The sequence below is a fragment of the Sebastes umbrosus genome, chromosome 20, assembly GCF_015220745.1.
Source record: "Sebastes umbrosus isolate fSebUmb1 chromosome 20, fSebUmb1.pri, whole genome shotgun sequence".
NCBI lineage: Eukaryota > Metazoa > Chordata > Actinopteri > Perciformes > Sebastidae > Sebastes > Sebastes umbrosus.
Genome location: NC_051288.1, coordinates 17,487,136 through 17,631,314, shown reverse-complemented (window position 1 = coordinate 17,631,314; position 144,179 = coordinate 17,487,136). Strand labels below are relative to the sequence as shown.

Genomic DNA, 144,179 nt, shown 5'->3' with positions numbered 1-144,179 from the left:
CTGTTAACAAGCAATTCTGATACTTACAAACAGTCCCTTTAAATTAGTTAAATTATGGATTTATGACAGATTATGTCAAAGAGATCTCATCTGCAAGAACTTGGTAGCCAATTATATGAAAACAGTCATTTTTGTATGAAGCCCCGAATCACAAATTATTTTCATTAAACCAAATTTGGTGAAAATGATCTAAAATCTATCTAAAAAAATTCTGCCAAAAAATCTAAACAGCAGAATTTTTTTTAATTTTTTTTTATTATCATTATAAATCACCAAAACCTCATTGATTCCCCCTTGACCTAAACATGAGGCATTAACTAACTAGTTAGCTCCATAACAGCCACTATATGGACCTGTCAAGTGCCGTTTCCAAGGTCAAGAATCGTTACAACATCTACAAGACAGAGCCACAAGGTAACAATATCTGATTTGTTTTAGGTTTTAATGTATTTTAAGTGTTGCTGATTCATAAACACATTATCAATTAATCAATTAACAAAAAAAAAACACTGTAACTGTTGATTAGAAAAATATATTACACATCTTCTCTGACTCTTTTTTACAAACACAACTTTAGTCAAAACTTAAAGAAATGTTTTTGCACAGCTAAATAATATATGTCAACAGCTAGCTAAGCATTTAACTTGAGCTAACGTAAAGGCTTTAAGGTAAGTATTTAAGGCAAGTAAACAACTAATATTACTTTGTTAAAGATAAATTAACACGACTAAAACAAGTTGTCGTTAACTTGTTTTTGTACTTCCGGGTTCAGAGCAAAACTACTGTAAGTTGGAAAGGACAAAAAGGTACACAGTCTCCCTTAAAGGGGCAGTATGCAATGAACTTCTTTGTTTTGGGGCACTTTTTCCTGGTTGGTATTCCAAGAGTTATAGGAATAGTTTGACATTTGGGGAAATATGCTTCTTCGCTGTCTTGCCGAGAGAGTGCACAGTGTCTGTCTGTTAAATATGCCAGCAGACTTTTAGTTTAATTAGTTCTGAGTGGAAGCAGGAGGACAGCAGGTTGAGGTGGATGAATGGGTACAACAAAACATCAGACTTTACCACAGGAGACAGCTGTTTGTTTCCTATTTCAAACCCCAGTCAACATTTTGTTTTATTAGAGCACGACCGCAATCCTTTCCTAACCTTAACCGAGTGTTTATTATTGTAACATGGCAACGAAGGTCCCCTAACCTTGACGAGTACATATTTTAACCCAAACCATAATCTTTCCCGAAACCCTAATTAGGGGGATCTATTGGCAGAAATGGAATATAATATTAATACGTATGTTTTCTTTAGTGTACCTTAGAATTAGCCGCTTACATCTACATAGGGAGTGGGTTCTCTCTCCACAGAATCTGCCATGTTGCACCGCCAAGTTTCTACAGTATCCCTGAATGGACAAACCAAACTCTGTTAACTTTTCCTGCTTGGGCCGGAGTTGATAACGTTACTCGCTCCCGTCGCCGCCGCCGCTCTGTCTCTCTTGCTTCACCACTCACTTCCCACGTACACACACACTCTACGCACTGGCTCTGCTCCAAATGGCTCTAGATACGTCCATTCGCGTTTTGGCGCTGGCCACCGTAGCTCTCCCAACACACTTGGCACACAGGAGGGGCTTCAGTTGGTTGCAATCTCCTCAACTCCCCGCTAGATACAGCCAGATCCTACACACTGGACCTTTTAAAGCAGCTTAGTCACATCACATGTATATAGAGGGCATGGAAAAAGACAGTATTTTGTTGTTCAATTTGGAGGACTTGTTGGACAAGACTTACATCTCTCTCTCAGCATGAAAGTGACTATTCCTTTAACTTTCCGCCAAATTTAACTGAAAGAACTTTTTGAGATATGAAGAAATAAACGAGACATAAAACGTGAACCTCTTTGGTGGACGTAATGAAGGTAAAAACCTTTGACACAAATATAGTGACACAGTGCTGTTGCAGGCAGCTGCATGTACAGAAAAGACTCCTAATCCCATTTTCTTAAGAAAGGTCAAGTCAAACTCATTGACTCCCAAATCCCTCCATCCACACGGGGCAGAGGACCACAATAACAACTTCTCCGAGTCGCTGGTTTGTAACTTGGCAGACGCTCCTCTCTTCCCCTCAAGCTGCCGGGCAGACTAGCAGCTGCTTTGCATCTCGCTGCATCTCCAGAGATGAAAAGTCGCATATTTTCTCAGCACGCTGGCATGGCTAGACCACATTACAGCACACTCTGAGGCATCCACACACTGTACTGCTGGAAACACAGTGGAAGAAGCTTGATTCTTTTGCAGCTCCACCCTCAAAAGACTGAACTAACTACTGTTCGGCAGATTACAGTGTGTCTGTTTGATTCGGACTGCATTTAAAAGTCATATACGCAGAGATTTAGAGTTTGAAGCATGTCTTTGTGAAGTATGAGAGGGAAAAGACAGAATACTTTCATATTTTTAAGTGTTTATAGTTCAATCAATCTGACTGTCTCGCATGAATATCTGCGGCTTATTGTTAAAATATTAGACACAAAGAGTGTATTAAAGTTTTGCTCTCCTGTTGTGAAGGACAGAGTGTTCTAATAAGAGCACTGTAGTAGAAAATTGTTCTGGTGTGTGGATTCAACCACAGACTGTGAGTGGAGCTATTCATTTTAGAAGGGGGAAAAAACAAGGCGTCTAATTGAATACTATGCTATATTGTGGAATGTCATCCTGGCTTTTAGACGCAAACGAAACAAAAACAACACTGCAAACAGTACGGATGGAAAAAGAGCATAAAACTTCTTACAAGGCAGTTAATGGTTTCCATCTCTTAATGCTGCGGCTTGTTTCCATCGCTTATTAATGCACAACTCTGGATCACAATCCAATCCTCTCATTGCTGCCCTGGGGGGATGACTGCGTATAAAAAACCCACACCTGCTCTACATTGATTCTGGAGCATGGAGGTAATTGGCCACAGAGTGAGTGTATAGACGCAGCATGGGGGGAGGTCGCGCAAAACCTAAAGAGCCCAAACACAGTCGAGGAACTGCATAGGGAAAAGAATATCCAGTCTAGACACCTTTTTTCCTCCTGAAAGTCAAAACTCATAAAACCAAACCCCCTTCTCTTCCTCTGAGAAGGATTCCAGAGTTGTTGGTTCAGTCTCTGCGTGGTCATGTCTGACGAAGCCTGGACTCCAGCAGGGTGAGCCGGGGCCAACAACACACAAAAAAGGAAAAAGTTCTGGTTGCTTGAGCAGTCATCCAAAGTTTTAACAGGCTGTCATTCCACTGATGAAATCTACTGTAGAGTTTTCACACCTCCTAAGCCTCTAATGATGGTGTTGGATTTGTTCCCTTTCTGCAAATGGAACATATGCTCACAGTGACATCTGCAGGATTAGCCCAGATTATGAAAATTTGAGATACAAACTGCATGAGGTCACTAAATCGGATCGTGCGAGGCGTGCTTTGTTGATACTAGAGTTGTATTCAATATACATGGAAAATGAGTTTTATGATGATATGGCATTACTTTGTTTGGCTCTTAATAGATGGATGCACATTTTGTGCAGTGTACATTGACAGTTTTTGGTCACTGTAGGTGTCCCTCCTGTCCACAATAGCTCTGAAGAGATAGAAAACACAATTTATATGTAAGAAACAGGCAACGTTAGAGTCTTTTTAATATGAAATTCTCTCTTTACGTTTCCACACACAGAGTTTCTTCGCTGAGCCGCGGTAGACGGTACAGTAAGTGACACAAAGAGGGAAGTTTGTACTAAAAAAGATTTATTTACGTCCAAATACTGAAGCCTAATGTTAGCTTTGGTTGAATTTTATTTGCACTTAATCAACAGAAGGAACTATTACAGACACTAAATACTGTTTCAATGCACATATCAGAAACTGTGCCGTTGAAACAAGCTGTCAGGATTTCTGTAACTTTGTGATGTCACAACTCTACAACATTTCACTGTTTTAAACGTAAACATTTCAGTTGTGTCCCAGTTTATTGGTGCCTTCACTTGAAACTCGTGAAACAACATGGGAAGTCGTGTACACAATATGCTTGGCGTTCAAGTGGTTAAGTTGTAAGAACACCGCAGCTAAGCAACGGCGATATTAACGTTACTGTTGGTATCTAGAAGCCACAGAGGCTAACAATTTAACAAGCTAGCAAGTGGGTAACATAATGCAGTAAATGCAAAGGCGTAATGACATTGGAAATAGATGAGGCCGTTGGGAATATCAACATTTTCCTCAGACATATTATAAAATTACGAAGAAAAACAATATTCAACTAAAATAACAATATATTAACTTATTATGCGCCAAAAAATTTACTTCTATGGCCTCCATCATTTCCAACAAACACGTCACAACTTGTAAACTCTGAGCTTTCAGACACTTTCCACTTACGAAGTCGTGAATACCACAAGAGGGGGGCGTTCATATGGACGCTTCTCTTGAACACGGTAAACACAACCCCCATTTGAAGGCACTGTATGAAACAAGCCGTCAGGACTTCTGTGACGTTGTGATGTCACAACTGTACAACGTTTCACAGTTTTACACGTAGACATGCCAAATGTGTACCAGTTTATTTCCGGTTGCAGTGTTTGTGAATGACATCGGCTGACAGGTAGTAAACATGGAACCAAGCTGTTGCCTAGCAACGCAATTCTGCTGAAATGTGCTAAAACGGAGCGTTTCAGACAGAGCGTAAATACAGACGTATTCAGGCTGACAGTATGAGAATAAAGTTTTTTTTTTAACATTAAAGCATGTAAACATGTTGTAGTAGAAACACAAAATACAAGTATGAACTTGAAAATTAGCATAATATGGGACCTTTAAGGTAGACTTGAGAAACTTATCCTTTAATCTTTTACCGTCATCCAGGATGGTTGAAGTGTCTCTGCTTTCTTTTTTCTTATATTTTAGACGTTTTTTAATGTTTTTAATATTAGTATATTTTTGTATTTTTTATTTCTTCAATGTTTTTTATTTCTGTGTTTCTATGTTTTTTGTTGTCATCGGTGCATTTCTGTGATCTACAATATGATAGATAGATAGATAGATAGATAGATAGTAACTTTATTGATCCTGAGGGAAATTCAAGTTTCCAGCATCACAGTTCCATAGTGCAAAAACATGTTAGTAAAAAGACAGTAAAAAAGTTAGTAGTGCAAAGTACAAAGTAGAAAAAAATATACCAGATATAAAAATACAAGGAGATGAAGAAAACTGTTAAAACTGAATATAGTGCAGGGTAACAGCTGTGATACACGACTATTAAAAAAGTAAATATAGTGCAGAAATATGTGTCCAATTCAAGGTAATAATGAAGTTGATTTCTCTCCAAACCAAGTCAAAAAGTCCCACTTTTCTTCTTCCAAGCCTGTGCATTGGGAAAGTTTTGACCTCTGCCATCCCTGATTTATCACCATGTGTTATCACTGGCATGTGTTTTGTGGACTAATGCAAACATATATAAGAAATATTACCATATATTATCTGGCAACCTTTTTTTTTTAAGAAGGAAACATATATTTTTAAGAGTGAATATATTAGCAGTGGAGGTGGACATGATGATATAACGTCTCCAGTTTTTTTGTTTTTTTTTGTTGAGTTGGAAAAAGCAGGCTAAATAATGTGAGTGTGTGTCTACTAGTGGAGAGAAGGCGCTCCCACTGTTGGCTGGTAGAGCAGCTCCAAGTTGAGAGAGAGTCCCAGCATTGGTGCGTTCATGGTGCTCGACTGGACCGCAGATGTTTCACAACCCGGGGACACTCTGTCTCTGCACACTTTATCTCATCTTTTTCTCAACGTGTAGGCGTGCATTAAGGCGTTAACTTAAAAAAAAAAAAGAAAGAAAAAAAAAAAAAAGAAAAGTTATCTGAGGAAGGGAAAGGGACGAAGAAGGAAGAAAAAAAGAAAAAGAAAAGTGGGCTACCTCTTCAAACCGTCCCGGTTTTGTACCGGAGAGTTGTCGTCATCAGCACCCCAGATATCCCCCCCTTTAAGCTCCCTAAATGGATGGGGCAGTCTCGGTCTATGCAGTTCAGCACAGGCCAAAAGATTGGAAACAACTTGTGCATTTTACGCGTCACTTTTAGCGTCTAAAGAGGCTCAGAAATGCCCGGCTGCTTCGCTGCTGCAGATCAACTCTGAGAGGACTTTTCTCTCTCTGCATTTGTGCTTCTCTCTTTTTTTTTTTTTTTTTTTTTTTTCTTCTTCTTCAGGAGGAGGAAGGACTCAAAAAGTTTACAAGAGAGAAAGGAAAACTCCAGCGCTGAAGTGGCAGCTCTCACACTATAGCCCTCGCTATGGATTGTATGTATTTATTCATGTGCTTTTTTTCACTCAGTCATGTCTTTTTGGATCATGTGTTCGCTGCAGAAACGCATGGTGAGTTATGCATTTACTTTGTTTTTTTGTTTTTTTTTTGCACTGTGTACAGAAATGCACTCTAAAAAGTCAAAAATATGGAGGAATAATGATGCAAAATGACTTATTTTTATTGATAAATCCACATCCATAAGTCTGGATGAAGGCAATACAGTGTGTTGAGTGTGCTGAATTCCCTTTAATTTCCCTTTTTACTTCATAAAGAGAATTCTGAGCTACCTTTTTATGCTTTTATACTATAATATGTATGAAATAAGTTCTGTCCTCTATGAAATAATCATGCATTTGCTTTATACACTTTATTCCATAAGCCCCTGTGAATGTGATTCTCACTTGACACTATCTGTCCCATCAGAAAAACTCTCTGGAAAGTTAAGTGAATATGGTCTTATAGTGCCATTCAGCACAGACTCCCGAGGACGCTACATTTCTCATGTGGTCTCTGCTGGAAGTGGAAGTAAAGGTGCTGATGCTGATACTGCTGCTGCTGCTGATGCTGGTGCCAGTGCCGCCTCAGCCTTTGGCAGCAGACGAAGGGTGGCCCGCGGTGCCCCCGAGATGCCCCCGGTCACCCCGGCCTCGTCGCAGCACTTGTTTTTCAACGTCACTGTGTTTGGGAAGGAGCTGCACCTCCGCCTGAGGGCCAACAGGAGGCTGGTGGCCCCGGGGGCTTTCGTGGAATGGCAGGAGGACTTTGTGGAGAAGGCCAAGGAGCGTATCCACGGGGACTGTGTTTTCACTGGAGACGTGAGCGACATGCCGGAGGCCTCTGTGGCTATCAGCAACTGTGACGGACTGGTAAGTCAATGCATACTTGAAATATTAGTCCTGATGGAGAGGGGTTGTTGCTGGGAGAAAAAAAGATGCTTGTCCTTCTTTGGCACAATGTCAAGGTGAATGTGGAGTGCTGTGGGTTGGCATTCATCTTCAGAAAAGTCCTTCACATCTGACCTAAGCTTGCATGTGCATCACGTTCTCACATAAGATATGCATTAAAACAATATTTCATCTGAAATCTACTGTGTCTTTAAAGCATCAGACATTCACGCCTACGTAGGCTCTAAGTTTGAAATTTGGTTCTTTACTGAGAGAGTCCTCGAAAGGTTGTGCATGAGTATAGAGACAGGAGCAGTAGGTTTGGGATATTGATTATGAACCCATTATATGGTCAGCAAATCTCAATCCTTTCATATTTCTGTCTCTAACAAGTAATCTTTGGCTGATTACAGATATTGGCTGATGCATAGCGTGCATTTAGACATAGAAAGGTGTCGTTTTGCTACTTAAACCTGCACCAATCAATGTTTTACCCACTTGGGGGCAGTGCAACAAGCTGTCAACACAACATTGACATCAATGGCAATGTTAGCCATCATTACCAGCTGCGACCTTGTGGGTTTGTGTGTGTGTGTCATCATGGCAAAATGTGCTCCTGGAGGCACCAACTGTAGCGGGAAATACCACAGATGTGGTTTTGAATACTCTGCCAGGTGTTTATTTTTGTCTGTCCGTCTGTGGACAGATTTTTGTCACAACCATGCAAGTTGCAATCACGAAACATTACAGGTGTGTAGTAAGGATCAAAATTAAGGCAGAGTTTGAAGATTGGTGTGGTCCGATCAAGGGCGCCGGAAGTATGGGGGGTAGGAAGTGGGGAAGGGGCCATTGACCCCCCCACTTTACGCCAGTTAACTCTGTTTTTGGTCCCCACCAACCCCTGAGAAACATATCTGGCTCTTTAGTTGCTTAATGCTACATTGTGTTCAACAGGTTGTCGCTAAAGTTTGGTTGGAACCATAGACTGTATATAAAGATGGACGACGAGTCTAATGGTTCTAAAACCATAAAGTTGTAGGCTGTAAAACCAAAACAATGAGCTGAAAGGTGCTAAAGCGCTCTCTAAAGCTGAGGGGAACTGCAGTCTGGTGATAATTCCCTGTGTGTTCATCACCCTTTCACATTTCTCATTTCATGCCTTAAAAGCTCTGTATTTAGCAGAAGGTGAAGTCAATTCAAAATGATTGTCAAAATGATGACTTCTTCCAGAGCTTTGTGTTTCTCCTTCATCACCGCCAAATCTATTTGTAGTCTTTTCATCGCTGCCTTTCACACTGTGTCGCTGCGGTGATAGGGCAGAGCCGTTGGGAGGTGAGCCACTAATGCATATGTTTGCAGTCAAGCAAATTGGAGTGAAATCTCAAATGCGCATGTGACACATGAATTGGCGGGTTGACCGAAGCGAGGCTACTCCTTAGTTTTTCTAAGTCGACTCTCCGTATTGTTCTGGTAGAAAATGACAAGAGTGGAATGGGAGGGAAGATAACCCTCTGACCCCGGAGCGAGAGCCAGAGGAGGAGACAAAAACACACACACTTTCAGTTATGAGTCCTTTTCTACATTATCACACACTCTGACACCTCAAGTGAGAAAAACATAAGTCTTTGATTGAAGCCTTTTGTTGGCGGTTAGAACTTACACAAGCGGCTTTGATGCATTTGTCAGGACAGTTGAGCTGTTGGTGTTGCATCAGCACAACACAAAGAAACAATGGATGTCTCTTAACGCTTGTATTGTTTGTCGTCATCGCTCTATTTTCTCGCTCTCATAGTTTCCCTATATTAACACAACAAACTGTGCTGAATCTGAGAAAGCTGAGAGAAATCAATCTAACAGTCATTTCTTCTTTCTTAATGTAATAACAGAGAGTGGTGTGTGGACAATGCCATGCTGTGTTCTCTAATCACAAAGTAATTTCCTGAAAGGCGACTGTGTGTGCCCCTCTGGGAATCGAGGCAAAACGCGGCACAATGCTGTATTCACCTACGAGTGCGATATGAAAGCTTTTTATGCATTGTGTGTTACAAACCTAAGCGCACAAAAGATCTTTATCACAGTGATCTTTGATTTTTTTATCATAGAAAGCAATAACGGTTTACAATTTATGAGATAGGAGATATTATTAAAGTCCAGCACCAGTCTTGTGTTAGCTTCTGTTCTGCCAGCTTCTGTGCTAAAAGTGATAAAAGACATGGTATCTTGTTAGAATTAAACAACTACAGCTCCCATGAGGCAACACTTTTGTTATTAAAGGCACATTCATATGATGTCAGAGTAACTGTAACCACCAGTTTCCGACAGAGAGAGACTGTATATAAAGATGGATGAAGCCAAAACATGCAGAAAGGGTCGTGCAAGGGTTAAAAATACTGTGCCTTGACTTTATTCAGCTACAATAATGGATCTTGGATGACTTGAAGCATCCATTATTGTTTTTTCCGGCACTTGTTTGCGTCAAAAATCATGCCGAAAGTAATCAATCATGCTAGATTCAGAGTTCTAATTTGTGGTGAAAAAGGTAACAACAGCAGATCTGAAAGAATGTTTTTCCCAGAAAAAGACACCAAACACCTCATTCTTCACTGTTAATTTGGCATATTGGAGTGACAAGAAGTGGCAAAAACATCATGATGTAGACAAGAGTCTCAATAAATTTGTACTTTAGATGAAGTCTGAGATCATTTTCTATACATTTGTGGATAATATGAGGTATGGTCTTCCCCTGAAGCACATGCAATCTGATATGGAGATTTGCTTCCTGTTATGGCGCTCACTGTGTTGTGTCTCCTGTTAGAGCCTTAAAGGGATAGTTTAAGTGTTTTGAAGTGGGGTTGTATGAGGCACTTATCCATAGTCAGTGTATTACCTACAGTAGATGACGGTCGGCACGCCACCAGTTTGGAGAAACAGGCAGGAGTTACCGCATGGAAGCAAAGCAATGTACTGCTGTGGACGGGGCCGGCAGCAAAACGGATTTTAGCCACCTAAAAGAAAGGCCCATCTAAAACAAATCAATATCAGTTTAAGTGTATTTCACAGATTTACCTTGCCGTCAGACAGCTCTTTCCGACGGGGAACTAAAGCTGTTGTATCCATCTATGCTCTCGCTAAAGCCGCCACCAGCAACTCCTGTATTCTGCGTGGTAAAAATACGTTTTGGTTGCTTTGGCGAGATCACAGATAACGGTTTCAGTTCCCCGTCTGAAACATAGCTGTCTCACAGCAAGGTAAACCAGCAAAAATATTCGAAATATGGCGTACACGTAAACTGATATTGATTTTCTTTAGGTGAGTCTTTCTTTTAGGTAGCTAAAATATGTTTTGCTGCCGCCCCCGTCCACAGCAGTACATTGCTTTTCTTCCGTGCAGTAACTCTTGTCTGCTTCTCCAAACTGGATGTGTGCCAATGGTCATCTACTGTAGGTAATACAGGTAAAAACACCCCAACTATCCCTTTAAATTTTGACAGGGTTGTGTGATATTAATTGATGTAAAAAGATCCGTTCCAAATCACATTACTTCTTACCTTCAGTAGAAACTATTTTCCAGATTAATATTGCTGATATTGAGGTCTGTGTGTTATGCAGTTTGTGGGACATTGTGCTCTTTCTAATGTCAAATCATAAACTTTTGAGCATCACGACATGTTGCGCGTTCACCTCTGTGGTGGCGGCAGAAGTCTCGGACCGGGCAAGCAAAACTATCTGCTTAGCTCGATAAACCACTCAGTGCACTTGGGAAAAGATGTTTTTTGTTTGTGATTTGGCTCTATAGTCAGACTCTTAACAATATCGTCCATGTGTTTCCTTGCATCAAAGCCAACCTAAACACAGACCTGTCTGCGCACGCAGGGGCGTTCGGGAGGCATTTGAAGGTGAACAGACAGTTTGCCGGCAATTTATTTAGTCTGATGTGTCTGCTTGATGTTGAAGGACATGGAGGAGATGTCTGATGAAAGGAGCGAGTTTGGAGGTAGGAAGAGCGCGAGTCATGCGCGGAGGTCACCGCATGCGGGTCAAATCTCTTAGATACACTGTCTTTAAGTACCACCAGCACCCCATCTTCAAAAGTATGTTTGATGTTTCCCCTTATAGAGAACACACACACGCTGTATCGGAGCAGATGTATATCACAGTTCGAGCATGTGCATTCCAGGAAACTAAGTGCTCAGACTTGAAGAACGCAGCAGCAGTCATCAAGACTCCTAACATTGCGTTTTTCCGTTTATTTCATTACTTCAATACGACTGAATTTCCGCGATAAACTTTGCTATCAGCGTGTTGTCTGCAGCGAGGCCGCTCTCACGGAGATGACTCACCAGTAACAGATTACGTTAACTTGGTCTCCTGCCATGTGCCCGGAGGCGTAATATTTATGGCATTCCAAGCTCATGACAGATAAGACGTTCATACAGTAACGCTGCAAATAAGTCTGATATCTTCTGGATATATTTGGCCTCGCAGCACTACCAGACTGTCAGCTGAGGTTGCAGATAACGTGAACGCAACATGACTCTTTCAGTTTCATTTGAATATGTTTGACCAACGTGTCGGCGTCTGCGATATCTATCTCCACCTCCGACTGTAACTCCTGCTAGATGGCAACAGCTGCAGACGAGCTATTGTTGTGGAGCGATGAGTGATGGCTATGATTATACCGGCGCTGCTCATGTGTTGGGTATTAGCGCAGATGACGGGGCTGATTGAGTTACATGTGTGATGGAAACACGAGTGCAGTCGGAAGAGCGCTATTTCTGTGTCCCATCAGTTAAAAAGAGAGAGAGCCACCTAGCAACAGGCTGACTTTTTTTGGGGGGGGGGGTTGGTGGGGCAGTTTTCCATCCATTGGAGATGGAAAATGCTTGCATAAATTGTTCTATTCATGCATGTTTGCAGGAATGCTGCACAGGGCCGCTGGTCCCAGTCCAGTATTCCAGTATCCTCCGGTGTTCCAGTACTCTGCTGGCACCGACGTAAAGGCACTAAATTAAGAGCTCCATCAGTGGAAGCCCGACATCTCAGCCAGCAATGTGATTTATTTTCTCGCAGTCCAATCCCTATTTGCGGCAAACATGTGTTTGTGTGTGTGTGTGTGTGTGTGTGCTCATTCTAATACACACTGGAATACAGGACACGCATACCTACACACACAAACACACACACACAGATCACAGACACCAGTGAATGTCACTATAACGACAATCACATCAATAAATAACAAATTAATGTAAGTTTTGAAACTGATGGAACACACATCAATTCAATATTACATAATAATATACGCTATATGCTACTAATACTACTACTGCTACTTATACTGCTATACCACCACTAAAACTATTACTTCTTCTGCTGCTACTGCTACTGTTACTGGTCCTAGTACCACTGCAGCTACTACAACTACCTCTTCTACTACTACTACTACTACCATTACTTATACTGCTACTACCACCACTAAAACTACTACTTATTCTGCTGCTACTGCTACTAGTCCTACTACCACTACTACCACTACTACTGCTACTACTACTACTTCTATATGAAAACTGCTACTACCACAACTACAACTACTACTATTAATACTTCTATATGAAAACTGCTACTACCACAACTACAACAACTACATCTTCTATTACTTACCTTTGATACTACTACTACTACAAATACCTCATCTACTACTATTGCTACAATTCATATTTCTACTGCTACTACTACACATACTTATTTTTCTTCTACTACTATTACTACTACTATTACTACTGCTAATATGGCTACTACCACTACTACTACTACTACTACTACTACTACAATTTCTTATTTTTCTACTACCACTGCTACTACTTCTACTACCACCACCACTATTACTACTACTTACCTCTGATACTGCTTGTATACTCCTACTACTTCTTCTTCTTCTTCTTCTTCTACTACTACTACTATCACTACATCTCCTATGACCACTACTTCTAAACATTATTACTACTAATACTACTTCTTCTTCTACTACTATAGCTACTACTGTTACTTCTACTTCTATTTATAATACCACTTCTTCTACAACCAAACTACGATGTATGCTTCTACTACTATTGCTATGACAACTACTTCTGCTACTACTAGTACTCATACTGCTGCTACAACAGTACATATACGTCTACTCCTCCTAATAATAATAATAGACACCAGTAATGATATTAATAGTAGTATTTATCCTCTTAAAATGACAAGCTTCTTTTTGAAATCACAATTAGCTGCTCTCAGCCGCCTCTTAATCTTCTACTTCAATTAAGCGCTCCCCTTAATGGCTAAATTATTATAATTTTCTGCTCTTTGATATCAGTGTCATGCAGATGAGTGTTGGTGATTAGGAGCCCAATTTTCTCTTGATAATCCTCGCCGTGATCACCAGCCATGCTTGGCCTTTGCAGCCCCGCACGGTGAGATGTGGAAGCTGATAAAAAGGAATCAAGTCATAATCCTCTCCTCCCACAAGCTGTCTCATACGATTATTTCAAACCCGAGTCCAGGACCACTCAGCCATGATTTACTCTCCGGCTTATTGATCCTCCTGGTTTTACCACAAAAGCTTTTATCCAACATCACCAGCATGTCCGCCGCCGCCGGGTATCCTACCAAATATTCGCTACAGGTCACATTGGTTAAGGATTTTGTGACTACAATTCACACACTTAAACTCTGTGACCTCGGGGGAAATTAGTGTGCATACCTTGATCTTGGTGGTTGACAGTGGATTAGCTCTTTACTCTCTCCCTCTCGGCGTCTCGCTTCTGGATCAACAAAGAGCGTGCCTGGGACCGAAATTACATGTTTCTAAACAATCTGCCACAAATTACAGGTTAAGCCCCTGGAATGACGGCTGGACTTTGATTTCCTTGCACGTTGCAGCTCAAGCGTGGCCTGAGGCACTTGTTCCATTTCTATATTGCGTTAGTCGTTAATGCACCTCAAGGGATATCTCCGTTAGATTACAACAAATTAATTCTAGCGGTATGTTGTGACAGTGTCTGTCTATAGTTGGAGTTGTAAAGAGGTTTGTCTCCCTCACTTTCATAGTTTCACGTTGATTTTCTTACTCAAGTCTCTGAACAAGTTATGGAAAATATAATAACCAATTATACAGTAGGTTAATTTGTTATTTGCTCAATAGAAGGGTTCCTAGGGGGCAGAAAGCACGACATGTCTAGCACAGCCAAGCTCCAAGCTCAGAGATGACAAGGAGTTGTTTGAGCAGTAAACAGCACCAACTGCAGAAAAGATGAACTGAAAATGTTTAATACTCCAGGGGGATCACACGCCTTTGCTAAAAACAGAAGATTATGGATCCAGGCCTGCTGGGTAAAAGCATTCTCGTGACACAGCGCTAGCAAAGCAGCGGGGGGGTCATTGCGAGCTGTCATTCTCCACAGATCGATAAAAATGTACTGATCAACAACAGGGTGATGGACCCACGCTCTGAGGAAATATTTATATATATTTACCGACTATGCCTTAAAACTTAAAGCTTCAGTAGGCAGACATTTTTGGCATCATTGGGCAAAAATGCCATAATAACTTTTCAGCATATTGTAATTAAAGTGTTCTGAGAGAAAACTAGACTTCTGCACGTCCTCATGACTCTGTTTTCAGGCTTTAGAAAATCTAGCCCATGAAGGGAGACTTTGGCCAATCACAGGTCATTTCAGAGAGAGAGCGCTCCTATTGGCTGTGCTCTGGCTGGTGGGCGGTGCTTGGTATTTCTTCAACTGATCTCAACATGGCTGCTGGGGCACAAAGTTTCTCATTTTACAGCTAAACAGTACACTACAAGATGTTTCTGAAAACATTTGAGGAGAGAAATAGGCATTACAGTAACAGAATATTAATTCATATTTGATCAGCGCTGCCTAGTTTGACCGTTTGATCGGAGTACGCGAGTGATTGACAGCTGCTCAGAGACGGCAGGCTCCAGCTCGGCTCTGATTGGTTGTTTTCCTCCGGTCTGTGAAATCTTGCAGATGCCATTAGGAGCACCGGAGGAAACAGAGGCACATGATTTTTTTCAGATTATCTGTCTCATGCACTACTATCAGGATATAGTGACCGCTTTATAAAAATAACTTTTTTTAATCATATTTGCTCCATTTCTACCAACTGAAGCTTTAAAAGTGATGCAAGACTTCGTTACAGGTTTAAATTGTTGTACAATTAAGGGGAAGACGTCTGATAGTCTACCGGGGCAGCCGCTCCTCTTCCCTCACGATTTCATAACAGGTGATAATAATAAATAAATCTCATATTAATACGTCATATGGTCGGACTCTGCAGGGGTCTAGTAGTATAGTCAACAAAAATGTACAAACAATGCAAAATCGAAGTTGATTACAGCGTTTTTCTCCCTGAATGCTCACACACCCAGTAATGTTTGTGCACAAGAAACCCGTCTATTAATTTAAATGTCTCCACATCCCCTCTTTTGAAACCAAAGCTATGTTCTTGTCTGTAAGCGTACTCATGCAAGACACACTTCTTTGAAATAGACAAGTTTCCAGCAGTGGTACGATTTCACCAGCTCTCGCCTCATTTGCTCCTCGGTGTGCACGCTGCACTGTGCAGGTGACAGAATCCAACTGCTGGTTTGCACAGCAGAAAGAAGTCTGAAATTACATACAGTAAATATCCACCTTCAAAGTTGCTCTTACGGATGTGTGGAATGTAGTGCGCTGGTGAGCTTAAGGGTTAGATATATTTGCCTTTTTTTTTGCGGTGTCAGTGACAGCGCTGGATGCCTCGCTGCCTCGGAGTGTTTTTCTGTCAGTTGTATCCTCCACTGAGCTCTGCGGCTCATAATAATCCCATTCGCATCACATGAAGCAACCTGATGACCTGCACATCTCTTAACCTCTCTTGACCTTTCCAAAGCGTATCTCTCTGTATTTTAGCATCACAGTGTGAAATCTGAAAAAACAACGACAACAAAAAACCTAACCATGTAATTTGCACATGATAATTATTGACACTGAATTCCAAAAAATCTGTTTAACTCAGTTCAGTGTGATGAGAGGACTTTTGTTATTTATGACTCAAGGTCCACTGTTTCATCTGACAAAGAAAAATTAAAGTGTTAATGGCTTGATGATGGTACTATAGAAAACAGTCAAGGGATCACCAAAGTTTATACAATTCATCCTGGGATGTGCGGCCCACTGAATATGTGCAGTAATGTTTCGTTGTCACTTTTCTCGGCTCGATGAAAGTTTTAAAAAAACCTCCATGGATCAAAACTTCAGAATAGAAAGAGTCATAATTGACCTTGTTTGCAATTGGACGTGTCCTGTCAACAGTTTTACAGATGTCTCTCTTACAATGGTGTTATATTATACATCCATGTGCTTGTTAGAGCTGTATGTAGCCTGACAGGAAGCTCTGCAGACACTACTCAGGGCTGAAAATACCCCACTGTGCAATGTTTTGGGGAAAATCTATTTTATTTATGTTTTAATTTGAAAATTCACCTAAAAAAATGCTATTTTTAAATAATCAATTAACTTTTTAGTCTATAAAATGCCAGAAAATAGTAAAAAAAACAAAAAAAACAGACCAGTTTAAAGGTGCAGTGCGTAGGATTTTGCCGTGAGGTTGCAGATTACAACCAACGGAAAACTTCTCGCATGTGCAAAGCATGTAGGAGAATCACAGTGGCCAACGTGAAAATGTGAATGGCCATATCTAGAGCCAGTGTTTGATTTATCCGTTCTGGGCTACTGTAGAAACATGGTGGCCGGCTCCTTAAAGAGGACCCACTCTGTATGTAGATATAAACGGCTCATTCTAAGGTAACGAAAACACAACGACTCTTATTTTCAGGTGATGATACACTAAAGAAAACATAGTTATGTATATTCTGCCAATAGATCAGACCCTAAATGCTACACACAGTTCCTTTAAGTTCCCGGAGGTCAAGGTGATGTCGTCAAAATGCTTATTTTGTCAGACCAACACGCAAAGTTATTCAATTTGCAGTGATATGAAACAGAGAATAGCAGCAAATCCTCAAATTTTTGAGGCTGGAATCGTTTTCAGGTCTTTATTAGTTAATTTCAATTGAACTTTCAGAGGGATAAAGCCATTAATAATACAGAGATTAACTGAAAATGCAATATCTTCGTGTCCCCTTCCCACTTCTGACAGCGAATGTACACCCTCCCGAAGCCCAGACTTCACCATGCAGCGTACACATGTTTACATTTGGTTGGTCTGTAGGCCCTTCCAGATGCTGCTGCTCTCTCCCCTCACAGAGCCGGCTTCTCTTTCCACCCACTGCTGAAATAAGAGACCACAGAGGAAGTATTCGAGCATGTCTTACTTGGCATTTCCTGGTCAGGGGCTGGACAGATTCTTTCACTCCTCTTTGCCCTTACGGTCACATGCGAGCCGTTTTGTGTTGTTAGTCCTGAGTGACAGCATGCAGAGGAGTTTTTTGGTTCGTTCTCTTTACTGCACTGTATTTAGATTTCTTTTTGCAGCTGTAAATACACACATCCTTGCCAAAGTCTTGTTGGTGTGCCTTCTTCATGAGTATAATGATAGGCTGGATAGATCTCTTTTTTTTCTTCATAAGGAGTAGGATTATGAGAAATAAAATGAACTGCGCTGTGCAGTGTATTCAGAAAGCCCAGTTTGTTCTTATTACGCTTAATAGAAACAACATCGCAACACAAAGAAGAAAAGAGTCAACGACAGATTTGTTTGGTTCATTAGTAGAAGATGTGACATTTAGATCACATTGGGTCTTTAATCTTGCTTAATTAACATTTACAAGTTGTTATTTAAAATCCAATTAATTGCCACCCCTGAATCTACCCTTATTGACTCGACATTTTGTTTTTCTTTTTGTGCAATTTTGCCTTTATTGGACACAGCTCACGGTAGAGTGCGTGACAGGAAACATGAGGGAATAATATTCTCTGGATGGATGTGAGCAAATTTTGCTGCGGTGTCACACCATTTGTCCACCAGACTGGTGACCTGTCCGAGGCGGACCCCGCCTGCGGCCCAATGCGTGCTGGCATAGTCTCTGTCCTCCCATGACCCAGCAAAAGGATAAATAGTGATGCATGATGGATGGAGGTAGAAGCTTTATACAAATGCCGATATTGAATGCACATACCAGGCTGTTTACAGCGAGCCAAGGTGAGGATTCTTCTACAAACATAGATGACAAAGCAGAGAGATATGTTATATGCATCGAATTATAGATTGAGTTGAACATTACCTTCCAGCACTCTCACTTATGTACACAATTATAGAACTTGAAGGGAAAAGTTTGACATACAAGAATGAAAACTTGGTGGCACTCTGGAGCCCTGCTGTGTTCACCAGCTTGTCGCTTAATCTGTCTGCTGTTAAGTGCTGAGCAGGTGGGCTCTTAGAGCTGAAAACAGCTGCCTGCATGCGGCTGAAAACAACACCAGGAGAGTGGTGAGAGTGAACCAAAACTGTAAAGTTCTCCTTTAATTTAGTAGGCAGCAGTGAACACCTGCCACACAATAAATCGTTCACAGTGTCACCCAGTAGGTTTATGAGCAAACTAGCTGATGAGCTAATCGACCAATTCGTAGCCAACTCATTTTGTCTAATCGCAATTAGATATGTTTTTAACTTTAATAGATTATTTTTTAGATATCACCTCTGTGATATTCATTTATTTAATTTCCTAATGACTCCAACGCTACATGCACAATTGTAAGAACCTTGAAAATGAGTCCTGAATGCGCCAGTGAAATGTACTGTGTGTGAAATATAGCTGCTCAATAAAAAAGTTATTTGACAAACAAAAGGTGTTTTGCAGATAATGCAGAAAGAAATGGCAGTGAATAAAGGGCAAAATGTGTGGTAATTTAGACATAATTGAATTTGTCATGCACTCAGAGAAACAATTAGTCATTAATGACTTGATTAGTTGAGTAATAATGGCATCAGTCTGGCTCTAAGAATCACTAAAAGACTGCAAACAACACATCGAGTTGGCACTCAAAGCTCTCATGTTAGTGAAATGAATCAATGCAGATTGATGTTGTGTGGTAAATGACGGAAATTATTATTTTTAATGATAACAATTACACCAAACAGCTTTCACGGTGGAAACCGTACGAGCGGAGCAGAGCTGGATGTTCGCTTCCCCGTGCAGTCCATCTAAATATTTACCCTCAGTCACATTAGGTATACAACAAGGAGGCCCGAAGCAGAGGATGTTTACTTTATGGAAATGAGTGTGTGCAGATGTCTGTGCTCTCTTATGTGCCATTCAAGACTCTGCATTATCACTTCAGCTCAGATGCTGAAAAGGAAGATACAGGAGGAGGAGTCGACGCTCAGTTATGTGGCAGATTCCAGTGTGTGCTGTCCGAGACATCTTCTTTGTTGTCCACCAATAGATGAAGCTCCTCCATCACGCTGTCACAGTCCCATGCAATTTAAAGTGTCAAACCAAGTGCTATTATGCCATCATGGGAAAAAACAACATTTTAACTACAGTGTTTGTTGCGTTTCTAGTGAATTGAGGTGTATTTGTCATGTCGACGGTGAAATTTCACAATTTTTCCTGGACAGCAGAATTACTCTAGACATTTAAATCAACAGTAAATATGAAAGCTGTTCCTTTCAATGAAAGCGCAAGGTTTTCTTCCTATAGCGACCGTTTATTGCTGACATTCAGGCGTAACGATGTTTTCTCAACCCATAATTCAGTACTGCTCAAAGAAATATTGAGTTTTGATTAAGGCCCCTTTGTGCACAAACTTTATTGTGCACCTAACGCTCTCAGTGGGTAGTTGAAAGGAGTTTTTAGAAAATGCTAATTGAATTGGAGCACATGAGTCAGTTTGAGAGGGAGCGAGTACTTTTAAAACAAAAAAGTAAATTGTTAAACTTCAACACAGGCTTTGAATTCTTTGAACATCACAGTTTGGCATTGGGAGCTTTGAATTAATCGAAAAACATAAGACAGAAACGTACAGCTGAATACTCATCATCTCGTTCAGTGTGAAATCGTGGTGACAGTCAATAAATCTTGGTGAAGCGCTTGTTAGTGAGGGGCCCCAAATTGTGTCTACCTGCGTCATTGCCCTTCTCAAGCATCGTCCAATTGATCAGGCGCACTATAATTACTGGCTCCAGTGGAATTACCGTCCTTTTGAAGGAGGAGGGAGCGCACTAATTTTAAGCCCTCTTTTTCCAGGCAGGTCTGATCCGGACTGATAATGGGGAGTTTTTCATCGAGCCCCTCGAGAAGGGCCAACAGGACGTGGAAGTGAAGGGGCGTGTGCACGTGGTCTACCGCAGGTCGGCCATCAAGCGGGAGACGGGCCAGCGGAGGGAGGACCTCCACAATGAAGGTAGGCGAGGAGAAGGAGCCTGACGTCAGTGGAAACAAAAAGCACTGTGTGCGTTTGTGTGTGTGTGTGTCCTTTGACTGTGTGGGTGTGCACGTGTGAGTAAGTGTGCATATGTGTAAGAGCACCGGAGGTTCACAATAAGCAAGGAGTGTTTATTTGATTGTACATCATAAAATAGAAATGAAGCGCCATCAGGTCAAGTGGTTCAACTGCATTTAAAGCACCAGTGGTTTCAATTTAGCCCATTTATTATTTATGTATTACTGTATACTTTACATAACAGCTTAACATTTCACCACAGTGAACATCAAGTCCCAAACTGTTTTTAATACTTAACTTTACTATGAGGAACTTTTAACTGGTTATGAAAAAGTCTCAATTTAATACTGATGCCTCTTTATGATCTATATAAGTACACAAGACCATCAGCGCGAGAAGATTGGCTATTTCTATGTAGTTATTCTTAATGCTTGTCACTGATGCCACTGGGTCCGATTCCGGCGAAATTAGACAAAATCTTCAGCTCAGACCTCCAGCGGGTTCTCCGGCAGTGACAAGTTTGCCACGGACAGATCCAGATCCGGCTTCCCTGCCGCATACGACCTGCAGTCGGAGCTCCAGCGGGAGGTGGAGAGCTCCTCTTCCGGCCAGGAGCAGAGCTTTGCATCGCTGCTCTGTCGGGGTCATGGCTTGAAGGTAACACGCAAGTTGCGAAACTCTTGCAAGATGGTTAAGGTTAGGCATTAACCTCGAATAGTTAAGGTTTGGCATTGACTTTGAATGCTTGAGTTTAGGCATTGACCTTGAATGCTTGAGGTTAGGCATTGAGCTTGAATGGTTAAGGTCATGATAGGTCGTCGGGCAGCGAGTCTCACGTGAGTTTTTTGCAAGTTTTTGCAAGTTTTCGAAATTTGCTGGTTACCTTCTAGACACGACCCTCTGCCCTCTGCTCTGGGGCCCAACACCGACTCCACACTGCTGGAGGCCCAGGCCGTATCGCTGGGCCCGGGTTAGGGAATGGAGGCACGGGAGAACCACAACCAGGACTACACGGAGCGGACCGTCAGACCCTGCTGCAGTAAAATGAGAGGTTTTCTTAAGGGACTCTGGTGCTCAGAAACACACTCACGCACAGAAATGTCCTTCTGTTTAGGCAACAAACTTGGAAAAGGAAAAAATAGGGTGAGTCCCCTGGATGCGTCGACAGTGAGTTTACTGACGCTTTTTCTATTGTCCCCGTGATGTTGGGACGCCGTTAGTCTCGAGCCCTGATGGTACCTGTGGTACTGAATGTTGGCATTAACTTGGTGTCTAAAACTGTACTTGAATCATAAATGAAAGTATGCAATATTTGCAGTTAAGGAGCTAAAATGTGCGTCACATAGGAATGGTCCCTTCACCCTGCAGCCTTTGGTATGGCCCTTAAACTCCTATCACTGCTCTATATTTATTAGGCTTCACAGCAGATGCAGTTCTCCCAAAACCAGCTGGTAAAGTGAGAAATTCTGGGCTCCAGTGGTTGTACTGGGGACAGGGGAGAGAGGGGGTGTGTGTGACCTTTCTTTCACAGTCAAACGTCCCAACACCATCATGAATTCCTTTGCTATTCCTTCCATGCTTGCTACAACAATAGATTGAGCATCTGGAGGAAGTCTCCCTCTATACTCACTGATTCTCTCACGTTTCCCAGCGTCTTTTTATTTTACTCCACAGCCCTTTAGATCAATTTTAATCAAGTCACCCATTCAGATTTTTCTACATTTTTTTTTTTTAACCACCTTCATGAAATATACTGCGTTCATTTTTATCTTTACAAGCTACATTCTTCCATAAAGTGATGCAGCTGGTTTCGCTTTTGAATTTTGATGCCATTTTTTTTTTCCATTTTCCATGACTGTTTATGAACCTACACAAAAAAAAAACACTTTCAGTCATCAGCTCGCATTAGTGTCATGTATTTGAGGCCTTGTTCAATCTAATCTTGAGTGTTGTGAAAGCTTTTTACAGTGTTACGCGTGGGAGTTTTATCAGATATTTGTCCTTTACAGTATTGTCACATCCTGCTGGGAGAGCCAATGTCCCAATTACGGCTGTCGCTTTTATTTAATGTCTCTCTCCGTGCTATTATCTGTGGTAATAATTACATTTTCAGCTTTGCAAAGAGTTATTTTGTTTACTAATTATTCAAAAAAATCTGTTTTTTTTGCACACATTTATCTTAAATTACTCTGCTGCCACTGGTGCATATAAGATGTCACCTTTCATGCGTGTATCTGTTATTTTTAGTTATTTAGAATAAATTGCTTCTCGGGAGATTCGCCTTGAGCCACTTGTCTTGAATGTTTTTTTGCAGAACACTACTGTGTTCATCCTTCTTTTTCAATTTTCCGCATTGTACCTCTGAAAAAATACCTTGTCCAATTGATTTTCTATGCATAAGATAGTGTGTCATGTCTCCATTTGTATCTGGCACGCTTGAATCACTACCGTCTATTACAAAAGATTATCGTAATTCATAGCCTAGAGCTACATGCCAAGCTTTAATGATACATGAGCCAATTTCTGCCAGACACTGTCAACACATTCTTTTAATTTCAGTTACATTAAACGGTGTTATAAACCTCCATCAAGGAAATGGTGTATCGGTTTGTTTATTTTTTTTCTTGTTTAGATAGCAGGACATCAGACACTTGTAATTGATTTCTAAGAAAGTTGGTGAAAAGGTGGTATTTTTAATGAACTGCTGTTAAGAATAAGTCTATTTATATCCTCTGTGGTGATTTTTAGCTTATATGTTTTTTTCCCATCTGACATTATTTATATCTCATCCCCAGATTTCTGGGTGATCTCACAGTTTCTGCTTCTGTGAATCTCCAAATTCAAACAATTTCCTTTTCTCATTGAGCGTCTGACGAGCACAGATAGACGGTACACTGTGCTTGAATATCACACCTTCAAAAAACAGCTCAAGTGCAAAATAACCTGGACAAATGTTGTGTGGATTCGGCGCGACTCAGTTGGGGTTTGTGCGATGAATGCACATACTATAGTTAGGCTAAATGTTGGGCTGAGAGGAAATGCACGATTTACGAGTGCAAGGGGAGTATTTTGACTAGAGATCAAGTGGTTTAGAACATATAAAGTCTACAGGCCTGTCGATAATCCCAAAGGATTCCTCCTGCGCATCCTGAGACTCAAAGACTTGTTTTATGTTGGGTCTGACACAAACATAAATCACTCCGCAAAAGCTGGAGAGAAGAAATATCATACATGCATCAGATTTCCCACTGTCCTGTCATTGACTTGTTTATGTGCTGCTCATATTTTTCAGTGGCAGACTTCGGGATCGCGGACCTCCCCGCGGCTCTGGATCTCGTCGAGCATAAACTGTCTGAGTCGGAGCGCAAGAGGAGGCACGCGAAGAAGGACGACTACAACATCGAGGTGCTGCTGGCTGTGGACGACTCGGTGGTTCGCTTCCACGGCAAGGAGCACGTGCAGAATTACGTTCTCACGCTCATGAACATAGTAAGTCTGATGGTTGAAAATGCTCACCCACTCCTCATTTATGCAGATTCCCAACATGAAATATCAAGGCCTGCAACAAAACGTTACTTTCATTCTTGTTTAATGAGCTGACCTGATTTATTGATTAGCCCTTTGAACTGAATAGAAATGGTCCGCCAGTGCCTACATTTCTAGGAATATCTTCAAATGCTTCACATCCCTAAAATCTACACAACCTAAGCTGAAAGGTTATGTCAGTCAATAAACGATAATAATTGATAACTGTATTGAAATTGTGTAAAAAAAAAAAAAAGGTTATGACATGTTTTTTCCATAAAATGTTACAAAATAATAACAAAACATATTGATCCAAAAGATTTCTAAATGTAGAAACTTTTTTAACACTCCATAAGTTATTTGAACTATGCACATTCTTTCGTTTTTGAGATATGCTCCTTTCTATGAGCAGATCGAGTGCAAAGGCATTTTGATAGTTTAGTTACGTTCCACACATAACGTAATGACTTCATCACGAGCGTACAATATGATGATGCAAAATACAGAAGCCTTAGCTTCCCACTGCACAAAGAATGAATGCTTTAGCTATTATGGTTTTTATTTTACATTGATTTAAACAGGATCATGCAGACAACGATCTCCCGCGGTCATTACGGGGCACTATTCTGGTGCCACCGGCCGCGCATTTAATACCGCACGTAACGTAATGTAATGACATCATCACAAGCGTACAATGTGATGATGTGAAAGACAGAAGCCTTAGCTTTCTGCCGCAAAAAGAATGAATGCTCCAGCTATTATGTTTTTTATTTTAAATCAATTTAAACAGGATCATGCAAGCAATGATCTCCTGCGGTCGCCTGAGGTATGTCCATTTTTAAAGGGTTAATTTAGTCTATAAAATGTCATAAAGTTGTAATTTCAGATGACAATAAATAGTGAAAAATAGACACCGCAGTTTTAAAAAGTCAAACTCCTCAAACTCCAAAGATATTTAGATCACTGTTACATAAAACAAAGAAAAGCAGCACAAATGAACAATGAGAAGATTGAATTAGTGATTTTTTTTGTAAGTTTTGCTTGAAAAAAACACTTAATCTGTTCCCAAAATAATTGCTCGACTAATAGACTAATCGTTGCGGCTCTATAAATATCCTTTCTTCACATGAAAATGCTGCTGAGTTTGTTGATCTTCTCCCTGTTGAGGTATTTTTCCCTCCTTGTCCTCTCTGAAATCAGACCTCGCCACACTTCCCCCCTTAGACCCCTACTTTCTCTGGCTGTTTATGGATTACCGATGAGAGGTGAAAAAAAAAAATTCTCAGCTCGTTCATTACGGGTTCCACCAGCTCCTACCACCATAATCTACTTAATGGGCCCAAATCCCTCAAGTCAGATTTTCACAGGGTGCTGGTTTCACTCTGTAACAGTTACCATTTGGACCCTGCATGGTGGTCTGATTAGCCGCACTAGACCAATTAGAAAGTTGACTGGGAGCTTATGGAAACCAGCGCCAGGACATGGGATGATGTGTTTATTTAATTGGGATATTATATACACATTCCATCCCCAAATGTCTTCGGCAGGGAGGAATGTCTGATTTTAACAACCTTGGCTGATTCGGCTGTGAAGTGGCTGCGAGAGCGCTCTGTAATTATCAGTCCTTGGTGTCTAGTGCTCTCTGATAGGCACTTATTTAAGATCACTAGCTGGATAAGATGACTTCAGGAAGTCCTTATGGATGACTGAGCTATAACAGTAATATCTATATATTCCCCATTCATTCTGAGTCAAACTTGACGAGACAAACATGCAAATTCCTTGAAAGAAAAGCGCAGTCTAAACAAGCGAGGGGTCAAAACTCTTTAGTTCCACCCGTAAGCCACAGGCTTGCTGTGTCTGAAAGAGCTCTGCCCACTCAAATCCCTCCGAATCCCGGCTCCGTGGCTGCAGAATGTGTAGTACCACCTGGAGAAACTCTCCCCGAGGGATTGATTACTGAACATCCTGTCTGCGCGAAAGCCAAGGTGACTGCTGAGGTGCCTGCCGCACAATGGCTGTGTTGTTTGACCAGGTTTTGTCCACGTCGATGTGATGCTGTACACAAGCCAGGGACACCTAGCGCCTGTAGTCCACAGCTGCTACTCTCATTTGCAGCCACAACAGTCCCATTCCAGCCCTCTGTGTGCTCCTCCTGGCTTTCTAATTATCCCCGTATAGGACGAGTTGGAGGTCTCACAAAATGTTTTTTTAAAGGGTTGAATGCATAGAGTCCTGAGTCAGGAAATATACGCAACTTTTACAAAACTCATCATGGAACTTATTTTTTTTTTTTTATGCTGTCCTCATTTTTCAACAGCCTTTCTGTTTCAGGTCCAACATAAACACACGTATATGGGTCAGTATACTGTAGACCAGTCGAGGTATTTGAGCTCGTAACAAATCTGGGAGAACTTGGGGTCACTCGAGTGTTCTTTACAGCATTTATTGACCTGAATGGGCTCCTGTGAATGGCATATTTGCTTAAATGCCTTGGGTGTAACCCCGCGTCCCAGAGCAAGTTTGGACTTAAGCCAAGATAGCCTTTCTTGAGTGACAGGGCTTTTGTTCTGCACGGTCATAATTTGTACCCACAGAAAGCTTAGTGGTCACACACTTGTTGGTGTTTAAGCAAAGAGTAGCACTCTGTTATTCTGTTTGCACAATGAGGACAACATCACTGTTTACAGATAGGAAAAATAACCTTCAAACTGAATTTATTTTGTCTTCTTAAATTAGTAAGGCTAAGAGCAGAAAGTTGACCTGCTGCTTTGACAACCTTTTGCGAAGTCTGAGTGCTTTCTTGATGGCTGGTTGTGCCTGTAATTCTGCAGATATTTATGCTCATATGCTTTCTCTTGTGTCAGGATTCCAATTCCCATGGAGGAAAATAATGTTTGTAGGATTTCTTTGCATATGCTTTCACCGGTAGCAGCTGAAGAGATTAAAGGGGAACACCTCCTAAATGAAGAATTCCAATATGTTATTCCCATGGTTTAGGAAAGTAAAAAAAAAAAATACATGTGAACGTGAGATACTCTTTCTCAAAGCAAGAAACCAGAGTCTCAAACCTGTGATGTCATCAAGCATAAAGCAATGGCAGAGCCACGGGTGTGCCAGGGTGTTCCTGTGCCACCCAAAAATCAGATGCAGAATGTTATGTGAATACCCGACCAGGCACAACTTTATCATATATATACAGTGTACAGTAGAAAAAAAAATCTCCCTTTCACCCTCGTGGGGTGGTATCTGTATCCTCTACCAGAGGCCTGGAAGTTTGAAGGTTCTGCGCAGTATCTTAGCTGTTCCTAGAATTGCGCTCTTCTGGACTGAGGCTTCAGATGTCGTTCCTGGAACCTGCTGGAGCCTCTCTCCCAGTTTGGGGGTCACAGCCCCGAGTGCTCCTACTACCACGGGGCCCACGTTGGCTTTGACCTTGCACATTTGTTCCAGCTGTTCTTTCAACCCTTGATACATCTCAACCTTTTCATGTTCCTTCTTCCTGATGTTGCTGTCTACTGCCACATCTATCACCACTGCCCTCTTCTGCTGTTTGTCAACCACCACTATGTCCGATTAGTTGGCCAGCAGCTGCTTGTCAGTCTGGAATCTGAAGTGCCACAAGACCTTAACCCTGTTGTTCTCATGTTCTCAACCACCTTGGGTGGAATGTCCCATTGGGATTTGGGTACTTCTAGTCCATACTGGTTACAGATGTTCTTGTACACTATCCCAGCCACTTGGTTGTGCCTCTCCATGTGCGCTGATCCAGCTTGCATCTTACACCCTGCTCCGATGTGCTGGACCGTCTCAGGGGCATCTTTGCACAGCCTGCACCTTGGGTCTGATCTACTATGGTAGATCCTGGCCTCTATGGCCCTTGTGCTTAGAGCCTGCTCTTGTGCTGCTATGATTAGTGCTTCTGTGCTGTCTGCCAGTCCAGCGCTTTTTAAACCTCTCTATATACAGTATATATATACTGAGGTGGCAGCTGGGGTGGCTGTATTAGTGTTAAAACTGCCAAGAAAAATCCCAGGCTGAATTTCAATCCCAGTCCGCCCTTAGATCATGTGGTACACCCAGTTTTTCTCATGCACACCCACAGTTTTGTTTTCTGGCTACGCTGATATAAAGTCTGGAGCTACTCCATAGACAATGAATGGGAGGCTGATTTTGTGGACCCAAATGAGCTTTATTCTATTGTAGTGTTGTTAGTTGTGAAACAGAAAATGTTCCCATATACTCAGTACGTTCCTCTGGGTGCTCTCAGTGTCATCTGTAACATCTCTCTCATTCATTGTCTATGGAGCAGCTCCAGACTTTATACCCTATGACATCACAAATTTGAGTTTTAGCTCTCTAGTATTTGGATTTTGGAGAGAGTTGTTCATGTTTACTAATAGTTTTGGACTATCCTAGACTTGGAAAATTAATTTTGAAAATGGGCGTAGTTCCCCTTTAAAGCTTATGGACAGAAATAACATCCCAGCTGTCCAGCGGCTCTGCTGTGGCATTAATGAAAACATTGGACTTCACCTCAGGGCTCTTGTGAATTTCACAGTGTCCAGCAACACTGTTCACTTGTTCAATGACCTTTGTTAGATCAATGTTATTGACAGGCTGAGAGGCGATCAACAGAAAGGTGATACTAACAATCAGTTTCAGTTTTCACCAGCATTGCAGAGCATTGAAAATATAGTATAATAAGTATAATAAATTCTTTATAAAGAACAGAAATGAAATAAAAAGTAATATATAAATGACATAATACATTTGGAGTAATAAACTGGATAAATGTCAGACTATAAAAAGCTATTTTAAAATGTGGCATCTGGTGATATTACACTGCGGGGAAGTTGTTCATAGTGCTCTGGCTACTACTGTGAAAACATTATGTTCTTTTTCTTTTAAGCCTGGAGCAAATTATTTTTTTATGTTTTATCTCCAGATCTGAAATATTGTTTGGGTTAAAAGATCAGAGTTTTAAAAGTAATGCAAAACAACTCATATATATTCTAACTGCGAGGCAGTGTAACGCAGGCAGGACTCTAGAGAGAAAGATGTTTTCTGTGCTTAGTAATATTCATTTGCTCAACTTCGGTGTTGTGCTTCATTGGTTTGGACAATTTTTCTGATTTTTGGAAACCTGGATTGGAAGACTCTTAGAGACTTTCTTGATGAGAGTTAGATGAGGAGATCAATACCACTCTCATGTCTGCATGCTAAATGTGAAGCTAGAGCCAGTAGATGGTTAGCTTTGAACGCTTTAAACAAATGAGATATAACATGTTAACTAGTGGGGCTTTAAAGGGGCTGGTTGGTGGTCTTTGTTTTAAGCTAAGCTAACATCTTCAGTCTGTAGCTTTGTTTGTAGCTTTTATGATCTTCCCATCTAACTCGAAGAACAGCGAATAATTAATATTTCCCAAACCCATTTATCAGAGCTTTTATCAGTTTTCAACTCTAGGAAGTTAGAAACCATCCAGTTTTTAAAGAGGACCTATTATGTTTTTGTGCTTTTCCCCTTTCCTATAGTGTGTTATATTGTTTTTTGTGCATGTAAAAGGTCTGCAAAGTGATAAAGCCCAAAGTCCAGGAGTTACCGACAAAGGGAGTTACTTTCCCCCACAGAAACACTGCTCATGAAGTGCCTGAAACGCCTTGCTTGAAGCTTTTTCTTCTGTAACGTGATGATGTCACCAAGTAACACATTTGCATAATACCTGCTTAGCAGCAAGTTTGGCATGCCCTCAAGCAAAGCTAGTTTGAGCGGAGCTGGAGTGGAGTACGAAGAGTTTGGTTCAGTTGACCAATCACAACAGACTGGGGCCAACTGACCAATCAGAGCAGACTGGGCTTTTTCCGGGAGGGGGCGGAGCTCAAACAGAGCGTTTCAGACAGAAGCGGTCCTGCAGCCCAGCTGGTATGAGAAAAATAAAGCATTTTTTGAACATTAAGGCATGTAAACATGTTCTAGTAGAAACCCAAAATACAAGTATGCACCTGAAAATAAGCTGAACAGGTCCTCTTTAATAGCAGGAGACAGGGTTGCATGGTTCTTGTTAAAACATTTAGGCTTGAATGAAACGCACAACTTGATATCATCAGCATAAGAGCAGTGATCGAGGGGGAGCATCTACTGAGTAAAACTAAGCCAAGTATTTAGCCTTGTGGGAGGGAGAAACATGATTACCAGCAGCCACTTTAAACACCTTGTTGAATAACACGGAAGAGAAACAATTTAATGTAGTTTCAGTCCAGGAGCCCCAATCTCTCTTGTAAAATTTCATCATCAGGGGATCAGAGGTTGAACTTACACCCGGCGATATTAATTTAGTGCAATAACCACTGTTGATGGAAGCCGGATAGAAATGATTCCCTTCAATTGTTTTTTAACAGCTGATTCGCAACTGCCTCTTTGACATTTTTTTATGTTAATTTGGAGATAGGGGTGTAGTCAAGGGAACGTGTTGGTTTCTTAAGTAGATGTTTGATTCATGCCGGTCATGGACTAAACCAAGAGAGAGACTCATTAAATTTGTTAGGTGGCCCATGGGTAATGCCTCAGAAAACTCTTTAAAGAGTTTTGACAGCAGAAAGTTAAGATTAAAGACGGAGAGATTAGACACAAGTCACTGAGGGGGACTGGGGCTTTTTGCCTTTTTAACAAAGCCATTTTAAAACATTGCAGTCCTCTGCGGAGGTGTCTCGAGCTGCAGGGGGGGCATGGAGTCGTCTGGTGATAGTGATAAAAAGAAATCTCTCTTCTGCTTTTTAGGAGCAACTAACTTTAAACATCAATAGGAAAAAGTTTCCTCCACTAAAATGATATATTACAGTGGATTGACCGCCTTGACCGGTGAGCAGATGTATTGTCAGGAGGATATACTGTAGTTCCACAAAAGTTAAAAAGAGTAATACAAGCCTCAAATATAAGTTGGGATATAATTGTTTACAACCGACTTTTTCAGTTATTAAGCCTTCCTGCTGTGACATTTCAAAATGTCTGCTGTGATAAAGGCCCAAAAATGGTGCAATCATCATGAGAGTGGCGACTCAAAGGAGGCGCTTTCAGGTGTGTTGAGAAGAAGAGTTTTTTTTTAAAAGGGTAAGTTCACTCACAGCTCAAAATAACTCAAAATTGTCCTTCACTTACCTCTAGTGGCATTTACTCAGGTAGATAGATTTAGTTTTATTTGTTCCGGTTATTATGAGAAATCTGTGGCTGACATTTCCGCAACTACCTCAATACCGGTAATGGGAAAACATCTCAGTTACCCTGGATGATCCATAGACTTTACTTTCATTTCATTCCACCACTTTCAACAAAGAAATAGTCGTAATTAAACTGCTGACAGTGATGTTTTAACCAGAGTAACCAGGACATTGTTTCTTGAAAGAAACATTGACAGAGTTGTTCAAATATCACTTTTTAATGCTTTGAGCACCACAGATTCCCTTCTGTTTTTGGGTTGGTGGCACATCTTTCAGAGATGGGTTTTTAAAAATCACGTCAACTAAAATTGAAACTATCTGCACATTAGAGACCATAGAGTGTTTTTCCTCCATATCCTCAATGTTGCGGAAACACAGGACTCTCCTAGAAAATGTAACAACCCTACGGGTTTATTTATTGTTTTAGTTTTAATTATTACAACTCAAGTTTATGAAAAATCATGTTTTGTCAGACATTTTGAACCATAGACTGTATATAAGAAGTGGACATAGTCACCGTGATGTCACCCATTGGTTTGTGGACTGCCGTTTGAAGCCTGGAGTTCGGCATTTTGGCCGTTGCCATCTTCTTTTTTTGCAACCAGAAATTACACGAGAGGGTGGAGCTAAGTACAACCGAACCGAATAAGACATTTTTGGGCGACCAAAATGTTACAATTAACTTTCATGAACTGAAAACACACTTTGAAAGGGTTAAAGTTGTAAGATGAAATCACGGACAACTCCCAGACCGGACAACGCCATGGTAGCGACCTGTCAGTCACAAGGTAGCCACGCTCTAAAGCATCCCCTGCTTTATGGTCTATATGACTCTAAATGGGACCATAATTTGTTTAAATTATTTACATTGTTTAAACACTGTAAACTCATGTTTACAGTGTTTACTGAGGTAATAAATCAAGTGAGAAGTAGGGTCATTTTCTCATAGACTTCTATACAATCAGACTTCTTTTTGCAACCAGAGGAGTCGCCCCCTGCTGGCTATTAGAAAGAATGCAAGTTGAAGGCACTTCCGCATTGGCTTCACTTCTCAGACCCGGAGGTAGTAAAATGAATACCTCCAGAACCAGGGATACCTGGCATAGCTCCGTGTACAACTCTAATAGATGTAAGTGAGAAAATATATGAATATATATGTGTATATATTTGTAATTTTGGTGTACTGACCCTTTGATAGTAGTTTTAACGTAGTAGGAAGTTGCAGGAGCGTGTTCATTCTCAATAAAAACGTAAGATCATGATACATTTTGCACCAATATTGCACAAATACTTTTCAATGCTTGCAACATGACATATGTTGAATTTACGAGTCTGTCACACACAGTGTCGACCCACGTGCCTTAAAATGCCAGTTATAAACATGTGTTTCCTCTCAGCAACAATTTCAGTGGAGAAATGTGAGGGTGCTTTGTGAACCTGAACGACTCCATGTTTACCAGTCGAGAGTCGCCCGGTTTTCTTAATTACAATCCATAACCAACATGTCCCAACTAAATTACTTACTGATTTATGGAAAAAGAAATATTCACCCCTTATTTTCCTCTGAACTTTATGTATCAACCGCAAAGCGAAGCAGTTGATTGACTTTATGGGGCCCCAGGAGAAGTGCCGACATGCAGCGACTATTTGAAGAAAATAAAACGCGCTCAAGTGGAAATTGGGATTTGAATGGGATCCCTAGTTCGGTCCCGGGTTAAGCATCCACATACCACAGCATTATTATAAAGCCAAATGGCAGTCGACACATTTCTGGGTCAGACTTCTTTGCCATTGCATAACAGCACTAGTTTTATTGGATGGTTGCCTGATGTCTTAACATATTTCATTATGATTCCAAGCTTGTTGTAAAAGATGCAAAAAAAAAAACTCCCACATGGTTAGACAGCCTGCTGCTGGGACGCTGCACCTCAGTAATAAAATCTGTGGAAGCAGCAGCTTGTGTGTTTTGTACTGATCATTATCAGATCAGTTTTAAACAAATGTTTGCTACTTTCATCAGCAGATTTTAGATAAAACAGACTTCCAAAGGTGAATCATTTGACGTGGTATTGTGCTATTGATGAAGGCACAAACAACTACAGTTTGTTACCCTGTGTATAAAGCATCACACAGTAGGTGTGGTAAACATGAGCTCGCTGTGTGCAGTTTGATGTCCCTCGACAGATATTTGACATCCAAGCTTCACTATTTCTTTATTTTTCAAATCTTTTGATGCCAGTAAAGGTTTCTGATTTGCATATTTTGAGCAGTGAATTATCTTCTTCTGTCTTTTTTTCAGTAATTACTTACTAATAAACTGAGTAAAATCCAGAAACTAGAGATGAACCGAGGCGGCCTGTACCTGTTCTGCAGGCTCAATATTGTGAGGCGTTCTCAGTCACCTTCATCAAATGCGTTGTGTTTCTTTCATCCATCAGATCAGTGACCGATAACGTTCCTTTCATTTCAGGTTGATGAAATCTACCACGATGAATCTTTGGGAACAAACATCAACGTTGTCCTTGTCCGCATGATAATGGTCGGGTACCGACAGGTGAGCTATGGCATACGTTGCTGTTATTTTCTATATATGTAAACATATTCTCAAACAAAGGCAAAGACATTTGGATTGAACCCAGATATATTTCCATATAAATGGATCTCTGTCGGTAGCCCTGATGATTCATAACACAACAGTGACTTAAACGTACATTATTACATTGCTGTTGCTGCCTATAGGAAGTGATAGAATGAAAACAACAAAGACAAATAATAGAATGGTAGTGAATAAGATGTCAGAATACATGACTTATTTATTAGGGCTTTCAAAGTTAACACGATAATAACGTGTTAACGCAAATTCGTATTAGCGAAACTAATTTCTTTAGCGCAATTGATCTTCCGGAGGTTGTAGCAGGCTCAATTTTAAAGCTAGAGTGAAGATACTAATATCATATGAAAGTAGAAAAACCTAAAGAATCCATTGATACCAACTATGGCATGCGAAGGAGGTTAAATAATGCCCTAGAGCGCTAAACTTTGGCGAGGAAAAACTGTCATGGCCATTTTCAAAGGGGTCCCTTGACCTCTCACCTCAAGATATGTGAATGAAAATGGGTTCTATGGGTACCAACGAGTCTCCCCTTTACAGACATGCCCACTTTATGATAATCACATGCAGTTTGGGGCAAGTCATAGTCAAGTCAGCACACTGACACACTGACAGCTGTTGTTGCCTGTTGGGCTTGAGTTTGCCATGCTCTGATGAGTGGTATCGATCTTCTCATCTAAGTCTTGTCAGGAAAGTGAATAAGTTCATGGGCCAAAATGTTGAATTATTCCTCTGAAGCAGTCAGTGCGTGTCCCTGCATTTCAGTAACTGGCTTACAGTCGACTTTCTGCAGCAATCTGATTTCTTAAGCGTCATGTATATGAGAAACCCGGCTTCTGTAATTGGGGAAAGGGATTAGGGAAACCTGAGCCAGACTTCTTCTGGAGAAAGACGATATCTTGGCCATGTATACATTTAATTGGGTTTCTAATAAGCTTTTTTACATGTGAGCATGTGCCTGACAAAGACTTGAGACATGGAAAGTATCGCTTTTGATGAAAATAAGGGATCAGAAGTCTAAATAAATCAGTTTCCACCACTGAATATGTGAATATTCGTAAGCTTCAGACACATTTTTCTGTCACTATAAAGCCTCTTCAGGCACAAAAAAGAATATTCTAACAGTACTACAGTTAAAAATAAGCAGCATGTGCTGCTGCATGTGTATGTGAATGTCAATGTACAGTAACTAGGTTATTAGAGATACTGCACAAGCTGATTTACCTGATTTCTTGTGTGCATGTTAGCGCACTTAATTTAATATAGCAGCCACAAATCCCCAAATTTTTCCCAGCTCCGTCCTAAAGAATTATGTTATATTTCCAAAATATATTACAGCGACCCTAAGGTGCTATTGGGTGCTATAACAGAATCAGTGAGGGTATCTGCTGGATGGTTAAATTATGACACCAAAATAAAAAGGCAAAGATCACATTTTCTTTTTTTTAATCATGTTTTTTTTATTGTTTCCTTAAGAAACCACAACCTAAACCATAACAAATAATGCAATACAGTATGTACATAAAATAACAGATAGTAACTGTAAATTAAAAAACAAAGTAGTATTTAAAAACAAGGGAGGGGAAAAATAATAATAATAATTAAAAAATAAAAAAAATAAAAATAAATAAATAAGAGATATAAAAGAATACAAATAAAAAAATGTTAAATAAAATACATAAATAAATACAAATAAATGAATTTAAAAATAATTCACACACCAGATTCCAAGCACCCTGTGGTCCCGCCCTCACGTTAATTCAATGTATTTTGGGGCCCTCTGGCTGGTTCGGGGCGCTTAGCATGTGATCTGATTATGCCTCAGGCTACCGCAACAATAACGTCTAACACCAAAGGTGATGCTACAAACGCTTAACACATTTAAACTCGGTGCCAAAGAGCCGTTAAATGAACTTGAGGTTTGAGAAGCTGGTAATACATGAAGATAACACTGCTCAGTGCTGTGTACTTTACATTAGCTCAGCCAGCGGAGGCTGATTATGTTTATGTAACGGACAAATCATATGTACACAACGCAGAGCATGAACATACTGACACAATCCCATCTGGCTTTTATTACTGTGATGAAATATTCAGTAGATGCTGCTTGTTTTAATAACCTGTATCAATAAGAACTACAAAGGGATATTTCTTAATTTTTTATTGTCATGTAGATGCACGTAGAGAGTAAAGTTTAAACAAATCCTTCCACGTATTAGTTTGCTGGTGATCAAAACATACTGTATGTACGGATTAATTTGTTTTTTTGATTCACCTGTTGCTACTTTATGTCACCTCTTACGTATTTGATTGTTAGCAGGCTGCAAATTACGCATTAAGGAGGTACAGATTCACTATAAATTATATGCATGGTGACAGACAGCAGTGGGTTATTATCGTTGAGTGCCTTTTAATGCACATGAGTGACTGATGCTGCCTGGAGACTCTCTGGTTGCCAAAGCACATAGATGTTGTTTACACAGCACCAATTAGATGAGCTCAAACGTGTTGGATGTGCCACTAGCACACACTCGAAAAAGAAAGACAAGTGTTTTGCCAGTGTCTCTCTATTTCTGGAAGTACCCTCCACTATGAGCTGTGTTGTCGTCGTCAGTCACCACACTATTTCATCCTCGACCGAGTTTTTTGTTGTTGAATTGTCTGGATCTTCATAACACAGACAAGACAAAATAGAAAATAGTTTTTTTCCATTTCCACTTCATAATGCTATTTCAGTTTCCAACAACAGTTTCCACTTAGAAATCATCTGTCTGTAGGCGTAGTTGAATGCCAGTTTGAGAAAAAAAAAAAAACACACACACACATGGGCGGCTTTTATGTTCACAGTGCAAATCTGGTGTGCGTGTTGGAGACACATTGAGCCGAGGGGAAACAAGATCTGCTCTCTATGTCCGTTAGGAATTTAATTTCACATGCACACATATTTCAATTAAAGCTGCAGTCGGTAACTTTGAGCAAATATGAGAAAAATCTCCGATGCCAGGAGTTTTTCTAACAATGAAATACCTGCAGCTTTTATTCTCAGTCTGTTTTCTCAAAGGTGAATTTGAAAAAATGTTTTCTCCTTTCATGATTTTCAAAGCGAAAGGACATGCATACCTGAAGCGAACGTGTAATGGTGAGAAGTATTGTTCTTTCACCTCAGCAAGAGAGGGAATCGATGAGGCGAGCCGTCACTGTTTCTGTTCACAGCTTGAGTGGTAACACGTTCTCCTCGTGTTTCTTGCAGTCCATAAGCCTGATCGAGCGTGGCAACCCATCCCGCAGCCTGGAGCAGGTGTGCCGGTGGGCCAACACGCAGCAGCGCCGGGACCCCGACCACGCCGAGTACCACGACCACGCCATCTTCCTCACAAGGCAAGATTTTGGTCCCGCAGGTATGCAAGGTACTGTATTTTTCTCGATCGAGGACTGTGCAGACTGAGTGCTGATATCTGCTTCCATTCACAAAAAGGGGGTTGGCTTCAAGTCTCGCCGAGGTAAGGTCGATGGAAACTTAAAAAGTGGAGGCCGCAGATGAGGTCACGAATTTGACCTCACAGGAAAATAAGTAGCTTTCCAACACCTTGCTGACTTGACATTGATGCCACCCTGGATATGAAAAATTGACATTGTTCAAGAAGGTTTTTGGCATGTAGAGAAAAAACAGAAATGTATGTTAGTTTGTCATTTATGTAAACTAACTTTTTTTATCCAGCTGTGTAAAGTTCAGTATGAACTTTTCTCCACTCAATCCTAATAACACATGTATGCAAACCATTTGGAGGAGTTTTATACCATACATGCTCTGTCGGTTTTCTCACGCTGTATTTCTTCTTTTCAGCCCTTCAAAAACAAAATTTGAAGCGAGCCTCCTAAACCTTCCAGAGAAACTTGGTCCAGTACGAACACACATCCTCTTGTGCTCAAGTTCAATATCTTGCATTGACCTGTGTTTATTTTTAACTTTTTGAAGCACACGTGTCATGTTTAGAGGACAACCCGAGGCTACCTGGTTTGCTTGTCACACCTTCGGATGTTGCCATAGCTGCCGTTGTGTTGTGCTCATAACAAGCCCGGTTTCTATGGCACCTTGGCACTGTGTGGGGCTGCTGTGTCTCAGGGTCGCGAGCAGACATCGCACTCTCTTGTCAAAGTTCAGCTGTGACATGGTAGATTTTGTATTCACATAAATATATTGTTCCTAAAAAGGAAGTAAATACATTCGGTTTGTGGAGCCGCTGTAAAGCAAAATGACCTGAATGAATGAACTTATGAGTTTGCCACATTTACAAATACACTGTGATCAAATCCTGTGACTGATTTCAAGTGTTTTTGATCTGCTCTCCTCGCCACAGAATTTCCCACGCCATATGTTCAGTGTTTGACTTTATCAACCAGATGATAGAGACCACCTCTCTTCTCACTTATGACATAAGCAGTAGAGAAACAGATTTTTGACCCCTACTTGCTGCTGCTAATGCTGCTGCACTTTTTTTTTTCGCTTCAATGTGCAAAGCCTCCCTTCATGGTCATGCAATCTGCATTCTTGAATTCCTCTTATCTGTCTTTCAGATAAAAGGTCACGCTCCACAACTGCTTTTGCTATTTCACAGCGCTAAATGTGTCCGTTTATGAAAAGAGCCATTTGGATCAAAAACTGGCCTTCATGAACTTCATTATCATCACTGTAGCAAAAAAAAAAAGACTCTGCTATGACTGACCTGTTGCAGACATTTCTCTTTTTCCAACACCACCAACATAACCTGATGCTTTCAAAGACTCTCCATCACCGGCTGCCTGTCTGCTGCATTTTCTGCTTTTTTTTACCTGCATGCCAAAAAATGTCTTCTGATGGTCAGAAAGCATGAAAATTATCTGAAAGCCTCCAAAAAGGAGGCGAGTGTGCTTCTGAACCAAACCCAAAATGCGCTAAGCTGAATCGCTGCACACCTCTTGATCGAGTCATGTTTAATGTTTGTGCTTTGCTTAAAAAGGTTTGGTGAACTGTGTGAAATGTTGCGATGCCGGGGCGGATGTCTGCTGGGTAATGATGACAGGCTTCAGAGCTTGCTGTTTACTTCAGGACTTTCTTTCTTTATGATGTTCAATATACAAGCCTTCACACCCCACAACTTGCTAAAACTCTCTGTAGTATCCATTATCGCTATGCAAGGTGCTTTCAAGGTGTTTTGATACTGCCATCAAGCCGATTTTGGCCACTTTATAATCATTGGATGGCATCAGGATGCAGACTTCCTGCAAACATTGTACACTTACTTTCATTTACTCCTTTTAGTTCAACTTGTTCAACTAGTTTGAGAGTTACTCCTTGAACTCAAACCTGCAGTACACACATATAGACACGTGGGTTTATCACTGAAGACATTCAAAGCAATCGCAACAGCCTGTTGTGATTTTTTTTTAACATGTATTAATCTCAGCTCCAGAGTCAGTCAGTCAGACAGCCAGTCAGGCGCCGAGAAAAGATCGAGACCGTCACAATGGCTGCAATCATATCTCATAGAGCTCTAATTTTCCACCACGACCTCCAGCGCTGCATGAGAATGTCACAACCTTCATCTTGGTACTTGATTATTAGGGCTGTGTGGTCTTTTCTGTTGCCCAGGTTACGCTCCAGTTACAGGGATGTGCCACCCACTGAGGAGCTGCACTCTGAACCACGAGGACGGCTTCTCCTCCGCCTTTGTGGTCGCCCATGAAACCGGCCATGTGTGAGTAACGGCGCGGCGATGAAAGGGGACCAGCAGGGTCCCGCAGAGTCTTACCGCATCCAATTAAGCCGATAGTTTTGCACGGTAACTGTAGTCTGTAATCAAAGGTAGAGCCCCTTTTAACAGGGGCTCTGTGTTAGCTTAACAAACAAAATCTGGCTGCCTCAGCGGGTGCATGCAGGTAATCAGCCAGGCAAGATGATGTTTATTCAACGCTGCTGTTAGAAAAACAACACTCAGTAAATGTATCGCCACATACGAGCATATTTACGTAGAACCGCATGTCGTCTGTGCGCAAATACTCTGTGCCCTAATGAAATCCAACACACCTGTTCACCCATAAAGTCTACTTTTATGACGCCTATAATGTTCAGTGTTTGTTGACTCAGTCATTGAGGTGTTAATTCAAGTATATGTTTCAGCATTGAGGTGATAGTTAGTGGTGTTGTGCTGAACTGCATTATATCGAGTGGTGTTTCTAATATTCTGACCCCTCATTTCTCAGTATAAAGTCGTCCAAATACAACACCACCTTTAATATGACTTCAATGATTAACATCTAATATAAACATTTCCGCCAATGTCACTAAAAACTGCACATTTTGGGCTTCATAAAGGTAGACGTTATAGCAGGGCTGTTGTATTGGATTACTTTAGATTGTGCAGGTGTACCTAATAAAGTGGCCACCGAGTGTATCGCTAATTTTAAAATATTACAGGAACAATATTTGGTAACAACAATCATATCATGGACATCCATCCATTAATCAATCAGCAACTTTTAGCGACAAGAGAGGCGTGTGTTGTAGCTCTGTAAATTCTAAGCCCGCCCACTTTTTAGCGGTCCAATGAAATGTGAAGGATTTGATTTAAATCCCTTTCGTAACTGAACGCCGCTCAAATATTCCTTTCCACCGAGGAATACTCCCAGTACAGAAGCGAGAGACGCTCTAACTTCTGTTCCACTGGGACTTTAAGGTCCGTTTCACACAGACTTCCTCTCTTCTAATGGAGCTCTAAAGGCTTATGAAGTAATGTCTGTGAACTGCGCCACCCGCTGCGGCGCGAACATTGAACAAATGGCCAGACAGACTTGATTGACTGTCACATCGCACAAAAGAACAGAAGAACAGGTCACTAACCTCTTCATCCGCTAACAGTGGAAAGGGGGGCAGACTCCGTGCTCTGCCCGTCAGTGCGTGACTAAATGCATCACTTTCAACGCTGTAATGGTGTTTGTGGTTCAATGGTTTTAGAGAACCGGAGCAAATATTTCCATCAGACTGACTGACGGAGACACACAGTTGAAATGCACAGTACTGTACATCACCGTGAATAAAGCTTTAATATCACTCGAAACGTCTCCGCTATATGATGACATTATGGCCAACAGAAGTTTAGGTTAAGACCTGTTATAATATTTTAAAAAACAAAAAAATAAAACAGGAAAATCTGAAAGAATTTCACCCTGAAGGGGTTTATTTCACAACAATGACCAACTCGCCGTACATTATCCCCCTTATTACACGGCTTCTTACTTTAATATCAATAATTTGACACAAAAATGGTCCACCAGAGTCCGAGATCAGAACTGCGTCCATAGCAACGGTCTGTTATAAAGAAATAACAGAACGCCGTGATTGACCAATCAGAATTAAGTATTCAACAAAGCCTTGTAATATTTGCTGATTGCACAAAGTCTGCCACGATACAGTACGTTTCAATTCGGTTCAATTCAGGGGCCTGCGATCGATTCAAGACGATATCATATGTCCATTTAACACAATCAGTTACGTTTGTTTATTAAGCTCACAAATAGCAACTAAATTATGATTTTCAATTTTATTACTCGGCTCTTCTAGACATTTAAATGAAAAACAATTGATTCTTTTTTAATTAAAATAATTAAAATAGACCTGTTGTTCACTATGAAGTACCATTTCTCATGTTTAAGTGGAAATGTTTTTTATCAAGAAAAATTGTAAGAATTTCAAAATAAGGGCGTATCTTAAAGATGATCATTTGTATTGATGTTTTGATCATTGAATCGATATATCGATCCAGATCGATGGATAGTTACACCCCTACATCTTCATCCACTTTTCGTTATCTTCTGTGGTAAACTGTGTCCTCTTGCAGTAAGAAACAGAACAACTTTTAAACTGCACGTGAACAGAAATCAGGGTTTAAAGTGGACACCATAATGCTCGTCCTGCTATCACTGTTCTTTTTAATATAATGTCAGCCTAACAAACCGGAATATCAAAACAGACTGAACATAAAGAAGAGATAATGGACATTTTATAACTTGCAAAATAACTTAGGACCTATGAATAGTTGCTCAAATGAATCTATCAGACACACTAGACATATACCTGAGTGATATGATGAGATTGCTTCAGTGAGCCATTGCACATTCTCAGGTCTGAAGGCAGTTCTGTGAAATAGTTTTTGAAGGATCTCATTTGCCTATTCATGCGGAAACTTTGATCAAGATGTTTAAACGCTGTGCAGTTCAATCGTTTTGCTGATTTAAAGTGCTTTCTTTGATTACCGCCTCCTCCATCAGACTATTGAAGGTGTCAGCTGTGAGGCAAATACTGTATTTAAACTCTAAATGCCTAATTATTATCAGGCGGTAAAGGAAAGAGTGAAAGACTGACATGGCGGTCGCTTTCTGACATCCATACAAAATAGCAAAAAAGCCATTAATAAATAGTATGCAGCTTCAAAATCTTTCTTTTTGTCAAATAGGCGAGGGATTTGGCGAGGAAAAACTGTCATGGCCATTTTCAAAGGGGTTCCTTGAACTCTGACCTCAAGATATGTGAATGAAAATGGGTTCTATGGGTACCCACGAGTGTCCCCTTTACAGACATGCCCACTTTATGATAATCACATGCAGTTTTGGACAAGTCATAGTCAAGTCAGCACACTGACACACTGACAGCTGTTGTTGCCTGTTGGGCTTGAGTTTGCCATGTTATGATTTAAGCATATTATTTTATGCTAAATGCAGTACCTGTGAGGGTTTCTGGACAATATTTGTCATTGTTTTGTGTTGTTAATTGATTTCCAATAATAAATAAATACATACATTTGCATAGAGCAAGCATATTTACCCATTCTCATGTTGATAAGAGTATTAAATGCTTGACAAATCTCCCTTTAAGGTACTTTTTGAACAGATAAAAAATGTGATTAATTTGCAATCAATCGCAATTAACTATGGACAATCATGCGATTAAACGCGATTAAATATTTGAATCTATTGACAGCCCTATAAAATATATAACACAATATATGTAGAGAAATATAAATAAATAAAAATAAGAATTAGAAATGACAATATAAGAAATATGTACAAATATTTGCATTAAGACATACAATATATAACATATGACCACAGTTCAAATAAGTAAATATGCAAATTTTGAGAAGTGGGATTTATAAAGTTTGTTAAATATAATGCAAGAATGGTATAAATAAGAATTAAATATGAATATTTCTTAAAATGGGAATATTCCTTGAAATGAAATTTAGTTTCAATAAGGTCGGGGCACTTCAGAGGTTCATATATGATATCTACAAGTAAAAGAACCCCAACAAGACAAGAAAAAAAATAATAAAAAAGAAGAAATGTTACTAACGAACAGAAAAAGAAGACATTATTATAGGAATTAGCAGCAGTAAGTGGCAGGTCTCACCCTAATGCTACATTTCTGAAGTGAATATCTGTGTAATAGGCTTGAATTGCTCTTTGAGATCAAACTTTGAGAGTTCATGTGTTATTATAGGATGTCATTTCACGACCTCCTGTAGAGGGTTGATTGTCAGTACAGAGAAAAGACAGACGTCAGCAGCATCCTGTCTCCTCTCCTCTTCCTCCAGCTTCCGTAACTCAGCGGGGTTTTCTCATCGAGGACTACTTTAATCAGTCTTTGTGAACAGCTGAAGCACGTTCCTGGGGTTTTGTGCCCAGTGACTGCCCACTGCTGTCGTGGCCAGTAAGATTAAACCACCTCATTATTTCATCAACGAGAAAAAAAAAAGAAAAAGTAAATTATTCTGTTGCCATATAACCACCCCATGAGGCTTTGTCTTTGTGTCAACGGCTAATGAGATATGATGTTCCAAGCTCAACCTGAATGTGTACGGAAATGTCACTGTGTTTAGAGGGATTCAGCCAACAGAGCTGTTAGCGGGAGAGCTAATAGAGAGCTCAGACAGCGTTTCACTTCATTTCAGTACAAAGAAGTGATAGTAGCGCGATGGAGAGCCAAAATCCTGCTGCTTGCTTTGATAAATCATCATCACAAAAAGCCTCAAGGTGTTTTCGTAAAAGAGAACATCTAGTGTAGTTTGGATTTCTTTCAACCTTGGCACTTTTGACCTCTTTTTCATTCAGCAAAATACACCAAACCTTTCAGTGCATCAGCGTTTATTGATGCAGCTGAAGAAATTTCAAAATAAATCACATATCTGAAGGCCAACTTTCAATACTTGACAGAATTCATTCAACAAGTATTACTCTTCGCTCTCCTCCTGTTCAATGAGCCTTTTTTTTCGTCCCATCAGGCTCGGCATGGAGCACGACGGCCAGGGGAATCGTTGTGCCGATGAGACCAGTATGGGCAGCATCATGGCGCCGCTCGTCCAGGCAGCTTTCCACCGCTACCACTGGTCACGCTGCAGCAAGCAGGAGCTCAATCGATACATCCAGTACGATCCGTTCATCCCTCTCCATTTCGTCTCATTTTCTCCTCCACATATTGGTCGTACGCTGCGCAGCTTCCGTGTGAAGCAGCTCAATATGTTATTGATTTTTTCTTTTGGTTCCTTTTTTACACAACTTTCTTGCCGCGGGCCGTCACTCTGATGAACACTTTAGTCAGTCATACACGGGATGCGATTTGCACATTTTACATACATCACAAACCACAGTGGGTCCATATAGTTGATGCTCAGGCTGTTGCTTGCAGCTTTTAAATTAACATTTATAGAATAATGATGAACTTTGATAAAACAAAGTTGGAACTTGAGCCGTTGCACTTGCAGGAATATTTGAATCCATTTTTTAAAAATGTAATTCATCAAGCAGCGCGATATTATACACTCTCTTTACATTTCCTCACATAGTGGATGTGATCATAAACAACTAATTAAACATGCCAGGCTACAGTATCTGCCTACTTGTCAGACTAAGAAAACAGCTTAGAGTTCTTTTTCTGTCATCGGCGGCGTGTCGCCCTTCTTTTAGCCATATCTCTGCAAATCTTTAGGCAGGGAAGGAGGCAACACCTGATCCATATATTGAGACGAACAGCAGACTGTTCAGCTTCGAGACGTTCATTCTGTTTCTAGCCTGGACGCCGTGTTATCTCTATTGTTGTGCAAAGCACTGACAGTGAAAGTCCATTTCTGATTTTATTGTTGTTTGCAGAAGAGACTGTTCAATAATTCAGATGCAGAGGCAGAGATATATAGACCCTCCCCCCGGCCAATCGCACCCTGCTCATACACTGTCAATAACCATCTAACACAAAATATCTACTGCTACCGTTATAGATTATAATTTTACAGTCTTTAAAGGTACAGTGTGTGGGATTTGGTGGCATCTAGTGGTGTTGGAACCAACTGAGCACCTCTCCGCTCACTCTTCCCTTTCTAAGACTGCGGTAACGTGAGCCGCCAGGTGCAAAAAAAACGTAACGCCGTTCCCCTCGCTCAGAGGCCATCCTCACCATAATAACACTACTTTAGGAGAAACAGAAGTCAGACGGAGGCTTGCAGTACCACGGTTTTACACGGTCATTACACACTAATGAAAACATCGTTATTATGAATATTAAATTCCATTTCTTCTAATAGATCCCTCGAAATGTTCCTTTTAATGGATTTAAAAAAAATATATATATACATAATCATCTGTTAATAAAAGTCCTACACGCTGTATAAACAGTATATAACATTTTTACATGTACATCCAGTCCATGTATATCCACTCAGTATTCATTCCTTTGCCCTATTTGCAACTTGCAGAACACGTGACTTGCATATAGACGCTTTATAGACGTGTGCACATAACAGTACTGTCTGTTCTTTACCTTTATTTGTCCAGCTATGTTGTCCTTTTTCCCTAGCTGTTATTTCTATTTCTGTGTTAGTACATTAGCAAATAAATGTGATTTGGATTATCTGTTCTCCAAAGATCTCACACACAGCGCAGTATATGACTCTATCATTCTCATCTTCTCTCCAGCTCCTATGACTGCCTGCTGGATGATCCCTTTGAACACAAGTGGCCCAAGCTTCCTGAGCTCCCTGGAATAAATTATTCAATGGACGAGCAGTGCCGCTTTGATTTCGGCGTCGGTTATAAAATGTGCACCGCTGTAAGTCCTACGCACCTTGTGTAGTCAGATTGATTTAATGTATTCCCTTCAGTCAGCAGAAATCCCTTGAAAGCCTATTACATGACCAGAAAAGCTGGTAATGCATTTCAAGTGATAATGATATGATAATATCCTTTAAAAAGTCAAGAATGTGCCTCTCACGGGAGTTCAAAACATTTACATCTTAAATTTACTTGAGTGTTATGGTGGTGTACAGTGAGGGTGGATTTTTATTTTTGTTGAAATTTCCCAAAAAAAAACAACTGAAGCTCAAAAAATTGCTGTTTTTCTCCCTTAGTTTCGAACCTACGACCCTTGCAAGCAACTGTGGTGCAGTCACCCCGACAACCAGTACTTCTGTAAAACCAAAAAAGGTCCTCCGGTGGATGGGACGGAGTGCGCAATAGGAAAGGTGGGAAATGTCTCTGAATCAGCTGTGAATTCTAATTCTGGAGATGAAAACCCCAAATCCTGAAATGGTTTCAAATGTCACTGTCATTAGTCTGGACGTTTTGACATTTCTTTTCCGTCCGTCTTTGTTGTATTTTTAGTGGTGCTTCAAGGGCCATTGCATCTGGCGATCCAGCCAGGAGCCTCAGGGCCACGATGGGAGTTGGAGCTCCTGGTCAAAGTTCAGCGGTTGCTCCAGAACGTGTGGAGGTGGAGTTCGCTCCCGGAGCAGACAGTGCAACAACCCTCCGTGAGTCCACGTTGAATCAAAATCAGCTACTTTTTCAGTGGCCAAATAGTTTATATATATATATATATATATATATACGCTCTCTGTGTGTTCATCCAGCAGATGATGACATTCTGTTAAAGTGTGGCTTTGATTAAGTTTGCTTAAACTAAAACTTGACTTAAAAGTGTTCAAGATTGCGAGTTACTGTATGTATCTCTGCCAATTTGTTATTGTTTATAGTTTTACGTGATGAAATTTCACTTAATTTAGCACATTTTTCAGTTTTATAGTCAACTCCGACAGGATATATAGAAACATTTATCTTAATTTTAGAGCCTTCACATTTCTGACCTATGGTGGATTGTGAGAAGACGGGCACAAAATGATAATACAACACAGGAAGTGTGTGGTGTTTCCTAGTAATGAAGACTAATGACTAAAACAAAGTTGTTATCATTCAGTGTGGGTTTCTCAGTTCACCGTGACCAGCGGACACCAGGTTTGTTTAATAGGCCTTCGCCGCTGCAGACTTACGGTTACTTTAAGGTACAGTCACATTAAGCAGGAGTTTCCTGTTTCATTGTGGCCATCCGGCAGACTCGCAAGTCAGAATCCACCTTTCTACTCTCACCGTGCAGATGTGCACGGTTACCCAATAGAAACACAGATGCACCATGTTTGAAAATGGAGAAGTCATTATTCTAGGGGTGTATCATCAACATTACAGAATGGATTGAAAGGGTCATTGCAGGAATCCACCTCTGCGTTTGGAGCTTTAGTCCACATATTATTTGTTCCATCTCATAAAGTTCCCATACTTTTTAAATCCGGCCTTTCCTTCAAATCCTTCTGGAATTATACCAGATACTCATGATGGAAAACGTCTTTAATCACATTGTTTTTGTCGTTAACCAGGCCTGCCTACGGTGGTCGAGATTGCCCCGGCTCTGCTTTCGACTACCAGATGTGCAACACGGAGGAGTGTGCTGGCCCATACGAGGACTTCCGAGCTCAGCAGTGTGTCCAGAGGAGCAACAAATACCACAAAAACATCAAGCACACCTGGCTACCGTACGAGCACCCAGATGGTAAGTCCGTAAAGAGCGTTGGCTCTCTCGTTCAGAGGTTTGCCTTAAAGTTTTTTTTGCAAAGCAACAAGTGGACAGATTACATTTGCAGGAGCAACTGCTCTCACGCATATTTAGATTCAGGTGGGTGTTATCTTTCCTCTGTGTCCTGCTGATGGCTTTCTCAGATTCGGAAGATATTTGCATGAACCGAGGCGTGTGTGTTTTTGTGTTTTCAGAAGCCCGCAAGTGTGAGCTGAGCTGCAGGTCAAAGGAAACCGGAGAGGTGGTGTTCATGAACCAGGTGATGCACGATGGAACCCGCTGCAGCTACTCGGAGCCCTTCAGCATTTGCGCCCGAGGAGAGTGTCTGGTACGTCTCCACTAAAACTACGAGCACTCACAAATTCTGAGCGTTATTTAACCTCTTTTCTGACAAGCTAGTATGACATGGTTGGTACCAATGGATTCGTTAGGTTTTCTAGTTTCATATGACACCAGTATCTTCACTTTACAGTAAATACAGTAAAGTTGGGCGAGGCCTAAAGTAGTGGAAGATTTAACATTTTGTTTTAAATGATATAAAAACGCTACGAAATAAATCATCCATTAAACACGTAGTGTTGCTGTTTGCGATCATGTCTATGCATGTTTTATGCCAGAGATCAGCATCCTCATGCAGCAAAGCGCCAGGAGGAATATGTCATAATAAATATCACCTGACAAGGAGCTGAGTTAGGAAATGCCATTTTCCCTCAGTGCCTTAACCTTTACTAAAGTGCATTTGATGATTAAATAAGCGCCCATAGAAAGAGTTATGCAGATATTTGACATTTGCACACCTCTGCATTCTGCTCTGACACAAACACAGACAGACGTTATTTTGTCTCGGCATTCACCTTGGACATGAGACTTTAATTGTTTCAGGCCAGTCGCTCTGTGCTTTGGCTACATTTCCTGTTATGTCTTGTGTGTGTTTCCAATATGCATCATCTTAACCCTCTGAACCACATGCGTGCAGCGTTTCCCCCATGGCATCATTTTCCCAGCGGAGTAGTCTCAGTCTGCGTAAAAGTCACGCGCAGCGGTTGCCCTGATTTGATTGACTGTCTTTGCCTTCCCCCCGCCCCTCACAGCATGTAGGCTGCGACAAGGAGGTCGGCTCTTACAAAACAGAGGACAAATGTGGAGTGTGTGAGGGGGACAACTCCCACTGTCGCACCGTGAAGCTGACACTCACCAAGACGCCCAAAAAGACAGGTAATTATCAGCGACGCGGAGAGGCCAGGGCTTAAATCAGCAACTCTGCTTCAGATGAGTTATTATGTGAGACGACTGTCATCATTTAAGATCAAAATGTGGAGGCCTTAAACACATTTTCCCAAGCCTCTATGTTGGACCACACTTCTATCATCAAAAAAAAGGATCAAACATCTGAAATAATTGGCTGCTATTACAGCCCAGAAGAAGTTCCTGCTGTTTAAAGCTCCCAGCTGAAATGTGCCGTGTCTCTTTGTCTTGTTAGGAATGCTGAAAATGTTCGACATCCCAATAGGAGCCCGCCACATTGTTATCGAGGAGAACGAGACCTCCCCTCATATAATTGGTGAGTGTGTCACATCTTTTTTCCAGCCGTGGAAACACATGATTCTCTCGGTGCTAAGTAACAGAATTGTTTGTGACTAAAATTCAATGACAAAAGACTAGAGTTTTCTAAATGTTACAGGTTTCTTGTTTGTCTGTGTGTCACATGATTGTAATCGCTGGGTCATTTACCTTGTAGCTGTATAGCTTCATTGACTGGTACACACACCAGAGCACAGGGTCACCGAGTTCAACTTCTTTACTCAATAAAGAGTCAGTTCGCCCAAAAACACAAGAATATAAACAGCTTTGGCTTCATTCGTCTCAGGTTTTGAGATTTCTGTCACCACTCCAGTACAATTTAGGTGAAAGGAATTTCATTTGTGGCGCTCACAGGATTCAAGGAGCTCACCTGCAGGCATACGTCATGAGCAACGTCGACAGTGTTTGTGTAATTCCTCTCACTGCCAGAGGGGGAGACCAAAGTTTCACTCTCCAGTTTTATTATTCAGTCAGTTCACTATATAAGTGTGATGCATTGTGGCACCCATCAGTATAATGTCACTTACTGTATAATATTCTCTCGTCCATCTCCATGACTGTCACGTCCCCTTTGACCGCCCCCTATCTGAGTCATGAGGCGCTTTGCTTATTTAGCGAGACGTTTTTTAGTATTCAACTTTACATTTCCGTCTTTATTTCTGAGACAGTACGGCACTGCCCTAAAGACACATCATTGGCAGCTGTACTATTACTATTTTCTAATTGTTTTGGGGCACCTGAGGGCCAGGACTTTAAGAAATTGAAATTGAAATTCTTTTTACTCTTGGGTATCATTTTTGTAGGGCTGCCCCCTCTTAGTTAGTTAGTTAGGTAGTTTTGGTCTTAGTTGACTAAGATTTCTTCAGTTAATTAGTTGTTTTTTATGCTTTTTTCATGCTGAATGACTTAAAACACATGCTCTTGTACACACAAGATTTAAAGTGGTGCTTTTGTGGGATTCTTTGTGGAGAAACTCAGTTTCACAGATCTGTCGATTAAATCAATTAATCGATAAGTCGACAAAATCGTACGAATGTTTGTCAACTTAGAATTCCTTCGGTGGAGGACAGCCCTATATTTTTGTGAATGAATTGTGAGGCGTCAGTTATGCCAATGAACAAATCTCGCAAACACGCACCGACTCATGAACAGGTGGCATTTAAGTGTGTGCCTTTTTAAGAGGGTTCAGTGAGTCTGACTGAACAGTTGTATGAGAAAGGGTCACAGAAAAAGAGTGAGAGAAGTTTAGGATGTCAGAATGTGCTTGCATGAGGCCAGAAGTCCTGCTGGTTACTTAGGATATCCACAGATTGTACTGATAACGGTTTTCATAGCAACTACTTGGCTGCACCAGATGTACACTGACTCTGTGTCAGTTGAAATGCATTGTAACTGCTGTGAATCCATGCTGACTAACACCTGCTGTCTTTCACAAAGGAGATTCTCAGAGCCAGCTTTCAAGCTTAAAGAGCCTTCTTGATACTGAGAAGAGATACCCGTTAAGAGATCAAGCAGAACGCCAGGATGTCAGATTATACATAATTGACATACAGCATTTGTAGCCTGGAGGGATTCCTCCCTGTGGTGCTTGATTGACTTTTCTGTTCTACACAGACATGTTGTCAAAATCTAACCTGACCCTGTCAGATGGTTTGCTTCACAGAACCATCTGAGAAGCCGTCTCTGGAGAAATGTTAGGAAAAGGGCAGACACTTTCAGAAAATACTTGGCAGGTCATTAAATAAAATATCTGTCAATTGAACTAACGAAAGAGACACTAACTGAAGGGAAAAACATCGCCTTCAGTGCCGTTCCTTGCTCTTCTTTCAATGAATACTTTACAGTTCTTATATAACTGATGCTCTTGCTGCATATACGCTAACCTCTTCCACCATTGTCATTTAGAACGAGCAGTCGCATCTCCGTGTTGCCTCTCTGGTCTCACCGTCTCACACACACTTAAGCCACGCGTGTAGCTGCAGTAGCTCCTTACAGGATGCTGATTGGCCCGTTGTCCAGACACAAACGCATTACTTGAAGCCTGACAAGCATACTTGACAACTTTGAGACCTCAAAAATAGGCAGGTTTTCAAAAAAATGTGAGTTTACTTTTAATTCTCGGGAAAGAAAACTGAATAATTCTCCCCTCTGACGTGAACTTGTGTAAATCTCTAGCATAAACTAATATTCATTAGTTTTTATTCGCTACGACCCTGACAAGATGGATTTTGGTGTGACATTTGATCGATGCAGGGTAAAGTTTCTTCTGAGAAATAAGTTTGCAAATGTTAGTCGCCGCCTGCGTTTTCGCATCTGACACTTTTTCAGAAGTTGTGAAGCGAAGAATTCACAATTCCTCGTCCCTGAAGCTCAGTACAATGAAGTGTTGCTGCTTTTTATTTTTTTTTTTCAGTAAAGGAAAAGTCAATTAGCATGGTGTGCTGCGTCTTATATTTCATCTGCTCATCTAACAAGCAGCAGGAAACAGTTAGCAGACAAAAATAACACCACTTGTTTTCCCGTGGTGCTGAAGTGTACATTATTTCTCCCCATGGATTATTATATATGTCAGAGCAATTAACTCACATCACAGGTGTAGATGAGAAGGGGGAACATATATCTGTAAACTTAATTTGCAGTATGGAGCGATGTGTCAGAATGTCAGAAGTAATGAGACCGGAGCTCTAAAATGTCTCTTGGTATGACATGGAGTGACAGACTCATATCTTTCATCTTACACTAGCTCTCTGTACGACGGTGAGTCAGGATCACCAAGACATTCAGCCCCAAACCCTCCCTCTCCTCTTTTCTCCCCTCTTTTCCTCTCTGGCTTTTATTAGCTCCTGGGAAGAGGAGATGACACACAACTTGGAGAAATTACCGCTGGCTAACCACAGCGCCAAACATCTCAAAATACATACTGACACGTTCCCTGCTGAAAGGAAAATCTCCCAAGTTGTTTGGAGGGGGGAGCGGTTCATCCCAAATTCCTGTTCGATTTTTGAGACTTTTAATGAATGAAACTAAAAACTACATGATGTAAACACATTCTTTGTCGCCACACGTGCATTAAAAACAAAACTTTTTTTCACTTATTACCGACAGCTGTGAAGAATCAAGTTACTGGAAACTTCTTACTGAATGCAAAAAGTGAAGACGCTGAAACAAAGACCTTCATCGAAAATGGTTTACAGTGGGAGTATTCCCTCGACAGTGAGAAGGAGGTCCTGAAAACAACCGGTCCTCTGCATGAAGGCATTGTAGTGCTGGTGAGTGGGACTGAAACGGGATCATCACGCTTTACTTCTGCTTTTTTTCTGAGATTTTTCTAATAAACTTCCTTCACTTCGTTGCAGGTCATTCCCCAGGAAGAAGACGCAAAGATCAGCCTGACGTATAAGTATATCATACACGAGGATCTGTTGCCGCTTATTACCAACAACAATGTTCTTCTCTCTGAACTGGACACCTACGAGTGGGCTCTGAAGAGCTGGTCTCAGTGCTCCAAACCCTGCGGAGGAGGTCAGTGATTGTACAGTACAGTATGTTTGAATAATGAAGCAATTAAAGAGGACCTATTGTGCTTTTATGTTTTTCCCTTTCCTTTAGTGTGTTATATAGTTTTTTGTGCATGTAAAAGGTCTGCAAAGTTACAAAGCCCAGAGTCCACGCCAAAGGGAGTTACTCTCCCCCACAGAAACACTGCTCCTGAACTGCCTGAAACGCCTTGCTTGAAATCCCGCCTTTTCTTCTGTAACGTGGTGATGTCACCAAGTAACATATTTACATAACGGCTAGTTTGGCACGCCCTCAGACAAAAGCTAGTTAGAGTGGAGCTGGAGCGGAGTCCAAAGAGTTTGGTTTGGTTAACCAATCACAACAGAGTGGGCCAGCTGACCAATCAGAGCAGACTGGGCTTTTCAGGAGGGGGCGGAGCTCAAACAGGGCGTTTCAGACAGAGGGTGAAAAGAGGTGCTGCAGCACAGCCGGTATGAGAAAATTAAAGTGTTTTTTGAACATTAAAGCATGTAAACATGTTCTAGTAGAAACCCAAAATACAAATATGAACCTGAAAATGAGCTTAATAGGTCCTCTTTAAGCTGAACGTCGTTACTTGGAGATAAAGTTATTCTGGTGTTTGTGAAGTTTTTTCTACCATGTTATTGTTGGTCTACGGTGGAAAAAGTCACTGACTGACTGGATCTATTAGTCGATTCATAGAAAATTAATTAACAACAGGTTTGATAATCATTTTAATTATTCAAGCCAAGTGCCAAATGACAAACATTTGCAATTACCAGTTTTTCTAGTGTGAATATTTGCTTCTTCCCTCTGTTTTTACTAATTATAAATCTAATATCTTTTGGGTTTTTTTCACTTTTGGACAGACTAAGCAAACAATTAAATGACCAAATAAAATCACATTGGACTGAAATGGGCTTTTTCTGACATATTATACAATAAACAATTAATCAAATAAATAATGAAGAGATTAATCAATGATAAAAATAATAATAAACGTTTCATACAAGAGATGTAGCTCAAAGTGTTAGAAACATTTGGATTTTGATATATGTCTGTATGGCTTTGTATTGATTAATTTTGTACACTTTCAATCCTCCAGGCATACAGTATACTAAATATGGATGCAGGAGGAAGAGTGACAGCCGTTTGGTGCATCGAAACTTCTGTGAAACCAGCAAAAAGCCCAAACCCATCCGCAAACGCTGCAATGTGCAAGAGTGCAGCCAGCCCACGTAAGTGCCCTCTAGCTATAGATAAATATATATATATATACTTCAATAGCTAGTGCAGCGTTAAAAGTGGTAATAATGGCTTCGGGTCCATATGTCCACCCTGACTTATATTGTAAGTGCTGTTCAACAAGCGTAAAAGAAAAATGTAATTGTTATGTGACAAGAAAACCTTTCTCAAAGAGACTGCTGTGCTGACAGGTGGGTGGTGGAGGAGTGGAGTCCCTGCAGTAAGACCTGCGGGAAGCTCGGCTACCAGACCAGGGTGGTGCAGTGCATGCAGGCGCTCCACAACGGCACCAACAGGCCCGTCCACAGCAAACACTGCACCGAGGATCGGCCGGACACCAGGAAGACCTGTAACCACACCATATGCCCTGCCCAGTGGAGGACAGGGGCATGGTCTCAGGTGAGTCAGGAGGACAGCCAGCTGCACCAGCTCTTCTCAAACGTCCCATATTGTAGAAAGTGAGATTTCCATGTTGTTGTTTTTTTTTATTATAAAGCAGGTTTAGGTGCTATATAAATACTGTGAAAGTATCAAAACGCTCAATCCACGGAGAAATGCACACAGCCCGTATTCAGAAACTGTGACTTTTAAACAAACCGCCAGGACTTCCGTAAGGTTGTGATGTCACAACTATATACTCACCAGTAGAAGTGCCGCTAAACTCTGTGTAGGTGACACACACAGTGAGTCCCCGACTGCAGTGACGCTGTGAAAAATGGCGACAGCGCAGATGCGGAAAACCGTAAAACGCTGACCAATCAGAGAAGTCTGGGCTTTTTTGGGAGGGGGCCTTAAAGTGACAGCCGCTAAAACGGAGCGTTTCAGACAGAGGGCGAATACAGGTATATTCAGACAGACAGTAAGAGAAAAATAATGTGTTTTTTGAACATTAAAGCATGTAAACATGTTCTAGTAGAAACCCAAAATACAAGTATGAACCTGAAAATGAGCATGATGTGTCCCCTTTAAGTTCAAACTCAACCTAATTGTAACATAAATGTTTACTTTCTTGCGTAGCCCTTAGTTGTTACAAAATATTTGATATATATCTTTCCCCAAAATGTATTATTGCAGTGCCAAAAGGTGCGGTGAAAAATTTTGGGTGCACCTAAATGATGTGCTGGTGCATCTAAATGAAAAAGTGTACAAGTGTACAGTGCAACCAATGTAAAAAGTTAGTCTGGAGCCCTGCCCTCCTAAAGCTGTTGTTTATGGCAGTTTTGTAACAGCTCCTGATTATACGTTAACTCCTGTCTACACTGTTGATTCATTTGATTTGATTCAGATATTGCCTATCAACCAATTTACACATTACTAAAGTCTTTTCTCTCTTTAATGGTGCAACCAGATTTAGTAAATCAATTGTCAGCAGTTTGAAACTCGCTAGTAGCTACTAAGAACTTAACAATGGATTTACAAATAGCCGGTGAAACTAAATCCTGGTCTTCAATTCAGTCAGTACTAACTTAGTGGAAGACTGATATATTTCAACCGGGACCCTATTTTCACATGTTTTTGTGTCTAACTGGCTAATAGGGACAATGTAAGTGTCTGACATTATGGAAAGAGTCTCGCTCAAGGAGAAGTCTCGTTTTGAAATCTGTCGAGGTGACGTGTTGCTGGAAGACAATGGAGGAATAGTGGAATACATCCATGGTGGAAACACAAGTTTGTTGTGTTGGAGTACAGAAAGCGTAGCTGAGTGTTATCTTAAAGATTTTCAATGTCATGGCTGAATATTTCGATGATTTCGACAATGTGGATGAGGTCTTTGAATTCGATGCCCTCCCGAGTATACGGATGTTCAGATTTCACAGCGAGACTTCTCCTTGAGCGTGTCTTGGACAAAATAACAAACAGTGAGAGGTAAGAAAAACATTTTATTTCTCTGTAGGGTCCTTTCCGTAATGTTGTCAGACGCTTCAAATAACAATTTGAACCTGTCGGTTGAAGAAACAAGCACTTTAAGGTGGACGTAACGTTACACTGAAGCTGCTCACTTGCCCTCGCAGCTTGTTTAGCGGGTGCCGGTTAAAGCGTCATCACTCAATACTGAACCAATTTCAGAAATTGTTAATTAGACACAAAAACATGGTAAAATAGGTTTACCCTTTAATGGAAAAACTGTTACAGTAACACCTTTGCAAATTTCCAACATGTTGTGCTGATTTACCTCGGTACATGAAGGGGCTAATCATTTTTTAAATTACTTTTTACAGTAAATCCACTTTGCAGTTTTGCCGTTTCCTATTTTTAACTACCTTTGGGACATAACCAGGGACATAATCACCCATTTATTACCTGAGCTGTGCTCATCATAGCAGGAGGACTTAATTTAGTATTTAAAAAAAAAAAGGTCCTTGTGAAAATCAGTCAGACCAGAAACAATAAGAAGGATGTTAGCGCTTTATTTGAATGGGTGTGTATATTCTGCCATACCATGACATAAACGTGAATTAAACAAAAGAGCAGTTGTCGTTTTAATAACGTCTCTTTGAGGGCAAACCTGACTCTGCTCATGGCGTCGGCGTCGACATCAACGCTGACATATCCCATCGTAAACATGTGATGGCGATCTTCATGCTCAGACGCAAATGAACTGTGTTGGGTGTCGAGATTTAATTGGTGTGGTTGAGCTTTGACATTGTCGTGAATCATTTCCTCATTCTGAAGTAAAGTGTTGATAAGTTGTGTGTCTGTGTATTTGTATGCGTGTGGCAGTGTTCGGTGACCTGCGGCGAAGGGATCCAGCAACGGCAGGTGGTTTGCAAGGCCAGCGACAACACAGTCGGAGAATGTGAGGGCGAGAAGCCGGAAACTGTCCTCATCTGTAAACTAAGTTCATGTCCAGGTGAGATCCATATATTCATGTAATTATGGAACAATATTTACTAATTTACCGGTTTCCTTTTGTTAGAAACACTTTTCGAGAAACTGTCTCTGCGTGATGGAGTCATTTCCTTTTTATTATAGATGATGGAAGTCTGGAACAAAGACTTGTATTTTTCTTTTGAACTAATGGGTGTTCAAGGTCTGCTGCATCGTGCACATTTAGTCATTATCACCATGGGATGCCAGTTACATAAATATCATTTGATTGGCTACATTGTTCTAGTTTATACACTAGCTGGTCTAACTACACTTCAAGGTCCTCTAAGGAAAAACAACCTTTTTTTTTTTCAACACTTTATTAGATTTTCACAAAACATAAATGATACATAACTATATCAGTATACAAACATACACAAGACAAAGAAAAAAATAAAATAAAAATGCATTCAAAAATATAAAATAAAAATGAAATAAATAAACAAATAAATACATAATAATAAAAATATATTAAAATTAGGGCGGTCAAAGTTAATACGATAATAACGCGTTAATGCAAATTCATTTTAATGCCACTAATTTCTTTAACGCATTAAGGCAACTTGCAATTTTTAGGTTGTAACGCAAGTAAGGGATAATGTACAGCGAGCCGGTCATTGTTGTGAAAGAATTGGGTCTCTCTTCGGTCAAATTAATCTCCAGGTTCCCAGCTTTCAGATGATGTACACCACTTCTATGTAACATCTACTGTTGAGCTTCAAACTCCCCCTAAAGTACCCCCCAAAAAAAGACAAAAATGGGTCTATGAAAAACGGGTGGAGTGGAAAAGGTTAATAGAATAGGTAGCTTTTTCTAAGGATATACATGCAGCCATTTACCAATACTTGGTCTATCCACCTTTTTCCATGAAAGTGCTATCATCCGTTGCCTGTAACAAACATATCTAAAAAGATTTGCTCTTTCTCTCTTATGTTCTGTTGGATAAGACCCCAATAAGAACAGTGTGGGCTCCATTGTTAATTGTATTGACAAAGAACCTTTTGACAACCGCATGGAAGCTTATGTCTCAAAACATTTCTGCGCTGACACCCCTCCTGCAGCTTTTCTCATGCTGCTTCCTCTTCAAAGACGTGGGAGCCACCAATTTGTTTCAGTTTTCCTGCACAGTGGAAAATAGTGTTTTTTGTGAATAACACAAAGAGGTTCTGCAGGTTGTGCCCTGCGTACTTGGAAATAGCACCAATTTGCATTCTAGAAAGACGGCTTTGTTTTCTTGCACTAGCAAGAGGTTGTCGAGAGCTTTTCTAGGGTCTCGTTGCTGCTCTCTGATGTCTTATTTAGGAATATTTTTATGCCTGATTTTGTCCTCCACTCCAGGACAGCCAGTGTCTCCTCTCACCGTTGAAACAATGGAAAACTCCACAATAAAAGACGAAGCTGTACACCAAAGGGCTCCTGAAAACCCGGTCCACAAACTCTCTTCAAGTAAGTCAATATGTCATTTGTTTCAGAAATCAATCTAAACGTAAAAATCTAGAGTAGAGATGTTTTTTTCTTTCAATCCTCTTAGTGATGTCCTCTCCCTTGTTATCACTAGATGAGCCGTGTCTGGGGGATAAATCGATTTTCTGTCAAATGGAGGTTCTTGCCCGATATTGTTCCATCCCTGGATATAATAAGCTTTGCTGTGAGTCTTGCAACAAGAAAGAAAACCTCGGCACATACGCTCCTGACCTCGAAAACACCCCAGTGGTCTCGTTTGAAACTGAGAACCCCGCTCCTTCTCACCCTGCGTCACCCAAGGCTCCGCCACCCGCTACGACCCAAAGCCCGCCGCAAACCACTAAAGCCAGACGGCTACGCTCCACCGCCCCGGTGCCAACCACCGCTGCCGCTGCTGAAGCCTCGCCATCCACCGGTGCTGCTCTGCCCCAGGGTCCCACCAGCGACTCCTTCCTCACGGCCGGGAGAGGAGACTCAGACCCGGGGCCTCTTCTACCTCCGGGGCCTCCACGGCCCACAGCGGACTCCAGTGGAGGTGCCTCTAAAGAGCACAGTCCAAACAGCACTTTAGGCCCAGTCGCTGCCAGGTCAAGAAGGGACAATTTAGGATCCGAGAGGGACTCGAGTCACAGAACCCTGTCAGCTCAGAAATGAACAGCGAGCGATGTTGTGAACGTGCTGCTCGGTGAGACGGTCTCGTACATCAGCTCACCCTTTTGCAGCATCTGACGAAGACTCGCAGTCTTTGCTGCAGATATTTTCTTTCTTTTTTTTTTTTACAAATTTTTTGTTTTCATGCCAGTGAACTTAGACCAGACCAGCGATGGTTACCTCATCAAAACTCCAGAGTGATCTGTGTGATCGCAGCGTCGCTCTGCCCTCTGAATGCTTCAAATATGAAACGGAAGAAAAAACAAATGTTGTCAGGTGCTGTAAACTAAAACGACTACAAGACGTGTTCAAAATGTGATGACTGCATTGCTACATTCATGTTTTTATCTGTGTACAGTTGTGTAATCCTGTTTTTTTTTTCAAGTGCATTAGAACTACTATTGAACTTGTATTGTGAACATGTGAGGAGAGGTCAAAGGCCATGGTTTTGGAGGTGCACGTGTCAGCTATGGAGGCTATAGTGTGCCAGAATAATTATAAACCCTGCCAGTGTTAAATTATAATCAATTAATATATTGCTAATTTGAACAAAACTATTTTAACTAGTTAAATTTTAATGATGCATTGAATAACGCAAAATAAATTAGCAGATTTTAATTTCTTATTCTGTTTTAAGAATTAATAGAATTTTAAAATAGAATTGCAAAAATATATTTTTTAAAAGCTTATAAATTCGACTACAGTTTTCATGTGATGATTGCTCTAATTTAAAGGAACAGTGTGTGACATTTAGGGGGATCTATTGGCAGAAATGGAATATAATTCCTTTCTTTAGTGTATAATCACCTGAAAATAAGAATCTTTGTGTTTTTGTAAGCTTAGAATGAAGATGTTTATATCTACATAGGGAGCGGGTCCTCTTCACAGAGCCCGCCACCACGTTTCTACAGTAGCCTAGAACAACAAACTAAACACTGGCTCTAGAGAGGGCCATTCATGTTTTTGCGTTGGCCGTCGGAGTTCTTCTACATTCTTGGCACACAGAAGTTTCAGTTTGTTGCTCACCACTAGATGCCGCCAGATTCCTACACACTGCACCTTTTAAAGACAGCTCTCACATTTCAACATGTGTTAACATTGTGGCACCTAAAAATTGAATTACGTGTGCTCAGCAGAGGGTGGCAACACAATGCATCACATAACAGCTGGTCAATCGGTGCTCCTGTTGCTGTAGTAAACTTTAAAAATCTCTTTTACAGGAATAGTTTGACATTTGGGGAAATGTGCTTATTCACTTCCTTGCTGAGCAATTTTTTAATTCATCATTTAGGAAAACGGTGTGTAGGATCTAGCGAGAGAGAGCGGTGGCGACGTGAGCGAGTAACGTTAATCGACTCCGGCCCAAACAGGAAAAGTTAACAGTGTTTGGTTTGTCCGTTCTGGGCTACTGTAGAAACAAGGCGGACTCCGTGAAGAGGATCCACTCCATATGTAGATATGAAGGGCTCATTCTAAGCTAACGAAAACACAATGATTCTGTGTTTCAGGTGATTATACACTAAAGAAAACATACTTATTAATATTATATTCCATTTCTGCCAATACATCCCCCTACATGTTACACACTGGTCCTTTAAAGGAATAGATTGACATTTTGGGAAATGTGCTTATTTGGTTTCTTGCCAAGGCAATTATTGAATTCGTCATTTAAATGCAAATGTAATGAATTGATAATGGCTTTTTAAAATGTATCTAATTGATTATAATAAGACAACTGTTATAGTTGGCACACTCCAGACTCCATAGACATCACTCCTGGCAGGAAGCCTCATAGCTTCTCTGTCCCCGGTGCTCTTTATTGTTGTTGTTTTTTTCCCAAAATCCAACGTACTGGTGATCATCCTCGCTGGTAAAAAATCACACAACTGTCTGCAAGCCAACCCCACTGTAGCATGCCCGCCGTCTGCCTGCCTGTGTGGAAGTCAGTCACTTAACGCTTTAAAAACAACAAAAGATTTAAGAAAAAAAAAAAAAAAAACTCATTATCTTTTTGTAACTGATATATTTTTCAGATAATAATGTATATAGTGTAAATTTCAAGTTATGAAAAGAAATTAACCAGGAATTGAAAGTGTGTAAAAAAAACAAATACAGGCGATGCTGTAAGTCTACAGACTGTGGTTGGTCATACTGTTACATCATTCCTGCATTGCAGTTCATAACATCATTATGTTTATTGTATAGTTCTTGTATATACGTACGTGAATGAAAGCTTTAAATGTTAATATTTATTGAATTTTTAAGTGGTATGGAGAAACAAAGTAAAACATGTTTGAAAGAACTCAGATTCTTGTCATTCCTCTATTCAGCCTCCATTTACTCTCGTTATATTGAACTGTTTTTTTGCTTGACTTCCATTTCGAGGCTATGCGGAGAAAGATTTGTAAAAGCTACTGTAAACGAGTGTGAATCATTCGTTACAAAACCTTACATTTACTGATTAATTCAGTCTGAAATGAGTCATGCACATTTACTTTTGACTCTTGACTCGCTGCTGAAAGGAATTTATGTAGTGATGGATGAAAATGAATCAGACAAAGTAGGCACATTCAAGCACTTTATTAGTTTTCGTCCAGTTGTCCTCCAGTTAGTCGTGTGTCGACAGACAAGTGGTGACTCCTACTCAGGTAATCTTGAGGTTTGAGCGGCACACTGACATTAATTCCTATAAACCAGCTGCCTTCTGCCGGGCTGGCACTGCGGCTGCTGATAGACACTGATGTGTGCCAGCTCTGGAGCTGAGCGTCTCCTCCGGGCAGCGTTTCTGCTCCCTCTGAAAGGGCAGTGTTTTGCCGAGCAGCCAGACTGTCACCGTGCCTCCGTCTCCCAGTCTCCCCCCTGTGAGTGGTGACAGGGTGTTGCTGCTGCTGCTGCTGCTGTAGTGTGGGTGTCTCTCAGACTCGGTTAGCTCAGGGTGGCGCTCGCTGTGAGACGTCTGCGGAGGTGTCTGGTGAAATCCAGCTGTGCTCGGGGCAAAGCCTGATTGACAATGGACTTTGGCAGCCAGCCCTGAGAACAAAATTAGATCTTTGTTAGACCCCTGAATTGTAATTTCGGTGACTGTCAGTGTTGGTAATCAAAAGAGAGTATTAGTAGTACGCAGTATTGTTTTGATCAATTATACTATGTCTGGTTTCATACTTTTTTTAAATATTAGTAATGCAGTACTATGAATGAAACACCAATAATGAAAACAAGAAAAAAAAAATATTAACTGAACCTCTACTACACATTTTCTTAAGCTTTCAACCACATCTAATGGTCTTCATCAGCGAATGCAGTTTGCTTAGTTGTTACTCATGTTGTCTGTTAGAAAGTAAGGGCTAGTACTACTGCTAATACTACTACTACTACTACTACTACTCCATTGATTCAGTATTGCACTTCCATAAAGTTGTAGGACTCAAAACAGACAGCATCAGATGCAGAGGTGTCCTGATTTCTAGTGCCTAGAATGGGTCAAGTTCCAAAATGCTGGATCCTACATTTCCCAGAATGCAACTCAATAGTCTTTCCTCAGAACCTCTCTGCCTATAGTGCCAAACTCCACACCTCTGGTTCGTAACTACTTTTGTCAAACTACTATTTTGAAGGTCAATAATAAACTGTAGCCATTCATATTCACACACATTGCTATTACATCATGAATCATGTCAATGCAGTTTCCTGTCAAATGGAGCTTTAAACCTGAGGTAGGCAGAATATTTATGGGGAATATTTCCATAATAACCTTGCAGCATATTGGAATTCAAATGATCTGAGATAACTAGACTTCTGCACCTACTCATGGCTCTGTTTTCAGGCTTTAAAAAATCCCTTGACGGGAGACATTGACCAATCACAGGTCATTTCAGAGAGAGAGCGTTCCTAGTGGCTGTTCATTCAACGGAGGCAGCTCTCAATCACTCCTGAATTCTGATCAAACGGTCAAACTAGGCAGCGCTGATGGAATATGAGTCACTATTAGAAAGTTTGCTACGGCTGGTGGGCGGTGCTTGGTAATTCTTCATATTTATCTCAACATGTTTGTGACCGCTGCCAGGTCACAAACTTTCTGCCTACTTCTGACTACAGCTTTAAGTCAGGTATCTACAGTCAGGCCTGTAAATCACCAGGGGTGGACGTAATTAGTTTTAATTAATAAAAATAATTAAAAAAATGAAAAATAATAATTAGTAGTACCTAAGTATTTTTTGAGGACTTGTACTTTTTTCAATATTTTTAAAAAATGGGTAATTTCATTTTTGTCTCACTCTTATGATCTTTTATTCCACCCTCTGGCAATTTACTTAACAAATGATTTCACTAGATATTAGAGACTGCTTATTATTATTATTATTATTATTATTATTATTATTATTATTATTATTATTATTATTATTATTTCTATTTTTTATTTTTTCCCTAATCTCATGAAATTTAACCCATGGCAAAGGAAGTGGAAAATAAAGATAAAGATGTCTATTCTCATACAAAAGTCTTGATAAACTGTGTGAGAAGGGAATAAAAAGAGAGAAGTGATAAATCAGCAGCTGCAGCAGAGAAGAATCTGCTGGTGCGTTCACGGCCGCAGGAGGGCAGAGCTTCCGTAGGGGGACACTTGATTACTCAGCTGATTACTCCCGGAAACATGTGAAATGTTTGCGTTAATTGTCAGAGGGTGTGTCGGCGGGTTTGGGGAGCAGTTTGTGAACAGTATAACAATGCAATATGATATGTGTTAAGTTAGCAATGTACATCTCGGCATAGTTCAAAAAAGGTTGCATCTACCTCAATTAAGCACCACCTGGCTAGAGATGACTTTACGTTCAAGACACTTCTACCTTCAGACAGGTATGTGAGGACTTCCTGTTTGGAAAATAATCCCTGAAGTGACTGCAGAGCCTCATTCAGCTCTAAATGTTTGCTATCTTGCAGTGAGACGTCGACTGGACTGGTTAGTTAGGTGCTATAAGGACTCACACAGGAAGACCTTCACACAGGTTAGTACAGTACAGGTGTCTCTAAGCAACCTGAGGCTCTTTAGCTCCTTTCCAGTGGCTCCCTTTTGTTTACATTTTCATTTTTATTTATCATTGTTGTAGGTCTATGGTATATTATAAGAATAAAGTCATAGGTTTACGAGAAAAAAGTCATAGGTTTACGAGAATAAAGTCATAATATTACAAGAATAAAGTCATAGGTTTACGAGAAAAAAGTCATAATATTACGAGAATAAAGTCATGGGTTTACGAGAATAAAGTCATAGGTTTACGAGAATAAAGTCATAATATTACGAGAATAAAATCATAGGTTTACGAGAAAAAAGTCATAATATTACGAGAATAAAGTCATGGGTTTACGAGAATAAAGTCATAGGTTTACGAGAAAAAAGTCATAATATTACGAGAATAAAGTCATGGGTTTACGAGAATAAAGTCATAGGTTTACGAGAATAAAGTCATAGGTTTACGAGAATAAAGTCATAATATTACGAGAATAAAGTCATAATATTACGAGAATAAAGTCATAATATTACGAGAATAAAGTCATGGGTTTACGAGAATAAAGTCATAATATTACGAGAATAAAGTCATAATATTACGAGAATAAAGTCATAGGTTTACGAGAATAAAGTCATAATATTACGAGAATAAAGTCATAATATTACAAGAATAAAGTCATAGGTTTACGAGAATAAAGTCATAATATTACGAGAAGAAAGTCATAGGTTTACGAGAATAAAGTCGTAATATTACGAGAATAAAGTCGTAACTTTACGAGAAAAAAAGTCGTAAAATTACGGGGATAAAGTCAGAAGTTTAAGAGAAAAAAGTCATACTATTATGATAATAAAGTCATAATATTATAAAGTAGTAATTTTACGTGTAATTAAATTTTTTTCTCGTTAAGTTATGATTTTATTCTCGTAATATTACGACTTTTTTTCTCATTAATTTATGACTTTATTCTCGTAATATTATGATTTTTTTTTCTCGTAAAGTTATGATTTTTTTTGTAATATTACGACTTTTTTCTCATTAATTTATGACTTTTTCATAGTATTTCGACTTTTTTTCTCATTAAGTTATGATTTAATTCTCGTAATATTATTATTTTTTTCTCTTTAATTTATGATTTTATTCTCGTAATATTTTTTATCGTTAAGTTATGACTTTATTCTCATAATATTACAACTTTTTTTCTCATATTACAACTTTATTCTGTAAATCTCAGATGTTTTTCCCTCAATGTGGCCCTAATACTCCGTAGTACATTTACTCTTCGTCCCTCACTGTATTAGACTTATATACTATATACTTAGACTATAAACTGTGTTACCTTCATCTCAATGCTCAAATGTTTTGCGGCTCCAGACAGATTTTTTTTCTTTTTTTTGCCTAAAATGGCTCTTTTGAAAGTAAAGGTTTCTGACCCATGGGTTAGTACAACAACAAACTGTGATGTAACTCTCTCTTCAGAGGAGCATATGTGTGTGCCATATACTACTGTAGACCTTTTCAAACTTCGACAGCATAAACATTATTTATGGGCCTCTTTGTATTTCCTGTTGCAGTGTTTGTTAATGCAGTAAGATAGCAGCTAGCTGACAGGAAGTACAATGGGACACTACTTAGTCCAGCTCTTTTCTAGCTTGTATAGGCTCAAAAAAGTGACATCTATAGAAAAGTAATGCAGTATCTCAGTGTATGTGCCCTCTCAAAGTAGTGCTATGATGTTGGATGTTATAGGGACTGTATTGTGTATATATATATATATATATATATATATCTCACAGGGGACGTTTTTTTTTCGAGAACAAGTACTTCTTACGTACATTTTGCACTGTATTTGTACTGGTACTGTTAAGAACCAGCTATATCTAACTCTGCAAACCCGGCAGTTTATCTACCGGTTTGTAGACCATTATCAGCTCTTCCTCGCTTCCCATGCTGCTGTTGGTTGATTGTTTTGTTTGCTCCCATCACCACCCCGGCCTCCTCATGTCTGGTTCCCCATCTCAGTCGCCAGCATATTTAGGCTAGTTGTGATTGTATATCCTTTTTTCTGTAGCTACCCATTATCTCAAAATTGTGTATCTGATATTACAGTGATTTGCGTCTGCTGTGTTCTGTGCTGTTAATCCTGGGAGGATATGAACTACCGAGAGCATCTTAAAGAGCAGATCCTGAACTGGAATGCAAATGTTTAGAGGCATTTCCACAGTGGCTTGCCTCAGACTGAAACCTACAGATACATTTAGCATATTGCTTTACTGAAATACATGGGGTTGTGTGTGTGGTATTGTTTTGTTTTTGTTTTGTTAATCTCTTGGAAAGAAAATGGCCAATCTGAGAAGCTCTCTGCTCGTCACGTAAAAGCCTGGTGGAGCTGGAGCTTAATAAGAAAAGCACTCTCAAATTAATATTGCATGTGCATCTGTGTTGATTTATTACACAAACATATGCATTGCAATAAATGGATATTGCACATAATGGAGTTTGCAAATGCTTTTCCTATTATTTTCACAAATGGAAAATGCAGCACATATGAATTTACCTTGACGTCCATATTAAGAAGCCACGTGAAGCGGCTTTTTCCTTTATCCTCCTCCAGAGCCCGAATGATGATGCAGGTCGGTCCGTCCTCGGCTCTGTGAACACGCAAACAAAATCAATAACTCATTAGTATTGAACCAGGGTTTATTGTGGATTATGTGCTTGTCCATTGTGTATATTTTTATTTCAGAACTAAACAAATATACATCATGGCTGCACTGTACTTAAGCACAATTTTGAGGTACTTTATGTAACTTTATTTACCCACTTCTACTCCACTACATCTCAGAAGGAAATATTGTACTTTGTACTTTACTTCAATTATTTATTTGACAATATTAATGACTAGTTATATGCAGATTCAGATTCTTAATACTAAATATAAATACATTTATCTTTGGTGTATAATTAAGTGAGCGGAGGAAATGCGCCCAGTGTGAGAGTTTTGTTTACTTGATGATCTTTTTTTACTCTTTGGCAGTTGTTGCCGTGCCTTTCTTGTTTCACTGAGCTGATTAGGATACAGTGCCAGCAACACGGTTGCACTTACAAATGAATGTTAGAAAATAGTTTTCCATAAAGACACAGTTTTGTCGAGAGCTGGAGACGGGGCAAAATTTGATGCTTGCTGCTTCGTAATTCTCTATACAGGAATGACCCTGCTTTATACTTCTACTCCACTATACTTTGCTTTATACATTTTGGTTTAATATCTGCTAAACTAATCACATTCCCATCAATCTCAACTGTATGCTGTGTTGTTCTATTAGCAAATGTTCCAGCTGGATGGTTATATAATAAATTAAGATGTGAACATGGTGAAGCATTAGAATTGATGATCATCGCCATGGTAGCATTGTAATTGTGAGCTGAAGTTAGCATTTAGCTCAAAGCACAGTTGTACCTTCGATAAGCTGTAGACTCTTAGTCTTTGTTTTTTGGAAAAACTGCAACATTTTTACACAGCGGAGTGTCACTTTAATGGCTATGAAAATTTGCTTTTGTTTTATTCCTCTATCTTCACATTGTTCATAATCCTCTGACATCTGTCTGATAGATAAAACATTTTTATCTCACACACATGAGAGATATGACTGCAGACATTTAAGGCCACAGATATTAGCCGGGGCTGAGCACATCACCACAGACTGTCAGAATAAAAGGTTAGAGCAAATCAAAACCACTCCACTCCACTATTTTATGTGTTCCCGCTTTGTTCTGACAGCTTACTACCTTGAAGCTTGACATTACTCAGATGCTGTATATATTGTGAATGAAAGTTTAATGAATCTGTTGAATATATTCCAACATGTAGTTGAAACAGAGTTGTGCCTGACTGGTGTGTATGTGATGCTACTGTACCTCACAAAGCCTGCCTGAGGTGGGAAGGACTCCAGCTGAATCGCCGCTCCTCCGAGATAAAGGCTGGACTTTCGTTTGCAACTGTGTCTGACGCTCAGGAAATCCCTTTGGCCAATCAGATTCCCCGCCGTCTCGGCTGAAATCTCGTGTGTTACGATCGTTTCGGGTCCAACATGCTTCAGAACCTACAAGAGACGCAAATATCAAAATTTAGTTTGCGAAACACTATGTGGACTGAATTGCAATGCAATACAATACATTTCTTGCTGCAAATATATAGCATGACATCAATGAGTTATATCTATAATCAGAAATATACAGACAACTAGACCTTAAAGTGATAGTTTGGGTGTTTTGAAGTGGGGTTGTATGAAGTACTTATCCATAGTCAGTGATGACGGTTGGCGTGCACCGAGTTTGGAGAAGCAGACAGGAGTTACCGCGCAGCAAAATGTATTTTAGCCTCCTAGAAGAAAGGACCACCTAAAAAAAACCAATACCAGTTTAAGAGTGCACTATATGTAGAATATTTTCATCGGTTTACATTGCCATCAGACAGCTATACAGTCTATGTAGACAGCCCTTTCTGACGGGGAACTGAATCCGTTATCTTTGCTCTCGCCAAAGCAACCAGACTACATTGGGAAAAAAATTATAATTTTACCTCGCAGAACACGGGGGTTGGTTGTCTTCCGCTGCCTCGATCGGTTAGTTTGTTAGTGCTATTGTGCGACTTTGGTTTGTTCGGATTCATCAAAGTCACACAATAGCACAAACAAACTAACCGATCAAGGCAGCGGTAGACCAACAACTTCTGTGTTCTGCAAGGTAAAATTACAAGTTTTTTCAGTGGAGTCTGGTGGCTTTTGTGAGAGCATAGATGGATACAACGGCTTCAGTTACCCGTCAGAAAACGCTGTCTGGCGGCAAGGTAAAGCGATGAAAATATTCTAAATATATCGTACACTTAAATTGATATTGATTTTTTAGGTGGCTAAAATACATTTTGCTGCTTTTCCAGTCCACAGCAGTACATTGCTTTGCTCCCGTGTGGTAACTCCTGTCTTCTTCTCAAATATGGGGGCGTGCCGACCATCATCTACTGTAGGTAATTGCACTCACTATGGATAAGTACCTCATACAACCCCACTTCAAAACACCCAAACTATCCCTTTAACTGAATCTATAGTTAGGAAATGTTTTCAGTATATACAGATCTCCTCTAAACTCAGGGTGCTTAAATAGTATTCACAAGATATTTTTTATAGGTAATAGTTTCACAGTTGATAAGATAATCAATAAAAAGTCAGCCGCTCACTTTGATATGCCGTATGCTCGGGTTCCACTGGTGCATCTCCTCCACTCGGACAAACAGGAGGTCGTAGAGTTCGTCCACGCTGGCCTCCAGGACCGCCTCCAGCCTGAAGACCTTCCTGGCCCCCGGCAACACTTTGCTAGAAATAACATCCCCTCCGCTCTGAAAAGCAGCAAGACGTACATAATCATCAAACACAATGGCCACTGAAAGGCACACAATGACATCAGGGTGGCACTTAAATCAATCAGACGTTACCTCTGTGATCTCGACCTTCCACCCTTGCGTGTCTTCCACCATACAGAGAGCCTTCCTCATCGCTTCTTGACCTTGTTGTACGTAGAACAGCTGATCTTCTTTCGAAGGCACGGGCTTTGTTTCTTCAGGTTCGGGCTCTGCAAAAGATTATTCTTCTTAGTAATCTTTCAACAACGACACTCTGAAAGCCGAACAGAATTTTTTCATTTCCTTTTACCGTTATACTTTAATCCAGCAAGTGTTCTCATGTGATGCTGGACCTGTCCCCATCTCTGCATGTGTGTGAGCTCCTGGCCTATCACTGCCACAGCTGTGCGTTGAAGTCCTGCATGATTGAACAGTTAAGAGACACAAAAGAGCAAGAAAAGTTCAGCAGTCTTACCCAGAGTGTAGCGTTTACATGAAAAGGACTAAAAATAAATGCTATTCCTCAGATTATTGCGAGAGCTCACCTGCCAGACTCCTCAGATGCGGGTAGGAGATTCCACAGCAGAGCTTTACAACGGCAGGCAGCATGTTGTCTGTCTTTGGCAGCGACAGCAAAGCAGCAGACAGCGTCTCTGGTCTTTATATGGCTTGTGAAGGACGCTTCACAGAGATAAGGCCCGGAGGAGAAGATAGGACCTATTCTGAATTCTGCTCCGAAGGCCACACTTGACAAGAGTTTTATTAACTAAAACACAGCATTAGACTCAAGGCAGAGAGGGAAATCTACCAGTATGATTATCTAGTGCTTTTGGTGCATTTTATATCACAATTTGACACCCTAAACTATGTGGGAGACAAGAGTTTCTGAGTCACTCTGGCATAGAAGCACTGTAGGTAATAAAGTACTTGAGACTGCTATATCTCTGCATGTGGTTTCATTATTAGTTCCTGTAAATGTGCATAATGGACTGTTTTTATACACCTCCTTACCGGAGAAAGCGCTTTATAATTTGTCTCCCATTAACACACACTCTGCACATCAGTGGTGTTGGAGCTGCTATGCAAGGTGCTGGCCTGGCCATCGGGAGCAAAATTGGGTTTGAGTGTCTCAATCAAGGACACTTAAACAAGCGGACAGGAGGAACCGGGGATCGAACCACCACCACCACCACCACAGGTGGTTTTCAGGATGATTCGGATGCTGAATTGCACCAAACAATTACTTCTGTGTTACATACAAATTAGGCTACTTTAGTGTGGAGTCCCCTCAAGTTAAGTGATGAATGATGGTTTGTAACTAGGGATGCACCATCACATGATTACGTTAGTTACAAATATAGTTTTTTTTATGCCTCCGGCATTAGGTTTTAAGGTTGTCCGTCCGTACGTCTTTCCCATTCTCATCAACGCAATATCTCAGAACGCCTGAGGGGAATTTCTTCAAATTTGGATTAAATGTCCACCTGGACTCCAGGATGCACTGATTAGATTTTGGAGGTTAAAGGTCAAGGTCACTGTGATCTCACAAAAAACAAAACGTTTTTAGCCATAACTCAAGAATCCATATACTAATTATGACAATTTCACCCAAATGTCCAACAGGAGGAAATTTTGGACAGACTTGGATGTAAACTGCAACTTGACTGGTTGGAGGAGGCATACAACCATGAGGCGCAAATTATAGTTTTCATCCAAATATGTTTAAATATCACATATTATGAAAATTAGTCAAAATCTGTGGGATGAATGATAAAAAAATGTTAATAACTTTTGTGTTGGCAGAAGCGTGTGTATTCTATAGATGAATCCAAGTAAACAAGCCGCCATTACTGTTGTGGAGTCTCACTTTTAAACCCGCAATAAAACATTTGAAAGTTACTTTTTAACCATTTTGGCCAATTAGTATGACTGGGAGCTCCTACATTTTGAAAATATACTCATCGACGTGCTATTGAAATGAAGGTTGTAGGTGGCTGTGCTATCATCAGCTCAGGCAAAGTCTTTAATTCGTTTCCATTAAATCCTTTAGTTTGTATTCCGAGTGGTATGCCTACAACCCAGCGTCAGAAATGTATATTTTTAATCTAAAGGTTTCATAACTTCAAACCAGTGTTATGATACTGGCCAATTTATGTGTTGTACGCCCACTCGGGCGCACAACACATAAATCAACCAGCAGATTCATCTCTATGGCTTAGTGGTGTCTCCAAAAGGACCTGTGTTTCTGGTTGCTCTCTTTAAAATGTAATCTTTATTATATAATCAAAAGTACAATGTTTCATGTTTGTGCGCTTGATTTATAAATTCATGCTCTCTATTTAAGAAGGCCATGTTCTTTGAACTTATTGTGCATACACAGTACATTTGCATCCATGAAGCTCTCCCTACTGGATGGCATCTGCAGTATCCTGAATGTTTTTATGGTGAAAAAAGCCCATGAAGTATATCCACATATCTCAATCCAAGATGAAAATAGAATCCTATCAAATCCAAGCGATCCATAGTGAGAGTGTGAAGGACACACGCAAGACAAAACTAATGGCACGAAGGTGATAAATTATGCTAGATTGTGAGCACAAATCATTCATTCAAGAGCATTAGTAATTCCTCCATGACACCTCCCTTAGCAGAGGAAATCATTATGATCAAACACGTGAAATGCCAATAATATGCAGGTTATATTTAGTCAGCCGATGCGATTGAGGTGACACTTTTTACTACAAGCCCATTGCACTAATTGGCAGGAACTACCACAGGATGCTTGAGAGGTTGTAGGTCTCAAGGGACCAGAGGTAATCTGAATAATTTCATTTTGGTGAGAAAGCCCTGAATTGTGACCCTGAAAGATAGCAACGAGTAGTGCTGCCTTTCTAAGGACGACTGTCACACTGATAAACCGGCAGTGGATCATGTGAAAAGATGCAAATGTACTTATATTTGCATTGCTGTACAATCCAACACTCATAGGAATCATAGGTTGTGAGGTAGATATGAATAGATTGAAATTATGATACACTGTACTGTGATTAAAAAAAGAATAATTTGCATTCATGTGGTTTTATAAGTACTAATCATCCTTGGAACATATGTAGTCTTCTAAATGATAATTATGGGGTTTACATGATCGAGAAAACTGATGATATAGCTGATGAGCAAGGGAAGACTCTGCATACTAATTAAGCTGAATGGTGCCAGAGAGGTTGTATGCTGAGACTATAAATGTCACGTATAGGCTAGGCTGCATCACTCGCACACTTGTGCCTGCATAGATGTAACACAGAGGAAATACAAAAGTGATGAGGGGGAGGTTAATCCTCCAACGTCACCTGTTCTGACATCCTTTCTTCTGTGGAGTCAATATCCTCCTCCTTTCTCCTCGGGGGCCAAACAGGAATGTTAGGCCAGCGTGATATGTATGAGTGCCTCAGAGAGATCATAGAGTTAGATATTATAGTAACCCTGAACACATTTTTATTGTTTAATTGTATTTAATCAATTTATGTTTTTATATAAGACCTTGCCACTTGCCGGGACCGTGGACTTGGTGCTTGCTGTACCCTCTCTTCCTGCGGCCCGACGAGTCTGTCAACGTGGGTGGACTGCCCTCAGTGCGTCAGGGGTCTGCGGCAATGTCGGCAACTCACCCAATCCCTTTTGAAACATGGACTCGTTTACCATGCTTTGTCGGTGTGACTTTTTCTATCATCACTTTTCATATTTATACGACCAATGTGTTTATGATTAGATAGTTTACAAGAGCCCAAAGTTCTTCATAGATCCAAAAGACATGTGTGCCCGGGGGCCTCACAGGACCAGGATCCGGCCCTGATGATCCCAGAACACATTACTGGTGTATCATTCATTTAATTTAATTCATTCATTCATCTGCACTGACTCATTTTCATAGTATTGGCTATTTATAATGTCTTTGTGGATTTTGATCTCTAGACAAAATTTCATTTAATCTCTAGAAACAATAATCATTCATTCATTCATTCATTCATCTTCACTGGTAGTGGCTCGTTACTACACCTGTGTGAATTATGATCCCTGGACACAATATATATAGATGAATTTGATTCAATTCATTCACACATTCAGTCATTCATTACTACCCTGCTTCATTCACTCATTCATAAAGATGTCTGTGTGTAGAATGTTATAATTTTAAACACAATAATGGTTTATGATTTCATTCATTCACTTTTTTATGGTAGTTGCTAGTCACAATGTCTTTGTGGATTACGATTTCAGATATTATGGTTTATGTTCCTTTGATTTTAATAATTAATTAATTCACCTAAATCCTACCTACTATTTACTTTCAACTCCACCCTCTCACTTTGGAGGGGCACCACTTCTCTCTGCTCGTATGAGATGAGGTACATTAGCGAGGTCTCTCTGTTTGTGTGAGTGAAGAGGGGTTAAAGTCATATCCGTCAAATATTTGGCAGAGGGCCCAATGCCGCCCTCTCTTCTCAATGCTGCATCGCTGATACAGCACCGGCGAGCAGCTGCCTCTTATCGGCCGGAGCCAACAGGTGTCCTTGTGAGAAAGGATTCAAGACGTCAATGCTGATCTTGACCTGCTGACCAGGCCAGCTGACCTTAAACTGCGGTCACGCCACCGGGGAAGTGGCATCCTGTAGCAAGGACTTCTTTATGAATAACCACTGGCATCATTCATCATCATGGGCCTGCAATACAATTTGTGTGATTACGTGTAGTTTGAGCTAGGGATGTTAATAATTAACCATTAACCATTAACCAGAATTTTAACCGATTAACTCGCTAACGTTACGCCGCGCTGACAGACCATATGTGTGTGACAACGGCGAGCACGGAGCCACCAGCAACGCTACAGCAGCTAACGTAGCACAAACACACACGCGGTTTGTCGTACACTCGGTAACGTTACGCCGGGCAGACACACAGCTGACACCCTCACAACTAAACTAAATGGTGTTTCCACGACAGTGCATGCGGCACCGTGGCTGCTGCCTCTCTCAGATGGGTGAACTGTTTTGCACATACACTGCAGCTGGCGCACCGCTGCATGCGGCGCACTTATCTTGTCGGTTACATTTTTTTTTTTTTAAATTAGCATTCCTAGTTTGAGCACAATATTCAGGCTCTGCGTCATTGCCTTCTGGTCTTAATACGATCTTTTATATCGGCATTTCCACAGTGCTCAACTGAAAATGTACTCTTGCGGAGTGTGCAGAACGCAACATTTTCTTTTTTGCGTTTCTGGTTGTTTTATGTCTCATTTTGCATCTCTGTGGTTGTTTTGTGTCTCATTGTGGTTGTTCTTTGTCTTTCTGTAGATTTCAATTGACTTTACAACAAGAAATATTAGCAGTCTCTTCAGACCACATAGTCTCTAGCCCAGGGGCCCCCTTGACTCCGGTCGGCTCGTTCAATAATCCGTCCACGTGCATACTGATTGATATACTGTACATAGACCTAAGGCCGATATAAAAGAAGTGAGATGAATGTACAGTAGAGAGCTAGACTGCAGTTTGCCCTTGGGTTTATTGAGAGCTTTGAACAAAACACTCTTTCTTTTGTGTTTCTCTAGTCTTGTGCTGTTTTTTTAATGAGCACGGCCATTAGCAGCTTAGTCAAATAAAGTAATCTTCTGCTCTGTGATTCTCTTAATAACTGCAAAACGTTGAAGCATAAGTAAGCCACAAATGAACTCAACCCGTTAATGACATCTCAACGTAAATGGGAAGGTTTAAAGGTTACTGTTGATGCTACAGGTATCTTGTGCTCAAGGACGAAGCAAAGAAATGAGCACACGGGCAGATAATTTAATTTCTATTTCACATCAGAGATAATCAACTCTTTCTAGGTCAGCCTCCTGTATCACACGTATCTTTAGTACTATTTATTCTCTTGTTTACTTCAGCAGCCGTAGTTGGACGCATTTGCTTTCCAGTTTTCCTCTCAAGTAATAATTTTGAAAGCCGTATTTAGAGAAAGTTTTTCAAATTCGTTATATTTATTGTAAAAAATTGGAGCATCTGTGCCTCCGGAGTGAATAGTGTGTCCTCTCTGGGCTGCAAGTCTGTTGCGTGTCCACTGCTTTCAAACTTATTAACCTTGTCTCCAATAACCGTCATCACCCACTTCCTTTCACCCCAGAACCTTCTGTTTCTCCTCTGTGCCCAGCGATCTGCGATCAATTTGAGCCTGTATCCTACCGGGTTCACAAAGGGCCACGGAAGCGCCGAGATTTTCGGAGAAGCGCTGCCCCTGTTCACACAGCACGTACCAACGGATCTTCAGAGATGGTTTCGATGTCTGGTCTATTTTGGTCTGAATCTGGCAAGAAAACACACTGATAATCTTCTACAAACGATTTAAATGATACATCATATGTGAGAAGATGATAAAATACGCATGACAATTAACTCAGTGTGGCGCTTCGCGACCTATGTGAACCCGCTGTCATTCTCCTTATTATCGGAGGTACAGTAGTGCATCATCTGCGGCATAACAAATTGCCCCATATATAGTATCCCTTCTTGGCTACTAAAGGAAGTTTTTAATACAGTTGGGTCAAGTATTCTTGCGTTGATAAACACCTCTCTCTTCTCAGGATGTGTTCCAGCTGCTTTCAAACACGCTGTACTCCTTATTAAAAAAAAAAAAAAAAATTGTGAAAAGTTGGAGAATAGGTGTTTGGAATAGGAATTGGGGAAAAAAAATACACCTGTGTCTCCAGGGTAAATATATTGTGTCCTCTCTGGTTTGTTGAAGCATGAAGAGACATGCATTTCATATTAGAAATCAACTTCTTACCCTGTTTTTGCTTTTGGAAAACGGATTGAATTTCTTTTTTTTAGCCAGCCCTACATTTTGAGTCCCAGATAATTGTACACATCCTTGTAAAAAGTGATTGTCTGTCCATCTTACACGGCACATTCATTATGCGTGTTTCCTCCAGTACCACATTTCAATCATTTATACAACACCCAAAGGCTTCTGGGAAAGCAGGAGTATGTATTGAATTTGTTTTCATTAACATGATGGGCATAAACCCAATTTAAAATTGATGTCATGTAACCTCTTCAGGACCCGCCATTGATGTTTAGAACGAACGGTCGCGTCTCCATGTCGTTTCACACGCCTAAGCCACGCCCAGTAGCTCCCCACAGGACGCTGATCGATCCGTGATCTGGCTTGACCAGACACCAAACGCATTATGTGAAGTCTGACCAGATGGATTTTCATGTGATATGTGATCCTGCGATTCTCGCGGGATCTCGTGACATTGCGAGAGTCCAGCTGCCGTGCAAGGTAAAATGTTAGCATGCTTAAATGCTAAACCGAAGATGGGGAACATGTTGAGCGGTATACCAGTTTAACATCTGCATGTCAGGATTGTCATTATTTTTAGCATATTTGCATTCCAACATTAGCTTTATGGTTATGTTTAGGCACTCATAGCACTTGGTTAGGGTACTATTGTGGTTGTAATTGGTGAAGCAATAATATAAATATAATTTCTAGGAGACTGAGTTACATATTAATGATTTGGTAACAGTAGGGCTGGATTTATGAGTCCTTTTTGACACAATGTCTGCAATCATATACAGCAGACCTGCTCTGCTGCCTTCTCTGTTATACCTTCATAAAGAGTCTCCTCGTATCCGATCGCCGTCCAGATACAGATCCCTGCAGCGGTTACCTCCTGGTTTTGTTTCACACTGTCATAATTATTTCGGTGGAGAAGAGGAAAATCAGGGGTTCCCCTTTGGTCTTGGCTATCACATGTGGTCAAGACACACGCTCTGCAGTGTCACAACTACATTTCACAATGAGCACGTCTCATAAAGACAGCATGCGAGAGAGGATGGCAAAAGCAGGAATTGTATGACCCGGTGTGAAATTTCCTTTTGTATAGATGCCCTGTGGTGGAGGCTGTCGTTTGATGATCGTCTGTGCTACTGTGTGAAACTCATTGCAGCACGCTCATCCACCAGGAATGACACCAGGCCTTTATTACACAGCTTTGTTGAACACCCGATTCTGATTGGTCAATCACGGCGTTCTACGGTCTGTTATTTTTTTATTGCTATGTATAACAGACCGTTGCTATGGACACAGTTCTGATTTCGGGCGTTTTTGCGTCTGAAATTCTATACTATCATGCTATTTAGTACGCTAAAAGAATATTGAGATTTGTTAGTATGTCCGAAACCCTAGTATGAAATCAATAGTACGTGAATTGCATACTATTTCCAGTGAAATATTGCAGTATGCAACGCTGGATACTACGGCGGCATAAATATCCCAAAATGCATTGCGGTAGTGACGGCAACGTTCATAACAGACATTGAAGGACAGCTCTGTAACGTCAATAATGCTTTAATTTAACTGTATAAGATTTCACTTTGCTAGCATAAAATATATTTAAAATTAATTCAGACTTTGATTCTCACAAACCGTCGTTTTGGTCACATGAGGTTGTCACGGGTTACCATGGTTACACGTCTTTCGGACGAAGCCAAATATTGTGTTTTGTTTATTCTGTTGCTTTTGTCTCTCTTATCACTAAACAGCAACTGATTTTAATTTGCCACAACACACATAAGAAAATATATTTTTCGGATGGGATGAGTCTCATGTTTTCTTGAATTTGTGCCAAATGATTAAACCCTCTGTTTTACTCCCTTTTTAATTTATGAATGGGAGGATTATCTTTCACTAAAGTTTGGAAACACTGTGTTCTCAACTCTAACTTACACCTGGAATCATGTCAGTAATTCACACTAAATCTATATTCTAGTCAGCTGGGCATGCTAATGTTTGCAGCTTACATAAGAGCAGACAAACACACTGTTTAATCCATTCCTTATACTTTTGCACAACATGCCGTGTTTAATTACAGCTGCTTATGAATTGGATTGTTTTTCCACAGAGTCCTTGGGTAATATGTTTTCTAATCTGCAGGGTTGCTGCACTTTTGTTTTTATAGTCGCAGGTGTTAATTCAAGCACTCTTGAGGCCTGTACTACAAAGCGCGTTCAACATACCCAGGGTATATACTCGTTATCCGGCAAAAGAAAAAAATCAGATATAGTCGTTTAGATGGGGCGGTGATATTATAAAAACCTTTCAGAATATAATGTATGAATAAATTACACTTCATTATGCCCTTTGGTAATGAGACAGCGTGTATGAGTATTTCAGCTTCTTTCAGCTGCGTCCTCATCTCCGGCGGTGTGAGACGGACATGAGAGCGAGTAAAAAAAATAAATGTAAAAACACAATATAAAAGCGGTAAGCACCCACAGCATAAATCCAGCTGCATTTGTCGGTTTAAACTGTGTTGTTTTTAGCCTGGATTATGACACTATCTTCACATTTGTGATTTATTACCATACGAGCCGCGCACCAAGCTCTGATTGGTCAGTAGGCGGTGCTTTTATACGAGTTGATATCTTATCTGGAGCATAACCTGCTCTGGAGCAGGTTAGCTGTTTTATTCCTCTCTGACATTATGTCATAACAGCCTTTTGTCTCTGTTTATCAAATATACAGACAAAGCGCTGTTCTTTCAGTATATATGCCTCTCAGGTCAGCATCTTTGAGAAACTCAGTGAAGTCTTTTTTCCCTCCTTATTTAATGTATAAGGTGTGTACGGTAGTCATAGAAATGGCAGTGATGGACAACCTGTCTCTGTACACTCGAGGCTTGAGTTGGTCTCCGTGACAACAAATGGATGGCATCAACTGACAAAGTTCCCTTCTGCTAGTGCGGTACCCCTCCTCCTCGTCTCTCGGTCTACATTAATGCACTTTCCAGTTTCCACTGGCACACGAAACTGTCTTTTGTCATTCAGATAACTGAATAATGGTCATTTCAGTCAGGACTGCACACTTCTATTGGTGTATTAAGAGACAAAGCCAGCATTGCTTTGTGCAGTTCTAATATGATGGGAAAGCAGACTGTGGAACTGCGTTATGCAGAACTGCTTCAAGATAATACTGTAAGTGCTATTGTGGAAGTGAGATGTTCTTGTCTTAATACAGGGTAGTCTTTTACCCGAATGTAGAAGACTGAATAGAGGGTTCTCAGGGTGTGAGGATTCCTTTTTAAAATGTATTTTCCAACTTTCCTGCTGAATACGGATGTGGTATTGTACAGAAATGGTGGGGAGTGTGCAGCCAATTATTTTTGACTCTGTCCATTCGTTTTTTTTTTTCCCATTGGCTGTAGAATTGCCATACAGTTATTGAGAAGGTGATAGATACTACTAACAAATATTGTCTGTGTAGCCAAAGCCTGATCTTAAAACTGCAGTGAACATGTGTAAGAAATCATACTTATTAAAACTCCAAATGCATATTAATCTACAGCTGAAAATAGTCCCCCAACCCCCAAATAATGTTTGCTAAAAACTTCAGTGTCCAGCTGTTGTAGGAAATGACTTTGAAATTAATAAAAATTTAATTAATTTGAAATACCATCTGTGAACCTGCTGTTTTCTCAACGGTTAAGGTTATTTCATGTGAGAGATTTCTGCATTTTTGTGTTCATGTTTTTTTCATGGGATTTAAAATAAAAAATATAGAACACTGTAACACCAACCATATTTTTTTAATCTACATCATCAACCACAAAAGCTAAACTTAAGTGCCATTTTTAAGAAGAAAAGTATTACACTTAAAACTTAAAGAGAAACTAAACCACTTTTTTTTTGGCTGAGAACCAATGTATTCGGGTATTTTGTAGTGTTACTGGTGGATTTGGGTCTAAATCTTGACATTTTAGTACAAAGTATTTGAATTGTAAATATTGTGTTGTGTGTGTATATGCATAGCGACTGCCCTCTATTGGTTGAGACCTTTTTGAAATTTTGCTATTGGATGATGTAAAGGCAGGTGTCGCCATAACAGACCCTTTACAGCACTCTTACCTAACCATAATCATAATAATAGAAGCCACACACAGTGTTTTCTGGAGCATCTGAATACTGAGCGCTCTCAGACTGTGAATGTGAGCTGTCAGAATAAGAGCACTTAATGTCTCTTTGTGTGTATTTTGTGATGGTCTTGAAAATTACTGGTCCATCAAGCTTAAAGCGGTTCATGTTTTTGGGAGGTTGCTTGCTTAGATTGACAGCTTTTTTCAGACAGTCCGAGTCAGTTTTGTATAATGACTTCAGATATCATTACATTTCATAATGTCAGCTACTGCATCTGCCTGATCTTGATAATATTTTGCCAAATCCAACCCGATAGACCATTTTGATGGACTCAGGTTGTACTGTAGATTTGCTACTGGTCCGTTAAACCCTATAAGGGACACAGCGAGAAGAAGAAATAGGACCTCTATCATACAGGATGATGCTAATATGTATAGTAAGCCTATGCATTATTCATGAATTCAAGCTCAAATCATTTCTCAAGCTAACCCTATTTCTTCAAAGTCATAAGTATGCCCTTGGGTACCAGTGTCATCGACTCTTTTCAAGGGAAAGAAGCTAATCTGGTCTGCTTGTGATTTATAGCAGTGGAGGTTTGCTACGCTACCAACAGCACCAGTTGGTCCCTGAAGTGCCACTTTGACACTAAATCACCTGAAATCCTAAATTGTTTTTTGCACACATAAAGCCACATGAACACATCTATCAACGTTCAAGTTTTATTTCCTTGCAATGAAAAGTTTACACTTGTCGCTCTTTCTCAGTTTCAAAACATGATCCTCCAGACAAGTATCATGTAATACTATCACGCCTATTGCATAATGTATTGTTGAAAATAAATTTGGAGAACTCATTAAATTGGCTTGCGTTTCTAGGAAACATCTACAGAGTAAATATGCTAAAGAAAATCTTTTATGTCATATATCAAGGGACCAATAAACAAAGGAACCAATCAATTCTCATAATGAGGAAACCATAATACAGTTATCACTATGGAAATTAGAGAACTCTACACACTCTCTAAAGTGGTTGATCTTGAAGATTATTCTGAGCATCTGCGTGCACTTCAAGGACCTCTGCTTCTCCAATCATCTCTGCAAAAGAAAACGCAAGTCAGAGTCATACAAAGCCAATGATTTCAAGGTTTGCCGTCTGTTCTATTTAGAAAAAATAAATGAAATACATTAGCAAGTATAAGTGTTCACTCTGAAAGTTCTGGTTGCCTCTTTTTATTGGCATTCAATTTGAAGACCCTTTCATACCGACATAGGTAAAAAAAAATGATACAATACAGAAAACTACTACTGTTCTACTGTCACTCTTGATTGCGGTGTCATTATTGTGAAATGCATTTCCTCTACAGGATCTGCTTTAAATAGCATATTATTCTACAGCCTTTGTGGGAAAAGAACAAATCAAAGACGCCCAATCATGAAGGATAAACCAGGACAAATTCACTGGATGGGGGGAAAAAAAGCACATTTCAAAAAAGAAAAAAAACCATTTAAAAAAAAAGAACATTTCAAAAGAGAACTTTAACGACTTCCGGGACTTCATGCTGTTCCGTCAAAAAGACTTATTTCTGTCGAATGAAAAGAGTCTTGGTTAATATATACTGCATCATAGCAAGGAAAGAGCTGTCATTTAATCAAAGGATGCACTCAAACTCTGACGGTGCTGAAGTGAAATGTGATGGCTTATCGGAGGATACCTGCCAAAGATTCCAGCAAGCAGGAGAGAAAGGAGAAAAAGTAGTTATGGTACAATAATAAAGAGCGAACTAAAAGGCATTAAGAATGAGAAAAGTAGTGCGCTATTTAGTTACCTGGTGTATCGCAGCTGAAGGCTTGGTTCTCTTTGTATGAGCTGTGGAAGGAAAATAAACATTAAACATGCTGAGCTTTTTTTGAACACAAGAACCAGATGGAAATTTAAGAGATAATCCTGACCTTGTTCTCTGTGGTTTTCTCCATGACCGATCATACACCGACGGAGTAGCACCAGGATGAAAAGCCCCGAGCTGATGATGGCCTGAGAGGTCGGCACCATCCAGAGCTTGCTTGATCATCCCCATCACCAGGTCTTTCTCTGAGGGATCACGAAACAGAAAAGTAGTTCAGTGATTCTTCTCATCAGCAGAACAATTATACGCTCTGTTGGCGGTTCATTTAAATATCTGTAGTAGCTGATGAATAGACATGAAATTGATTTAATAACTGGCAAAGATAGTGATCATTTTTATGAAACGTTTTATACATTTTTCAGAAGCAGGATTTAAATGTAAATCTAAATCATTCATGTGGAACATTACAAACTGGATATGTGCAGTTAGAACGATTAATTTTTCAGGCAGGGAGGATCTAATGAAAGTATTCTACTGCATTGTGGGAAATGTAGTATCCACTGTTTTTGGAGCTTGGCCATATATAGGGACAAAAGTCCGGATATTTCAGCATTTGCTGCCTTAATTTTGACCATTTAAGAACATTTTTTGGTTGTTGACGTAATTGGGATGGAAGCTGCTGTCAACCTTCTCTTATTTATGTAATTATAACACAATTTACTGATGTCTCATAATGATGAGACATCTCAAAATTGATGTTAACAAACTGGCATGTAAAATGTTTTCAGCATCTATGAAAGGTGCTATAGTATAAAAACTATGCATTAAGTAAACTCATTATCTATGTGGAATGAAGAAGCATTTTTACCTCTTTGGCCTGCGAGCAGAAGCCACCGCTGGACCGTAGACAGGGAATCTGTCTGCAGGATCTGACAAAGGAGCTCAAACACCTGACAAGAGAGCAGTAGGACTATCACAACATTATCTCGCAAACAACATCAATTTATAGTCAAACCCTCAGGGATTTTCTCAAGACACCTGGTGACGGAGCTGTGCCAGGAGCTGAGAGCTCTGAAGAATTATTATCTGTGATGATGGTATTCTCCTTCTGATCTGCCGCTCTTCTCTGGAGTAAAATATGACATGGCTGTGCCCAATTTCAACAAATGACACCTGTTTTTAACTGTGGAAGAGCTGAACATCAGCGGAGGAGTATTTCACCATGAGTTCTTGATCGTGGAAGGGCTGAGGATACATCAGGCGCTGGGAATGGGATCTGCGTTGGTAAGAGTTGGTGGATGGAGGGACGATTCTCCCGGTTTCAGCTGAATATTGGGTCTTGCGGCGGACAAATTCTTCCTCGGGTTGGACCTGGAATAAATTGACAAAATCACGCTTTTAAGTACAGAAACTTCACTGGAAAATATTTCCCAGCATAACCTTTTTTTAAGTTAGTAAGTTACGAATGTATGAACCAGAAACCTAAATTAACAAGGTTAGAAAAAACCTAAAACTTTTGATTAGTTTGAGCTTGTTGTGGGACCTTGGAAAAAGTTATTTCCCCCTTGAAATGGCAAATAAATCATCATTTACCTGAAGATAATAAATGCATGCAGTGTTTCTATAATCTCTATAAACAGTTTCTGCATTCACATGTAGAAGCTGCAGGCAACGCGACAAGATGGTGGTATCGGAAGCCTTCTGGTTTCCGTTTGTACCAATCACGTTCAAGCAGGCTTTGGTTGAATGGAGAGCAAAAGAGGCGGAGACATTGGCTGCAATGCAATCAAGGAACCCATCGGATATCGTCTGACGATGACTTAGATTTTTATTGGTTTAAAATTGGCTTGTAAACTGGTTACTTGTGAAACAATCCGGTCGTACACGTCATCTCTCAACTCCAACTTCAGTCTTGCATCTCAAGCTGCTTATCGGACGGTAAACAATGAGCAGTGCACGGAAGGCTAAATCGTCGTCAGGCCGATAGCCGATGGGTTCCGAGATTAGGGATGCACCAGTCCAACTTTTTCAGTCCCCATACCGATACCTGGGCTTTGGGTATCGGCGGGTACCGATGCGATAACAGTGTTTAATTAATAAGCTGTATGCCTCACTGTGCAGAAGTGACTGGGATCATTCTTTTTTTGTTTGAGGCCACATCAGGCTTAAACATTGCTTTCCTAACTTTGTAAAACAGATGTAACAAATAAATACATAGATATAAATTTACTAACCTGTTATTTTTATTAAAATAATAAATCGTACACCAGAAAGTTGGTAAAAATCTTCAAAATGAACATTAACATGTTTAATGCAGCAACAAATTGATCAAAACTTAAACAGGAATTCAAATACCAGTGTGTGTGTGTGTGTGTATATAATGTATATAGTATATACACATTGAACTGAATCCAGCTATTTAAGTTAGTATAGCCCGATATCCGATTTGATATTGGGGCATCCCTATCCGAGATTGCGCAGTGTGTAACATAACTGCTGATATTTCTTATTGTTTTTAACTAAGTTGTGTCTACCACTACTACTCTTTCACTTCATTATTGTCTGGCACTGGATCATATGCAGTCTATCCTATTTATTTATTGAAAATCGAATGCAAGTAAAACAGTTGCCAAGGGTGACGTGTACAGTGTCGTTAAGTAGCTGTTAAAGACATACTTCAGATTATAGCAATACACGTACCTCTTTTTTGTCCTTTTGTGCTTGGGAAGACAAACTGACTTTTGCAGCGAGGTCTTTGAGTTCGTCCCTCCAAGCCTCCGAAAATTGCGCTGTGAAATGAGGAGGACAAATATTTCCCGTTATTCTGAAGCTCAGTTGCATTTTTTTTAATGTATTCCAAGACGTAATAAGAAAATGTCGGCGATGTGCGCGATTGTAATCATACCTGATTTGTTTTTGTTATTACTGACTCCATAAAGATTCTGAGCAAGCGGTAAAGCAAAAGGTGGATACGTTGCTTTCCTGAGGACGTGGCTCTTGAGAAGTGGATGAGGAAATAATGATGAGGTGACAAACCAATCATCCCTCACCATGCAAACGGGTCGACCGTTGAGTCCTGTGGGAAAGAGAAACGCACAATGTTCACACGCACACGAGGTAAAGTGCTTCAAAAGTACGGAGCAATCAAAGGAAATGCCCTGAAGAAATGAAATTCCTGCAGAGACTGAAGTAGTGATTTCATGAGAACGTCAGGGATGAAAACGACTCCTATAATGCAGCAGCGGTCGTCTCTTTAATGTGTGATATTACTATTCCAGGTGACCATACAGCTGCTCATGAAATATCTCAAATACAGGTAACTTGTGAAATATCAAGCAGGGATGCTTCCACAGCAACGTCAGAATAAAGACCTTGTTATTTAGACATTTTAAGATTAATGAATGCATTCGATGTAATTAGCTCTTACAAATAAAGTTTGTTAAGATAAAAAAAAAGGTGGTAGTGAGAGTCAGTTTTCTGATTTGAAAGTATCTGATAATGGCAAAGGGAAAATACACTTTTGAAGGTGATAACATATTACCACCTTAACTCTATCTGTCTCTTTAGCTGCTAAATGCTCCCATTTCTTCACAGCTGGTTAACGTTGTCTATCTGCCATTTGGTGCTGGGCAGGTAGTGTACAGTTTTAGAAGATAAGGTCAGTCTGCTGGACGTTTAGTCAGTTCGTCTGATGGTCGGTTCACCACTTTGGTCCCGATGGATTGCCATGAAATCTCTTGTACAGACGTTCATGGCCCCCAGAGGATATACTACTGAGTTTGGTGATTCACTGACTTTTTTCTCTAGTGCCAACAGTGAATTATCTTAACATCTACTTCATAGATTGGTGCAATATTTGTACAGCCATTCATGGTTCTGAGACAATGTACAGCCTTGACTTATCAACCAGCGTCACCGGCAGGTTGACATTTTTTTGTTGTTAGTTTGTAAGTATTGGATGGATTGCTGAGAAATTTTGTACAGCCATTTGTGGTTCCAAAATGATGAATTGTAGTAATTTTGATACCCTGCTGACAATAAAACGCTTCGTAGGTGGCCTACCAGGCGGCTACCTCTGAGTCTGAAAAGTGAAGCCAATGCGGAAGTGCCTTAAACTTGCATTCTTTCTAACAGCCAGCAGGGGGCGACTCCTCTGGTTGCAAAGAAAAAGTCACGATTGAATAGAAATCAATGAGGAAATGAGCCTACTTCTCACTTCATTTATTACCTCAAGATAAATATTGTAAACATGGTTTATGGTCTCAGTCGCTAGTTTCAAGTCTTCTTCAATACAGCATGATGTTCATTTAGTAAATTATGGTCCCATTTAGAGTCAAATAGACCATTAAGCAGGGTATGCTTTAGGGCGTGACTACCTTGTGATTGACACGGCATTGTCCGCGTTTTCGTCTTAGAACTTTAACCTTTTCACAGTTTGTTTTCAGCTCATGAGAGTTAATTATAACATTTTAGTCACCTAAAATAATCAGCGTTCGGTTGTACTTAGCTCCACCCACTTGTGTCACTTCTGGTTGCAAAAAAACAAGATGGCGACGGCCAAAATGCCAAACTTGAGGCTTCAAATCGGCAAACTAATGTGTGACTTCCACTTCATAAACACAGTCTATGGTCACTAGAAGTGACTCAATGCAACTTTAATAACAATAACTTCTAAATAGAAGCACAGATTACTAATAGGTGTCAGAAAAATGACATAATATTCAATGTTTAGTAATAGATTGCATATTTTGAAAAATATGAATTGCTCCATCCTATAGTGCAATGATACCAATCTGAAAGCTCGCACTGAGTTTTCCAATCAAATGTCAACTATCTTTCATCCATCCATTCAGTTTTGAGAACTTAGATTGGAACCAGTGTGAACTGCTGTCAGATACTTGGGGAAATCACAAATAAAGGTTCAGCACACCCACTGACGTCTGTACTGCATAGATGAATGAGAAAACAGCCTATTCATTTACTGTAATTTAGGGAAGCATATGGCAAGGCATGATATAATTTGTTGTAATTTCAAAAAAGCACATGAATTTCCTTATGTGCTTGCTCACCTTCAATATGTTTCACCCTGTTTGGATGAGGGTTATGTCGAGAGAAGAATGAGTGATGACTCAAGGCACCAAAGCTCGGACTGCTTTTCGTCAGCATCATGGGGAATTCAGGGGTGAATGGCACCGGATGAGTTTGGTTGCGGCTCCTCTCTCCCGTCATCCCACGGGAGTCTGGACTCTGTGCCATCGACATGTCTTGGAATGATCGCTGGAGGTTTTTATCTAAATCTGAAGGAGTGAAAGAAAAACTCTAAAAGTACAGTCCCGTTGTGAAGTGATGCGATAGAAATAGCAACAGGCTCTTGTGATTGCAAAGTTGTGACCACACATGCTAAAAACTAAAACCTAACAAGGAGCAAGAAAGAGAACTCAAGTTTGATTTACTCCAAAGATATCTCTGCATTTAGAATTTGACCAAGAAAAAAAACAAATTTTGTGTTCAACCAAGAAGAAATATTTCTAGATTTGGGAGAAAAACAAGTTTTAAAAATCACTTTTACCTCTGATAACATCCTCCAGCTCAAATCCGTTGGTACTTCACAGCACACTGTGTTGCCTTTGTTGCTAAGAAACCCTTAACTAAACAAGAAACAATGGCATCTGAGCACAATGGGTGACTGACATTCCAGTTCATTTAGACCAGATTTTCACATGCAAAGCACCTAGAACTTTTATATGATGTTCAATTAAAGAACTTAGTCAAGTCGAGCCTATATATTTGAGTTTACCACAATGTGTAGTTTTAGGAGTTTGCTGCAGCATATAATGTGGCATATGAGTGTGAATATTAATGTAAAAGTGTTAATGATGATTAATATTCTAAGGATCCTGTTGCCTCTGGCTTTTATCATTCATAGTTAAAACTCAGTAGATACTTAGTAGTGACTAATATGTGCACTTTATATGATTTACAATTATAATAATTATATAATTATGATAAAAAACTGGTTATTGTGGTGGTTAAGGGCTATGTAAACTTCTGTATATACACTAATTTTCTGATAAATATTGTTATATTTGTGTCTTCACTGTGTTTTACTGTCTTATCTTTGACTGATGTTCAATTCTACTGTTTTTTTAGGAGAATATTAACTGTAAATATATATATCTATATATAGATATATATATATCTATATATGTATATATAGATATATATATTGATTTTTTTTTTTTTTTTTTTTTTTTTTTTAGCCCAAGACAGTTGGAGTATCTTTTTCAGCTAATATTGATTTTTAAATTAGATGCTGGACTGACTGTTAAGAGGAATCGGTAGGGACGATCCACATCAATGGATCACTTGAGCTAAAGGACGTTTTTATAAATGTCAGACAGCAACAAGGTTTGAAACATACCAGATATACACATAGACATTGGGGGAAAGCTCCTCCAAAGCCGCTGGGAAATCCTCTGCACATCTTTGACCAAAGGCAACTGGACTTGAAAAACATGCCTGCTGGTGGTGTCTCAGGATTTATCACTTAAAATGTCACTTATACCCCTGTGGCTGAGCATACATAAGATAAACAACCAGACTGCCAGACATTGTTGTTCATTCCTAGGTTCATTTTGTGATAATAATACAAATGAACCAGTAAGAAAAAACTATAACAGGTTATATGTTGTTTGCTTAACTGTCTGAGACCCACAAAAGACCAGTTTTTGTCGTTTTTAGGGGGGACAGGAGGTCTTTTGGGGGAGATAGCAGATTAACTGCATATGTCACATAGAAGTGGTGTACATCATCTGAAAGCTGGGAACCTGAAGATTTAAGAAGATTTAATTAAGCACTGTGTGTCGAGTTGTTCTAGTCATAAATCAGAAATAAACATTAATTAATTAAAATAAATTGTGAGGGTGTATAAGGGTTTAGAACATTACGATGGAAGTATATATGATGGCCATTCCCATGCTCTACTATGTCTCATAAATTGTTGCAGTAATTTGTGGGTTGATACCATTTGTTACACTGATGTGGTGCTAAATTTAAAAACAATTTACCAGTCAAGAATTGATAAAAAATTATCAATAATCTATATAAAAAACAACATTAAGACACCAAGACCTTGAGGAACACCATAGACAAAGCCATGCTGTTTTCATGCAGATTTCTGCATGAACTGCATTTTTCGGCGACTGGATGGTGAGCACTTCTGTTTAGGAAACTGCTCAGAAACCCCCTTATTGTCAATCTAGCTAGGAAAGCCATACATCGTCTGAATGTCCTAGGTCTCTTTTTTGTGACTGTAAAATTTCATGAGGCTGTGATTATCCTAGAGGTCACAGCAGGACATTTTATACAGTGACGTCAAGTTTTATGCAAATACACCATTTTTAGAATAGGCGAAAATAACGCATTCATACTGCATTAAAAAAATGCCTAAAACTGCATGTGATTATCATAAAGTAGGCATGTCTGTAAAGGGGAGACTCTAGGGTACCCACAGAACCCATTTCCAGTCACATATCTTGAGGTCAGAGGTCAAGGGACCCATTTGAAAATGGCCCTGCTGGTTTTTCCTCGCCAAAATTTAACATAACTTTGGAGCGTTATTTACCCTCCTTTCCAACAAGCTAACATGACATGAAATGAAATGGTATCATATGATATCAGTACCTCCACTCTACCTCTGAACCTGCTACAGCCTCTGAGAGACAGTAAAGACGGTCGGGATCGGTTGTCGGGTTAATCCATGCATAAACAGACATGTAAAAACAGCCGGGAGGAGTGATTCTCTGGAGTCCTGTTGTTACAGCGAGGTTAACAGGCAGCAAGTTGAGAATTGTTTTTCTGCGTCTCAGTCTTGTTTGATGAATTAAGTCGTAATCTGAGTGCCAGCTGTTGTTTGGGTTTTTTAGCCTTGCTTGGCTCTTGGGATGGTATGTATGGCATGTATTGAAGAGTGTGTCCATTTAATGAACTTGGCCAATAGTCTCAAACGCAGACGGCTGAATGGACTCATCAGTTTCTTATTGTAGCGAACGAACAGTTCTGATTTTCCAGCAGTTCTGCCTTGTCATTTTTGCAGATCATTTCACCGCGGCAGTCGGCATAAAACATGCATTAAGTAAGTGGGTCATATCTTTGCAATGCTCTCTTCAATCATGAACAAAATTACTCAGTAGATAGACGGGTCCTCATTGTATTCATGTGCAGTATTCACTTCAATTTCAGACTTTATTAAAAACACTTAAGGACACAACTCATGGTGGGTCCGTGGCAAAATAAAATACAAATACAAAGAAGGAAATAAAAGAAATCCGCAAGGACATTTCACAATGATCAAACATTTACACACCTGCTGGAACGCCAATGGTTTCACATTCTGGATGAGTAACTGACAGCTCAGTTCAGGGTTGGTTAAAGTTGAAATAATACCATTTACAAAATCAGATAACCTACATATACATTTATTTATATATATGATTTTGTATTACAGCAGAACAGGTGGGTACACCCACATTATCACATTTCTCTTGCACTGCAGCATCTTTGAGCTTTAAGCAGCAGCATCGTACTGCCATTATAAGCTACTGTGAGTCTCCGCATGCTGTCTTTTTTGTATCAACGCCAACGCTACAGGTAGGAAGTATAGAGTGGAGTACAAAAGGTTTCATTCTCTGCTTGATGTCTTTTTGCTAGGTCACTTGAATTACCTTTTACAGCTACATATTTTGCTGTTGTATTATATGTCCTTCATTTCCTGCGAGGCGGTAAATCAGTGACCTTAAACTTTGCAAAGTGTAAATATAAGTTTCAAATGAAATAGATGTTCTATGAATACAGCAGTATTTGCTGGTGGGAATTCAGTGAGGGATCATGTTCTTGTTCTCGAGTCTTCTGCAATAGAGCATGATGTTCATTTAGTAAACTAGTGCAGTGCCCGTTTGGAGCTTGGGCCCATCCGGAAATTTAATATGGTGGAAAATCAATGGCCGTGGCTTATATGGATACATTCGTCTAGACCAACAAAATCCAGGAAAAAAATAAGCTCTTTCTGAGACTTGGGGTTCAAAAGTTACAGGCCAAAATGTAAAGTTTCATTGTTATAGTGCCACCACATTCGACACTGCACACCCTTTGGTCCCCATCAATACAACCGCCAAGTGTGAAGTAGATCAGATGAACGGTTCTTGAGATATGCGAAGGACAAACAGACAGACGGATGGATTATGGTCCCATTAGAGTAAACTAGACGATAAAGCAGGGTATGCTTTAGGGCATGGCTACCTTGTGATTGACAGGTCGCTACAACGGCGTTGTCTGTTCTGAGAGTTGTCCTTACATCTTTAACCCTTTCACAGTGTGTTATAAGTTCATGAAAGTTAATAACATTTTAGTCGCCTAAAAACGTCTTCTTCAGTGTTTGGTTGTACTCAGCTCCACCCTCTTGGTTCGCTTCTGGTTGCAAGTGTCCTCACTGTGACATCCCTAGTCATGATTTATATCCACTGGCAATGTTCTGTGCCAGAGCAGAGGGTAGTATGCCTCTTATACAGGGAAAATAGATGTGGAAGGTGGTGGGGTGATGGGTGGGCTTGTAGCAACCTGTCATGTAGGGAGACTTGGTTCTGAAGAATGTCAATTTCCTGTCTGGCGATAGGGTTGTTACACCCAAGTGAAGCTCATTACTGCAGGTGAAAAGAAGTTACAGGTGACATTGCGTGTCATGGCACGTTCCTGTCTGCTGCTCTCCACATGCCGACAAGAGTTCATTGACAAGAACTGAGGGCAGAAGAAGAGAAGACCTTGGTGCAGCAGGTGCACATTTTCTCTGGATAATACACTGCAAATACAAAGGTTGCTTTAGTTTTTTTTTTTTTTTTTTGGGCTGTTTTACAGTCTGTGCAAAATGGCCTCCAATATACAACACTATAAATAAATTTGGTGGAATGATCAGGAGGCCCATTAAAAATGCAGTCAGTGGTGCCTTAGGGGGAGTTTGGAATCCTCAGTGTTTACTTGTTTCCTGTCTTGTTTGAATATAAAAGCACAAAACTTAGTGATACCTGAAAAATCCGTCTGCGTTTTGTTTAACTTCTTCTCATCTCCTGTTATGAGTTTGAGACAGAGTAGACCCGTCTAGACCAAACAATGAATATTGTTATTTCTATCTATTTTTCAAAATTAAGTTGAAGGTTGGTTGGGTGGCTAGTACTTACATGTGTGGTGTGGTGTGTGTGTGTGTGTGTGTATAAGGCTGTAGGTCTCTGCCTGCTTGTCCACAGATGCGACCAGCGGGTTCAGCCGACTAAAAAAGGCCTCCATCTCCTGGTGACACAAACGGAAGCCAAATGTTTTTCTATTAATTTGCGGATGTTTTCTCTCCTTGCCCTACATTTTTTTTCTGTATGCTACTGAGTCTTTACCTGCTGTACTTCCTTTCTTTACTTTTCTAGTGACTTTTGTGCTCCCAAATTAACATTTACTGTACATTTTTGCCTGGACAAACTGTAGGGACTTTATTGTCAGTGTTTGATACACTATCATCATTGTGTGCTGCAGTATATATGTTAAAGATTGAAGCAAACCCAGTTATGTGTACTGTAGAGTAGAATCAGATAAAAAGATATTCAGCAATTAATTAACTGGAAACCTGAATTTATCTCAGATTCCAACATGCGCTCATCTCTGAAAAAGTCACAGTAACTTTTACTTACTTATATTAACAGTATTTCTTGCTAACACTCATTGACATGAGCTAGGTAAATTAATATTAACGAGCTGTCTAGGATTGTGAGTTCAAGCAAATTTGTTGGCATTTGTAACCCCGTTGTTTACAATGTCTTCCATAAAATGATCACTTTGAGGTTTCAAAACTTAAATTGAGCAACATTTTCTGATCTTTTCCGCTCGTTTCACCATCACAGAGCAGCGAGGTGATGCAGTTAAAAGGCAGAACTTGATTAGTCAATTACAATTACAGTTGTTCCCCTAAGCAAAGTAGTTATGACAAAGGTCCCCTTATGCCGGTATGCGAGAATCAAGCCGATTACATACCAAACATACTTGGCTTGGAAGTCCATCCTGGTCGCACCGATCTCAAATCGTAAATATTAAACATGTTCAATATTTATGATCTGATATCCTGTTGTGTGTGGGGCACCCAGAGGACAGCCGATGATGCGGTCATGTGGGAAAGAACGATTTGACATCCAAGGTCATTGAAGCGGAAGGACAACAACCGCCGTCATTGCGGCTGCAGCAAATGCATGAATTAATGAAAAACGCAATGCATAAAGTAGTAGTGAGATGGACCTCAGAAATGGAGGACCAATTTGTTGGTTTGTGGCAACAACACAAGTGTTTATTTAACACGTCTCCATGACTACAACCATTATTTTTCATTTTCTTCTTCGCAAATTTTCAGTACAAAGTAGTGCAAAAGATTTACGATTTTTTTTAACTCTTCTTACTTTTACTTTTTGTTGTTAATGAAAGGAATCTGTTGGTGTGTGACATGCTGTTTTGGCCAAATTGTTGCTCACCATACATTATAGGAACAAAACTGTTAAATTTAACAGAACATGTCGTTATTCGTGGGGTCGTTTACATTTGTTAAGATTTGAAAAATCTCTAAGTTTCGGCCAGCCTTAACCTTAACAAAGTAGTTATTTTTCCCCTAATCATGATTTTTCCGTAACCCTAACCAAGTTATTTTTGTTCCTAAATCTAACTAAACCTTAACAACAGTGTTAGACCAGAAAATGCTTATCGATAGGGGCATTAGATCAGAAAACATTTATATGTATAACAATTAGTATTGGTATTAGCAGTATTTTGTTGTTTAATTCAGAAAGAGGCTGTTGCACCTGTGGTGTCCCCCAAGGTTCAGATGCTCATAATAATAATAATAATAATGCTTTTTACATCAGATAAAATATAATTCTGCTGCCAGCATTTATTCCTGTGCTGCACTTGTTTGATTTTTTGTTGTTGTTAAACAAAAACATAAACTTTAAGATATCTTGCATTCTCTAGCAGCACATTTTGGGATTTAAATCAAAATTATATAGTGTATCTTAATACTGTAATATATATATATATATATATTTTTTAATTTGCACTGCTTCTATAAGAGACGTCTTTTAGGTTCTATCACGTCTTTTTGAATTTAACTTTTAACTTATTGATCCCCACAGGGGAAATGCGGGTGTTGCAGCTGCCTAAGGACATACATAAGTACAGGTAATATAGAGAAAGGCTAAAAATAAATAAATAAATAGAAGTATATAAAAATGTTGTCTCAAAATTACAATTCAAGCAGTATACAAACAGTACCCACTTTTTCTAACTTTCTCCCATGTATTTGCTTTTTGCTCATAATTTACTAGATAATTTGATAATGCTTTATTTCATGGGTCTGCTATTTCCCAATCATTTGCTATTTTGTTATGTTGAGTTAATTTGTAGTTGTTGATATCTAGAGGCATTTTTTTGAAAGAAAAGCTTATTCATCTTTCATTTAAACCTTATTCTTCATACGTGTTGCACATTTGCCAGTAGACAAATTTCACCCTTTTCATAAATGCAAAATGTCATTGCTGGGACTTAAAGCAGCAGTGGGTAGAATTGGCGCAAATATGATTAAAAAAAAAAGTTATTTTTATTAAACGGACACTGTATCCTGACGGCATGAGACAGGTAATCTAAAGAAAAAAAACCTGTGCCTCGCTGTCCTCTGGTGCTCCTAATGGCATCTGCAAAATTTCACAGACTGGAGGAAAACAACCAATCAGAGCCGAGCTGGAGCCTTGCTGTTTATGAGGAGCTGTCAATCACTCACAAACTCCGATTAAACGGTCAAACTAGGCAGCGCTGATCAAACATGAATCAATGTGCTGTTACTGTAATGCCTATTTCTCACCTCAAATGTTTTCAGAATCATCTTGTAGTGTACTGTTTAGCTGTAAAATGAGAAAGTTTGTGACGCAGCAGCAGCCATGTTGAGATCAGTTGAGGAAATACCAAGCACCGCCCACCAGACGGAGCACAGCCAATAGGAACGCTCTCTCTTTGAAATGACCTGTGATTGGCCAAAGTCTCCAGTCACGAGCTAAGAACATTCGGGGACATAGCCTTCAGCGTTGCGGCCCCCCGCCCTCTGGAACTCTCTCCCTCCTGAAATAAGAAATGCTTCATCCCTGGACATTTTCAAAAAACACCTCAAACACCACCTGTTCATCAAGGCCTATGATCTCAGCTGACTCTTCCTACACGTCACTCTTTCAATTACTTAGCTATAGTTTCTCCTCTGTGTTATTCATTAGTATGGTTTTTGTGTGGCCCCTTTGTAAAGCGTCCTTGGGTTTCTGAAAGGCGCTATATAAATCCAATTTTTTTTTATTATTAGAGTTGTACCCCTAAAAGGGCTATAACCCTATTGAGTTTGTGCTGGTTTATTATTCTTTGTTGTCTTATGCCGCGGCTCAATTTGCCGTGAGCTGGAATGAGCTAGAAAAATGAAACTTGGCACAATAACTGGAAATGATGTGCATGTGCTTCTCAAGAACTATGACCCCAATCGACCACATGGTGGCGCTGTAATTAACGCCCAAACATGCGATTTTGGAAAGGCCACGCCCCGCACACCGTAAGTCCGACAGACTTGAAACTTGACACATGTGCAGCTCCGTGTGATCTACAATAAAGCCTCTGGGACCACTAAAGTCCGCCTGGCAAAATTTTCCGCCATATTGGATTTTATGAAAAACACATTTTTGACATCTCCTCCTAAACCGTAGGTCTGATTGCTGGCATATTTTCTGCGAATCATTATTGGACCAGGCTCATCAAAAGTTGCATTAAGCTTGTTGATATGTTATTGTGTTGTGAAGATATTGACCAATACATTTTTAAGGGGCGGGCTCAGCACATCAATAGACCTAACTTCACAAGCCTTTGGCCCATCATCTCCAAACTTGCAGCAAATGATCACAAGAGTTGCTGGAACATCTGCTGAAAGTTTTTTCAAGGCCAGCCCCCTCAGACCATAAGTCCTATCAATTAGAAATTTGACAGACATGTGCTGCTGAATGTGATCTACAAAAAAGTCTCTTGGACCACGAAAGTCCACCGACTAGATTTTCCGCCATGTTGAATTCTTTGAAAAACACATTTTTGACATCTCCTCCTAAACCGTAGGTCTGATTGCTGGCATATTTTCTGCGAATCATTATTGGACCAGGCTCATCAAAGGTTGCATAAAGCTTGTTGATATGTCATTGTGTTGTGAAGATATTGACCAATACATTTTTAAGGGGCGGGCTCAGCACATCAATAGACCTAACTTCACAAGCCTTTGGCCCATCATCTCCAAACTTGCAGCAAATGATCACAAGAGTTGCTGGAACATCTGCTGAAAGTTTTTTCAAGGCCAGCCCCCTCAGACCATAAGTCCTATCAATTAGAAATTTGACAGACATGTGCTGCTGAATGTGATCTACAAAAAAGTCTCTTGGACCACGAAAGTCCACCGACTAGATTTTCCGCCATGTTGAATTCTTTGAAAAACACATTTTTGACATCTCCTCCTAAACCGTAGGTCTGATTGCTGGCATATTTTCTGCGAATCATTATTGGACCAGGCTCATCAAAGGTTGCATAAAGCTTGTTGATATGTCATTGTGTTGTGAAGATATTGACCAATACATTTTTAAGGGGCGGGCTCAGCACATCAATAGACCTAACTTCCCAAGCCTTTGGCCCATTGTCTCCAAACTTGCAGCAAATGATCACAAGAGTTGCTGGAACATCTGCTGAAAGTTTCATTCAAATCGACCACTAGGGTGCGCTTTGAGCGGGCGAAAGCTACAACCCGCATAATGCCGCTTGCGGCTTTAATTATTATTATTATTATTATTATAAATGGATTCAAAGTTAGAAGTAGGCCTAATCATAGCATTACTGACCATAAAGGATCAAATATTCATACATCACACTGTTGTATCACGTCAGCTGACCTATAGAGTTTACACACAGACACACACACACACACACATATAGAGAGGGGGGTGGAGAGAGAGAGAGAGAGAGCGCGCAACAGCTGCAGCAGCTACAGGCAGCAGCAGCGCGTTCAGCTGATGGATGGATTGGATGAGGGAGGCAGCAGCACTCATGGGTTAAAGAGAAGCTCTCAGCTCTTATACCCTGTCACACATTTTTTTTTTTTTTTTTTTGCCTGAAAGAAAGTGAGTTGTTCACTATGGCAGCAGCTTCGACAGATTCAGGGCAAGAGTCCACTAAGATAACTCCCGAAGTGTTGCAGGAGATGCTCCAGTACTACAACCTGAGCCGCCAGGAGTTCATCAACACCTACAACATCCAGCCGCTCGTCTACATCCCAGAGTTACCGTACAGTGCCAAGACCACCTTCGTGATCATGTACATGCTCATCTTCGTGCTGGCTCTGGCTGGGAATACTTTGGTCATCTATATAGTTCTGAAGAAGCGAGCGATACAGACTGCGACTGATATCTTTATCTGCTCTCTGGCTGTCAGCGACCTGCTCATCACTTTCTTCTGTGTGCCTTTCACTCTGCTGCAGAACATCTCGTCTGAGTGGTTCGGAGGTGAGTTTTTTAATTTTTTATTATTGTTTTATAAAGTGATTACAAAAAAAGTGAAGACATGTGCAGGGACATATATAAAAAAAAGACCAAAATATATCACAAGATGAACCTTTATTAATCCCAGGAGGGAAATTCAGGTGTCAAAGCAGCAACAACAGCAAACAGAGTGAAACACAGGAGAGAGGTAAAGGTATACAAAAAATTATAAAAACAATAATAGAGATATAAAAGATACAGAGTGAATGGGTAAACATAGTGTGTACAGTCCTTCAATAAATAAAGTATGTGCAATAAATAAATGTAATATGTGCATGTGTGCAGTCTATAAAGTGGTATATATAGGATGTTTAGTGTAAAGTGTAAAGTGCGCCAGTGGTTAGAGTCCAAGTTGGTTGCAGATAGTGCATGTTTAAAGGTAGATAGTGCATGTTTAAAGGTAGATAGTGCATGTTTAAAGGTAGATAGTGCATGTTTAAAGGTAGATAGTGCATGTTTAAAGGCATCAGAGAAAGACAAATAACAAAGTACAAAAACAAAACAAAACTATAACAAGTGTGTGATGTGGATAATGGGTGTGTGTTTGGCATTGAATAAGGCTAGATGGTCATATATGACATATATCTACTCTTAAACACCTACAGACATCCTTCCTTTTATGTGTAGAGCATAGGGGGAACAAAAACAAAAAGAAAATAAATAGGCTAGCCTATGAATGAATCAGAATAAGATGCATTATCTCGATAGGAATAATTGATTTGGATATTTGAAATTAAGGCAATTAATGCGCAGTTGCACCTTTAATCCTCTTATTTGCTATTGGGAATAATTACGCACGCTATAAAATCAGAAAGAAGTCCAGCTATGAGGCACAATAACTACCTTGAAGGAAGCCAAACAGCAGAAAACAGGTTGTCACATCTTGTGCAGAGCAAACTGAGCTAATTAGGCTGGCCAGCCAGCAAACAATCAAAACCATTGATCCCTTCAAGGAATGAAGCTGCCAGCAGGAACTAATACCTCTAATTGACAGATTAACTGTGAGGAGTTTGAGGAAGATATATTCAAAGAAATATAAGATTTCTACACAGATCAATAAATGCATTGATGAGTACCACATCTTTTGCATTAGAATATTGTTGTTGTTTTTTTTTACCTCTTGGAAGATCCTGTTTCTAGCTTTTGCTTTAGTCAACAGAAACTTTGCAGCAAATGAATGAAGAAGTGTTGTTGCTGAGTTTGTGATGCTCATGTCAAACTTTGCAGAGGGCGGTGAACACTGAATGCAATGTTATGCAATACTATTTCTGCAAAAAAAAACACAAAAAAAAACCCCACTAAGTCAGAGGTGTTGATTCAACTATTTGATGCTCCAATTTAAGGTGCTGTCACATTACAGTCTGTATAGTATAGTGTAATATAATATAGTATGCCATAAAAATGTCATAAGAAGGCATAACATGCCAGAAAAATGTCATTAAAAGGCATAGTAATGTCATAAAAAGTCATAGTATTCCATAAAAATGTCATAAAAAGGCATAATAATGTCATAAAAAGGCATAGTAATGTCAGAAAAATGTCAGAAAATAGTATAGTAGGCTATGCCATAAAAATATAAAAAGTCATAGTATAGTATGTCGAAAAGTCATAGTATAGTATTTCATTAAAATGTCATAAAAGTCATAGTATAGTACGTCCAAAAATGTCATAGTATAGTATGTCAGAAAAATGTAATAAAAGTCATATAGTATGTTATTAAAAAGTTATTAAAAATGTTATTAAAATGTTATTAAAAAGTCATAGTACAGTAAGCTATGCCGTAAAAATGTCTTAAAAAGTCATAGTAATGTATGTCATAAAAATGTCAGAAAGCCACAATATATTATGTCATAAAAATGCAATACAAGTCATAGTATAGTACATTATGCCATACAAATATATCAAAAGTCATACTAAAGTATGATATAAAAATGTCATAAAAAGGGCATAGTATAATAATAAAAAATATATTATACATTTATTTTATATAGCGCTCTAAAAAGTACTCATCACATTACATGGTAAAAACAGCAACAGAAATGGTAAAAGCAGACAATTAAATTACACAAATTATTACAACAATGAGTGTGCGTGTAGGAGGGGAGGGGTTCGTAGGTTCACGGGTGCTTGCGGGTGGGAGTATGTTGGTGCAGGAGGTCAGAAAGGTAGGAGGAGGTCAGGTTGTGGAGGGCTCTGTAGGTGATGAGGAGGACTTTGAACTGGATTCTTTGCTGAATGAGGAGCCAGTGGAGGTTTTGAAGGACTGGGGTGGTGTGATCTCTGGTGGGGGAGTGTGTGAGCAGACGTGCAGCTGATGGGATGAGGATTTTGATGGATGTGCCGCACAGGATGCTATTGCAGCAGTCGAGTTGTGAGGTGATGAAGGCGTGGATGAGCCTTTAAGCTGCTGAGAGGGAGAGGGAGGGGCGAACATGGGAAATGTTTTTGAGATGACAGAAGGCTGTTTTGAATGTGGTTGACGTGGTGTTTCGAAGGAGAGGGTTTGATCGAAGATGATACCAAGTTTACGGATGGACGGGCGGGAGGGACCGAGCCAGTAGACATGGGAGATTAATGATTGACCGAGACGATGAGCGGGCGGAGGTCAGAGACACGAGCAATGATTAATGTGGAGGGGATGGGGTCCAGGGCACAGGTCGGAGTCGTCATGCCAGAAAGTGATTTATTGAGTTTGAAAGGGGAGATCAGGGAGCATTGGGTTGGAGGGTGGTGACCTGTTCAGGGTTATGGGGGGCTGGAAGAGGCCAGTTGGTTGTAGACGGTCTCAATATTTGCTTTTGTAGAATGACAGGAAGCAGTTACATTTATCAACTGTGAATGAGTGGGAGAGATTGTTAATAGGTTTGAGAAGTTTGTTTATTGTGAAGAAGAGGACCTTGGGGTTAATGGAACCAGAGTGGCGGAGGCCAGAGTATTAGGTGGAGCGGGCATTGTTGAGAGCATTGTATGCCGGGGTGTGCACTGTGAGGCCGGTTTGCTTGGAGAGCCGCTGTAGTTGCTGTTTCCGGCATTTCATCAGATTGAGTTCAGGGTTGAACCAGGGAGCAGTGTGTGTTAAGGAGAAAGTTCTGGTTTTGGAAGGGGGCAAGCTGAAGGGGTGAGGGACAAATGGACTTACGGCGAGTGATGGTGCGCGTGTGTTTGGGTTCTGGGACGGGGATGTCCATGTCCATTATGATGGCTAGGTGGTCTGAGATGGTGAGGTCAGAGCCGGAGAGGTGGCTGATGTTGATTCCGGTGGTGCGGACCAAGTCAAGGATGTGCCCACGGTTATGGGTGTGGAAGTTGATGTGTTGAGTGAGGTTGAAGCATCTGAGCATGGCCAGAAATTCTCTGGCTATTTTACTGGCGATGCAAGCACCCAGGAAGAGCGCCAGGCTTTGAAACAAGTTTTCGTAGTGGCCAATTAGCGTTACTACAACTTCCGTGTCCGTCACATGATGCCATTGGGCTCAAAATAACTTTTTCCCACAGACTTACATTGGGAAAGAGACGTCTGTAAAATGCCAAATCCAGAATTATTTCCCTTCCTCTGTTTATATGAATGAGCCCCAGTCCGAGGCTGGAGGCGGGGCCCAATGGATGCGGAAGATCCGGTTACTTTATCACTCGGCAGTCAAGCTATTTTGGCTTCATGCGTTACTGAGCAACTCTTCATAGGGATGAATGGAACGCTGTATCCAGTTCTCTTTATACATCCAGGAGTCGATGTGGATGTTGACATCACCGAGCAGCAGGATGGAGGGTGAGATGGAGCAGAGCTGGGTGAGAAATTCAGATAGGTCCGAGAGAAAAGGCAGGAGTAAGTTTGGGGTGGCGGTAGATAATTTCAATGACCAGGGGTTTAGGACCAGAGAGTTTGAATAGTAGTTTTTTTGAGTGTGAAGTAGTCCAGGGGTTTTTGCCAAGTTTCAGCGAGACAGAGAATATCAAGGTTATTGTCAGCAGTGAATTAATTGAGGACTAGACTTTTGTTGTTTTGCGACTGGGTGTTGAACAGAGCAAGTGTCGTATGGTGTTTTCTGATTGGTTGGGAGGATTCGGGTAGGGTTCTGAGGTTGGCTGTATTCACGTGGTGTTTGTCGTGATGACGTATTGTGAGGACTTGGGTGTGCGCCGGTGCTGCGTCTACAGATGGAAATTGACAGAAGTGGAGTTATGAATAAGCCACGCCGAGGGAGCCACTATGAACATAACTGGGTAGGATGCAAGAGGCGTTGTGTTCGTTTACAGCTTTGAATGTGCCATGTGGATGAGGCAGCCCATCTGTCACTTTATGAATGATTGAATGGGGAGACCAGCAGCTGAGGGGGGAGTACTCACAGGAAACGGTGCTCTGAGGTGGCAGCGAGGGAGGGTTGTGTGTGTGGAGGGTAAATAGTGAGTCATGTGGACAGGATTGCACAGTATGCTGCAAATTAGCCATATGCATGCGGCTACCCAGCATGTCATAGTGTACCATAAAATATGTCCCAAAAGTCATAGTATAGTATGCCATCAAATCATTAAACAAACAAAAACACTGTGGCTTCTCTGTGACTGTGTCCTCCTGGTAGTGACCTGATAATATGCACCAACTCTTCTACAGCCTCTAAAAAGCACCAAAGAGCTGAATCAAAATACCTTTGCTTCAGTGTCAACAGAACTGAGCTTTATCAGCTTTACAGGTGGAACATTTTTGCATGTGGAATTTCATTATATTTAACAGTTCACAACAAGGACACTGTATTGAAATGGAGCAACGTTCGGTGTATCGTAGCAATTGGAGGTCAGCTCGAAGCATGTGCTCCTATTAAAATGCGGTCACAATTAGTTAAGGTTGAATCAGAGTAGTCTTAACATGTGGGTCTCACTACAGTGCTAATTTTCTCCTGGGTTTCAGCGTTGCTCTTCATTAGCCGTGAAATATATGTGTTCAAGAGTAATCAGAGACGGCTCGTTTTGTCATTTTAATGAAACCCCAGTTGGAGATGAAAAGGATGAGGGAGAGCTCGTGTCCGTTTTCCAGTCTGATCAACAAAAGGAGTCATTTGAACTTTGATAGAAATGTGCGTGTTTTCTGCTGTTTCTCGGTACCTCATTGTTTCCCCCCCCCCATCTGTTTTTCTTTGCAGGGGTTCTGGTTTGCAAGACCGTTCCCTTTGTACAGACTACAGCCATAGTGACGGGCATCCTCACAATGACCTGCATTGCCATTGAGAGATACCAGGGTATTGTCTTCCCACTGAAAATGAGGAGGCAGTACTCTTCCAAGAGAGCATACAAGATGCTGGGTATACTATGTTTGCTATTGTTGCTTATTGTGCTTTTAGGAATGGATGTCTTTGTGTGTTAAAGGAAACCTTTGTTCAGTGAGTAATGGTGTTCATTTTGGCAGCTATTTTAGATTTAGTCTTCTTAGTCTTGACGGAAATGCTTATTAGTTTTAGTCACGTTTTAGTCATTTTTATCCTCCATAGTTTTAATCTAGCTTTAGTCGTCGACATCTCAAAACATTTTAGTCCAGTTTTAGACACCAAAAAGTCATTTGATTTTAGTCAATGTTTTCTTTCAATTTTGTCAGCTATTTTTTAGTTTTTTTATTCCTGTTTAGTCATCAGATTATGTTGAACTATTTTGTCATTTTAGTCAAACTTATTTCACATAAAAATGTCTTCATTTCATCATTATCTGATGGAAAAACACAGGTTGAATGACTAAGAATGCAGCTTTGCAGTTAGATCAAGTCCTCCTGACTGCACTCGTTAATGATGCTTGGGTCAGTCGCACCCACCGGTCCGTTATGAGAACCAATCCGCCCACCCAACATGTAAAAATATGCGTTACTCAACCACCCGAACCCGACCCGACCCGCAAACTGACAACTTTATGCATTATAGTAGTACAGAGCGAGGGGAAAAAAAGGTGGAAGGTGACAAACTTCCTGTCAGCAGGTTTAAAACACACATTAATAATATTATTAGTAATAACTTTATTTATATAGCACCTTTCAAAACTACTGTTACAAAGTGCTTCACAAACGAGGAGAAATAACAGAAAGCCGGAACAATCACATACAAGGTCACAGTCGGCAAATGAAAATAAACACATCAAACAACAGAAGTAAAAATGGCGGATAAAAGTATACATCAAGAACTGATCAAATAATTAAGAAAAAGCCAATCGGTAAAAGTGAGTCTTGAGAGATGATTTAAAACAGTTTTCTAGTCTAAGATCCTCAGGTAAGCTATTCCACAGGAGAGCAAACTCCCTGTCACCCTTGGTCTTTAGCCTTGACCAACGATTAAGACTATACCCAAAAGTAAGAGGAGTAATGTAAGAGAAAACAACAATGCAATCTACTCAAAATGAAGGGAAGCAGCCAGGGGCAGACTGGCCATCGGGAAGTTTGGGAAGACACCTGAACGGCCGATCCATTCCAGGCCGAACCGGCCAGTGGTCATAGTCTTTGTCAGTGGTCATAGTCTCTGTCAGTGGTCATAGTCTCTGTCACTGAGTGAGTGATGAAGTTTCACGATTGGTCAGCCAAGTGTTGGAGTTGGAGCGTGTCCTCGTCGGACCTGGTGGACATGTACCGCTGGATTTAACAATATAGACATGACCACTGACTATTAGTATAACAATTTAGCCACAAATTCACAGACTTGACCATACATGGTCCGGACATATACTCGGAGTCTTGTTATTTTTCAATTTCTGATGCTGGTAGTTCCTGTATGGTCATCGTCCGTGCCCAGCCTGGCGCTTGCAGCCGCAGACAGCACAGAGCAGACCTATCAATCTAATACTTTCAATTTTGAGAGGGGATACGAGTGAAATAGTGGAGCCCTCCTGATTTGGACTTTTCTTCGTTTTCGTTGAAGTATGATTGGCTCTGTCACTTTCATCGTGAACGTGACGAACTGTGACTAGTGTTCCAGCTCACCTAGGCTTGTGCCTGACTGGTCTTGTTTTGATTCAGTGCAGTGGTGGCATGTTTATACAAACTGAGAAGGCAGGTGTCAGGAAGGCTTTCAGCATCACCAGATTGTCTTTATACCACAAAAACTGTTGAATTAGTGTTAAAATCACTGCCAAAAAAATGATTGCCTCGCACCCTCCGCATGTGCTCACAAAAAACCTCTCCACCTAAGCATAAAAGGCCTCTCCATCTAAAAGTCCCGGGTTTAATTTCAGTCGCAGTACGTCCCTGGCAGCAGTGATGATCAATGATGACACCAATGACTGAAGGTTTTGAAAACTCTGCTGCTGCTGCTCTCTCTCTGCTCTGATTTCATGAAAGATGTAGCAGTCTTGACATGTTTTATGAAAAATTGGAAATTCTCAAGGAGGATATTCCTTTGTGTACCTCGGGATGATTTGGCCCTGATCTGTCACCTAGAAGTTTTACTTTTTAATCCTCCAAGTACACTGAAAAGTACACAGTACGTGAGCAATGCCACTTGCATCACATGCAGAGCCTTAAAGGTGCAGCCCGACTGATATATCAGCAATGGCAGTACATAAATATTAGATAAGATACATGCTTTCTGGCATCATTGGGCAAAAAATCCATAATAACCTTTCAGCATATTGTAATTCAGGTGTTCTGAGAGAAAACTAGACTTCTGCACCTCCTCATGGCTCTGTTTTCAGGCTTTAAAAAATCTAGCCCGTGAGGGGAGACTTTGGCCAGTCACAGGTCATTTCAGAGAGAGAGAGAGAGCGTTCCTATTGGCTGTTCATTTAGTAAGTGACAAAGTTAGTAAGTGCTGATATTTCAGGTAAAAAATGGCCAAAGCACTGAAATTAGGTCTAATTAAAGTTAAAATCATGTAGCGTGCAGTTTGTTCTCACACCATTGGAGCTCCTTGTGGAGCGCTCGGCATGATTGACAGCTTGATAATTACGTGAATGAGGATTTTAATTGTGCAGCTGCTGTGACTACCGTTTGGCATTAGTCACACACAGGTTTCTCCTTGCATATCATTCACAGCTACTGTATGAATCAAACTGTATAGTATTTGAACCATGTTTTATCTGCAGATTGTAGTTGTAAACGTTTTACTCGTCTGTATCCTGCAGGGTTGGTATGGATGGCCTCAGTGATAGTGGGTTCACCCATGCTGTTTGTGCAACAGCTCGAGGTAAGTGGTACCACTCAAAGCAAACCATCACAAAAAAAAACCTGATTCTACACAGTAGAGCATACAATTGTTGTAAATATCAAGATTCACATCAACTCTGTCCTCAAAAGCTGTCCAAAAATGCTCCGACAGCTCACCCTCAAACCTCAGAAAATACACTTTATTGATCGGGATTTGCTTTTTAAGATGTCCTGCTACAATTTGTGGACCATAAACAAACCCAGTGAAAAGAAAAGAGTCTTGAATTGAGTGGCTGAGAGCTGCTAGTTATCTGTTTAACATGCTATTTTATATATACTTTACCTGTAATATAATCCTGCACGTCTTTAATTCCAGTCCTGTGTTTTTATCTTGTCAGAAATCCGTTTTTTTACTGTTTTAAAACACTCACTACTCTAATCTCTAAGGCAAAAGATGTATACCGCAAATAGAAAAGTAGATTTAATAACATGCAGTGGGCGATGCATCTGCTGCTAACCTTTAACTTCTCTATTCTGGTGGCATTGTGGTGTTCCTACTGCACAGTGGTGTCTGTCTTGAAGAGCTCTTGACCTTCGCTTTACTTTGCTGTCTGGGTTGACTTGGTAATTTATTCTTTTAAAGCGGTTCTTGAAACACTATGTGAACATTTTATAATTCATATAGTTCAACAAAAATGAGTCAGACGTTGCAGAATACATTTGAAGTAGATCTGTGTCCTTCCACTGTGCTACGGTCTATCGGGGATAAAGAGTGTCAGTGAGTGGAGGAACTAGTTTATTGTGGTGGAGTTGTGGCTGCAAAACTGTTCTGCTAATCTCATTGTAAGGGCTAAGCCTGCAATGCAGCTGATTTTGTTCATACTGCAGTCAAATTGTTGATAGTGGGGATGGTATTTGTATTGCTGGTACTTGGTTTCTTCTTGGTAGTAAGTGTGAGTGTGAGTGTGATTATTCCTATCTGGATGTTTTCTGAATATTCCGCCTGAACTCTGTTCACACTTGGCTGCTGCTGCTGCAGCATATTTGACTGGCAGATAAATCTCGTCCCTGTTATCTTGAGAGACTCCGGACGGCAGGCACAGACTGAATGAAAAATACCACAAACACACTGTGGAGTAGCTACAAAAGAACGTACGTTATTATATGGTACGATAAATGAATACTAAGATAATGTTGGCTATGTGTAAATACAACAGTGCAAAATCATAAATTACTATATGATTATTTCCTTTTAGAAATGACACGTTAGAATGTGGTATTTTAAGTATTACAGTATTTTTCAGCTCATTGTAAGTTGCTAAATTGTACCACTTTATTTTCTCAGTCCCAATAGAGATATGATAGGAATGTTATAATAATATTACGCAGGGCTTAAAATGATTAACTGTGATACTAACCATAGTTTGTCAATTTCTAGACTGTGTTTATGAACAATATAACTGATTATATTATTCAGTGACTGGGGAAGCAGGCTCGCAATCCAAGCTCTTCTGTCAGTAGACCTGTTCCACCCCTTGATAAACCCTCTTAGTGAAGCTCATCTAAGCAGCTGCGATATCATGTGTTCGTCAGCTGTTCTCCCCAGGAGGGTTTACAGTGACAAGCACTCCATTTATTTTAACTTTTACTCTTTTTCCCACATTTTCTCACAATTTTGAACACTTAAAAAAAAAAAAAAAAAATCCAAGTGTTGCCTCATAAATACCACCCTGTCAGTCGATCATTCTTCCAGAACTAACAGCTTTTCTCCTTCTCTCTCTCAAAAGGTGAAGTACGACTTCTTGTATGATCACTACCACGTGTGCTGTCAGGAGAGTTGGCACTCTGTGACTCACAGGCAGGTGTACACCACCTTCATCATGGTGGCTCTTTTCCTGCTCCCTCTGGCAGCAATGCTTTTCCTCTACACACGTATTGGCATCGAGTTGTGGATCCGCAAGAGGGTGGGCGACTCCTCGGTCCTCAACACCATGAACCACAGGGAGATCAGCAAGATCTCAAAGTAGGTTAGACACCAAGGACGTCGATGCCCTTTTCATATTTGTGCATTTTCTTCACATAGAAATGTTTATTCTAAGCATCTTGTCTCCTGGTAGTAGGGATTCAACTCCTCCAAGTAGTATTTTTGGCTTTGTTTTGTATTTCAATCCAGTGAGGGATCATGTCCTTTTCATTACTAGCTTAGTTTAACAACTTAATAACTTAAACGTTCAGTTGTTACCAACCAATGTTTACATTCAGAGGTAAAGCAAGACGTTGCAGGAAGTTCAGGATGGATAGATGGGTGTACAAAGCATCTTGTTGCCTCCCAAAAGTTAATGTTGGTCCCTTAAACTTGTCAAGTTTTGGCCACTAAAAGTAGAGGAAATTATCCCAAGTCGATTGTGGTTATATTTAGGGAAGAAGAAGATAGACGCTTTGTACAACCATCTATCCTGACCTCGCATTTGTTTATTTCTACTTTGCTACTGAATGTAAATGTCAGTAGTTTTAGACTGTTAGAATAAATTCCAAAGCTGGAGTATTTCCGGAGAGGACACGCGACAGACGGGGATTCAAAATGTCAGATGTTTGCATGTACATGTCGGTGACGAAAGGGCAACACACACCGGCAAGCGTCTTCGCTTTGAAGCCCATCATCTCTTCAGAGAAGTTGCAATTTTATCAAATCCCAGATATTGGTTTTGTTTGACGTTTGGTGTCAATTGAAGCACGTCAAATGACACCACTCTCTGCAACGCAGCCGATGGGTTTTGCTTATTGTTACCTCACCAAGATTGTTAGTTTTGCACTAGAAGGCTGTGTTCACATTCATCTGCTGAAGGAGGAAAGTTTCTCTGTCCTCACCTTCAATATTAAATATTAATTCAAGTGTGATGTTGAAATTTGAAATCCCCAGTGCACAAACTGGACTGGACTTTTGAGACCTCTGAATTGAATAGTATTTGCATATTCATAGATTCGGGATTCTTCGGTCGTGATATTTTCCATTCTGACTCACTGCTCACTGGCACATTTTAATGGAAGAGAGCAATCATTCATGTTATTAGTTGAACCTGTTCATTTCCTGCTGTAACAAGTCAGTACGTCTGCTGTGTCTCCTCTACAGGAAAAAGAAAAGAGCCGTTAAAATGATGGTCACCATTGTTCTGCTATTCACCATTTGCTGGGCACCATTCCACACAGTCCACATGCTGTTTGAGTACTGTAAGTATTGCTGGAGTCTCTATAAATGTTAATGTGACGTAGCCTAGTGACGTAGTCTGGTTTTCTCTCGGAGCACTTGAATTATGCTGAAAAGTTATTATGGAATTTTTGCTCGATGATGCCAAAAACATTCTGCCTACTACAGGTTTATGCCATTTATTTAAAGTCTTTTTAGTTCATCAGTTTGAGTTTTAAACTGTGTCTGTGTGTGATTTTCCAGATGACCTCGAGAACAAATATGACGGAGTCACGCTAAACATGATCATCGCCATCGTTCAGGCCATCGGGTTCTTCAACAGCTTCAACAATCCCATCGTGTACGCCTTCATGAACGAGAACTTCAAGAAGAGCTGCGTCTCCACCCTCTCCCACTGCATACAGAAGCCTAACCAGCAAGGCGGCGCCGTGGTGGCGCCCAAACTGAGCGTGCAGTTCATCAAACCCCAAAGCAGAGAAGCCTTTATGGATACAGATGAAGCCGATACCTCAAAGCAGCACTTGGCAGATAAAGGCCCTTCAAGTTCATCGCATGGTGAGAGCTTGTTGGAAGTAATAGGGGAAAAAATCTCCACCATCCAAACGGAGCTCCCTGCAAACAGCTCCTCTCAAGTCAAATGAGAACCGGCTCAAAGTTCAGTTGTTAAGCCGTCGAACCAGTTTGCTGTCAATCAAACAGCTGCAGGTGCGTCAGATGTGATTTCGAGTCTCAGAGTTGTGGTTCAAAGAGCCAAAAAGTCTCTCTGCAGTGCCAGACGCCAGAGCGTTGTCTTCATTCTGGTTTGGAGAGCAGCAGAAAGAAATTGAAGGAATACCAAAAGAGGCAGTTTTGCTAAAAAGAAGACGGGCGTTGGAGCGATCAGGACCAGCGGTCAGACACCGAAGCACCAGTTTATTACCTGAATGGAGACTTCATTTCTGCTGAGATGTCTCTGAAATCTGCAGGACGCTCTCTCAGTGAGCGTTTGATGACGTGTCGGAGGGAACCACGTTCAGTGCCATTCCAAATATGCACAAACTGTTACCACTGTGGTGTTAAGCTACACTTAGAACTGTTTGAAAAAGACAACAGAGAGGACACTGACTTTACGATGATGCCTTGGCTTTATTGCACTGCTAAATCGCTTCAAGTCGGCATGAAACTCGGTTCAGTTCAAGTTCAATTGCAAAAGGTTATTTTTCTAAGGTTGCTGTTTAGCCTCTTAGACATTTTTTGTATTGCTAAAAAAAAACTATTTTGACCTTTTTACTGCTAAACTGAGCAGTTGGATCTTTAGAGGGCCATGCAAACAAAGCCCTTGTACAGTTTTCTCTAAAAGGTATTCACCATACAGGACTTAGACTTTTTTTTTTTTTAAGATCAAACCTGATGACATAGAAAACATGTCATTTTAGAGTTAATTGGAAAAATAAATCTGATCTGTTCCAACATGCATCAAACGAATGCAGCGTTTTGATGTTCGATATGTAATCACAAGATAAATCACAGCATCTTTCTTCTATCACTTTAGTAAAAATAAACAGCCATTTCACACAAATTAACTGAAAGCATAAATTAGATGCGCTGAAGGGAATTGTGTCATTAAACACACAAACACAGAAGGGACTTGTTTTAATGTGTGTGTTTAATGGTGCTGTTTGAATATTTTTGTATTGCTGATATCTACATGCAACTGTTATCATTTTGGTGTATCTTTAAACTTAGTGACACGTTCTGTAATGATATGTTTGGTAACAACAGCTTGGCTTTTATTCACAGTTCTGTGCATATTGTTGATTTTAAAGATGTTGCTTCAAAATTGAAATCATCATTCATTTGAACTTAAGTTTTCTTTCTTTTTCTTTCTTTATGTATGCAGATCACTTGATCAGAATGCCAGTAGACTCTGTTCTCAGCTTGTGCCACAAAAGTATTTCCTAAAGATTGTGCTCTTTCTCATATGCAAGAACTGGATTTTGTAGAAAATGAGTTCATAATCCTGTTGGTATATTAAATTTTACATTGAGTAAAATTACCTATCATAACTTGTTTCTTTGATTTCAGCATCAATTCAAATGGGGCCTTTTGATTAAGCGAAAAATGTCATAAACAGTCAAAGGATAGTATGTTGAAAAAAATGTCATTAAAAAGTCATAGTATAGTATGCTATAAAAAATCATAAAAAAGACATAGTAGCATACCGTAACACATTTAATAATATAGTATATCATAAAAAAAAATCCAGGACACTATATAAAAATAAAATATATATATAAACAATACAACTAGGAACGACAACATACAATGTGTATAAGTCAGACTGTTTCTGTAAATTCTAAACAATAATGCAGTAGTGAAGATTGCTAATATGAAGGAATTAATATTGACTGACTAATGTAACAGGTTGCTTTATATACATGACTTTAGTGGATATGTAGAGTATATGCATGTCAGTATATTCAGTATATACAGCAGCTTTGATTTATAGGCCTATTTGACAATGATATGTACATGTTACCAGTGTATATTTAAATGAGAAAATATCAAATATATGGTGTCATTTAACTGATGTTAACTGTTCATCAGAGTGACGGCCTGTGGGAAGAAACTGTTCTTGTGTTTGTTTGTTTTGGCGTACAGTGTTCAGTAGTGCCTACCAGAGAGGAGAAGCTGAAACAGTTGCGTCCAAGGTGTGAAGGGTCTGCAGTGATGTTACCTGGCGGCTTCCGGACTCTGGAGGTGGATGAGTCCTGAATGGAAAACAGGTCAGCACCAATGATTTCTTTTCTGCAGTCCTGAATGTCCGTTGTAGGTTGTTCCTGTCCTGTTTGGTGGTTAATCAAACCACACAGTGATGGATGTGTAGGAAACAGACTGAATTAATGCAGTATAGATCAGAATCAGTAGCTCCGGAGGCAGGTTGAACCTCCTGAGCTGGCGTAGGAAGTACATCCTACAGAAAAGTCTTAGTGTAGTATGTTGAAAAAAGTCATAGTGTACTGTTGAAAAAAAAAATCATAGTATAATATGTAAAAAAAAAAAAAAAATTAATAGTATAGTATGTCGTAAAAAAGTCATCAAGCAGTATGCTGAAAAAATGTCATATAGTATGTTGAAAAAAAAAACTTGAAAAAGTTGTAGTTAGTCGAAAAAGTCATAAAAATTCTAGTATAGTGTGTCAAAAAATAAAATAAGTCGTAAATTAGTATGTCGAAATTTTTTTTTAACTCTGAGTAAAGTCTGTCGAAAAAAGTCATAGTACTATACATATAGTATATAGTATGGTATAGTATGTATACATTTTTTAAAAAATCATAGTATAGTTTGTCAAAAAACAAAAACAGATTAGTATAGTATGTTGAAAAAGTTATAGTATTGTATGTCGGAATAAAAAGTCATAGTATTGTATGTCGGAATAAAAAGTCATAGTATTGTATGTCGGAAAAAAAGTCATAGTATGTCGAAAAAATGCAAAAAGTCACAGTATAGTATGTCAAAAAAAAAAAAGTCATAGTATAGTATGTTGAAAAAAAAGTCATAGTATAGTATGTCGAAACATTTAAATTCATAGTATAATATGTCAACATTTTTAAAAAAAATCACAGTATACTGTAGCATGTCGAAAAAAATCTAAGTATAGTATTTCTAAAAATAATAAGTCATAATAAAGTATGTCAAAAAATAGTAATAGTATAGTATGTCAAAAAAATAAAAAAAGTCATAGTATAGTATGTTGAATAAATATTAACTCAGAGTATAGGATGTCCAAACAATAAAAAAGTCATAGTATAGTATGTCGGAAAAATAAAAAAAGTCACAGTATAGTATGTTGAAAAATAATAAGTCTTAGTATAGTATTTTGAAAAAAAGGCATATCATAGTGTGTCGAAGAAAATAAATAAGTCATAATATATTATGTCGAAATAAAGTCATAGTATAGTATGTTGAAAAAATAAAAAAAAGTCACAGTATATGTTGCAAAAATAAGTCATCCCTAGTACGTTGAAGAATGTCATAAAAAGTCAGTGTAGTATGTAGCAAAACGTTATGAAAAAAAGCTAGTGTTGTACGTCAAAATAAGTAATAAACTCAGTGTTGTATGTCGAAAAAAGTAATAACGTCATAGTAGTGTGTCGAAAAATGTCATGAAAAATTCAGACTAGGATGTCAAACTCTTTAAAAAGTCATAGTATAGTGTGTTGAAAAATCATTAAAGCTATCCTGTAGTATGTCGAAAAAAGTTATAAAAGTCATAGTAAGTCGAAAAAAAGTGAGTCCATAAAAGTCCTAGTATAGTATGTAGAAGAAAGTCATAAATAAGTCATAGTATCTCGAAAAAAGTAATAAAAGTCATATAGTTAGATGAAAAAAGTCATAGCATAGTATGTTAAAAAATGTTCTCTGCTACTCTGCCTAAAGGATATTTACAACAGGCGCTGCAAAAATAAGGCAAGGAGAATCATTAAGGATCGCAACAACCTGGATAACCCTTTTCTCCCTGTTGAGGTCAGGAAGAAGGTACCAGATACACCAGTCCAGCACTGAGACGCTCAGGACGAGCTTCTGCTCTCAGACCACTAGGATCCTAAATGAGCTGTTACTGCCCATTAGAAATTGATTGTCCATTAGGGTGTGCTACTCACTGTATGTACACAAAAAACACTTTCCCATGATTTCCTGGGTCATTTATTTTATTACATTATATACATTATTATATGAATTGTCTCCACACAGTTTACCTGATTTGAACAGAAATAATAAGCAATTCCACTCCCTCTTACATACTAACAGACTTGCTGTGTAAAATGAAATGGAAATCATCCGACACTTTGGCAGGCACTTCTGTATTTACTGAAGACAATCTAAAGATGTCTGTAGACAGCAGGCTGAAGGAGGAGGAAGAACGGGAAAAACGACTAACTTCATAACGCCTCTGCTGCTTCTTTCCCCCGCTGCTATGTGATCAGAGGTATATGGAATTCTGCACTGTCAAAGAGGAGAGGCCTTTTGACTGGAGAGGGATCCTTGTCAGCCTTGTGAAGGAGTTTAAACAGTCCTGTTCCAATATTCATGGGAATCCCCATAATGATGCACTCAGACACACCTGAAACACAAACACAGGAAACATTAAGACCCAATTAAGACAAAGAGGGAAGTTCAATTTCACTACAGAGATGAAGCATCAGCTTACCACAGACGGAGTCCTTTTGTCCAAAGTAAGCGGCGTCGAAGAGATGATCAGCTGTTTTCTCGAAGGACGCCAGCATGAGGACACTCTCCTTCATTTTGGCTAAACCGAACCTGGTGATTCCCAGTATCTCCCCCTTTATGGACAGAAGACAGTATGCACACGGGTGAAATTACCTCTAACTACACAAACACTACGAAGAAATATCAAGATTTCGACCGGTCCATACCTTGTAGGACATGAGATCTGCGAGAAGCATGACGTGACGCCGGTCAATGCTCATTCCATGGTTCACCATGGTGTACTGAATCTCATTGATGATGGTGGATCTAGCTGCCTCAATACCCAAAGTCTTCTCAACCTAGAAAAATACAGAGAAAAGCTTTTAAAACTATTGACTTGTAGAGATGTGGATGCATTTACTCATCTGCAAAAATCCAGATCATTCTTTAACACTCGGGAGCGGACGTATTTTAAAATGCGAGTCTTTCACTTTGCAATGACGACGATAAAGCAGCTGCAGAAATAACTTTCTCCTGCCTCCCAAGTCTCTCTCTGAGATTGTTTATTTCTTTTATCAGTATAGCCACTGACACAAGGCGTGTGTCATGCACAAATCTCTCTGTTGTCAGACGACAGCATGTGCATGAAATAGTCATTTTTATTTGAGAGTGGGCTGGCCTCAGTGAAGCAGCCCCAGGAAAAAAAATATTAACTTATCTTTGGTTTACAGGCTACAGTTTGGTTTATATTCCTTCGGACATCTGACACAGAAACGGAGTGTCAATGAGCGAGGGACAATTTTGGTGTTTAAAACCCAAAAGAGGAGGCAGAGGAAGTTAAGGTTTTTCTTTTCTTGTTGTTTGTATGTGAACTTTCAGAAAACAATCTGGTTGGTTGGTTGACAAGTAAACAGATTTTTTTTCCAAACATTGTGGACTTTATCACGTACAACTAGCTAAAACTAATGCAATACATTAGATACAATTTAACATCACAACCAACTGCAGCCTGCAACATGTAAGGGATAATGTACAGCGAGCTATTCATTGTTGTGTAATAAACCCCGATCGCGGAGGGGTCTTGCATCGCCCTGAAGAACAATGACCCGGTTGCTGTACATTATCCCGCTTATTACACAGAAATGGTCCTCCAGAGTCCGAGATCAGAACAGCGTCCATAGCAACGGTTCGCGTGTGTACATGTGGTGTAACACAATAAAAAGTAAGCTACTGCTTGAACTGAATCTCACTCAAATTGTCTTGACCTACATTCATTGTATGCATCGGTTTAAGTGTCAGAGCAGGTCAGCTTGCAGAATGCAATCTATCATGGGTATCAGATTCAGTCTCAGAATTCGTGTGACAGATGTAGGGCAGATGCAGAACTAGGGATGATTATTTTGAATTACTATTTTGTCATTTCCCCCCCTTTGGAGTATTTCTTCCAGAGGGGGGAAATGACAGAAAAAGCTTGATCACCGCTGCTTTACAGATACCTCATACGTGTTGTTTGAAGTGGTCCTGCTTCCATTCACTCCGTGCGTTGCCATGACAGCTCTCAGGTTGTCCCCCTCCACCAGGAGCTTGTACATGTTCTTGCTGCTCTGTTCGTCGATGTGAATGACAGCTCTGGAAACTTCAGGTATTCCTTGAACCACCACCTATCCAAGCGAGAAATTAGAACAGTTAAAAAAAGAAAAAACACAGGGCCCACGTTTACTTTTTTAACTCAGGGCACAAATTCAGGAGCACCGCTTGAATTAACATTCATCACAACACATTCATACTTTTCCATGTTACGAGTGTTACTGAACAGTGCTTTATAAACAAACAGTATTCAAGGCGATAATTACACCAATTATCAATTCACAAACAACCAGGTAATCACCTTAGGAAGGTCCTCTTTTAATGACTGCAGCACGTAGTACATGGAGCTTTTGTTGTTCTCTCGTGGAGACACACACACCACCGCCTCGCCGTGCACAGCGATGTCTCCTGGTTTCACTCGTAGTTTAGACATGCAGATGGAGTAACGCACCGTTTCTGCATTTACCTGAAAGACGAAAACAAAATCAGAGGCAAAGCTACCATCGTTATTCTAAACACAAAAGCACTAATCTATAATGTAGCACAGTCAATGAACTGTGAGAGAGAGCACTCGGCTGTAACCGCTGTTGTTAAAGAAATTGAGTGCAACCTGTTGAGGAAGAACGACTTCAGTGCTTCATCGATGGCGGTTTGTTTTATCTCCAAAATCAATGATGGGATTCAGGGGTGCTTATTCTCCATCTTTCGTAACCATGGCAACCATATTTAACAAATACTCGATTCTGATTGTTTAATGACGGCGTTCTGCGTTCTGTTATTTCTTTATAGCAGACCGTTGCTATGTATAACAGACCGTTGCTACGGGTGCAGTTCTGATGTCAGACTCTGGCGGACCGTGTTTGTGTCAAAGTATTGAATGACCTCTAGGATAGTTCTTGCAGAAATCTCAAAATGTCAAAAGTTACAGTGTGTATAAATGTGTTTGCCTGTATGTGTGTGGACTCCAGGAAGAATAGCCAATGCTTATGGTAGTGCTAATGGAGATCCTAATAAAGAAAGAAAGAAGTCTGGGAGTTGTAGCGATGTCTCTGTTATCATGACGATGATGGAAATTATGGCCAAAACTATAAAAATGAGACCCAAGTTGTTACAAACTAGAATTCCTCTTTTATCAATGTAAAGTGTGAAAGTAAGTGTCAGTAAAAATAAGAAAACTGTGGTACCTCCAGTCGCAGCAGCCTTATTCTCTCCAGTGACAATTTCACCAGGATGAAACAGTCGTCTGGCAGAAAAACCTCCTCAATGTACTCAGATATCTGTGGAGCACAGCAACAGACATTGGCTTCATTACAGCACAGCACTTGTTCATGTCCCAAACATTGACGCTTTTAGAACTACTGGTGTCATTCAGGCAGTTCCTTCAGTCTATGTGCATATATATAATATGCTGCAGGTTGGTGTACCTCTCCCAGAAGTGTTTTCTCGATTCTTCCCTTCACCAGTCTGCCGAAATCGGCGTCGTCTTCCACATCCAAATGAGCAGTGATTATTGGCGTGCTGAGTGGCGAGTAAAGGATTTTGAAAGGATTATTCAAAACAAATTAGGGATGTATTCATTACTGTGACACAAAGAGACAATTTATGTGACCCAGCAGAGCTTATTCTGCTAAATGGCATAATTCAGTCTAAACCATGGACTCAGGCAAGTGATCAACATTACGCTTCATTAAAAGTGGATTAGGCCAAAAAGGCGGCAGCAAATGCCAGACATGACAATTGCATCCATTTCTCTTTTTTCTCCTCTGCTCATATGACAGAGGGAACATAAAGAAACATCTCTGTATTATAAAAGAAATCGATTCAGCTATGTAACATGATGTTTTTTTTTACGATTTTGAAAACAATTTTTTAATGCCAGACTACATACATGCTGAAAATTAAACATTTTTACAACGTCAATTTAGATATTTTCCAAAGTAAAAGTCCCTAAAAGTGTATGATTAACGTTTCCCATGGTCTAGTATTAAAAAGTTAACAAAAATCGTAATATCGAATCGCAATACTTAAAAATCGCGTTACATATTGAATCGGCATCCAAATAATTATATATCATACCTGATGTTCTTGGAGGCATTGATGATCTCTTTGATGCGAGGCACCCCCAGTGTGATGTTCATGGATGCGACACCAGCAAAGTGGAAGGTTTTCAGGGTCATCTGAGTACCAGGCTCTCCGATGCTCTGGGCACACAGGGCCCCTACCGCTGAGCCGGGCTCCATCTGAGCTCTGTGTGAGGAAACACATGATAAGAGTCTCTCAGCTGACAAAAACTTTCATTAAACTGTCAATTGAGGGAAACTTTGCAGTTATTATACAAACACTGATATCATCATCTCAACAGCCCTCAGATGACAGTATAGATGAGCATGCATGGGGGGATAAAATAAGCCAATCACTAGATCAAAAATGAACTACTACTCCTACAGCAGAATCTGCAAGAAGCAATACCAAAGCATATAATGAAGGCTCATTATTTCCATTTGATCTTATTTTAATGTAAAAAAAAAAAAAAGTTTGGTCGGACAACATGTCAAACTAATTTCTATTTTTTCTTTCTATTTTCTTACATTTCAACTGTAACGCCCCATTTCAACTGTAACGCCCCAATTTCCCCCCGAGGATCAATAAAGTATTTCTGATTCTGATATATTGCAAGAGAATGTTGTCGACTGTTATCTGCAGTGCCGAAAAGCACAACTTCTGGTTGCCTGGGGACATAAAATCAATCTGTTCTAATCAGTTTCTTATTAAAAAAAAGTACTGTTTTGCTGGAAAGGGTTATCAAACAAAAACAACTAGAAAAGTATACTTAGTACAGTGCAGATCTCTGCCAGGTGTGTCTGCAACGACTAATGCTGTCACATTTGATTGAATGAATACAGACAACAGTTGTCTAATCCCCCGTCTAGACCGCAAAGATGTGTTTTTCAGCCGCACATCTCACTTTACTTACACACTCTCATTTTAATCTGTGCAGCTGTCAGTGCAGGCTGGCATCTCACGGGCGCAACTGCGACTTGAACAATTTATCTACACTTCAAGTCTATTTTTTTTTTTTTACAAAACGCATGTAACGGCGAGATTGATGCCCAATATATAAAGTCACTGAATAAATATATTTATCTACATCTTGCAACCTAGGCAGAGCAGAGTGTGCTGCTCTCTGGCTCTGTCCCGAGACAGGTTATAATGGCATAAAGCATTGTGTGGAGTTGGTCTTTAAAGGGAAATTTTCTAACCACCTATATCGTATTTTTTTTCAATTTTACATTTAACAGACTCTCCCTTAACTTTTGCCCGACAGCTGGGAAGCAAGACACGGGAGCTTCTTGGGTAATGAGGAGTATTTTTGCAGTGTTTATTCATGGGCAAACTGTAACCTACACTGTACATTCACTCCCACTAGACAACTTCACTGCTAACCTTTCCCCCCTGCTCCGATCGCCAACACCTGCCTGCTTTGAGCGCAGCCACCTTCTCTCTCTTTCGCACTCATCCACACACTTGCTATGCACACACACACACACGACACACTGCCCTGTTGAGCCCCTCCCACGTTTACGCCTGGCGAAGACTATGAGCCTTAGAATAAAATGAGTCTTGTACCTCATGTACTTGTCTCTGCAGGTTTCAAGGAACTTCTCCAGCTGTGTGGGGGTTATGCGGTCCAGCTGATAGAGAACTTTTGGCTGCAATACAAAAGTAGAGAGACGAGCAATTAAGTTTCAGATATAGCTGAGTTTAAGGATATCGCTGCGTCCAGCACATTAATCCACAGCGTGTGGTGCCTACCTCGCTGGTGCCATTGTCGTTGATGCCGTACTTGTCTCTGGTCTTCTTGATCCTTTCCGAGATGCTCTTAACAAATTTCTTTATCTCCTACAGTTGAGGGAAGAAAATTCAACAATTTAAAGTCAAAAGGCTCATTAATATCTTTCAGAACAAATATCGAAGTGTGACCAAACTGTATGCTGTTTGACACACTGTCATGCAGTTGTTAGATATTACAGTAATAGGCGTGACGAATGCAAACTCCCAGGAAATCACATTGAGCAATCTCTTTAAAAACCCATCAGCAGTGCTTTAAAGAGAGCAGTCAGATGTCAAAGCATGGATCTAAGCACAATGACGAGGGCTTTTAAAATAGCAACGCAATGGGGTTATTAAGTACATTTTCAATCTGCTCCAGCTCTCGCTGACACACCATTCTCGATTCAGTTAAAACCACCATTCAGCATGCTCGGTCACTATACCTCCAGGTACTTCTCTGAGCCTGTGTCAGTTAACTCCTTCACAAAGGGGGGGAAAGGTTCACATGAATTACTGCGGACACACCAATTAACTGCACGTAACTCCCGTCGTATAATTACATTGTTTACTCTAATAACTACATCCGAGACAAAGTTTTTTTTTTCTAAAGGAAGGCTAATTAGCTTTCATATGACATTGTCATGCTATTTCTCATTATAGCATAATGTCAAGAGCCAAAGGATACCCTTTAAATCATGTTTTCTTGTATACTTGTGTATGTGGCAGCGTTGCGACGCGACCTTAGGAGGTGTAATGATTTTCTCTCTGCACCATTAACCAGAATGTTAATGCATCATCAGTCCAGAAAATTAAAAAAAGATGTTTTACAAATAAACTACAAAAGTATACACACAAACTTGAATAGCACATATAGAGTTGACAGTCACAGCACTATTAAGATACACCTAACTTCAAAACTTTAACACAAGTTTTCATAGTTTCCTACCCTTGTACATAAAAACGTAAGATTTAAACTGAAATACAGGTGGACAATGTGGGTGTTTTGCCACAACTTGGATTTTTCATGTACATTTTTTGTGTATCCATCTGTGATATTTGCTGAAATGATAGTTGCGTTTCCTGCAGCACGATGGATGACCGCTGTATGGCATGGTTAATAAACTTTTATCAAGAAGAAATGCTTAAAGGGACTATTTGTAACTTTCAGAAATGCTTGTTAACAGCGACACCTGTGGCCTTGAAATCAACGAAAGTCAGCGCCGAGCTCGCGCTTGCTCGCTCTAAATAGACATGGACGAGCATCGCTCAAAACAGTGAGGCGACACACGTCAGCTAAAAGCACAATATCACTCTATATTCCAGCTGCTTGGCAGTAATGTTAGCTGACCAGACAAAGGTCTCTCTATGAATCACTGCTGATCCTAGTGTTGGCTTTTCCTGCCTCAGCGCAGGCTCAGGCAGCGGGGCTACTCAACGAGTTACGTTATCGCCTCCCGACCGCAGCCGGCAGCCGCAGGGAGACACCGGCACCCGGTCGGTAACGAGACGACAACGTAACACGTGGAGGAGCCCCGTCACTTCACAAGACACGGAAAACCTCTGTTGGTCTGGAGGAGCTGCAGCATTTATTTCTGCACAAACGTCCACTCTACATTCACTAGATATTCTCAGAGCTAAACTAACTCTTCTGCAGCGTGGAGTGAGCGCGCGTTCACGTCTAGTAGAGGTGGGGCGAGTACGCGAGAACGCGCGCTCTGTCTGAGTGAAGGTAAGCAGGCAGCAGAGACGAGGCTCCGGCCACACGCGAGCGCGCATATGCGAACGCGCATGTGTGGCGACCCGCTACATTTATAGGCTTAAAAAGTTACAAACAGTCCCTTTAAGTGGGACCTCTAAATAACCTTCACAGAGATACCAGGTAACATTAGGCAGGGGGCGAAAGAAAGACTTGAGAAAGAATTTTTGGTGGAGATCCAGAAATTCTGTTTAGGTACAGAAGGCCTTTCTTGAACATTCAATGCATTTTCTATTGAACTAGTGAACTCACTTGGAATGATTACTGAATAAAACACTTAAGAGACTGTTCAACCTTGACTGAGGTAATTGCATGAGTTATGGAGAGAGTAAATAAGTCAGTGTTGAGCTCTTAGGAGTGCTTTCCAGTTTTGTGTAATTGCTTTTCTACTGATCAGCTACGCTACACACTGTGAACAGGTGAACCATTTAGGCACACTGTCTCTACAACTACCTGCATTTCCACAATGAAAATAAAAGGGAACAAAATTCAGAAGTTTAGAGCGATCCCTAACAAAGTGCTTTTTCTTACCAAAAAAAACAAATATATTAAAGAAAAAATATAACTTGATAGACAGCACTGTGCTGCGATGAGGTTACCTCCAAGAAGTCGTCTTTGCAGCACAAGAAGTCAGTTCTCTTCATGATGGCATCAGCAGTGAGGACCACCTCGTTTTGACTGAGCGCAGGCTCGTCTGGACACGCGTAGATCGCCTGGGGGGGGAACAGAGAGCATCAAACGGAGGTCATCGGGATCAAACACAGCAGAAGCACTCAAACAGCTTCTGATAGCTCCCTCACTGCAGGGTTAACAGCTCCTGATAGCTTATTCTCATTGCATCAGAAACTACTCCGACCTCAACAAAAAAGGAAAATCACCTATCGACTGGAACAGAAACCTTCATCTCATTATATGCATTCGGAGAGCTCCATTTACTGGCTAGCGCTTTTAAAACATATAAATCACTACATTTCCTTGTACCATATATCATGTCATCAAACCTCTTGATAGATGGTAACTGCCTTACTATAAACCGATAAAAGGTTAGACAGACGGAGGACAGACGGAAACAAACACACATAATAATAACAGTTGCTCTTTTACTATGATTGATAACTCGTTTATTATTCCTTTTATGTCATTTGTAAAACACCCTGAATTGCCATTGTGTATGACACGTGCCATATAAATGAAATAACCAATAACAAATTAACATGCAGCAGATGGTTTTCCTGCAGAGCTCACCATCTCTGGGATCAATCTTCTCTTGCAAACACACTATCAATTATCTCACTGCGGTAAACACTCAGTGGCGTTTTACACTGATGGCAGACTGCTAAACACTGTAATAAGAAAATACAGAAACGCCTACAGTATCTGTTGTTCATTACAGTTAGAAAAAGACAAATTCTTACAATTATGAACGTTTAAATTTGTGTTCAATTCAAAAATATAACTGAAGAGGTTGTTTTGATAATAAAAAAAACAGCTTTCTATGTTTTATAACTGATCATAGTTGAACGTATAGGTGGTTTTACTGCACTGTTCACAAATATTACTGATGTAAACAAATCTTAAACAGCATTAGAGAACATTACTAACTTAGTGTTTGTTGTTGTCTACCATCAATCCCAGTATTTCATTATTTCTCAGTTAATTTGGGAGTGATAGAAGTAGTAACGCCTTAAAGGATAACTTTGGTATTTTTCAACCTGAACATTATTTTCCCATGTTTTTGTGTCTAGGTGAAAAATGGGTAAGGCTGCACAATTAATTGAAATTTTATCAAAATTGCAACATGGCTGTTATGGCTGTATATGTTTTCTGTGCTGCTGTCTCTTTTCCCTCTCTAGTAGCTCTGCCCAGGTGTGCTGCACTGCTCAACGAGGTGCCCAGGTGTGCTGCATTTGCTCAGGGAAGGAGGTGTTTAAAAGCTCCAGTGCCAGCAGCAGAAGAGAGAGGCTTCTGGTGTGGGGACTGCTGGTTCTGCTGCCTCTCAGTTTATGACTTTTTATATGTCTTTGTTAATAAATCCTATGGATTTTGAGAGTTTTAAAGGTGTCTTTTGTGGTTGGTTTGGGTCAGTGTTTAAGTGTTGTTCGCCCCAATAGGGCTGCCCAAGGGTGGGGCGTAACAAAGGCCAACTGCACTTTTCAAATCACAGGAGGCGCAATATTTGTTTGAGGTTGTTTAAGGTGAAATTTTAAATCAAATATTGTGTTGCTGCAGAGATGTCCTGGCCTTTACATCATACTCTACAGACTTGAGAAAAAACATATTTGTTTGGTACAGATCCCCGTAAAATCACAACATAATCATTTTTATTTTTTTTAATGAAAATGAGAATAATAAATAAAATTACCATTCCTTCTAATATTGCAAATTAAATCGCAATAGCAATATCAGTCAAAATAATCGCAATTATACCCTTTTTCAAAATCGTGCATCCCTAATAATATGGACAACAATTTTTAAAGTTAGTCCAGTATTGAGGGAGAGTGATGCAGCCGCTAAACGAGCTGTGATGTAATCGCTTGGGGCAACCCAGCACCGTCAATTCACTAAAAGTGCTTGTTTTTTACCACTGACTAGCTCAGATTGTTATTATAAGTGTCTGACAACATTATGGAAAGGACCCTACTTTCTTACCTTTCGCTTTGTTATTGTATCATGTGACTTGTTGCCGGAAGACGACGCGAGTGAGATAAGAGAGAGGAGTGCCACGGAACAATGAGTTTGTTGAAGTTACAGAAAGTGTAGCTTAGTCTTATCTTAAAAGATTTTCAATGTCATGGGCTGAATATTTAGATGATTTCGACAATGTAGATGCGACACGAGACTTCTCAGAGTGAGACACACAATGACACACAAACAGACCGGATCAAGAGAAAGGTCAGAAAAAAAACAATTAATTTCTCTGCAGTGTCCTTTCCATGATGTTGTCAGACACTTATAATAACAATCTGAGCCTCTCAGGGGGCAAAGACAAGCGCTTTTAGTGGATTGTCAATTGACGTTGCCAGTTTGCTCCGAGCGATAACATTACCCTTCACATTTAAAAGGCAACAACAAAGATAATGATGTCAACGATGCCCAGTGTATCAAGTAAACATGAGACAAGACCTGGAGGTGATTCTCCTGTTGACCAGAAAATCAATTTCTAAACTACCAATCAAATTGCTCAGCCAAGTGGACCCCTTTCCCGCAGAGAAAATCAATCTAAGCTTCCTGCGATTTCATTTAGTTGCCTGGAGTGCTGAAATGCTGAAAGATATTTCGGTAAAAATGTGAATATGCTCTAATTTTAGCTCCCGTGTGTTTTCACACGAGGAGCTTTTCTGCTAATGAGCTGCCTCTCTCTGGCTGGCAGTAGGCTTCTCGCAGCGGGAGATATTGACACTGTTTGTTCTCCCAGAGCACCGGTATATAATCATGTTACACACATTTAAAAGACTTCCCTTAGGCTACACTCACTGAAACAATGCTATGAAGACAGAGAAGCTTGGCTTTCTCAATAAATGTTGTACAGGGATGATGACACATCTGTATTTTGTCCTTTTTTGTGTCCGTTTTGAACTTGCCCAGTCAACACTTAAGACAATATTTGAGAGTAGAAAATTCAGATAAAGATATAGTAAATGGCAATAAATTCAGCTCATTCTGCTCCAGCAACTGGATCACTATTTTCTTTTTTCCTATCATTTCCTGCTCGTCTTCCAGCCTAAACAACAGCTGGGCAGATTGATTTTTTTAAGCTTTATTTATCCAGGCTAGTGCTGCACCTGCATCAATGAAGGCTATATGTTTTTTTTCCTCTGAAACAAAACCCCTCCAGGAAGTGATCTGATGACCTTCTGGTCACAAGAAGCCATCGCTACAGGTTGTTTTTTTTACTGACACACAACAGACTAAACATTCGCATACCAAACGCTAAGTAATGTGTAGTGCACATTCATTGTCCATGAAAGTTAATGGCGCCTTCAAATGAAAATCGTGAGCTCCTGTTTATAACATGAGAAGTCGTGTACACGATATGCTTGGCGTTAAGTCGCGAGAACGCCGTTGCTAAGCAATGGCAATATTAACGTTATTGACGATGTCTAGAAGCCAGAATGACAGAGGAAAAAGATGAGGCTGTTGGAAATATCAACATTTTCCTCAGACATATTATACAATATTATACTAAAATTACAATATATTCACTTATTATGCACCGAAAAATTAACTTCCACGGCCTCCGCCATTTCTGACAACGTCAACAAACACGTCACAACTCGTGAACTCGGAGCTTTCAGAAGCTTTCCACTTACGAGGTCGTAAATAGCACATGAGGGTGGCGTTCATATGGACTCTTCTCGTAAACACAGTAAACACGACCCATAAGATACGGACATATGAGACTGAACAAAACAAAAAATGAAAGACAATTATTAGAGTGGGATGTTAGAGTGGGATGAGATAAATTAACTATTCTATTGGTATGCACAGGTGTTGGTGAATGCGTAGGAGTGTGTGTAATAAGGCAGGGACGCATCTGTGTGAATGTGTCTAAGAGTGAGGGAAAAAAAAAAAAAAAAAAAACAGCAGGCAAAAAAGAAATAATATACTAAGCCCAGCAGATCCACAAACTGTCCACTCACCCGAATGTTGTCTAAGACTCTCTTAAACTCCAGCGGCTCATCCTTCCCCTCCATGTCAGCTGGATCCAGACCATCGCCGCCGTAAATAAACTGGATGATGTCGCCGGTGGAGCTGCGTACCGTCAGGTCGTACTGCGAGCACAAATCTTCCAGGGACTTCACCAGACGCCTCTGTCCAAGCACAGGCAGGATAACAAAACATATCATGGTGACATATGTGACAGATAAATGAGAAAAAAAAAAAGCATCTTATCTGACCTGAACGTATACTGACGGATCAGGCATGTATGTGAAAATACATCTGAGGTGCAACTTAATTAACTCTTGGCTTTGTTAAATTTAATAGTAATGTCAACAGAGGTTTTCCTCCGACAGTAGGAAACAGCTGTAGACTTGAATTGCCTGGTTAGTCACTTAAAATGTAAATTAACTTATCAAACAGACTTTTCACAATTCACTCAGTTCTTCTGATAAATTCGTCATGTTTCACAAAACAGATGTCTGATTTAATTAAACACATTTTATTAAAAAAAAAAAGTGTGTGGACGTGCTCGACTGGCAGTGTTTCAGGATGTCAAACAGTGACGTTACACATCGTACTTTAGTTTATTTAACTTAGTTCACATTAGAGCTGTTAAAGTTATCAGCTGAAATGAAAAGTCTTTCTTTAGGAGTTTATACAAAGTCATACGTTATGATTTAGGAGTAACATTTGTGTAAGTGAGAACCCAGATTTGTTAAATTGAGCAATATGTTAAAGGAGTCTGGCAGTCACTGGACTCCCAACAACTTCAGTGTGTATTTTCGGAACAATACGCCGTGTCTGTGACGTTATTGGTTGCACGTGAGGCGTTTCAAGGCAGAGATCCGTTCACACTGATCTCAGATATGGGTCACTTCAAACATGAATGTGAACGGTCTAGGCAGAAAGATCGGATCTGGGCTAAAAATCGGAAGTGAGCATGAAACCCTGTAATGTGAATCTAGTCTATGAGCGTCCCCTTTCATATTGTTATTTTAAAAATAAAATATTGATTACAGCCGCATGAAGTGGTGATCCTGAAGCTCTTAAGACAAAAATGCTTTCTGTTTTCAGAAATTTCCCAGCATACCATTCAAAAGATTAAACCCTGCCATCACATAATGTATAATGTCTATTTGAAAAAGTCTCTGACACAACCCCGACCCCACTTTCATTCAGCTATGTTACATCAGCATGGCAACAGGAGTGAACCGTGGGGGGGGGGGGAAATCCTCAGGCGTTACCTGCATATATCCAGTCTCTGCAGTTTTCACAGCAGTGTCCACCAGACCCTCTCGGCCAGCCATGGTATGGAAGAAGAACTCTGTGGGTGTCAGGCCAGAATAGAAGCTGTCGGCCACAAAGCCTTTAGCAGCAGGCAGCTGTAGAAAAACAATTTTCAAGCCATTAAGCAGGCCTCTGGTCTAGAAACGTGCCAAGAGTTGTTATTGATGTTTTACAGTTTCCATTTTATATATAAAATCACTTATATATTTTTTTTTTTACAGACGTATAAAAGACAATGTGAATGTGTTGATGCTTTTTGAATTAGCCAATAAGAGGCTGGGGTAACATAATTAGAAACTATTGAAAATATGAATTAACAAAGCCACTTATAGAAAAAAGAAAAAAATCAACCATTCTATATCACAACAAACTAATTCAGAATACAATGTGTATGATCCCCTTTGAGGTAAAGATGGCACAATAATTAAAATAAATAAATTGGATCTTACTTTTGAGTGCTTTTCAAAGTGAGGCAGGGAGCGATTCTCGAAACCATCAGGTACTCGAGAGCCACTTATGGCCTGCTGGCCCACACAGGCAATCATCTGAGAGATATTAATGAAAGACCCTGTATGTGTGTACAGAGGAGACACAGTAGACAAACAAGAAATGAATGATAATGAGATTTCCTAATTTAGCATCTATTTGAGCAGAAGAGCCAAGTCAATGGTATTTGTTGTTTTAGAAATTTCATAATTTACTGAAAAATATTTTTATTTTTTAAACACAAATGGGTTTAAACTAGGGCTGTCCAAGTTAACGCGATACCACGTTAATGCAAATTCATTTTAACGCCACTAATTTCTTTAACGCATTAACACTATCGAGGTTGTAGAGGGCTCCATCGGTACCAACCATGTCATACTAGATTGTCGCGAAGGAAACTAAATAACGCTCCAAACTTGCGCTAAATTTTGGAGAGGAAAAACTGACATGGCCATTTTCCAAAAGGTCCGTTGACCTCTGACCTCAAGATATGTGAATGAAAATGGGTTCTCTGGGTACCCACGAGTCTCCCTTTTACAGACATGCCCACTTTATGATAATCACATGCTTGGTGCAAGTCATAGTCAAGTCAGCACAGTGGTTGCCTGTTAGGCTTGAGTTTGCCATGTTATGATTTGAGCATATTTTTTATCCTAAATGCAGTACATGTGAGGGTTTCTGAACAATATTTGTCATTGTTTTATGTTAATTGATTTCTGATAATAAATATTTACATACATTTGCATAAAGTAAACATATTTGCCCACTCCCATGTTGATAAGAGTATTAAATACTTGACAAATCTTCCTTTAAGACACATTTTGAACAGATAAAAAATGCGCAATTACAATGCGATTTATCGCGATTAACTATCTTAATCGATTGACAGCCCTGGTTTAAACCGATTCACTTGGAATTTATGTATTCCCCACACATATCTGTTTATAAGTTAGAAGACAATCTGTTTCTTTGGGGTAAAAAAGGACAATGCTAATGTTCACCACCGCAGTTTGAATTAAACAAGGTCCTCTTTCTACAAGGACAGCTCAGAAAAAAAATGTATGAGCTGCTGACTCCCTCGAAGTAAGTAAACAAACGATAAACTGTAAAACTACAGAGTGGCTATACTGCAGATGGTCACATTTTTTATTTAAATTTTGGCTTCTTTTCTTTATCTGTTACTGTCTCGCACTGTTTCTTTGTTTTTATCACGTCTATAAAGTGCTAGAGATTCAAGGCTCTTAACTGGTTGTGAATATCAGTAGACTATAGCGAAGGTCACACTGTCTGGCCAACAATAGAAACATGTTTTCCCCTCATGCTGAGCTCTTTGCAACATTATTTTCCGTCAGCAGCATGTAGAGAGCTAAATCTTTCATTGCAACCGAGTACTTTGTATTCTACATAAAGGCCTCAGTCATCTTTTGAAAAAAATTAATTAATGTTCCGGCTCCTACTGATAACTGAAAAAGGTCTGTGGAGATTTGGATGGAGGTTATTATCATAATAACATCTTAACAAGTTAAGAGGACAATCAGTGTCAAATGATAATCTTTGGAGCTCCCGCTGTGGTTTTCATTCAGTTTCATTCTATTGACTCATCGTTCACAAAAACATTTTATAATCAAAAATACATGGAGCCAAACAAATATATTTATTTGTCATGTTTCCTTTCCAGTGAGTTTACCTTTGGAGCCGCAAAGAGCCATGATCAGAGGGCTGTTGCTCTTGTCAAGCTCCCTGAGGCAGGCGCTGCCGGCTCGGTCTCTGATGACAGACAGCTCTCTCAATATCAGAGCCTATTGAGAAAGACACAAAAAAAAAAACTTTGGTGGAGGACGCGAAAAACATTTATTATGCCAAAGCAAAAAAAAAAAAAAAGCACACCGACAAAAACTGTGTTGTCAAGCAAGTTCGTAGCCTTTTTGAAACAGATGCTACAATTCTATAAATGTTTGAATCCATGTTGATTCGAATTTCCTTTCTGCAAAGTCTTTTCAATATGCTGCTTCTTATGAAAGCATCAGTGTCAATGTTTTTTCTTGCACTGTGATCAGGTGAAATACAGCATTCAAAAATATCTGAAATATAGGAAGATGAAATTCTCTTTGCTTTTTTGGCAGACTTGACAGAGCATGAGGATTTCAAGGGCATTTTTCTTTCCAAACATGAAGTTTATTATGAGAGTGATTTTTTGCAACGTAACCCTTGGCTACACAAGCTGTTCTGGATCACCTCGGCAATCGATGTTAATCGGGCACACACCGATTACATTACGTACCCAGCGCCCATTTCTATTTTCAGCCATCTCTGCTCAGCTTCCGCTGAAAGGAAATTGTAAAGCTCACCAACTTTAATTCACATCTAATTCACTTTCAAGATCAATTACCGGTTCAGGAAGTCTGCCACACCACTGCTGAGTCACCCCTCTTGTGAATATTCAGTACGCGCCACGGGGTGAGAAGGTGTCAGTTGCAAATAAGAGTATTATATGAAAGATCTTAAATGGGCCGCGGTGTGCACCTCGCTGGGTAAATGGCTGCAGATGACGTATGTGAATTCACATATATAATCACGCCTTACCTCCAGAGTCTCCTCTGCCGTGCAGCCTGGCTGCTGCTGCAACTTGCCCGTGTGCAGAGCTTCGATGTATTCGTCACACTTTGTGTAGCCGTCATCCAGCAGGTCCTGTTTGGCCTTCAGCAGACCCTGGCCAGGTGTCACGTCACCAATGCCAATAGAAAAGCCGCGGTTGGCTGAAAGTTGGGGTGGTAAAGCAAATCAAGTTGCAATCAATATCTGTATAGATTATCCATTTTGCAGAATTGTTTATTGTTGACAAATGATTTTAAATGACCTAATAGCGATTGACAATTTTTTTTAGAACACTGTTAAATAAACCAATATAAATAGTTATAATCCTGGAGACCACCTACAGAGAAACACCGGAGCGAGTCTTGCCAGGCGGGACATGGCATTAGCGGCCTCCAGCTGTCCCCAGTCTCTCAGCAGGATGTAGAAGATGTTGTTCTTGGAGCCGGACCCCAAGGTGCCCTTGTCTAATGCTCCACACATCAGCTCGCTGTTGTGGATCACCACGACTGAAAATGTGACAAGAGAATGTGACAAGCATTGACGTCATTAGGTCCCAGAATAGAAGCGCGAACAAGGTGAATAAAACACAGTGTGGTGCTCGCCTGGAGACACCTGGTGCTCTTTGAGAGGGTCGGGGGAGGCTGAAAGACTTTCAGTTTGAGAGAATTAACCTTTGAGGGAATTTTGACAAAAGAGAAAAAAGGATTTGAAGTATACAGAGGAAACCGCTTAGAGTGATCAAGTCATCAGTGATCAACCGCTTCTATGGATCAAAAAGCTTTGGGAAAAAATCGTTTTGCTTCAAGTAGTCCGCTTACAGTGTGCATTTTGGGTCTTTTCATACATGACGACATATGGAAAAACATTTTAAAACTACGTTAGACTAACTTTACGTTTAAGTCAGCAATGTCTCATGCCTCGGGGAAAAGGCAGAAGAATTGTCAGCAAGCCAGTTAATAGCAAATCTGTCCGTTTCATTACTTTATATTAATGTATTAAATATACATATGTCAATTAGATAAAAATCAATTTGACCCAGGTAGACGTGATCACTACAAGCTGTAATTTCATTAAATTCAATGGTTCCACTAATGAAAGAGTAGGTTGGCCCCCTTAGGCATGAAGAAAATTACATACTATCCTTATAATTTACGGTCTCCTAGGGATGGCCGTTAATTCAATACGATTATGCATCGACTTCCACCGGAACCATTGAGATTAGAGGAACATATTGTGTTTGCATTTCATGAAATTATGTTGTTCAAATTGATGTTTTTCCATGAAAACTGATCAAAAACTAACAATTAAGATTTGATTTCACACATGTGAAGAATTTTGTTTAATGTAATGCATTGGTTTTAGGAAACAGTTCAGTGCATTGAACATTTCATTTTAGGTGTGATTTTGCATTCATTTTTCATATTAAAAATATTTGTTTTGTTGTTTTGAATCATATCCCCCGGCTTTTTGTGTCTCTTCCTAAAACATAATCAGAAAGATGTGCGATTGTTATTGATGTTATCCCGGGATGTGCATCTATTGTAATGTGAGTATGAAAAGAGACAACTAGGATGTTGTTATGTTTTTTTCTTCTCTTTTTTTTGTTTTCGCTGTTGTACTCTGGTTTCTCTAGACCTCTGGTGTCTCAATCAATCAATCAGATAACGCTGCGTTAATTCCCATCTCTGTAATTGCCTCAGTCCAAAAGTGAAAAATGTATTCAAAAAAGATAAATGTAATAATTTCCAGAAATCACAACATGTTTATATCTCACAAAATATTCTGCTTCAGTCCATATTTGTTGACAATTAGCCTTTCAAAAACAACAATTTCACTGCAGCCATAAACTGTTCACTGTTTACTGTAAACTGTTTCCTGCGTGCACCTGTATTAACGGAGCGATCGAGAAGCAATCTAACAGCATCATAAATTGTATAAATATAAATAATAATAATAATAATGAATGCGGCAGGAGATGAGTAGAGATGTCTGAAAACTCTGGCAACTGTCACTATGAGACATAACAAATTAGGAAAACATGTAGAAACATTACATCCCAGTCACGTCAATAAGAAAGTTGTTTGATAAAGTTTTTACTGAAGAAACTCACATGAGTCGTTATGACAGAGGTCCTCTCCCTTCCCACAGTACTGTTTGCCCTTGGTCCGCAGGTTCGCCTTGACTGGACAGTCCTTGCTCGGCTTCAGAATGAGGCTGAAGATCTGTTTGCCCGTCCACAGAGCCATGGGCTGATGGACAAACAGCAACTTATTAGAGCCAGGCCGGAAACAGAGTTATGTAACAAGTTCAGCAGAGTGCAGTACCTTCATGACAGCTGGGCGGGGGAGAGAGATCCGGATTTTTTCATCTTTGTCCACAAGGATTGATGCCACTATCTGACAGGCTTTTGATCTTTCAAAGAAGGTGTCCTTCAGCGTCAAGAGGTAGGCCCCTTAGAGGTAGAAATAAGCTATAAGGTTAGTTTTTTTACAATCGCTAACATCCGTTTGTACAATCTGTACTGACATTTTCTTTAGATTTTTTTTTTTTCTTTGGCTCTTTTTGCCTTTATTAGATAGTGCAGATGAAGACAGGAAAGGGAGAGAGAGGGGATGACGTGCAGCAAACCCGCAGTGACATTTTCAAAACTCTGAACACAATTAGCACAACATCTGTCTGTTGCTGTTTCATGTTTCAACTTGTTAATTGACACATGTGTCAATTAACAAGTTTCTAAAATTTTCTTTAAATATAAGCGTAGCTTAACCAATACCAAAATTATGGATCTTTCTCGTCTTATTTACAAAGGCTTGCAGACAGCCAGAAATTAAGAAACCTAATGTTCAAAACCTTAAATATAGTATATAGCTTCTTCTTCTGCAACAACAGCAGCTCAAACATAATATTAAAACAGCTGATAAGCATGTTTGAATGAGCATATCATTGAACTGTTTAGAAATAGCTGATTAACTGTAAGTTGTGTAAAATAGACTGCCTGAGGTTGATAAGGAATGCTAGAGTTGGACGATATGACGGTATATAGAGTGTGATGGTAGAAATGTGTCCACTGGTAGAGATTTGTCAATACTGTTTCCACCGCAGTAGCAATTCTCGCGTGATCTTGCGAATCCAGCTGCCTCGTAAGGTAACGTGATTTGGGACAACATGGAGGAGGGGAGTGAAGCTGTAAATGCAGAGCAGGAGGAGGCCTCCCAACCAACCAACCCAAGATGAGGAAGAACTCTGGTTACGTGATTGCCAGACATTTGCTCACTGTAGTTTATTTTGACAGTGTTTTGTCAGCATTTTGAAACTGAAAGATGACTTATCCTGCAGGATTTGCTCTAGTCTGTTCTTTGCGGGAGCACGAGCAACAGGACGGTGACTTTCGTTGACTAAACAGCCACAGGTGTCGCTGTTAAAAATCAATTTCTGATTCTTACATAGAGTCCCTTTAAAGCTTCCATTTTGAAAGTTTAGGTCTTTTGTTTAAAGTTTTTTTTAAGTGTTGTCTCATGTGAAGCATTTTTTTGTTTGTATGGAAGTTCGAAATAAAAGAAAGAAAATAATCAAATGTGATGAAGTATTGTATGGTTATTTTAAACCATTTCTTATTTGAATTTACAGAACAATTACTGTATCGTTGCTGTGATTTAAAATGACATATACCATGATAGAAGATTTTGGCCTTATTGCCCATCCCTAATGCATGCCAGGCGTTTCCATGTTGAAATGTAGAGTTGGTATTTAATAAACAAAATGTGGTTTTGAGCAGAAAATTAACTATTTGACTAATTGTGTGATGTAGGTGTGTTGCTGTGTTTAGAAAAGTATATTAAGTATAGGTAAACGTTTGTTAGCAATTGTGAAAAACTAATGGAGATTAAATACAGCGTATATGGTGAAAGTGCTTCCCCATCAGGTAGAAAATGGTTACGCAATACCTATGGATTAATAAAACATTTGAAGAAAAGAAAACTTAATGAACATTTTCTTATACCATCACCATTATCAATGATAAGCTATTCTCCGCCTGTCACTGGAAGCACCGGGAGCGTCACATCATATAAACCAGACCACTGTGATTGACTGTCGCATGTCACTGCACTGACCTGTCAGAAAGTCCTGAATAGCAGCAATCAGAGGTTCGCCGTTTCTTGGAGTGACGAGATTCGCTTTTGTCTGGAAGAAAAGATAATTTGTGTCAAAGTGCAGTCAATTTCCTAAGAAGAATATACCGTTTCCCAGAGACATCTTTTCATTGCTGAACGTCAACACTGATAGGTGTGTGTGTGTGTGTTCTGAATGGACCACAGGTGTTGTGATGATACAGACCCCCATCAGGATGAGGGCTTCAGCTTTGGCTTCTTCGGTCTGAGGTAGATGAAGGTTCATTTCATCACCGTCAAAGTCGGCGTTGTACGGGGTGCACACGCACTCGTTGAACCGAAACGTCCTGTGAGGTTTGACTCTGGCCTGTGAGTTTGGGAACAGCAAAAACCAGTGTCATACATAAAGACGCAACTAAACAAAGCCTACTACATGAGTAACCCCACATTGCTCATATTATTAATACTGTGAACATCTGTATAATCCGTCCACTTGTTTTAAACACTGTACAGATCTTTTCATTTTAAAAACAGACATACGGTATTTAACATTTTTTTTATATATATTTTTCATATTTATTGTAAATTTCTATTTTATGTTTATGATTCTTGACTTTTGCAGTACTCGTTTTGATTTTGCTTTTCTCTTACTATGTTTATTGTGACCGTAAGGCATCCAAAATACTAAGGAAGCATCTGTGCCTGATGTTGGTGTACAACAGATAATCATTTTTGTTCAGTAGATAATTACAGTTATTGTGAGAGCATAAAAGTGCATACAAATTCTATTTTGATTTGCGCCTTTAAAAACTTTTTCTTTTTCCACACATTCCCTTGTTCAACAGATAAAAGCCAAGGCTTTTGAGCTCTGCACTGTGCCAGGAAATTGCTTTTCATTAAGGTTTCATTAAGAGTAACAATGAGCTGTGAACCAACAAAAGAAAACAGGATTGCGTACCTACGGAGCCCCCTTAGACCCTTTGGAGAAAATTGTATTAACTCGTTCCCTTGAGTTACTTCATAGTGCACTTCCTCCAATCATTCCTGACAGTCCACATATTGCTGATGTACGCAGCCCCCCTAGATGATGTCCTTCGGTAAAGTTGGAAAGATATTTACAGATTCAAACTTCCTGGATCAATAACTCATAACCACAACGTTGTTTAAACACAAACAACGTCTCTTTCTAACCATAGTAAGGTAGAAAACAAGCTACAATCTCATTTTAATCAAAATGAGCCATCCTCCGAGCTGTGAGACGAGTGGTCAGGGACCGTCTACAAAGGGGAAAAATGCTCAATAACTTCAGTATTATGCAGTGTAGTACCACCAAAATCACTTCACACATTAATAGCTTCTTCCTGATTATATTTATTAAACTAATTAAGACATTTTGGTGGCACTACACTTTATAAAAGTGAAGTTATTGAATATTTATCCCATTAAAAATTCACCAAAATTATGTAAAAGCATATTTTTCCAAACTAAGTGTTATAGTACAACTATGAGGAGACCATTGATGTGTGAAGTAATTTTGGTACCACTCGTCTCACAGCCGGCTGTGCATAGAGACCAATGTTATGTGTCTAGCTAGGAGGATGGCTTGTTTTGATTAAAATGAGGTTGTAGCTCGTTGTCTACTTTACTATGGTTAGAAAGAGCCGTTGTTTGTGTTTTAACAACATTTCGGTTATGAGTTATTGATCCAGCAAGTTTTAATCTGTAAATATCTTTCCAACTTTACCGAAGTCAATGACTTGACTGTCAGGAATGATTGGAGGAAGTGCACTATGAAGTAACTCGCTCCCTCGAGTTACTAACTTGAGGGAGCAAGTTAATAAAATTTTCTACAAGGGGTTTAGGGGGGGCTCCGTACGTACCAGAAAAAGAAAGCTATGGCAAAGACATTTTTGTGATGCTTCAGTTACAATCTTTAACATTTCAACATTAACACAATTCAACATTCTTGCTTGGAAGAAATCACAAATACATAAAGTCATTTTTTTACTACGGCTTTTATAGAGGTTCAGCTTACGATGTGGGCCATGATGCTGAGTTTGTGCAGGGAGGGTTGTCGATTGAAGAGGACGATGTCGCCGTCTATCAGGTGCCTTTCCACCACATCACCAAACCTCAGCTCCTGAGCTATCTTCTCACGGTTTCCATATTTTAAAAACCTGACAGAATAAAATGATACATGTTTTTGGTGGTGAACCACATCGGGGAAGCACTGGTTTTTTAATTTGCATAAGAAGCAGCCAGCCTCACCTCTTCATCTGTGTGTGACGATTCTGGATAAAGTTGGCTCCGGGATGAACCTCGGGACCATTGCGGACCAGTTTCCTCAACATCTCCAGATTGGCTTTGATCACCTATAACATATAGCATCACCTTTAGATAGCTTTAGTTCTGACGGAGAAGTGGTAGTTTATAGTGAGGCTTACCCTCTCCGGGTATGTCAGGATTTTGGCCACGTGCACGGGGACGGCCACCTCGTCGATCCTCAGGTTTGGGTCGGGAGAAATGACAGTTCTGCCAGAGAAGTCCACTCTTTTTCCTGAGAGGTTTCCTCTGAATCGACCTGATTTTTTTACGGTAAATAAATCAGTCAGTCTGTACTTAAAATGTGCACGTTGTTTTGAGTACAAAATGAATACCTGCCAAGTGACAAATTACTGTAAAATGTGTCTTAGGCAGTTAAATCAGATAATGTCACAACTCTCACAGTTATGAATCTGTGTCCAAATTACACAAAAATAAAATAAAACATTTAAATATTGGTAAAAATTAGATATCACAGGTTTTAATATACACTATACCTTGCTTCCCCTTGAGTCTCTGCACAAAGCCTCTGGTCCATTTCTTAGGTGCCATGTTGAGGGGGATGCCAGAAAGCTCGCTGTTGATGTAAAGAGCACACTGCAGCTGGAGGAAGTCCCAGTCCTCCATGATCATCTGGGTCTTCGCCCCCGTCATACGATGCTAAATGATAAAAGAAGTTTGTTCATGTGAGCCGTCTCCATGGAAACTAAGACATCTGATAACTGTATTTAAGACATTTTGTAGGCTGATAATTAACTTTCAGATGAAGTCCTCAACAATCATACCATAACAACCCTGAGCAGCGTTTGGTTTGGTTTCAATTTGTCAAACAGGCCAGTTTAGAAACTCTAAATAGGCAGGTATGATGGTGATGGAGAGAGACTTCCTCATTTTAGGACAATATTAGACCCAGAGTTTTCCCTCTGGCTTATATATTGTGGTCCGAGGCTGCTGGAATCTGAAATAATGGTGTGTTTTCCTTTGCTAAAGGCCGATATCAGTAGCTTATGGCCACTTGCCCACCACAGCTCATTATATTTTTAAATTAGATCAATCTTAGTTTGAGGTTTACGGTCTTCAAAGTAGACGCCAAAGTCTTGTAAGTCCCTGTAGATTCCCTGTACTGAATAATTGGTAAGTGCCAACGTCAATGATAGGCCAGGGTTACTTTTCAATGCGACTTTTGTCATCTGATCATGCCGGGACGCATTAACCGTCAAGTCTGCACGCTGGGATCCGATCAGCCAGACCACATGTCGAGGTGGCCTGGCTCGCATTGAATTTGGATCTCAGTGAGGCGTGGACAGCATGCGGGCACAATCCAGACAATTTATCAAACGTAGGTCTCATCTTCCCCCACACGGGAGTTCCTCACCCGAGCAGGGGCAAAGGGAAGAAAGGAGGAAAACTGGGGCTGTAGCACAGCTGAGACACGCTGTCTGAGTTTAGTTAATGCTGATGAAAACACAACATTTCTTGATTTTGCTGCTTCATAATAACAGCTTTTAAATAACAAAATAACAGGGGACTTTAATTTTGAAGATAAAATGTGTTTATCACTGAATTAGCGAAGCTTAGTTAGTGGCTATTCTTCAATAAAACAAGTCTACTAATACTGCAGGGAGGAAGAGTAAGCAGCAAGGATGACAGGGGACTTTTATTGTGAAGGATTTATAGGAAATTAAATGTGTTTGATTAATGAATAAGCATAGCTTTGTTAGCAGCTATTCTTCAATAAAACAAGTCTACTAATACTGCAGGGAGGAAGAGTAAGCAGCAAAACATAACGTGGGTCTTTTATTGTGAAGAATTTATAGGAAATTAAACAAGTTTATCACTGAATCAGTGGAGCTTTGTTAGCGGCTATTCTTCAATAAAACAAGTCTACTAATAGTGCAGGGAGGAAGAGTTAATAGCAAAGATAACAGGGGACTTACATGGGAAGAATTTATAGGAAATGAAATGTGTTTATGCACAGTTTTACAGCTGCTCCTTTGACCACGAAATATATCTGATCAGGCAGGACGCATTGAGGTGTCAACTCTGGACACACATATGCAGACATAGCGGAGTTCCAATCTGGCACATCCAATCACCAAAAAGGCATTGAAAAGACAAACCACAGCCATAGATACCAACCTTTTTGATGACATCGTTGAGGAAGATTATCTCTGTGAGCTTCATGGTGAGGTCGTCCTCGTTGGTGCCCGACTTCAGGTCGCTGACCACAGAGGGTCGTATGCAGAGAGGAGGCACCAGGAGGCGGGTGAGAATGAGGTCCGCAGGTTTCCCTGCCTCGGGGTTCATCAGCAGCAGGGGAATGTCTTCCTGAGGAATCCTCTTGAACATGTTCAGCGCCACCAGAGGGTTCAGGTTTTCCTAGAGAGGAAAGTGCAAAATACAGGGTTGTACAGGGCTTTTACCTAGGGCCAAGTCTGATAATGATACTTATGTAATACTTATTTCCAGACCATAGTTTGAGGAATATACCTATTATATTCTATAAAAACCCTCATTAATTTAATAAAATATGGCAAACTTCTCTATTAATCAGTTTTAGGCGTTAAAAATTAGCAAGTTTTCCTAATTTCTATGAGGAAATATGTCATCCAACAATAAATAAGTAAGATTTTCTGTAGCTCTTCACAGAAAATGCAGCAATTTCACTTTCTCCAAGACAATTTTCTCCCATGGGAGACAATAAAGTAACCTTAACCTTAACTAAGAATCTGACCACTACTGTACTAACACTATTGTAGAAACTAGGCGGCCGTCTCCGTGAAGAGGAACCGCTCCATATGTAGTTATAAACGGCTCATTCTAAGGTAACGAAAACACAATGATTCTTAGTTTTAGGTGATCATACACTAAAGAAAACATGCTTATGAATATTATATTACATTTATGCCAAGAGATCCCCCTAATTTTTACACACTGTTCGTTTAATGATACCAACTGCACGGTGTGAAACAGTGTATAAAGTTCACCTGTGCTCTGGTCAGCAGAGGTTCCACCACTTTGTTGTGCTCAATAGCCGTATCAAAGGACTGCAGGAACTCAGACACAAAAACGTCCACCACCTTCTTGGTTGTTTTATACTTCTCATGGATGATCTTAAGCAGGCCGCACTTTTTCACTGATCCTGAAGAGTGAAAGAGAGACATGATTCATTTATATCTGGAAGGATCGCACAAAAAAGTCTGTGTTAAAAAGTAAATATAAAAAATGAAAAGGTCTCTTTTCACCATTGTAAGCAGCACAGTTCAGACAGATTGTCCTTTTGCGGCATTTATCAGAGATCTTCTTCTTCAACCCTCGTTTCTGGAGATAGGGCAGGTTGGGCCTTTTCAAGAAGTCCATGAACTGCAGTTTCTCTTCTTTCGTCAGCATTATGCTTGAGCATGTCTTGCAAATCATCTGGAGACATGACAAAATACCACATCACAATGAGGAAGGTGAAACATTGTCTCACACAAATGCTTAAATTATCAAGGGTGAAAATATGGCTGCATTGATTTAAGATACTACTACAATTTCAGGAATTAACCATATACAAAAGTGGGGTAAAACTATAGTAAACGCTTCAACTACATGATCTTATTGATGATTTATAAACATATTTACTTGTTTGAGATATAAGCATACACACACACTTGTCAAAAACAATATAATCTTTTTCAATTTTGAAACTCTAGTGACACCTATAGGAAAAGTATATTTCTGCTTGCTGCATTCCAGATGGAAGTATCTTGTTCAATTGAACTTTAGTAGTATTTAGAGCTCCAACACTTAATTGATTGATCAATTAGTTGTCAACTATTATATTAATCGCCAACTATTTCACTAATCAATTAATCGGTTTGGGTATTATTTTTTTTAAGTTAAAATTCTGATTCCAGCTTCTTAAATGTGAATATTTACTGGTTTCATTACTCCTCTGACAGTAAACTGAGTTGTGGATAAAACTTTGGGACTTTGGGAAACACTGATCGACATTTTTCACCATTTTCTGACATTTCATAGACCAAACAACTAATCGATTAATCAAGAAAATAACCAACAGATTAATCGAAAATGAAAATAATTGTTATTTGCGGTGTGGAGCCAGTGTGTAGGCCTTCTGACTGAATTTTGGTCTACCTATTGATTATGCTAACCATCTGATATTGTCTTCCACAATGTGTGAGTCCCCAACGCCTATTAATGAAGTTTTATAACTAAATTTATGAACAAAGACCACGCATCATACACATCCCCCTTTCTGCAGCAAAAGAATTTAAGCACACCTGATCTGTTCACATCCCCTTGACGAAATTTTCACATCCCTTCCCCCCAAACCTCTTCTTTCTCTCTCATTTGATTACAGGAACCATTGGGGGCTTTGTAAAAAAAATCAAAACTGGCAAAGAGACAACTTCCCCACTCAGAGTCTCGACTCCCCTGGGTCCCTCCGCCTCCAGCCTGACACTGGTCCATCATCGCTCTAGATCCCCATCCTCCTTGCTAACCCATCCCTCCTACATCATCATTGCTCCCCTCCGTCTTCAATATGCAATAAACCATTCTAAACCCACATCATTATTAACGTGGTCTTTGTTAATGAACTACTACTACTTAAACTTGCCTGTAAGATTCCTATGGTGGCTTTGAAATAGCCAACATGAAAACATGGCAGCTCCAGATCCAAGTAGCCGTAATGTCCCAAGCAATCTGCCAGATTCTTCCCACATGTCAAACATGGTCTGTCTTTCTCACTGGTGCCCTGCAGGGAGACATGAGAGCAGAGGGATAAGCCTGTAGTATGAGGATGAGAAAAAGAGAAAAGAGACAGAGGCAAGCTTTCCAGCTTTCACAATACCCGCCTCAGAAAGATCATGAGGATATTCTAGCCTAGGAAGATTACAAACCATGAACTACACAAAACGACAGGGTGCTTGGACATGGAAACAATATTGATAAGAAGAAGATGGAAATGGAGATGGAGATGGCTTGGACATGTATTAAAGGGACTATTTGTAACTTTTTAAGCGTATAAATGTAGCGGGTCGCCACACATGGGCGTTCGCATATGCGCGCTCGCGTGTGGCTGGAGCCTCGTCTCCGCTGCCTGCTCTCCTTCACTCAGAATGCGCGCGCGTCCTCGCTGTCTCGCTCCACCTCTAGACGTGAACGCGCGCTCACTCCACACTGCAGAAGAGTTAGTTTAGCTCTGAGAATATCTAGTGAATGCACAGGGGACGTTTGTGCAGAAATAAATGCTGCAGTTCCTCCAGACCAACAGAGCTTTCCCGTGTCTTGTGAAGTGACGGAGCTCTTCAGAGAGTTACGTTACCCTCTCGTTACCGACCGGGTGCCGGTGTCTCCTCTGCTCTCTCCGGCTGCGGGCGGAGAGAGCAGGGAGACACGCTGCAGAGCCCCGCTGCCTCAGCCTGCACTTAGGCAGGAAAAGCCAACACTAGGACCAGATCTAAATCATGTTCATGGAGAGACCTTCGTCTGGTCAGCTAACATTACTGCCAAGCAGCTGAAATATAGAGTGATATTGTGCTTTTAGCTGACGTGTGTCGCCTCACTGTTTTGAGCGATGCTCGTTCAGGTATATTTAGAGCGAGCAAGCGCGAGCCCGACGCTGACTTTCGTTGATTTCACGGCCACAGGTGTCGCTGTTAAGAAGCATTTCTGAAAGTTACAAATAGTCCCTTTAAGGAAACCATCTGATGACATGAAATAAGGAGAGATGAAGACGAGAGGATACAGCTGGAACAGCATTGAGAAGAAAGCAAACAACAGAGATGAGTGGAGATCCTTATTAGTCCTTGCCCTATGTGCCACCAGGGGCAACAAGGACTAAGTAATGAGGATGCACTAAATGAGGTTATATGTGAAATGGGTGACAACATTTTGCATGTGTTGCATAACTGCAAATAAGAGTAAAAAGAGTTTGCATGTCATACCATACGATGATCCAACACCCCATAGGCCAGTGGAGTGTGTTTGGTGTCTTGGCTGTACAGGTTCTTACTGACCACCTGGATGTGAGCCTGCTGACGCATCTGCTCAGCAGATTTCATCCCAAAGCAGATGTGGCTTCTGTAAAACAAGTACAAAAGAGTAGAGCAACAAAAATCACAAGGGTTAATGTCTGCTTTCTTTCCAGGTTGTGACACATTTTGTCAACAAGTGTGCAAGTTAGCAGTGCTACTGTGTTAGTATCAGAATAAGTACTTAATGTTAACACCACTGAATCATTTGGGCTGTTTGGTGTTGCCACTGTATCCTCTTTAATGTTAATAAAGTATAAAAACAACAATATTATATTCACATTTGACAGTGGCTAACCAGCAAGCTAACTAGTTAGCCAGCTAGCAGAGCTCCTATACTCACATCTTCTTGGCCACATCTGTCTCTCTGAACTGCTCCTTCACCATTTTGGCAGCTTTCTCTTAAACAAATAACAACACAACTTGTATTTAGTCCTTTGTACTTGTAACCATCACGCTGTCATTTCACTTTCCCATGTTGTGGGAATGCTAGCAGCTAGCAGCTTCATGCAATCCAATGCAATGTGTTGATAGCAGTTGATAGCATGTGAGCGCTGCATTCAGGGTCAATCGGTAATATAGGATTTTAATCCTTAAATGGTCAAAAAGATGTGATGAAAAAGTATGTATGCTGACTTTTTATCATATCATATATTTAGTTGTTATTGCATTTATAGACAATCCACTGAATCTGCTTGTAAGCTCACGAAAACCCGTATTTATTTATGACTTATTTCGTAGAAAATGCGAGTTTACAAGATGTACATGAACGCAACACAAGCCTATGCTCAACAACAGCAAATAAAAAGAGAAGTCAAGTCAGCTTGAGTCTCAGGTGAGTGCTGCCACCTAATG

The 144,179-nt window shown here is 40.1% G+C and overlaps 5 protein-coding genes and 1 long non-coding RNA gene across 10 annotated transcripts; 2 read left to right on the top strand and 4 right to left on the bottom strand.

Moving 5' to 3' along the window:
• Positions 1 to 5,719: 5,719 nt before the first annotated feature.
• LOC119479449 (A disintegrin and metalloproteinase with thrombospondin motifs 14) lies at positions 5,720 to 59,974 on the top strand. Of its 3 annotated transcripts, none has more exons than XR_005204687.1 (22): positions 5,720 to 6,392; positions 6,748 to 7,190; positions 20,466 to 20,622; positions 23,954 to 24,150; positions 33,872 to 33,955; positions 37,263 to 37,419; positions 39,642 to 39,747; positions 44,326 to 44,469; positions 46,010 to 46,142; positions 46,441 to 46,554; positions 46,694 to 46,842; positions 47,740 to 47,912; positions 48,131 to 48,264; positions 49,028 to 49,151; positions 49,417 to 49,497; positions 52,623 to 52,786; positions 52,874 to 53,039; positions 54,142 to 54,274; positions 54,473 to 54,680; positions 57,003 to 57,132; positions 58,493 to 58,595; positions 58,708 to 58,849. XR_005204687.1 is itself a non-coding variant. In XM_037755041.1 (22 exons), exons 1-22 carry the CDS (start codon positions 6,311 to 6,313, stop codon positions 59,265 to 59,267), a joined length of 3,738 nt encoding a protein of 1,245 aa, XP_037610969.1. In that variant the 5' UTR covers positions 5,720 to 6,310; the 3' UTR covers positions 59,268 to 59,974. The 3 variants fall into 3 exon arrangements, 2 of the variants coding, with proteins under 2 accessions (XP_037610969.1, XP_037610968.1); XM_037755041.1 differs by having other exon boundaries at positions 37,263 to 37,410; positions 58,488 to 58,595; positions 58,708 to 59,974; XM_037755040.1 differs by having other exon boundaries at positions 58,488 to 58,595; positions 58,708 to 59,974.
• A 1,593-nt stretch (positions 59,975 to 61,567) lies between these two features.
• On the bottom strand, positions 61,568 to 70,347 carry star2 (steroidogenic acute regulatory protein 2). Its single transcript, XM_037755044.1, has 7 exons — positions 70,211 to 70,347; positions 69,976 to 70,083; positions 69,759 to 69,895; positions 69,504 to 69,662; positions 68,186 to 68,370; positions 66,825 to 66,918; positions 61,568 to 62,294 (listed from the first exon to the last, which is right to left on the bottom strand). The coding sequence occupies exons 1-7, from the start codon at positions 70,272 to 70,274 to the stop codon at positions 62,190 to 62,192; spliced, it is 852 nt and encodes a 283-aa protein (XP_037610972.1). The 5' UTR covers positions 70,275 to 70,347; the 3' UTR covers positions 61,568 to 62,189.
• Positions 70,348 to 75,674: 5,327 nt separating this feature from the next.
• LOC119479453 lies at positions 75,675 to 78,098 on the bottom strand. The gene is made up of 3 exons (XR_005204688.1): positions 77,325 to 78,098; positions 76,762 to 76,872; positions 75,675 to 76,016 (listed from the first exon to the last, which is right to left on the bottom strand). It is a non-coding gene; the product is annotated as an uncharacterized LOC119479453 (long non-coding RNA).
• Positions 78,099 to 81,332: 3,234 nt separating this feature from the next.
• Positions 81,333 to 88,100, bottom strand: tbata (thymus, brain and testes associated). 2 transcript variants are annotated; one of them, XM_037755043.1, is made up of 9 exons: positions 88,042 to 88,100; positions 87,542 to 87,769; positions 85,378 to 85,548; positions 85,173 to 85,261; positions 83,694 to 83,843; positions 83,341 to 83,422; positions 82,579 to 82,717; positions 82,455 to 82,495; positions 81,333 to 81,723 (listed from the first exon to the last, which is right to left on the bottom strand). In XM_037755043.1, exons 2-9 carry the CDS (start codon positions 87,732 to 87,734, stop codon positions 81,650 to 81,652), a joined length of 939 nt encoding a protein of 312 aa, XP_037610971.1. In that variant the 5' UTR covers positions 87,735 to 87,769; positions 88,042 to 88,100; the 3' UTR covers positions 81,333 to 81,649. The 2 variants fall into 2 exon arrangements, with proteins under 2 accessions (XP_037610971.1, XP_037610970.1); XM_037755042.1 differs by lacking the exon at positions 88,042 to 88,100 and having other exon boundaries at positions 87,542 to 88,014.
• Positions 88,101 to 97,743: 9,643 nt separating this feature from the next.
• LOC119479085 (pyroglutamylated RF-amide peptide receptor) lies at positions 97,744 to 111,472 on the top strand. Its single transcript, XM_037754311.1, has 6 exons — positions 97,744 to 98,110; positions 103,282 to 103,440; positions 106,232 to 106,293; positions 108,041 to 108,276; positions 109,384 to 109,481; positions 109,702 to 111,472. The coding sequence occupies exons 1-6, from the start codon at positions 97,744 to 97,746 to the stop codon at positions 110,097 to 110,099; spliced, it is 1,320 nt and encodes a 439-aa protein (XP_037610239.1). The 3' UTR covers positions 110,100 to 111,472.
• A 2,656-nt stretch (positions 111,473 to 114,128) lies between these two features.
• On the bottom strand, positions 114,129 to 143,864 carry polr3a (polymerase (RNA) III (DNA directed) polypeptide A). 2 transcript variants are annotated; one of them, XM_037755356.1, is made up of 32 exons: positions 143,668 to 143,864; positions 143,238 to 143,373; positions 141,908 to 142,045; positions 140,529 to 140,700; positions 140,271 to 140,425; positions 139,423 to 139,662; positions 137,781 to 137,943; positions 137,406 to 137,542; positions 137,230 to 137,333; positions 136,997 to 137,138; positions 135,188 to 135,328; positions 134,965 to 135,034; positions 133,177 to 133,304; positions 132,963 to 133,101; positions 131,194 to 131,358; positions 130,841 to 131,013; positions 129,945 to 130,056; positions 128,221 to 128,339; positions 127,729 to 127,866; positions 126,463 to 126,633; positions 122,422 to 122,535; positions 120,510 to 120,545; positions 120,049 to 120,135; positions 119,863 to 119,945; positions 118,312 to 118,482; positions 117,660 to 117,753; positions 117,420 to 117,512; positions 116,537 to 116,701; positions 116,145 to 116,309; positions 114,876 to 115,007; positions 114,650 to 114,782; positions 114,129 to 114,562 (listed from the first exon to the last, which is right to left on the bottom strand). In XM_037755356.1, the coding sequence occupies exons 1-32, from the start codon at positions 143,709 to 143,711 to the stop codon at positions 114,414 to 114,416; spliced, it is 4,209 nt and encodes a 1,402-aa protein (XP_037611284.1). In that variant the 5' UTR covers positions 143,712 to 143,864; the 3' UTR covers positions 114,129 to 114,413. The 2 variants fall into 2 exon arrangements, with proteins under 2 accessions (XP_037611284.1, XP_037611285.1); XM_037755357.1 differs by lacking the exon at positions 120,510 to 120,545.
• Between the last annotated feature and the right edge of the window lie 315 nt (positions 143,865 to 144,179).

What these genes read in the sequence shown, in the direction of transcription:
- LOC119479449 (XM_037755040.1), top strand. Translation starts at nt 6,311, where the DNA reads ATGGATTGTATGTATTTATTCATGTGCTTTTTTTCACTCAGTCATGTC. An exon ending in GTTATAAAATGTGCACCGCT is followed by an intron (nt 46,143 to 46,440) that starts GTAAGTCCTACG and finishes TTTCTCCCTTAG; the next exon opens with TTTCGAACCTACGACCCTTG. An exon ending in CTCCAAACCCTGCGGAGGAG is followed by an intron (nt 53,040 to 54,141) that starts GTCAGTGATTGT and finishes TCAATCCTCCAG; the next exon opens with GCATACAGTATACTAAATAT.
- LOC119479085 (XM_037754311.1), top strand. Translation starts at nt 97,744, where the DNA reads ATGGCAGCAGCTTCGACAGATTCAGGGCAAGAGTCCACTAAGATAACT. An exon ending in TGTTTGTGCAACAGCTCGAG is followed by an intron (nt 106,294 to 108,040) that starts GTAAGTGGTACC and finishes CTCTCTCAAAAG; the next exon opens with GTGAAGTACGACTTCTTGTA. An exon ending in GAGATCAGCAAGATCTCAAA is followed by an intron (nt 108,277 to 109,383) that starts GTAGGTTAGACA and finishes TCTCCTCTACAG; the next exon opens with GAAAAAGAAAAGAGCCGTTA.
- tbata (XM_037755043.1), bottom strand. Translation starts at nt 87,734, where the DNA reads ATGTCGATGGCACAGAGTCCAGACTCCCGTGGGATGACGGGAGAGAGG. An exon ending in CAGGGTGAAACATATTGAAG is followed by an intron (nt 85,549 to 87,541) that starts GTGAGCAAGCAC and finishes TCTTTCCCACAG; the next exon opens with GACTCAACGGTCGACCCGTT. An exon ending in CTTCAGCTGCGATACACCAG is followed by an intron (nt 81,724 to 82,454) that starts GTAACTAAATAG and finishes TTTCTTTTGCAG; the next exon opens with AGATGATTGGAGAAGCAGAG.
- star2 (XM_037755044.1), bottom strand. Translation starts at nt 70,274, where the DNA reads ATGCTGCCTGCCGTTGTAAAGCTCTGCTGTGGAATCTCCTACCCGCAT. An exon ending in GGAAGGTCGAGATCACAGAG is followed by an intron (nt 69,663 to 69,758) that starts GTAACGTCTGAT and finishes GCTGCTTTTCAG; the next exon opens with AGCGGAGGGGATGTTATTTC. An exon ending in CGAGCATACGGCATATCAAA is followed by an intron (nt 68,371 to 69,503) that starts GTGAGCGGCTGA and finishes CGTCTCTTGTAG; the next exon opens with GTTCTGAAGCATGTTGGACC.
- polr3a (XM_037755356.1), bottom strand. Translation starts at nt 143,711, where the DNA reads ATGGTGAAGGAGCAGTTCAGAGAGACAGATGTGGCCAAGAAGAT. An exon ending in GGGTGTTGGATCATCGTATG is followed by an intron (nt 142,046 to 143,237) that starts GTATGACATGCA and finishes GTCTCCCTGCAG; the next exon opens with GGCACCAGTGAGAAAGACAG. An exon ending in GGCTCTTTGCGGCTCCAAAG is followed by an intron (nt 128,340 to 129,944) that starts GTAAACTCACTG and finishes ACACACATACAG; the next exon opens with GGTCTTTCATTAATATCTCT.